Source organism: Pleurodeles waltl, chromosome 7 (genome assembly GCF_031143425.1).
Source record: "Pleurodeles waltl isolate 20211129_DDA chromosome 7, aPleWal1.hap1.20221129, whole genome shotgun sequence".
Taxonomy (NCBI): domain Eukaryota; kingdom Metazoa; phylum Chordata; class Amphibia; order Caudata; family Salamandridae; genus Pleurodeles; species Pleurodeles waltl.
Window position 1 is genome coordinate 56,736,711 of NC_090446.1, and position 144,179 is coordinate 56,880,889.

The window sequence follows — 144,179 nt, forward strand, 5'->3', positions numbered from 1 at the left end:
CTTGCAACTTTGCTCCCCAGGGGCAGGGTGCTGTGGCCCCTGACCTCTGCATTCGCCCTGAGGCACAAGGGGTGCTTCACCTTGCCCATGAGCTAAGTGTTTGGAAAACAATTGCTCCTTTAGGGGATTTTCTTAGCGCTTGGAAGTGCTCCCCCTTGCTGGTGCTTCGCGCTGTTAAAAGTGCCTATTCCTTTTTTACAAAGAAATCTCCGCGTGACCCGGGCTTTAGTGGTGGTGCCAGCTCTTTTACAGAAGCGCGTCTGGATGGGCGAAATCACCGCCACAGCCCGGCAAAGTTGATGCACTGAGCGCGAGTGAGCGCGCTGCTCCGTGCCCCCGGGACACCAGAAAAATCCATTTACAGCAAACTTGGAGCACGAGCACTCCTGTCGTTCCCCCGGGGTGTAGCGCCCCGTGGAGTGCCCCCGGGGCACTGCCAGGCACCGACTTTGGTGCCTGCCCCCTTTCCGATGGTCAGACGGGCCTCTGAGTGCTTTGGGAACCGGTGGGCGGGGAAGGAAGCCTCATCGGAGGCTCCCTCACCCAACCAGGCCCCTTTCTGGAGGACTTCTGCTGGGCAGGGGGAAGGAAAGCCTCACCGGAGGCTCCCCCTGCCTCCCCGACACACCAGACTTTTGTGTGTGGCCCGGGCGGGCCAGCAGCAGTATTTGTGGTCTCCCCCACAGCAGAGAGCCTGGACAGTCCCAGGGGAGACCCTAGGAGTTGACGGGCCCCTGGAGGGGCCCATTGCAAAGTCAGCGTGGGTGCGTGGCACCCCCCTCCTTCTCACATTATCCAGAGGACATTTGCCCCCCTCGTCAGGGCCGGTTGAGGGGCCCGTCCACAAAAGAGAGGAGGTGCCAAAGGATAAGGGAGGCCCTCATTTTTCACAGAGGAGCACCAGGTGCCCCATTTTTTTTATCTTCTAGGCACTAGAGGTGCCTCATCAGACAAACAGGTATTCCCTACCAGGAACCATATACTTATTTCACAGATCTTGCTACAGAAATTAGTATATATATTGCCAACCTGTGTTTTGATGTGTGGATATATGTATGAACATGTTCCTATTATGGGCATAACATACTAATGTGTTTTAGGACTTGCCATATGTTTTCTAATGTTCCTAATATGGGCATTTAAGATATTCTTATGACGGGTGCTTTGGTGTAATAATGAGTTTCCTGACTACTGCTTATGTAGCAGAACACTGAGTAACCTGTGTGTTATATGTGACTACTGCTAGTTGGCAGAGTAACTAATGTGTATCGTTCTAACAACTGCTAAGGTGGCAGGATAGTACTAATATGTGATGATTGGTCTAATAATTGCGTTGTGTACAATACAGTATATTTTCATATAATCTGGTGTTGTGTTTCCTTTGTGGTGGGGATATTGTGTCACATGTGTTGTGTGTGTTGTGCAAATGCTTCACACATTGCCTCGGGGATGGGCCTGACTGCTCGTGCCAAGCTACCAAGGGGGTGAGCATGGGTTATCTTGGACGTGTAACTCCCTTGCCTTGACTAGAGTAGGTTCTGCCTGGCTGAGGTGCATACCCTAGCCAACCAGAAACCCCATTTCTAACAGTCAGTGATTATGCAAAGTCCCAGGGTGCAGGCAGGGGAGCAGAGCTGAAAGAAACTGTCTAAAATTCAATCTGTCCCTCAGTGGCATATATATGAACCCCTTGTGCTGCTGTTGCATCACTCTTTGTGATGAAATGGCAGCGCACACCTTGTGCCCATTTCTTTTAGGCCACACAGGGCCCCTTTGCACAGCTTTGAATGGCCTCATAGATATGGAGTAGGGCATGGCAGCGCAAATTGCTGCGTTGCCTTACTCTGCACAAGGGAGGCATTCCATGGGTGTTGCGGTGGGTGTTTGCAAGCAACACCCAAGGATTTTGATGCATCCATAGATTTACAAGACCTTGAAAACCTTACCGCCCCCAAAAGGAAGACTCAACGTGGAGAGTATCTTTATTTATCCTTGTTTTTTTCCTTTCTATGTGTGCTGCACTATAATGGATGGAGATCAGAATGAAGTAATGGTGTTCAGCAGGTGAACTATGAGACATATTGAAGGGGTTGGGGGATCCGAACTACAGCGGTGGTCAGTTCTTTTTCTATAGCGCATTACGTCATGTTATGGGTGGTTGCTTACAAAGCCTTCTTGTCCAGTAGAATCGCAGGCTTTATGGCCATAACTAAAAATGGGAAGGGGTGAAAAGAGTCACGTAGAGTGAGGCCAAAATCATCAGGGCGGAGTTAGTGGCTAAGCAGAACTCCGCGAAGTGCCGAAAAAACTCCACCGTGCTCCATGGAAATCCACGAGCGGCAGAGTGCAGTAAGTCGCACTGATCGTGACGATTTTTAGCTCCGGAAGTGGGCAAAACTCTGCAAACTCCTCTGGTTGGACGGAATTCATCGCCCACCCCTAATGGATTGGTATCTTGCCCAGAATAGATGTAAATAGCAAAGCACCACCTTTCTTAGGCGAACAGGAATAAATGCATCCGTCGCATCTTTCTATTCAGCTGTGCCACGCATGTAGCGCTCTTCACTTTCCATCTTAAGAGGCTTGTGACATCTTCAGAGGCTTAGGGCGCCCTAACTTAAATAGCATGTGTTTTATACAGAACTTTAAGCAGCACTTCTGCCAGCTCTTAGAACAGCATGAAAGGGAAGTTACTATTATTTACTTCAATGATACTCAGTTTACCCACCGCAGAAGGATGAGTGGTCTTTGTTGTTTCAGCATCAAGTGTTCTACTCACTGAGCCACTCTGCAGACTGTGTGTTGCAACAGCAAAGCAGTGCTTTGTGGTAACAGTCATAGTAATACTGCAGCTGCCGCTATTACTGCTAACACCAGAAACCATAGTAATGATGATAATTAGACCACCTCAACTTTATCCAATGCACACATGCTGCACAAATCTACGAATACATCATAGACAAACATAGACAAAGCACCATTGAAACAAATGTCCACTCAGTGATCGCACATGGACCTTTCTCTCAAATGCACTTTGTTTTTGTTCCAATTAGTCCAGGCCGTGTCCTAAGACATGTGGCTTTGCACTCCCCAGGACATTCAGCTTGCAGCCTCCTCAAATTAAAAGCTCTTATAATTTACACAATGCTATAATGCAGCCCTAACCCACACAAGATTTACATTTGCTTGGGCTACCGGAAAGCTATAAAATAGCTAATAATATTATTTTGATGTTGTGCTCGCATTAGCTCATTAACTTCTAGGCACTTGGCTGGGGCGAGAGGGGATGGAGAAGACCCGCACAGTGGCAGGAGGGAAAAGCAGCAACCTGGATGGGGCAGGGGAAGGGAAGTGATTAGAAAAGCACTGGGATCTGGGAGTCGCCGAAAACACAAGCACTTATATGGAGTGCTTGAACACACACAAATATAGCTCCTAAAATGGGAGTAGTGGAAGGATACGCGTATTTGGTTCATGCTCCAAGGGAGGGACAAAGAGGCTGTGATGCGGCATGCCCTGACAAAACGGAACGGAGCAAATAGGTGGACGCTGATGGTAACAATTGTAAGCTGTTTATGAGCAGTAAGCCCATTGTATGTAAACAAAATGTCTCAAAGAGATGCATTCTCTAGCCGAGACCTAACAATGTCTAAACTGAGACAGCAAATGTGCTCCTTGCTGTAGTTATTTCATTTACAAGCTAGTAAAACATGTTATTTACTTTGGTACCGGATATTTCCTTTGATGTTTTTGAAAGCTTGTCTTTGAGTAATGATTATGTGCTTTTTTACTCAACTAGATCAAATGTAAGGGGCAGTGAATGTCTTGAATTTTTTTTTCTATTACAGGGAGTCGATTTGTTCCAATAAACGTAAACACTTAAATCAGAGTCTTTTCCCCCACATCCTTTACTTTGGGTTCATCTTCTGTGACCTGCTGTCCATAATTGGGGCACCTTTTCAAAAGCGTTTTACAGACACTAAGGGCCAGATGTACAAGGCCTTTGCGCTCCTTAGGCCACATTTGCAGCAACATTTTTGCCAGAAATATGACGCTAACAGGCCACTACCATAGTGCCATATTTACAAGGCGGTGCAAACTAGGTTTGGGCCACCTTGTAAACCCTTTGCGCCACATCATGTATAATATATGCATGATATCTGCAAAGAGTGCGTTCATTCGTTAGAGGGTCGCTAGAAATGGCGCATTGGAATCCTCATTGGAATCTACAAGATTCCATTGCGCCATTTCTAGCATCATTTTTAATGCCTGCTTGAAGCAGGTGTAAAAATGAGACTCCCATTGATTTCAGTGGACCTCTTAACACTATACTGGATTAGTGTAATTCTTTAACGCTAATCCAGTATAGTGTTACAATAGCGTCAACAAATGACACACTTCCCCCTAACATGCTCCATTGTGCGTAGTATTGTAAATACAGTGTTACCATGGTGGCGTTAGGGGACGCAAGCGGGGGCAAGAAAAGTGGCGCATCACTAGTGATGGTACGCCACTTTCTTGTAAATATGGCCCTAAAAGTCATTTAGAGTGGAACTGGTTGGAAGGCTTGCCATAGACACACAGCGCCTGCCTGTCAAACTGTCACTTTGGCTGCCTTATTTGAAGGTGGCAGAAGCGGCAGGTTTCTCGCAGCAAAGCCTGAGTTGGCTTCGCCATCACAAACCTTTGACTAACGGCCCAATAGCCCGAAGGCCGCATGTAAATGTTTATCAAAAGGATGCCCCTATTTAGAGCAATTCTTTGGTTCCTGCTGTTACTGACTAAAAATGGCCACATGCACTGGGAAAAGTTTCCTGTGCATCGGGATCATTTATTTTTTGCTTTTGAAAAAATTATCTGAACGTGCCTGGGCCCGTTAGTTCGGAAAACAAATATATTTCCACAGTGCGCCCAAACAACATGACACCCACTTTACAAGCCTTGGGGCTGGCCAAGCAGGAATTTCATAATATGACAGACAGGGGAGTAGGACATCATCTCCACTGGTCTAACATGATGGTGGTCCACAGACCAAGGTCCCAGTGATGCTCTCAGTAAAGAAAATTAAAGGCAGAAACCACCATGTGTGCCTGTATGTCCTAATTATGCAAGACAAGGTAGAGCATAACAATTTGTGGGTTCTTAACTGTCACCAGATTACAAGTTTAAATCACCTTGTTCAAACACAAGGGTAGATTTTAAAGGCACTCTTTAGGATATTATAATTTATACATGTATTTGATGGTATGTATCCTGCACAATTCATCCTGACTAAATCAGAGGTGTCCTTAGGAATTTGTGGAATGTGGTTGGTTAGCTTCCCTAAGGTGCAGGGCAGCGTGGTGTGAAATCCTCCCTTGTATCAATGCTCTGTGCTTAGCAGTAGTGTAACAAAGGCCTCGCAGCCCCTGTGGTGTGGGGGGTGTCCCAAACTTGAGGGTCCTCCTCTGCACAGTACACTTTGCACAGGCGGCAGGCCCCTGACTGGGTCTGGGGGGAGGTGGCTCCCTCCAGGAACTTCGCAGGGGGGCCCCCCTCAAGTTTTCTTACACCACTGGTGCTTGTTGAGTGTCTTGAAGATGTTCAACAGAGCGGTAGTCTGAGGTCCGTAGAGCATAGCGCAGTGTGCTAGGTTAGTGTCCTTGAACACAGTGCAGTATGATGAGTAAGTATTCCTAGGCAGCAGAATTCCAAAACTACTCTCATGTGCAGCAATCTACATTTGCTTCTACATAACACCTTGGGCCAGATTAAAGAAAGGTGGCACTGCAATACATCTAGCGCTTTTTTCTTGCAGCCCCTTGTGCCTCCCTCCCGCCACCATGTGTGCACTGTTTTTAAAATACTGCGACCATGGTGCAGGGTAGGGGGCAATAGCATCAGAATTTCTGATGCTATTGAAATACTGTTCAAGGTTGGTGCCAAAATATTGGTGCTAACCCTGAACAGTACATAGGGGCCCATTGTAAACAATGCCATACTCCCTTTTAATGCCTGCTCCGAGCAGCATTAAAAATGCCAAAAAAACATCACGCAAAGAAATCTTTTGGATTTCTTTGTGCCATTTTTTTGGTCCCTCTAATGGGGGAACGCCCTCCCCTGCATACATTATGCCTTGCGCGGGCATAATGTGGAGCAAGGGTTGCAAAGTGCATGCATCGCCCCACTTTGTAAATATGGTGCAGCGATTTTGGACTTATTGGTCCAAATTAGCGTAAAAAAAATGATGATATTGTGGCGCAAGGAGGTGCTTCTAAATATGCCCCCTTGTTTGCTGTACATGCGTTATCCTGGAAGCGGGAGCAGACCCTCTTCAGCCAGACTACCAATCAGAACACCAGACCAAATGTCTCTTACACTAATTTCTGGAAAATCCCTTATGGTGTAAATATATGGCGCTAGCGGCAAAAACTGAATCTGTAATCAGCATCATGCTCGCTTATTGTGGTGTCAACATCATGCTCGCTTACTGCAATGTCAACATCCCGCTTGCTTATTGTGGTGTCATCATCAAGCTTGCTTATTGTGGTGTCAACATAATTCTCGCTTACTGTCGTGTCAATGTCATGCTCGCTCACTGTGGTATCAACATCATGCTCCCTTACTGTGGTATCAACATCATGCTCGCTTACTGTGGTGTGAACATTATGCACTCACTGTGGTATCAACATCATGCGCTTACTGTGGTGTCCGTGCATCTGCGATTGGTTCAGATCAGTGATTGACAATTTGGAGAACTCTGTTTTGCATAACTGAAATTCTGGCTAATAGTTCTAGTTCACTCCACCCATTGAATGTCCTTTAATTCGATTACGGGAAAGGGAGACATTAAACAAGGCACCTCCCTGTGTGCTAAGTATACTACCTCCAGCACAGACTTGGTCGACCAGCGGTCTCCAAACAAACCGTGGCTGACGCAGTTCCATCATCATAGCTAAGGTACAAATGCATAGAATTCTATGTCCATACTTCCAACAGAGATCACATGACTTTGTAAAACAAAGAGAGTACGCACACGCCTCAGTCTGAGATCACGAAAAAGTAAGAGGACGACCGTCAGTAATAATAAAAATTTTAACTTTTTTTTGCTGAGCTGTTTAACCAACATGAGAGCCAAAATGTGAAAGACAGTTGCGAAACACTGCACTCTGGCCCTTCCTTCAGGCATGGTTAGGATAAGTTGGAAACCATGGAGGCAGGAGTTACTGTTTAGCTAGGGCAATATGTCACATTTAACAATAGGGACATTCATGAATTGACTCGGGTGAGAAAGCAGAAGCTGATGCCTTCCCCACACACGGATTGGTACCCTCAGTTCTTATCATTCCATCTGGCCTGCATTAAACCAGCCCCTGCCAAACATTTTAGGCCATCATGTACTGCTATTCCTTGGACATTGCCTGAGGACCACCATTGAGCCCTAAGCAAACTTTTAAAAGCATCTACTCTAGCTTCTGAAATGCATTTGATGCAACCTTACTCCCATGAAAGAGTATTTATCTACTTGTCACATTGTAACATAAAATAATAACAGATGTTCATTGTGCAGTTCTTCTCAGTTTCTCCATGTTTTTAAAAAATTCTTTTTAGTGATTTTCCAGAGATCACAGTATTACCACAGAAACAATCTCAGAGCGTCCACATCTAATTAGGGTGGAGGTACTTTATATATAGTAAATGGTAGGTCTGATGCAGGGGACTGATTTGTGGTTATGGTCTGTGTGTTCTGGGGGAGGGGTAGATAAATGTAAGGTGATAATGAATTGGGACTTAGATGTCTCTTTGGTCAGTTGCATAAGTTGAGTGCTCTCAATCTTGGAGTGGAAAAGCAGAGAAGTTCTATTTGAGACATGCAGATGATGACCAACAGCTGCAGGGCCAGACTGGGAACTGGGAACTTAAAACAGCCCTAGCAAAAACTATAACTTCTGCCCATGTGCAGACATGCTACTGCGTGCTACAACCAGAGCAGCTCTTTCAAGATGCTGATGGGATTGCGTAATGTGCACCCCCACTCGTGCAGGCTGAAACTGGCCTCTGAGTGTCAAAACTGGCCTCCTGGGTGTCCAGCCTCTCAGGGGATTGCCCACTTGCCCAGCTAGCCAGCTCGGACATAAAGAGCTGCCACCGGGCTGGAAAGATGTTTCTCTGAGTGGGTAGGTTTGTGGGTTATATGTTCTAATGGTAAGGGTTGACACTGTCTCTTGACCCACATTGCTATAGCAGGCATTGTTGTTTTTTTCTACAAGAGCGCAACAAATTGGTTGGCTGCTTCTGCAATGTGATGTATTAAAGCCCATTCCATGCCCGTCATGCCTTCCATATCCAACAGTTGTATACCTAGGAGTAAGATAGATGGGTCTGCCAGGAGGTGATGTCCCAGTGTCCCTTTAAAATGGCCTATACCTTTCTGTGGCGCTGGTGGTACCCAGACTCTCATGTGTACCATGGGTTCACATAGATTTGGAATAATCGCCAATAAAGGACTGATTTCTGGACACATGCTGAGACGATGCTTCAGGATACACTTCTTATATTCCACCTAGAAACCATAAGACTGACTCTCTTGTGGATATGTAAAGGATGTTCCTAGTCACACGTATGTATTCACGTGGACCTCATGACCGGTGGCTTCTCATCACTGTGGAAGGTTTGCAGTTTGAGGTTTGATGGTGCAAGTGGCTGATAGCAGTGTTTGGAAATGTTACAGGAAGAGCGTGGTTTGCTCACAGACATTGCTGCAGAGAGGTTGGTTGCTCAAAAGGCGTCAAGGTGCGGAGAGGGGAACTTCACAGTATGGGAGAGTGAAAAGAGGCGGAGTTACAGTTCAGCAGAACTTGTCCTGAATGCTCCGGACTCAAAGGTGACTTCTTGTTTTTGACTCGAACAGAGTGGGTCACAACAGTAGGTGTAACCTCAATCCGTCGTAAGGCATCTGCCCAGTGGAGGGGTAATGAGAAAGATGAAGCATGCTGAATGGAATGAGTGGGAAGGACTAACAGAAGGCTATTATTTTGATTTTTTTAGAACTGTATCTGGAACTTTTGTTTGTTTAACAAATATCTTTATAAATGCTTTTTGAAGACAGTAACTCACCATTGGAGTGTTAGGTAAAGTCACAGTACCAGAACAAGTAGGTAACCGAAAAGACACAGAAAATGTTTTGGGAATGTTAGAGCACCAAGCAGGGTTGCAGTTAGCATAAGTGTTGACAACACACTCCACATTAAAACTCCACAGAAGAAAAGGACTAAGGCCCTGACTTATACTTTTTGACGCAAAACTGCACTGACGCGGTATTGCGTAAAAAAGTATAGCACTGGCTTGCACCATTCCAGGATGCCAGCCGGGCACCATATTAATGGAATGGCGCAAACTGGCACAAAGGGTGGGCTAGCATCAAACATTTTTACGTTAGCCGGGTGGGGGTGACGGTATAGGAGAAGGGGGTTTTGCACAAAAAAGTGGCGTTAGGCAGGTTAGAGTCAATAAAAATGACTCTAACCTGCCTAGCGTAATTTCTTGATGCAAAAACTACCACACCACATGACTTCTGTCTTATAAAAGACAGGAGTCATGCCCAACACCACAATGGCCAGCACAGGGGACAAGGGTCCCCTGGGCATGGCCATTGCACCCAGTGCCATGTAGGGAGTCCCATTTCAGGGCCCCCAATGGCACTTTAAAAAAAATTAAAAAAATACTTACCTCCACTTCCCCAGGATCGGGTCCCCCATCCTCTGCTGTCCCTCTGATGTGGGTGGGAGTGTCCCTGGGGCCTGGGGAGGGCACCTGTAGGCTCTTTCCATGGTTCTCCACCGTGGAAATGGGCCCACAGGTTCCTTAGCGCCTGCCCTGACCCAGGCGTCAAATAATTGCGCTAAGCAGCCTTAGCACCATAATTTAGGCCCGCCTTCTTCCCGTGCACCATTTTTGCACGGGAGGATAAATAAGGCGCTAGGGACTTAGAGTCATTTTTTGGATGGGAACGCCCACCATTCATCTCATTGACGCAAGGTGGGTTCACACATCCTAAAAATGACTTTAACACCAATCTTTTGGTGCTAGACATGTCTAACGCCAAAATATAAATATGTAGTTATGTTCGTGCTGAATTAGCGTGAAAAAATGTATGCTAATTCAGTGCAAACAGAGTATAAATATGCCCCAAAGAGCGGTGATAGTAAATGCAGCCTCTACTAGAGTGAACAACATGTTTTTTTCACCATTGGCTTCTCTTAGATTAACAGGAAAAAGGACATTGACTAACATAATTAATTAAGTCATTGCACAGCTTCTGAGACTTTTTTTTTTCTCTGAAGAGTCTCAGAGCATGCACTGAGAATACAATTCATGGAACTGTTGGCTGGCTGAAAATGTCAGTGAAGCTACATACTGGGGCAATAAGATGTCTGGGATTTTTTTATGCTGTAGGGTACCAGTTTCAAACCTGCTAAGTGGGAAAGATGACAGATGGCAAAAGACAGAGGAGTGCATGTTTACCAGGGTATTAATTCACACCACTGCTCACTTTTGGCCAAGATGAACCTTAGTAGGGAGATACCTCTCTATGAGTTACACAGAGAATGATCAATGAAGAAAAAAAAACTTAAAGACCATCCACACATCTGGCTGTGAAAGTTAAAAGCTTCTTGATTGAAAGCACATTGACAGAAAACTATTTTAGTATTTGCTTAAAATTGATTGATGGATGAACTCAAGAGCTCCATCAGAAACTGAGCTTTAGAGGCTCCAATGAAATTGCAGTTGTATCTCATCTAGTCCTTGACCCCCCTTGCTGAGTAATGCACCCGGCTCCAGTTACAGCACCATGTCCTAGGAGTCCCAAAGAGATGTAGGTGCAGGAGTCGAAATAGTGCACACTAGTCAGTGCATCATGAACAAATACAAGCTTTGTACAGTGATTACAGCATATTTATCTTTCTAGAATATAGGGGACAAAAATATTGTGACAGTAAGTTTCTAAAGGTAAGCAAAGTTTTACGATTTATAACTCCACATATTTGTACCTTGACAATATATATATATATATATATATATATATATATATATATATATATATATATCTTCAATGTATGTAGATGTGGAGTTAATAGTAAATCTATACTTACCTTTTTCCACTTATCTTCTCGATATTTTGGTCCTTGATTTTTTTACATGATATTCTGTCCATGCAATATTTTTGGTTCCGATATTCTGGCAGTAAGCCAAAGCCCAGTGGTCTGGTTTATAAGTAAAAATGTATCTTAAGTCATTGGCAGGTTTAGGCATTCACTAAGTCAACATGCGTGCAATCTGTCATTCAACCTTGCAGTCATGAATGCCTTCATCCAACTCCTGACAACCACAATAAAAACATACAAACCCAACATATAGGATAAATTAAAATAATAAAACTAGGCAAATGACAACATGCTTCCATCTAAATAACTCAATAATAACTAAATAAATAACTGAAAAGGTACTGATAAAAGTAGAAAATAGAAAACTAAACGACTGGCAATCTAGCACTCATTTTCAGGCAGATGTGCACCTGTAATCAGTCAATTGGCAGAATTCAATGGACAATAGAGTCACTGGCTAAAGTGGGCTGTCACAGTGCCCCATACACAGTGTAAAGGAAACTCAAAGAGACAAGTGTCAGAAGAGGGTTGACCCAAAGGCCTGATAGGCCTTCCAAAAGGATTCACAGTGCCCCATACTCAGTGCCCCAAACTCAGTGTAAACGACAGTCAAATATACCAGTGCCACAAGAGGGCTGACCGGAAGGCCTGACAGGCCTTGTAAAATTAGTCTATCTAGAATTATTACTGTGCAAATATTCTACCAATAGGGTTTGTCAAATGGGGCTTTTAACATCAGTGCCTACAAGGGTGATCTGTGAAAATTCATGTAACAAAATGCATGCTGAAAGTTTTAACACAATGCAATAACAACTCCTTCCCCACTAAAGCCACATTGGTTTTAACAAATGCATTTCATAATAAATAAATGAGGCATATTGACTTTTGTATAACTTTTCATAGTAAGCAGACCAGACCTGTGCCGTCTGCCATAAATTATCCCAATGAACTAATGAGGCCTAAAGCCATACTCATTGGCTTGTCCCCATAGCCAACCCAGACCCACCATATTGAGCAAAAGCTTTCTCACACAACAACCATCAGGTAAACAGTAATAAAATAAAATCTATTACCAAGGATTGTTCAAGTGGGTCACCAATAACAAAACCCTTGCCGACTGTGCTAATCTTAGATATTCCATATAAGAAAATGCTTGCCTATAGACTGGAGCACAGTGTAATAAAGGTAATAGTAATCCACCATTAAAAGCCTATTGCTTGTAAGACTTTCTTTTCACAATAAGTAACTCAGGCCTACAGGCTTTGTCATATATTTTCAGAATAAAAAAATCAAACCTATGGAATTTGGTGCAACATTTCCCATTGAACCAGTAAGACCATCAACCTACACCGCTGGTGTAACACCTATGGACGTGCGTATAAGCTGACAACTGTCATGCATCGAAACCAGTGGTTCCCACCCTTTAGAATTCTGTGGAGCCCCACTTTATCATTACTGGAACCCGGGGACCCCCACTGAGTCATTATTGAAAGCTAGGGACCTAGTCTGTTAATATTTTTTAAATTTTCTAAGCAGTCACAGACCCCCTGAGAAGGCTTTGCGGACCCCCAGGGGTTCCCGGATCACAGGTTTAGACCCAATGATCTAGACATAACATTACAAATATGTATAAAATAATCATTTGAAAAATAATACACAACACTTCTCAAAAGGGTGCAACAAAAATTATCAAAGTGAAACCCTTCCACCCCCCCGGATTTGGTGGAGGGGGTGGGATAACAGCACTCTGTTATAGGTCTGCCTTTTCACAATAAATAAGCCAGGTCTGCTGTCTTCATCATAACATTTCTTAACAATCAGATCAGAGCTACCACAGTGGACATAACTTTTCTCAGAGAACTAATAACGCCTATTGTCTTTTTCACCGGATTGTGTCCATCACCAGAAAGGTCCTACTGTACTGAGCGTAAGCTTTCCCACAAGGGGACCACTGGGTATACAGTCTCAGAATTACAAATGTATACAAAATCACAGTCTGCTAAGCGAAATACTGTCCTCTCTTAAAAGAGTTTATTGGGAATTATATCTGGACTAATGCACTATCCCTATGGACTGTCTGAGCCAGTAACCAATGCCAGCATCCTTGCCTGTTACAGTGACCTGTTGGAATCCATGTTAGAAACTACCTCACTGCACACTGCATACAGAGAATAACAACCCAACTTTAAATGTCTATTCATTACAATATATGATTTCACAATTATTTGTCAGCACTACTACCCCTACCATAAGATTTCTTAATAAAGATATGAGGCTTCAGTGTTTGGGCGTGCAACCGCAGTCCGTGCAGCCACAGCCAACACAGTCCTGCTGTATTCAGCATAAAATCTTCCATAACACAAAAGAGCAATGCAAGCACTTTTTTCAGTGGAAGTAGAAATTCTGCTCAATCAAATGCTGTGCTCAAGGGAAAAACAGCACATGCGTGGAGCCTAATCACCACCTTTAGTACTACCTCTGAAAGGTATTTTTGCATTGATCACATAAGGTCTAGCAAGAACTGCACTGTCAAGCCAGATCTAAAAAGTGTGCATCATGAATTATGCCCTCAGGATAGAGGGACAAGAATGAGACAGATAGAGAAAGGAGTAGTACAACCTGAGGTGGTTTATCGGTGAGAGAGTTCACCGATGTTTGGGATCTGCTTGAGCTCCTTTTGCAGTAGGCAGAACTGTTTCAAAAGGCAACATTTGTTGTGTTTTGGTATGTCTGGATAACCTTTTATCAAGACTTCATAGTGTTAAATATGGTGGCAAGATGACATCACTTCCTTTGTATCTAGTGCTTTCCATTGAGGCTTGCCTGAAGTCAATGCCCATGGCTAAAACAGAGCGTCCTGCTCTGTAGGTGGGTAGAATGGCTGTTCAGGGGCCTGAAGAGGCTGGGTGGGTATACTGTGGGAGCACAATTTGCCCCTTGGATGGTCTAAACTTGAGTCTTTTCTCTGAACACAACAAAATAGCATCAAACGTAAAGTATGTCTTTGGGGTTAGAAGACGTTTTACTTACTGTAGTTCTATTTTTTGTTAAAGTGACAGTTTAATGTGTTTACATTTCTCTTTGTCGAATAATTATTTTGTGTCTTTTTTTGTGCTTTGAAAATGTTTACGTGAGAGTTAGTATTTATAAAACTGTGGTTGTTTAAACTACATAGAATAATTTAGTTTCAAGAGTTTTAAACCAAAAGATACCTTCATTTGGTGGCCTCTACTAGGTCATTGGCGAGCAACAACAGTTTGTTGGGTCTGATGCCAACTTTCTTGTTTAGGGAAATAGACAAGCTGCCCTGCAAAACATAGAGGATTACCGTGTTGCACCTTGCCAATTCTTGTGCTGGCCTCCTCTGGATTACATTCATAGGAATTTCAGAATGAAGTCTTGCTGGTCAGTCTTAGCTCATGAAAATAATCTTCCATAAAAGGTTGGTTACTGTGCTTGATTCTGTTTGTTGCAGGGTAGGCTTGGGCATGGTTGGAAGGACAATCTGCGATGGCACAGATTTTCCCCATCCTCTGGGTGCAAGGGATCAAGTGACAGGAAGTCCATAAAGACCAGATCCATAAAAAATAAACATTGAGATGTTATGTTAGAGGTTAGACAGCCAGCTCATTGTGGAAATAAAGAGCATGTGGATGTCAACAATGTGTCTAATGGACACAGAAGGTTGCCATTGAATTTGGCTGACCATTCCCTAATTTGCGAGACTGCAGGTCCTGTGAATGGTGTTTTGGCCTGATCTAATCACCGCCATGCTACGTCTCTCTTTACGACTCAGCCATAGACTAAGGTTAGGGAAGGAGGCCTGCCATTGTGTGTTTTGCCACAGTCACTCTTCATCCACTGGGCCTCGTCTTTCTCCCTTCATCTCAATGGCCTTTGTTTTATCAAGCCTTTACATTCACATTCATTTTAGGACACATACTGTCACTCTACATCCTCTCTACACTTTGCTGACCTGACTGGTGTGTCACTCTCCCACTATAGTCAGTGATTCTAGATATTCCTGTAGAATTGGGAGCCCTCTAATTACAAACCACACTAGTCCTGGATACACACACCTGACTCTATTTGCTGCCTGGTGCTCTGTCATTTAGCTCCTGAAATCAGTTTTTCATACAGTGTGGTCACACAAAGACAATCAGCATTGACACACCGCGACCAGTAACGAATAAGATTGACCAACCTAAGATGGAAGTCCATCATCAAATGATCACGCAAGACAGTCAGACACAAACCGCAAAGGCTACAGTTGCAAATATGAAAATGCTTAACCTGCAGTGGGATTATAAAACTGTATTTGTAATTGGTAGAAACCTGTTTAACTGTGACATATCACTGTTTAGCAAACGTTTTTGCATATAGAAGTCCTGTTCTTTTAAGACAATATCACTTGTAGAAAACTTTTACTGTTCATGTGTTAACTACATCTTGGTTTTAAGCCTGCGTCGCCATCCAAGACTAAGGTCTGACTGTTGATCTTTGTTATTCCCCTGGCAGTCCACGACTTGAAGGAGGTGCTTGGCATTTGCGTGTGCCGTACAGTAGTACCCAATGTCCAAGGGTCAATAGATCAGCATTTAATACATTTATTTACATTGACGTAAACCATACAAACAGTCCATTTATATATGTATCAATCTCTTAATACACTTGAAATCCAATGAAAGACACAACATAGTTATAAACAGATCATCGCTCCAAGTTTATGAACATTCGTAAAAGATCACCTTTTTTATTTTTCATATAATATACTTTATAATACACAAAGTGCTTGGTACACACCTTTCATTTAAACATAACAGTTAAAATAAAACATGGTTGACTTATTTCCATGGTGTAATCGCAAACTCTACAAGAACGCCTAATAGGTAACCAGCGATCTCACCACCTCTATCAGATGGAATCTCATCTGCACAAAGATCTACTTTGATGCAAAAGCTGAGGAATAATCATACAGAATTCCTGAGTATTATATCATGCAAATCACACAAATAAGCTTGTTCAGTGGGTAAACTATTATTGAAGCTCCATCAAATTCTATTGCTAAAGATTGATCAATTTTTTTATAGTTAACTTGAACCTTGACCTGCTCATAGATTAATTGTAAAATACTTCTTCAACTTCAACCATATTTAAGCAACTCTGAAAATGTAACATAATCCATAAGCTACCACTCCTTCAGACATCATAGTCTGCTGCCAATTCATCCACGTCTATAGTTGGAAGGTGCTTGAGAAACTGCAGAATACTAGTCCAGGCTGCAGCATCTTTCTCAGTTTCATATGAAGTTAAGTTTGAGTCTAATAACCTCAAATGACGTCCTATGAATGACAATATCCCATCAATCCTCTGAAAGAAGGTAAACCACCCCTGACAGACATAGGCGAATCCCAGAGAAAGATTTGCACCATTAACTTTTTTCAAAGGGTGTAAAGAAACACTCCTGCACTTGTTATTCTGTAAAGATGATGTTCATGCTAGTAATGCTTTTCTTGTCAATTTTCAATCAAAGAGGTGCCCTTGTATTTAAATAATTTGCAGCAGGTAACTTGATGGTTAATGTAAAGAAATGGCTCCCTGTTGCAGTTACCCCCCACTTTTTGCCTGATACTGATGCTGACTTGACTGAGAAGTGTGCTGGGACCCTGCTAACCAGGCCCCAGCACCAGTGTTCTTTCACCTAAAATGTACCATTGTCTCCACAATTGGCACAACCCTGGCACCCAGGTAAGTCCCTTGTAACTGGTACCCCTGGTACCAAGGGCCCTGATGCCAGGGAAGGTCTCTAAGGGCTGCAGCATGTCTTATGCCACCCTAGGGACCCCTCACTCAGCACAGACACACTGCTTGCCAGCTTGTGTGTGCTGGTGGGGAGAAAATGACTAAGTCGACATGGCACTCCCCTCAGGGTGCCATGCCAACCTCACACTGCCTGTGGCATAGGTAAGTCACCCCTCTAGCAGGCCTTACAGCCCTAAGGCAGGGTGCACTATACCACAGGTGAGGGCATATGTGCATGAGCACTATGCCCCTACAGTGTCTAAGCAAAACCTTAGACATTGTAAGTGCAGGGTAGCCATAAGAGTATATGGGCTGGGAGTCTGTCAAAAACGAACTCCACAGCTCCATAATGGCTACACTGAATACTGGGAAGTTTGGTATCAAACTTCTCAGAATAATAAATCCACACTGATGCCAGTGTTGGATTTATTAAAAAATGCACACAGAGTGCATCTTAGAGATGCACCCTGTATTTTACCCAATTGTTCAGTGCAGGACTGACTGGTCTGTGCCAGCCTGCTGCTGAGACGAGTTTCTGACCTCATGCGGTGAGAGCCTTTGTGCTCTCTGAGGACAGAAACAAAGCCTGCTCTGGGTGGAGGTGCTTCACACCTCCCCCCTGCAGGAACTGTAACACCTAGCAGTGAGCTTCAAAGGCTCAAGCTTCGTGTTACAATGCCCCAGGGCACTCCAGCTAGTGGAGATGCCCGCCCCCTGGACCCAGCCCCCACTTTTGGCGGCAAGTCCAGGAGAAATAATGAGAAAAACAAGGAGGAGTCACTGGCCAGTCAGGACAGCCCCTAAGGTGTCCTGAGCTGAGGTGACTCTGACTTTTAGAAATCCTCCATCTTGCAGATGGAGGATTCCCCCAATAGGAATAGGGATGTGACCCCCACCCCTTGGGAGGAGGCACAAAAAGGGTGTACCCACCCTCAGGGCTAGTAGCCATTGGCTACTAACCCCCCAGACCTAAACACGCCCTTAAATTTAGTATTTAAGGGCTTCCCTGAACCTAAGAATTCAGATTCCTGCAACTACAAGAAGAAGGACTGCGAAGCTGAAAACCCCTGCAGAGGAAGACCAGAAGACACCAACTGCCTTGGCCCCAGAACTCACCGACCTGTCTCCTGCCTTCCAAAGAACCCTGCTCCAGTGATGCTTTCCAAGGGACCAGCGACCTCTGAATCCTCTGAGGACTGCCCCGCTTCAAAGAAGACAAGAAACTCCCGAGGACAGCGGCACTGCTCCAAAAGAACTGCAACTTTGTTACAAGGAGCAGATTTAAAGACCCCTGCAACTCCCCGCAAGAAGCGTGAGACTTGCAACACTGCACCCGGCGACCCCGACTCGACTGGTGGAGAACACACAGCTCAGAGAGGACCCTCCGGCGACTCTACGACTGTGAGTAACCAAAGTTGTCCCCCCTGAGCCCCCACAGCGACGCCTGCAGAGGGAATCCCCAGGCTCCCCCTGACCGCGACTGTCTTAGACTCCATTTCCCGACGGCTGGAAAAGACCCTGCACCCGCAGCCCCCAGCGCCTAGAGAAACGGAACTTCTGTGCAGGAGTGACCCCCAGGAGGCCCTCTCCCTTGCCTAGGTGGTGGCTACCCCGAGGAGCCCCCCCCTTGCCTGCCTGCACCGCTGAAGAGACCCCTTGGTCTCCCATTGAAAACCGAAGGAAACCCGACGCTTGTTCCCACACTGCACCCGGCCGCCCCCGCGCTGCTGAGGGTGTACTTTCTGTGCTAACTTGTGTCCCCCCCGGTGCCCTACAAAACCCCCCTGGTCTGCCCTCCGAAGACGCGGGTACTTACCTGCAAGCAGACTGGAACCGGGGCACCCCCTTCTCTCCATTGAAGCCTATGTGTTTTGGGCACATCTTTGACCTTTGCACCTGACCGGCCCTGAGCTGCTGGTGTGATAACTTTGGGGTTGCTCTGAACCCCCAACGGTGGGCTACCTTGGACCAAAAACTGAAACCTGTAAGTGACTTACTTACCTGTTAAAATTAACAATAACTTACCTCCCCCAGGAACTGTGAAAATTGCACTGTGTCCACTTTTAAAACAGCTTATTGTGTTTTATGACAAAAGTATACATGCTAATGTAATGATACAAAGTTCCTAGAGTACTTACCTGCAATACCTTTCAAACAAGCTATTACATGTGAAATTTGAACCTGTGGTTCTTAAAATAAACTAAGAAAATATATTTTTCTATTACAAAACCTATTGGCTGGATTTGCCTCTGAGTGTGTGTACCTCATTTATTGTCTATGTGTATGTACAACAAATGCTTAACACTACTCCTTGGATAAGCCTACTGCTCGACCACACTACCACAAAATAGAGCATTAGTATTATCTCTTTTTACCACTATTTTACCTCTAAGGGGAACCCTTGGACTCTGTGCATGCTATTCCTTACTTTGAAATAGCACATACAGAGCCAACTTCCTACAGTTAATATTTGTTTAGAAACATTTGAGTGTGGATGGCCAAATGAGAGGTTTGGCTTTTCTACAGGCTGACAATCAAGTGAATTTCTTCTGTGTGCTTAGTGAGGAATTTATAGGAAGTATCTATCTTGGATTGCTTATTACCACTGAGTATCTGAGGATAAGGACAACTGGCAGGGTGTATGATATTACTTTGTATAAAATTCTCACAGTGGCCATGTTGCATGATATTTTTGCTTATCAGGGGCAGAGATGTGGGTCACCCACTAATAGACACCATACAGCGCGCAAATTTGGATGTATACAGTTTTGTTATGCTTGGATAAGTCCATGGAAATAATTTTGTCCTCATCAGATTACCACAAAGCAAAGTTTTGACCAGTGTTCACAACATTTCTTACCTGGACTATGTCTCTATGTGTACCCGCAAACATGGAAAACCTACACATCTCTGGTATTCCTTCATCCTGGAGACAGGAGGGGAGGGATACCCGGTTACCTCTTCCCACGTGACATGATCTATTACATATGAGTCAGATCAGAATTGTCATTTTCCGTCACAATTGTAATGAATGCCATGCAGTGCAAGGGCTCTGGCTCACAGTCTGGAACAAGGATGACTACCACCTGATGATAGATTAAATATTCTCTGTGAGGTTTGAAAATACATTCTTTTATGGTAAAGTAACCCCAAAACAGACTTCCCTCAAGCATAATTTTAGCCAGAGTTAATTCTGGCATTTATCCTACAGTACACAGAAAACCATGGAAAGTCTATAAGTCTGGAGACAGACAGACTGCCGTGCAGACAGTGTGCATGCCATGGCCCATGTGGCCCCCACCACTAGCTTTCTGCCAGCCTTTTCATGGTGGGGACCCCGCCATGAAAAGGCTGGCAAAAAGTGGACTTGTGATCAGCATGGCAGTGCTGAATGCAGCACTGACGTGGCTGACCACGACTCTGACCGCCACCACCCTGCTAGGATCCATGATCCTGGTGGTGGCAGCGGTCTCTTGGTGGTCTGACCACCAGGGTGTAATCTGGCGTCGGACCTCCAGGAGTGCAGGAATCCGACTGTTACCGCGGGTTCAAGAGTCCTCGAACCGCAAAACTTGAAATAGGCCCCTAATTTAGCTGCTAATTTCACTGACCCCCAGTTGTTATCATTCACCAGCCCTACAGAACTTACACAGTGATTCTGCAACAATAGGTTAATTCACCCCCAATATATATTTGTTGAAGCAAACCACACACTTCACGAAACCTAACTTGGTGTGACTGAGTGAGCATATTGAGGACACTCTCTCTGCAGTTCGTCTTCTGGGATTGGTTTGTCCTTTTCTGAAATGTTCAGTGTGGACCAGCTCTACAAAAAAAACCTGTGCATTTTTCCATTATGCCATCAGCATCTCAATTCTGATTTTTGCCAGCCATTCCTCTTCAGTGATGTGTTTTTTCTGTATTAATTGTCTTCTGCATGTCAGTAGCTACCTTTTGCTGTCACTGCTGCTCATCTGTCCTTGTTGCATTTTCTATTGTGTCATTCCTGTCTGTGGATCTTGGGGTTTGAGGGAAGAAGGTATGAGTAGCAACCCTCCTCATCCCATGTTCACTGTAGTACTTTTCTAATACGTATGTCCAGCCCTCCCAAGTTTCCTAGGTCCATGAGTGATGTCCAGGCCAGTTTTTTCTTTGAGTTCTGGGAACCACAGGCTTGTTTATTTCATCATAAAACCACACAACAAGTCCCATAATTTAAAGGAAAAAACTGGACTGAAGCAGCACATCACACATGGACCTGGGAAACTTAGCAGATATGTATGTCCAACACCAGAGACAAGCATCTTTTGCCACACTTATTCTGAATTAAATCTCTACAACTCAAGGGATTTTTCCAGGTAGTCTTCCCATTAAAGCAGTCAATAGATGTTATATCAAGGTGGGCCAGCATCCTAAGGGTCAGAACATTAAGTCCCAGTGATATGGAAGGTCTGTTGCTCTGCGAAGGTGACCATCATTCTTGCCACAGACAATGATAGGTGTTCAGCTGGCTCTAGAACAGATTGTGGCTTAAATTTATAATAGGATTTATGTTGGAAACGTGGCTGAGCCCTGGGTAAATTAGCCCTAATAGCTTATTCTGCACAATGTCACCCGCTGTCTCTTTCAGCCGTGAGCATCAGACAATTGAGCAACACTAGACTAAACCTCTAGAGTAGAATGTTCCAATCCTCCCAAGATTTTTGATCTTACTGGGAGTCCCCTTCCTGGCTATTTCCAGAATGTTAAGCACTCTCTCTTTTCTCCCATTCTTGGTGAAAAAAACCTTTGTACAGGCGCTCATTATCAGCAGATTAGATTATGGCAATGCTTTACTCGTTTCTGCTAATGAGACATTACTTTCTAAACTTCAAGTTCTGCAAAAGACAACCGCCTGTCTCATTTACAGTCTTCCCTCTGGCACCACTTCCAAACCTCTCCTGAGACCCTTACATTGGTTGCCTGTAAGGAAAAGAATAAGCTTTGAAATATGATGCCTCACCCATAAGTCGCTAATGGGAAAAGGCCCCAGGTACCTGCACCAGATGCTTTAACTGTACTGTCCAGTTAGGATTTTGAGATCCAGAAAAAAGGCCTTGTTCACTGTCCCCGCATCAGAATTATAAAAGTGGGGGGTAGGTCTTTTGTACATCTGCCCCCCCCCCCTACCGTAATGAACTGCCTTACTACATCTGTATGTGTACAGATCACATAGAATTCAGAAAGATGCTCAAGGCAGTGCTATTCTAACTCTGTGTTTCTCCTTTCGGCGATCTGCTCCAGCTCAGAGGTCCCCCCAGGGTAATTTGTGGCCAATATTAAATTAACATAACAATACAATAGACCACTGTTTGAAAATGGATGATGTTGTTCTAATCCAGGTTGTAGGTGGCAGGATGCCTCTCTATGGATACTCTAAAATGATCAAAGGCAGTGGGGGTACAGAGTTTTATTGGACAAGGCAGTAGCAGGTATGACTGATATGACTACTAAGGCATCCTGTCCACCTTCTACCAGATGACATTGCTTTATGGTTTCGGGCTGTGACACTCCGAAGCCAGGTAGGCATCACTATGCTTTAGGGCTCGCTACGAGTCCAGAGGTATTATTGTTTCTCATGGTAAAAAGGGAAGGAGCTACATCTCAAACATCTTAGACAAAGCAACATGAATTTCTAACCGGCGTGTGCCATGGGCATGGTGAAGTTGCATCATTTTTCCGTGGTCAAGTACAATTCAAACATGTTTACTCTTTCTGTATTATCTTGAAAATGTCTAACTAGTATGTTTCACTGTTCCGAGTCTCTTCCAAGACATTTTACATTAAACTATCAATTCTAGTCACTGATGCTGATTCATATGTCAAGGATGCAAAGTCCCGGCCAGAAGCAATCACCTTTCCCTAAAAGCTCAGGTCTGTTAAATCATTGTAAAGAGGGCGAGAGGTGAATCTCCAATGTCTTGGACATTTTTATACTGACAAATTATGGTGAAGAACAAAACCTTAAATTTGTGACGCATCTGGGCCATACTCAGGGCTCACACCTGCATGAAACATGTGCTCAGTGCCTATGATGTTTGAGCTGCTGCCTCCTCTCCTTTCACTGTGCTCTGGTTTCTGATTGATACATTCCATTTATTTATGTAATGTGGCACCAATGGGCTTCAGACCTACGTTGCTACAATGGTGTAGAGTGAAGCGGTGCAATTATTCATGGGGGTTACTTGAAATAGTCTTTGAGGGCCCACGAAGCCTCTATAGATGCCTCCGCCTTGAGCTGGTGTTCATTCCCTTTTGAGGCTAAGGAAGGACACCTTTTGTGGGCCCTGCCTTGCCTTACACTAGGTCAACCTCAGAGCTGGACCTTAAAGTTCCCTTAGTCCTTGTCTGCATTGAAAGAGACTCTTTAACAACCTTGTAATGTGCTATTGGATCATAAGAGGATACTTCTAGCAGCTTTTAGGTTGACCAAGGACTGAGGGACTGGATCTCTGAAACTGCAGCATCCTATGTTTTGTAACAAAGACTGCTGCTTACCTTGGACCCAGGGCTTTTCTTTAAGCAGACCCACTGCTTAAATTGTAAATAAAGACATGTCGGTGCCCAAAGCCCTCCTTTTAAACACATGGCTGCTGCAATTAAATGTGCGAACACGGAATACGAGGGCGGCGTAATCCTGAAGCCACCTCGGGCCTCTTCAATCCATTTAAAGCCACTCCCTGACCCTTCAGATCACTGTAGCAGCTTTCTACTTTCTTCCTTTGTGACGAATTTTCGTTTTTCTCTTCCTTCGTCTTTCCCATGTGTGTCTTTTGCTCGCAGCAAATGCTTGAGGCAGAAGAATAAGCCCCGGCCCTCAAAAATAAGTGCCGGTGCTCAGCACCGGAAACAACAAATACAAATTAAGCACTGAGCAGACTCCTCCTTTTTCTACCAGTAACAGGAAGTTGTGTTATCTGCCTTTCTGTAGGTTCAGAGGGCACGGCATGCCTTCTCTAGATAATTGTCACAGGAATTCGTATCTGTTTGTCTAACTGAGCAATTTTTTGCAGATTGTTGTCTTGCTGGAAAAGTGTGCTATTGCCAGAAATTGGCAGTACTCGTGTCTTTCCATGTGTAGGTGATGCAGAATCTGAGGCATCGGCCTTTGATGAGCAGATCTGTCCCTGCCTAGGACAGTTCAATAAGATATCTGACTACCACTGAGCTGAGCCTAGAAAAGTGACCTTGGGCCAGATGTATCAAGCAGTTTTACCCATTCTGTGTCTACGGGAAAATGTGTTCTTACATATGGCCCCTTGTGAGATTTTAGCAGGGCAGGTAGTGTGGGATCTCCCTCCATGTGTTTCTCTTGTTGCCTGCTGGATTCAATGCTGAATTCATTTAGTGCCGGCATGTTACCTGTGCCATGCATGTCTGAACGTTTCTACACTTTCAGCTTTGTGTGCAGTAAATGTGCGATATTGCCACATATCTGAATATGCATCATGTGTCCACTGGTCTACAGGAACCTGTGGAAGCGACACCGTTATAATATCTCCTCATAGAGAAAGGAATGGGATGTGAAAGGGTATTTAAAAATAACCACTAAGCAATAATTTGTATTAGTGCTGTTTGACTTTCTTCATCCCTGGACTTATGCCAAAGTGCCTCTACCATGATCCCTGGAGTTGTAGTAACTTGTAACAGGATGTGGTCACGGTAGGCTCCTGTTTTTAGGTTGAGCATAGCAGCGCGCAAGCTCTGCTTTTCAGACGGGTTGCTATGTATCTGAGCTTTTAACCACGCCCACCTCTCGCCCATCAGTATCACTCGTTCGTGGGCTTGTCTTTCAAAAATCCTTTGTTTTCGTTGATAACTGCTTTACGTTTGTCCCTCCTTAGGTCGGTTCTGTTACCGCCCTGGCCATCGACCCTGTTACATTGGTAATTACACTTTTGCTGAGAACTTTGACTACGAGCGAACTTCTTTTTCCTTTTGTCTCTTCTTCATGCTCACTGTGGCGCTTTGAATCAGGTGTCTTATGCCAACTGTTTTACTTTTTATTTTCAGTTTATGTGACAAGAAAAGTCCAGTTAGGAATTTACAATGCTAATAGCTCTAACTCGAGCAAACGCGAAACCCATTGCATTGCAAATGCTTGTTTGCTTAGTTGCCCCGTCCCCTTACCTCTTTATATCTAGACTCCACTCATCTTGACCACCCTACCACCTCCCTTAACTCCACACATAACCCCCTCATGTGCTGCTAACAGTTATAGCCAACAGAGAATTTTAAGGCATGGGCAAAGTGGGAACTGGCCCGGGCCCCAGCCTTTCAGGGGGTTCCTGATACAGCTAGGCACGTTCTGCAAAGAGTCCTGCCCTGATGACCTTGAATAATTCTTAAACAAACTGTTTTCCTTTAATTTATTTCGATTGTGGGTGGTGTGTGAGAGTCTATTACAGACGTTTTGCAGGGAAACGCTGTGTTTACTTTTCATGCAACATTCATAAGAAAGTTTCTTTTACATCAAAATATGACCTCACATGTGATAAATGGGAGGTGTCACAGACAATTTGCATTAATATTATTGAGCTTCTGCTGTGTTACAATAATGAAAACACACATCATTATCCTTGAATATTATATGTAAACACATTTAGAATTTGGGGGAGTGTGTCTGTGAACTGTCCGTGACTTGACCATGAAAGAGCTGAACTTGCATCACAAATTTAAACCTGTCCCGAACAGGGCCCCCCAAAATACGGAAAGCCTCGGGCCCAAACATCTTTAAGATGTCCCCAATAGCCACTGTTCTTTACCCACACAGCCAGGCACACATTCCTAAAACACAGAATCAAATGCATATACCTCATAGAGGCAACAGGATACAAAGGTCCACACATGTTTTGAACACTCACAGCTGGCACACTTTCAAACACCCGGATCAATTTCATGTGCCAATAGGTCTGCCGGAGTTAATAAGGTGACTCACTCGGGCGCTAAGTTTCGTTCACAGACAGGTTTGTTTGTGTTGCCAGAGTTTCAGATTCCTCACATTCACAGCAGCAGTGACTGGTGACTGATGCTGAAACTCAGACTTGGAAAAACAGAAACCTTGAGAAGAAAAATAACATATTTGCAATTATCGGAACTAAGCATTGAAATCGGAGGGAGAAACATTCAGAGCTCATTAGAGAGGCCGGTTATATGAGGAGCAGCCTCTCACCCCGGCTCTGAGCTCTCTTGCACAACGCTCCCCACCCCCCTTGTTATTCACTTCCCTGTTAGGCATTTGTTTATTTTTATCTCGGGCTATTTGTTGGCTTCAGGCCAGCGCGGGGGAGCCGCAGAGACTCGCTGTCTTGTCTCACAGACAGCGCGGGGGGAGCCGCAGAGCCGCGCTGTGTCACGTCAGCACAACGCTGAGGCCTTCCTTGGCTCTCGAACAATCCCGCCTTGTAAGTCACTGTTGCTCATTGCTGCCCCTGGAGCAGGGCGGGGCGGGATTCCTTCGCTTTCTTTCAGCCTTGCTCTGGCACATGCTCTGTGATTGGCTGGATGCCATCGCCCTGGGCATCTGCAGCACATAGGGGCCTCTTGCTGAAGGGCCTGCGTTGCATGCAGGATGGTTTATGTGCAGGAAGGGGCCTCCTCTGGCACAAAAGCAACCCTGAGAGGCTTTTTCCTCTTTCCAATGCAGCGCACATGAAAAGAGGAAAAAATTGAGGAGAAATAAACATATTTCTCCTCATTGTCCCTGACCTGGGAAGGCGTTTGTTTTTGGAGCATTCTTAGCTCTACTAGGGTTGTTAAATTTGGGGATGTGTCAGCATCCATGGGTGTTGCCTGGGAGCACCCACTACAATGCCCACAGAACACCTCTAGGTGCAGAGTAAGGCAATGCAACAACTTACGCTGCTTTGCTTTACTCCATATCTATGAGGCCATTCAGAGCCACTCAAAGCGGCTTTGCATGGCCTCATAGAAATGGCTGCAAGGAATGCATCGCCCTTGCGTCACAAACAGTGATGCAACGGGGGCACAAGGGGGTCAAAAATATGCCCCTTGGGGTCCTGTTCGTTTGTTGCAAAATGAGGTTATGGATTGAGGGTGACTGTTCAAAGGTGTTCAACTCATACCCAACCTATGTTTAATTCTCCTACTTTATGCATTTGGTGGATCTTTGCCAGAAAAAATGAATCTGGAGAAGTGAACATAAAACCCATTTTTCCCTCTGAACCAATTTCTGTAATCTTTGCGAATTTCCGTATTTAAAAAAAAAAGAAAAGTTATTTTTAAGGCCCTCTTTTGTGAAAGAAAACATGCCACTATAAACTCCCGTTTTTTATACAGAAAATTAAAAGTTACACCACATCCCGTTTTTCCAGATAATCCAGACCTTCTTGGCCGAAAATTGGTACATTGGGCAAGAACAATTGCATTAAAGTTAAATACAGGGTATGGTGGACATGACCAGTTGCACCATCAAGATGCCAGCTTCATCCAACCTTCTCTGCCAGTGTAGCACAACCCTTCTAATACCCTGACACAAGACAGTAATTGAAGCTCTAGAGGGGATATACTGTGCAGACATTGGCCTAAAGAAAACACAGACACTCCAAGAAGCTGGGAGACAATATTAAGGTCTGTCCTGGAGCATTGCCCATCCTGCACCAGGGATCTCATGCAGGTACAGATTAGAACTGGGCTTAAAAATACTGTAGGCAAGGGACAATAACTAAGGTAGCAACAAATAAACAAGTAAAATACTTACGGGAGTAAACTACACAAATGTGTATGTAGAATACACAAATAGGTTAGTAAGATTCCCTGATATATGCACACTGATAGTAAAAGATTCAGATGAGGAAAATATGCAAATAAATGTGTAAAATGTATAGATGAGTACAATTTACAAAGAGAGGGGTGCAATACACAAACAGATCCATAAAATAGTTTAAGGGCTGTAAAATAAGCTCCCGGACCACCAATAGGAGGGTTACGTTGGAAGATTTATTAGTAGAGATGTCAGCAACTTTCTGCCTAGGCCAACTCACCTCCGCAATGTCAACGACCCAGAGTACCAACATCTGCTGTGTGGAGTGTCCATCCCACAGTCCCAAAATACCACATGGGCACCCTTGGTCAAGGTCACATCAGATACCCTCCCATATAGTAGGATTGGGCGGGCTGTGTTTCCTCTGGATATTGTTAATAATAGTAAAATCAGATTCGTAATGGAGCTATGAAAACATCAGTACCAAGAACTTAACATATGTTTAATTTTCTTTCATATCAATGTATTTTTAGATTAATTATCAAAATTCCTCCTAACAAATTCCTGTGAGTTGCTAACAAACATTCGAATCTACCCAACCCAAAACAGAACTTCATTACACATTATTTAAAATAAGCGAAGCATCTGTAGTCAGCAGTTTTCTTGTTCATCAAGATTACACCTTTTAGCCGACACGTGTTTCGCAGCGACTCATGCCATTTCCTCAGGGCTTCCTTCAAATAAATTCTTATAAATGGATAGTGAGCAGGTCTTGAAAGTGCCAGCTATGAAGGTACCCCCAACATGTCTGGCACATGGACGTCATTTAGGGATCACCATGGGTCGCACCTGCAATCCCTCGCTTGCCCTTTGTGATCTCTGGCACTGTCATGCGACCCCTGGATTCAGAGGTGGCAAAATCAGTGCCAGGAACACAGGTGGCAGCTCGTCCTTGTGGACGTCGGTTGGGGCTCCTTTGTCTTTGTTTTTTTTCATTTTTTTTAAATACACTAATAGTAAATAATGTTTAATTATTCACTATTAGTTTATTAAAAAATGGAGTACAATTAACCAGACTATAGCTCTCCCTGGCAGCGGAGGTAAGTAAAACAAGCATTTGCAATGCAGTAGATCTCACATTCGCGTGAGTTAGAGCTACTGGCGTTGTAAACGACAGTGTCTTTTACCCATGAGTTTTGGTTTTGAGAGTAGTGGATATTTGTGGTGTGGACTGGAATTATGTGGGTTGTATTGGAATCATTAGTTATAGAATTGTGTGGGATGGAAGCGTGTGGTGTGCAGTGTATTTGTGTAGTGGAATTATGTGGTATGGTGAATAGATAGGGGTGAGAGATGCACAGAATAGATAGAAAGGAAGATAGAGAGGAATAGGTCGTTTGTGCAGGAAGTGCTGAATTAACTCAAGACAGACAAGCAGAAAGATTCAGGAGAGTAGGCCACAGACGCATAAAGATGGAGGATCTGTGTACGCAGAAGATACCCTAAGAAGAGGAGCAGAGCATGGGCCTGAGGGACGGAACCCTTGAAAAGGCACAGGAAAGGAACTGTGCTTAGTATGAGTGAGCCGGCAGGATGGAGAGGAGATGGGAGAGTGAGAGAGGGATGAGAGGGGAAGTGTTATTGCGAGATGAGAGGGGGTAGTGGCAGTGTGAGGTAGAGATGAGAGGGGCAGTGGGTGTGTGGGGGAGAGTTGACAGGGTTGGAGGAAGTACAAATGAGAGATACTGCATGCACCAAGGGACAACACGCCCAGAGAATGTGCACATGGAGTGAATGCCCACTTAACGAAACATCCACAGAGAGACTAAATAAGTGGATACTTTGCACAAATGAGGAGACTGCATCAGGAAACAGACACCACCCACAGAGCCGGGTTGTACCAGCTGACATAGTCCAACGGTGAAATCAGCAATCTAGTTTATAAAAACAATAGCAAAATCCGGCATTTCATGACACTTTTGAAATGGTTTTTAGACACTTGTGAATAGATGCTATTGGCACTGACAGTAATGGAATGGTGTCTTTGACTTGGTGTGATCGACCTTTACCAACCACAGACCCATAGTGAACCATTTATTGTCAAACATGAAATTGTCCTATTGTCATCCTCGAGTTATGTTTTCTTCATTCAGGTGTGTGTTATACACAGCAGCATAGTAGCCTTGAGGACAACCTAACAGAGATTCTGCTCTGCAGAACTACATACATCTCTTTTTCATTTCTAGACATCACATTTAGCAGGGCATTCACAAGTTTAAAGCACCAGACATCACTAATGGAGCCCTGCCCTCCAAACTCCCAAAGAGCAGACGGTGGGGGGACCCTCGTCTTGGGAAGGCATAGAGGTAGACGTTGGAGGAGGCAGAGAAGGTGATATGTGAGCATGAGTCCTCTGATGCATGAACCAGACCCACTGACTGTCACCAAGTCCTGGGGGGCCTGAGGTATCTCCACGGAGACAGGAATCGTCCTCAGCTCTTGCACCCACGGGTTGTCACCCCTAGTCAAAACACTATCGGAAATGCCTACACCTGGGTGTTTATGTGTAAACCAAGGGTAAAACAAGTTTGTTCCTGAACATAAAATCTGGACACAAAGGTGACTGGCCGGATTCAGGAAGGACCACAGGGATCTGTTAGCAGCTAGGATCGGGGTGTTTTCTAGTTTTTTGGTCAGAAGACCTTAAAATGAATCGGGGGAGAGGATGTGGCCTTACGTACAGAGCTGTCGGCTTCCGATCTGGGGATCCAGGATCCAGTCTCGGCATCTGCTCAACATCCTGTGATTTTGCGCAAATACCTTAATCCTCCCCTGCCTAAAAAGTGAGTGTGACCTTATATAATGTCACTGGTGTTCATGTAAAGCACTCTCATATTTTCAGGTCGAATTCGTGCTTTATTAAACTGCAAACCTTTTAAAAAATCCGTCAGAGAAAACGGTGATCTGACCGGGGCAGAAGAACTTTTCAGCTTTGTGAACACAAAACAGAGAAACATTAAAGACCTTCTGACAGGGAGCCACTTGTGAGACAAGTAAAAGTATCCTACAACAGGACATGGGCTGCAGAAAAGCAATGTCCCCACAAACAGGGGCTACAGGTACAAAGAGTCCACACGTGGCTAGAGAGACGCTCTCACACATGGAGATACCCAAGATAAACAGCAACTCATGAGCGAGGACCAAATTGACAGGAATTGACTCGTCGGAAAGCACCACCTCTGATGTGAAGTGGACCTTCAGATAGAAAGCAGACTCTAGGAGGGGAGGGATGACCCAGCAGACAAGGAGCATCCCTGAATACACAGCAGTCCCTCTAAGTGGGGGGGGGGGCAGATGGACTCACCATGATGGTCCAAAGTTGACGGAAGCCTAGTTCTCACACTTCCCATTATATTCTCATCAGTATCCAAGATGAATGCAGTGCCCAAAAAAAACATTTACTGGTCATGGGTGTAGGCTTCGCGGAGAAAACAAACAAACAAACCTCACTCGGGGAGAAGAGAGAGCGACACAGGATCCTCTGCACACAACGGCACCAGAGACAGACATCCCCGCTGCACGCATCAACACCACACAGACTGTCTTTCACATGTCACTCAACGACGGCAGAGATATACTGCAGAAACCCCAGAGACGACGGACCGTCTCAAAGGCTGCACATACATGCATGGCGACGCCAGCCACAGACTTCAACTCTCCACACACAGACACCGGCATCCAACCACAGAGACCGACCTACTACAACAGACTACATAAAAATAGTTGTAACGTGTTCATTTATTAACATGCCAAAAAATAAATTTAATGCACAAAAACACTCTAAGCTTCAAATAACAAGCAACAATCCGGGAAGGGGAATACATGAGGGAGTTAGATGGCCGCCACAGAGCAGGGGGAGACAAAATAAGCAATATGATTACCTGGTAGTCATGCAAACTGCCTAAATACCACAAAAAAAATTCACACTGCATTAAAATTATAAGTACCATGTCCTTCAAGAGCATGAGTGCAAAGGAGAGAGAAAAAAAAAAAAGTAGTTCACTCACAGTTAAACATATCGCAATGTTGTAATTGTCCATGTAACAGTGTCGGTCCCAAAGGCAGTAACAAAACCGCTCCATAGCGGGACAAAGGTAAAGCATTTACCAACAACATCCAGGGATTTTTAAAAGGTACGCCCACGAACAAATCAGTGATGTGTGTGAGGTGGGAGTGGTTGAACCCCATAGATGGATAACAACATGTCAGAAAGCAGCGCTTGCACGTGGCTACACCCAACCTAAAAATGCTTTTAAATGTATGTTGTGTGCACACTTCAGGAGGAGTGTGTGTTTGCATGAGAATGTATGTGATTGTGTGTATGGGTAAGCATGTGTATGTGAATGACCCCTGGCTTGCCACTTGTGACCCCTGGCACTGCCTTTGCGACCCCTGACCTCAGAGGTGGAAACATCAGTGCCTTGAACACAGGGGAGCTCGTCCTAATGAACGGATCCACTTTCCTGGTTGTCTGTCCATTTGTTTATTCCACAAATAGTGAATATAAATATTTTATATTTGGGAAATAAAAGTGGAGTACAATTCATTGGACTACGACTCTTTCTGTCAGCTAAGGTAAGTCAAATTGCAGTGTGGTTTATGTGAGAGAGAATACGTGAATACGTGAATACGTGCGTGTTTAGGAATGTGGGTGCGCGTCACATTAAAGAGTAATGATCAAGTAGCATGTGATGTCACTTCTGCTACCCCTGGCAATTTGGTGATGCGTTGTCCATGGTTACTCTGCTGCAAACATGACAGATATCCTGTCCGCCATATTCTCATTCCAACAGGATATGATCAGATCGTAATACGGTGGACGGGACACCCGTCACGTTTGTACGGAGTAACCCCATCCACCAAACTCTAAATCAGGCCCAGTGAAAACCCTCTTGTGCACATCATTTCCATTTAAGCTCAATGTATGGTAAATATGTGAACACTTTGTATGGTAAAGTGGTAGCTATTTTCTATTATATTACCCCAAATATTGTAAGATTGCCTATACAAGGGCTATTAAAGGCCCTCTCACTCACTATAACTTTGGTTCAGGATCTCTAACAACTGCTGTAGCCCTCTGCAGTGGGCTTTGAGGTTACAGAGTGTTGTCATGCACTGGCAGATAGATAAGAATCGCTTTATAATTCAAGGTGTTTTTTTTTGGTGTCTGTTGTCAGTAATAGCCAAAGTTGTGATAAGTCCACCTGTAGGTACAACTGTAAGAAAATTGTGATCACAGCTCTAGCTCGCTGTCAATTTCCCTAACAGTTGTAACTTCCTGCAGCCTTAGGTAAGGTCTGGTTTCACTGAACAGAACCTGCACGGCCAGTGCTTAATTTGTAAATAAATAAGTGCCAGGGCCCTCGTCAGGAGGCCACCACCGCTTGCACCACATGTTTTCACTACACAACTCCTAATCACCACACTGCTACAAGTCTGACAAGTCATAGGGCCTCATTATGACCCTGGCGGGCGGCGGAGGCCGCCCGCCAGGATGCCGCCCTCCAAAATACCGCGCCGCGGTCAAAAGACCGCGGCGGGTATTACAAGTTTTCCCCTGGGCTGGCGGGCGGTTGCTGAAAAACCGCCCGCCAGCCCAGGGGAAAACGACCTTCCCACGAGGATGCCGGCTCGTAATCGAGCCGGCGGAGTGGGAAGGTGCGACGGGTGCAGTGGCACCCGTCGCGTATTTCAGTGTCTGCAAGGCAGACACTGAAATACTTTGCGGGGCCCTCTTACAGGGGCCCCGCGACCCCCCCTACCGCCATCCTGTTCATGGCGGCTTTCCCGCCATGAACAGGATGGCGGTAGGGGGGGTCAGAATCCTCATGGCTGCGGAGCGCGCTCCGCAGCCATGGAGGATTCACACGAGCAGCGGAAAGTCAACGGGAGACCGCTGACTTTCCGCTTCTGACCGCGGCTGAACCGCCGCGGTCAGAATGCTCGTTGGAGCACCGCCAGCCTGTTGGCGGTGCCCCGGTGGCCGCCAGGGTCAGAATGACCCTCATAGTGTTAGAGGCCCCAAAACCTATGAACCTGAATTGACTGCAGACCATAATGACACATGGGATGGCAAATGTGGACAGTCAGTTCAACTACATGAACCAACATCTGGGGAACTTAACACAGCCTATTGAACATTTGGTGACTGAACTTGTGGCAGACATGCCTGTCAAGGCGTACAGTCAGGCTCCAGGTAGAACTTGGCCATTTCGCAGGGGATGTGGCACGAGGACTTGGCCGCATCGGCAATGCGGTGGACCTCATGGAGAGCAGACAGGCTGCAAGGGGGGGGCAGTCTATATTTATCATATATCTCCTCCTCAGTTTGTTGAAATAGTGTCTGTCTGGTTCTGTATATCTTCTCCTGTCTCTACCTCCTCCTCCTCTGCTGGGCAGCGTGGACTCTCCTCATCCATGCTATCACGTACAGTTCAGCCATTGTGAGTCACCCAGGTGCCTTCTGGGTCTCCTTTTGTACTTTGGTTCTGGTCACCACCTGCTCTGAATCAGTGCTAATCTGGATGTGCAAAATGGGCTTTTTGTGACTAGTCGCAATTTGCAACTGCTTTTGCATATGGTTTGCGACTCGCAATTTGCGACTTCCTGTTTGCGGATCGCAAAATCAGGTCACAATTTTTGCGAGTCGGTAATGGGTCGCATCGCTATTTGCATTTCGGAAATGGGATTTTTGCAACCCATTTCGGATTTTGCGAGGTCGCAACTAACGAACTGGGTCATTTGCGACTCGCTAAACTTTGCTACATCTGGCCCTAATTCTTTTAAGGCTGCTTCAAAAACATTAATTTATCACATACGACTTGCTTTTGGCATGTGAGCACTAAAGAATGCATAAGGATTCTTTTCTTTTGTTCTGCTTTCATGTCCCCTTTTTCATCCACTTCATTTATATAGTTAACAAAATAGTCTCTCCATCCCACCCATTTCATAATTGGTATACATCCTGACACCCACAACGCACGTGGTGGACTAACTGTGAAATTTGTTGGACCATAATACCTTCCAGAATACTTATCTTCTTGTTTAAGAAATTAAGGGCCAGATGTAGCAAACGGTTTGCGACTCGCAAACGGCAAAAATCACCGTTTGCGAGTCGCAAAACTGAGTTTGCTATGCAGAAATGCATTTTGCGAGTCGAGATCGACTCGCAAAATGAATTTCAGAGTCGCAAATAGGAAGGGGTGTTCCCTTCCTATTTGCGAGTCGCAGTGAAATGCAACTCCATTTGCGACCGCGTACGCGGTCGCAAATGGAGTCGCAGTTACCATCCACTTGAAGTGGATGGTAACCCACTCGCAAACGGGAAGGGGTCCCCATGGGACCCCTTCCCCTTTGTGACTGGACCCCATATTATTTTTTCAGGGCAGGTAGTGGTCCAAGTGTTTCAGATTTTTTTTTAAGTGCAGCTCGTTTTCCTTTAAGGAAAACGGGCTATACTTGAAAAAAAAAACTGCTTTCTTTACAAGCAGTCACGGACATGGAGGTCTGCTGACTACAGCAGGCCTCCATATCAGTGAGTGCCCATAGTCGGTATGGGGCCGCAATTTGCGACCCACCTCATTAATACTAATGAGTTGGGTCTTTGCGACCCCATAGCGACTCGCAGACGGTGTCTGAGACACCTTTCTGCATATGGTTTTGCGACTCGGAAATTGCGAGTCGCTCGGAGTCGCAATTTCTGAGTTGCAAAACCAAGTTTTGCTACATCTGGCCCTAACTTTAAAGCTATGAATGTGAAAAGCAACTTGTATTTCTCTATTAATCCCACATAATGTCAGTTTATTTTTGTAAGGAATACAGGGTAAAGAATAACCCTGTTTCCTGCATGTTCACTTTCATTATTAGCAATATTATGTAGCTACGATATTGCCGACGTAAAACAGCTTGCTGAAACGAAGTTCAAATATCGACGAACTTCCTTCTGTGCGGCAGGTTTTCAAGATGGTTTCCAAGCAGGGTCACGCTGCACGATCCAGTGCGTTATGACGCTTAACACAACATCGATGCTGATGCTTCCCAATTTATGCAGCGCCATGGAGCACTGACACCCCCAAATGATGCATTCTGTGGAACACCGACACCGCCTCTATGATGCAGTCTTTCAAAAGTGCGGCTCTTGGAATTTCAACCCCACTTGAAAAAATACAGTCGGCACGAACGGTCGATTATCGTTACACAAACTTCTTCTGGGTAACACTTTTATATTTTCTCTCATACGCCGGCAAATCAAGTCTTTATATATCCACGTTTTCTTCCCACCTCGTAAACAGTTCAGTGTGAAGCATCCTGTGTGCTCGCAAGTTTATATTTTTCTCTGACAGTAAACTTGGATGAAACCACAATCCCCATATAGTTTAAGCAAGATGTATGTTTCATAAAATCATACAAAAAACCACAGGCCTTTACCTGTAGTCAAGACATCCACAAGGCGCCTCACTACCCAGTTCCATCTTTCTCATAAACTTCACTGTTTCACAATCTTTTAGGAATGTCGAGTATCCTGCCTCTGTTCTTACACACAACCCGCTCTGCCAGCTTCCTTCTCCTGGCACAGGCCCACGCATTCCTTCTTTGTGTCCAACGTGGAAGAGATTCAGCACCCGCTACCCCTTCAATTCCACGGGACGTTGTTTGAAGGGGGATATTTAACACTGGGCCATTGATTTGTACCTAAATTAGTTTCTTCTTTTCATTAAGAACATGAGCTAGTCTGTCTATATTGTGTCAGGTCCTTAGAAGAAGAGGAAGCTTCGCTTGGACATCACTAGGGCAATAAACATGTATTTTTCCATTTGTTGAATGCAGACAGTGGACCAGTTTGCCAATTTTGAGGTTTTCCAACATGAACAGAAGGTTATAGCATAGACCATAAGTTGTTCGAATATGTCTACTCCATTTCTAGCACATGAGATAGCTTTTAAGTTGTCAACATGGTTTTCAAAACTTCGTACAAGGCCTATCCACACAATAGATAGTGATGTGCTGGGCCTAGGCAGGAGCTGCATCCACCATGCATACCTCAAGGATGGCAATATACGCCACCCCGCCCACATTTGTCTCCTAATACAGATTGCAGGGAGGAGAATTTGGGCAGTTAGATATGGGGACCAGGGTGCTTTGGGCTCCACTCCGCGAATTACTCCACCAGTTATGTCCTTCCTAGACTAAAATAGATTGGTTGCATTACTTCTAGATTATATAACTCTTGTGTGATTGGTGGAAACATGTACTCCTAAAATGTTGCTTCATAAAGCAAAGATTTTGAATAGGAGAAGTTTTAGGATACACCGATTACCTACTAGTAATTTTCCTTCCTTTTTCCAGAACTTGAAGACTCTCTCCAGTGGATTATCACCAACAAACCCGAGCCTGCTTAGTGGTGGTGGACCAGAGCGAGGTGAGGTGGTGGTGGAACGGCGAGGCAAGCAGCGGAGGTTGCGGTGCTGAGGCCTAGGCAAGGACAGCTGAGAAGTGTAAAGAGAAACAATCTTTGTTGGGCAGAAGGAGGGAGGAGCCATCTCGGTTATAGAGAAAGTGATGAAGAGAGGAGGAGACAAAGGAGGGCAGTGGTTCAGTCCACAAGGAATTAGCAGGCCCTGGGGAAAGAAGGGAAGAGTGCGGGGGCTGTTTTTCAACTTGAAGGGCAGGTGCAGGATGGGGATTCAGCATCCCGGACCGGCATTTATTTGGAAAGACATCAATAAATACTTTAAAGGAGAAAGAGTATTCAGGGAGGGATTCCCTGAGTATGTCTTTCTCTAGAATACAAGTAAGGCAAAGAGAAAGAGGCTGCTGTAACCAGAGCTGTTGAAGGGTGTGATTTAACAGCTAGAGAAAGAGTCTAGGCCACAAGGCAATATTCATTCCCACATAGGTTTTCTCACTGTGTTGGGTCTTCCTTTTTTGAAAATTCTCCCTTTTTTCATGTATTTTCTTCTTTGCCTTCTCAAAGTGTTTACTTCCCTTCATGTCTAGCCAATCGCTAGACACATCAAGTATCACTGAAAAAGGCAAAGAGAATTTAATCACATGAAACCTTTCATGTAACACAAAAATAAAACATTGAGTCCCAGATTTAAAGAACCTGGCACATCAGTACTGATGTACCAGATTTCTTGTGCCCCACTCCTCCCACCGCCACCAAACGCCACCATGGGTGCGCCGTATTTACAAAACGGCGCACAATGGAGCACTCTAGGTCAATAGCGTCAAAACTTTAGACGCAATTGCAACACTTTGCTCCACTAGCATCAACATATTTGACGCAAGTGGAACAAAGTGCAAGGAAGCCTACTGATTTCAATGGGTGCCTCCTTTTAATGCCTGCTTTGAGCAGATGTTAAAAATGACGGCAAAAATGGCACACTGAAATCTTGTACATTTCATTGTACCAGTTTTACGGGCCTCCTAACGCTGGAAAACCCCCTAGCATACGTTATGCCTGTGTGAACACTTATATCATAAAACGTCAGAGATATTGACAATGGCAGATAAACTTGAACAGTTCCCTAGCCCAACTTTACAGGGCAAGGCTGTATCAATGCTTTTTGCATTTCGTAAATGCTGTAGACCAGGGGTGGCTCCTTGCAATGGCAAAGGAGCATCGGCCCCCAGCTGAAAAATAAAACGATTGTTCACTATCGTTTTAGTTTTTTGTTGCTGGCTCAGCCAGCATGTGAAGGGAGGGGGCGGGGCTGGGGCACAGGAGGTGGGAGGGGGAGAAGCAGAGAGTGCACCTAAGTGCACATGTGTGTTTGGCCGGCCGTCTCAGGCCGGGCAAAAACACATGTGTGCTTATGTTTCTGCAACTCGGCCGTATTGCACAGCCGGGCTGGAGAAACTGCACAGACCCCAAGGCCCTGTCTGAGCAGCAGAACAAGCCACTCAGACCAATCCTTGTGGTGCTTTCATGCTGGGGATAGAATAAAAACAGTACCAGGATTGCTGGGGAGCCTGTGGAGCGACGAGCGAGGCGGAAGGAGATGACCATATTGTGGTGAGAGGTAAGTTTATTTTATTCATTTTTTTATTTTTATTTTCACCCCTCACCTTGAGATTTGCAGCAGCCGCCGCTGTTCCAGCTGCAGACTTGGATATGCATGAGACATTTCAGTTCTTTCGTTTTGAACAAAAACTGTACTAACACCTGGAACCGTTTGAAGAGGGAGATTCAGAAGAGAAACCTTTTAAAAGGTTTGGTTTCAATGAGCTAAATGAGAAGGGGAACCAGCGTAAGAAACAGTCGCAGTACATTAAAAACACAACAGAAAGCACCTGCGGCCTCATTCTCGGGTCCTCTGTAAACTCCTCAACCCCCACTGCAAAGCACATAGAGGCCCCCTCCGGACTCACTTAGGAGCTCTAAGGAACAGGTACTGTGCTTAGGGCCCCCTGGAGCACAGGGCCCCTCCGCACCGCGGGGGCCATTGTTACACCACTGGTCTGTGCCCCAGCAGTGGAGGAAGGTGAGGTCACAACCAGGGCACAAGTCGGGGGGTACATGGGGGTGGGTGACGCCTATTTTCACAGGATAGATGCTGTCCTGGTGCCAAGAAGTTGGGCGCCAGTGAGCTGTGCTCGGTGTCATTTTCCAACACCAGAACAGTACAGTCAGCACCTGCACCTTGTCTGCTCTCGTTCTGAGCAGCACCTGCAGGCGGTGAGGGCTTTCTTATGTTCACCGCCTGCTGGGCCGAAGACAAGGCCCGAGTTAAATGGCCCCCAGACTTCCTTTTGTTCGACTAGAATCCTGCTGTGAGCTACCTTGAGTCTGACTTTACAATATTACTTCACTGTAATGTCTAAAACGGTGCGCGTCTTCAAAGTGAATCATTTTAGTAGGGAGAGACTCTCAAAAGACTCTTAACTCATCCTAAAGAGGCACACGTCAGTTTATGGGATCTAGGACAGGGAAAAGGAGAGAGAGGTGATGACGAAAACCGGTTTGTGAGGAACCCCAGCCCCCATACTTGGTAATTTGTTGAAGAGAGAGATAGATAACAAGCATTTGCAATGCAACGGGTCTCGCATTTCTCCGAGTTACAGCTATTAGCAGTTGTAAACTCCCAAACGGATTTTACTTTCCACGTTGAAAGAAAAAAACACAGTTCACTCGTAATGAAAACTATCGGCAAAAGTGCAATTGTCTACGTAACCGGGAAAAGTGCAATTAACTATGTAACAGGGTTGATATTATGCAAAGTGCTCGACTTCTGCCAAGCGAGGTCGCGCTGCGAACAAAAGATAAAAAGTAGTCCACAAACCGGACGGAAAACAGCGATCTTCGAGGAGGGCTAACCACCGAAAAAAGGCATGACGTATGCGTGCCTTCCACTAATGAAAGCAAGCAGATTTTAACAGGCAAGCCCACGAACCAATGAAAGACAACTGACATGACGTGGACGGGGCTCGGAGCCCTTTTCTAACTCCTAAAGCGTCTTGCAAGCGAAAAGGTCCAGTTATCCCTTATTACCAGAGTGTAGTAGTGTTCTAGCAGCTTAGGCTGATAGAGGCAGCTATAGCAGAGCAGCCAAGGCTGAACTAGGAGACATGCAAAGCTCATGCAGTACCACTTATATCATATAAGTACTATATCATAAGACAATAATAGCCAAAAACATCTCTGAGGATATACTCACTTAGGAGGTAAGTAACATACAAAAAAATATACACAACTAACCAAATCAGGTAAGTAAAACAGTCAGAAAGTAGTGCAAACACTGTAAAACACAATAGGATGCAATAGGCCAAGGGGCAACAAAAACCATATACTAAGAAAGTGGAATGCGAACCACAAATGCACCCCTAGGCAAGTGTAGTGTGTAGAGGGTCGCTGGGACTGTGAGAAAACACTAAGGGGGTAAAGGAGACCCCACCCCAAGACCCTGGACTGTAGGAGTAAAGTACTACTATTTCCAAAGAAACACACTAAAGTCATGATAAAGGGTTTTGCAAGGACCACAACAGACTGCAAAGCACTGAAGACAGATTCCTGGACCTGAAGACCTGCAAAGGAAGGGGATCAAGTCCAAGAGTAGTTAAAATGACCGGGGAGGGGGGAGGCGGGGGCCCACTAAATCCCAGATGAAGGTGCAAAATGGATGCCTCCGGTTGGAAGAAGCTGCAGGATTTGCAACAACGAAAGGAGGTAGGAAGTTCTTCTTCATGCAGAAGATGTCCCACGGTGTGCTGGAGGATGCAGAGTTGTTTCCTTGGCAAAATACTACAAACAAGCCTTGCTACCTGCAAGAGTTGCAGTTGGAGAAAAAGGGTGCTGCCCGGGCCCAGAAAGGAAAAGGATGTTGCCACTTGGGAGAGGAGACAGAGGGGGCCCTCAGCAACGTAGAGAGCCCATGGAGAAGAAGGGAGCACCCACAGAAGTCCTTGAACATGGGTTCAAGAAGTCTGAACACAGCGATTGTCCCAACACTGCAAAGAGAGGTCCTCAGGGAGTTGAGCATCACAGGACGGAGTGCTGGGAACTGAGGCTCAGCTGTGCATGCAGTATTTCTTGGAAATGTGCACAGAAGCCCTGGTAGGTGCAGATCATGCGGTGCAAAGGATTACTGTCTGGGGAGGGGAGGCAAGTGCTTACCTCCTCCAAATTTGTCCAGTTGGACGTCTGGACAGTCTAATTCAATTGGGTCCATCACCTTTGTTCCAGGGGCCATGCTCGCCAGAATGAGAGGTGACGTAGAGTACCAGTGAAGCTGAAGTTTGGTGCCTGCTGAAGCAGGGGGAAGATTCAGTTGATCCACAGTAGATTTCATCATGGCTTCCAGTGCAGGGTGAAGGCAGGCAGCCCCCAGAGCATGCACCACCAGGAAACAGTCGAGAAAGCCAGCAGGATTAGGCGCTACAATGTTGCTGGTAGTCTTCTGGCTACTTTGTTGCAGTTTTGCAGGCGTCCTGGAGCAGTCAGCGGTCGATCCTTGACAGAAGTCAAAGAGAGAAGTGCAGAGGAACCCTGATGAATTCTTGCAAGTCGGAATCTGAGGAAAAGCCCACTGGAGAGACCCTAATTAGCCTTCAGAGGGGGATTGGCCACCTAGTCAGGTATGCGCCTATCAGGAGGGGTCTCTGACGTCACCTGCTGGCACTGGCCACTCAGGGGCCTCCAGAGTGCCCCCACACCTCTGGAAACAAGATGGCGGAGGTCTGAGACACTAGCCGCCTGGATTACGGCAACACCCTGTATGCTGGGACCACCGCGAAGCTCCAAAAACGTCTGCAACACATTCAAAATGTCTCCGCCCGCCTCATCCTCGACGTACCCCGCAACAGCCACATCTCCACCCACCTGAGACACCTGCACTGGCTCCCAGTCAGCAAAAGGATCACCTTCCGACTCCTCACCCACGCACACAAAGCCCTCCATGACAAAGGACCAGAATACCTCAACCGACGCCTCAGCTTCTACGTCCCCTACGTCAATTGTGAGCTCACACCAGGTAGTTGTACCTGGAACTAGTGAGAAGAGGTCAGAGAATTGTCCAAGGAGATTTATGCAGTTGTCCTTCTGCCCAGCAGTAAGGCAATCTGCCAGTACAACTCCCTCCAGTAAGCCATCAGCTTCAGTGGTGGAGAATAGGTCAGGGAGAGGGTCACTCTCTTCTTCCTGCCCTTCATCTGTGGCCATAAGCAGGGTTAAGTCAGCCCTGTCATAGTAAGGTTTAAGGCGAATTACATGAAGCACCCTAGGGGGGCTTCTGGCAGTGCCCAGGTCCACCAAATAGGTGACCTCACCTTTCTTCTACACAATGAGATGGGGTACACTCCATTTGTCCTAGAGTGCTCTTGGTGCCACAGGCTCCAGTACCCACACCTTCTGTCCTAGGTGGTACTGAGTCAGGACATCCTTCTGGCCATGCCATTGCTTTTGGAGCTCTTGGCTGGTCTGCAGATTTTTAGTGGCCTTTTTCATGTACTCAGCCATCCTTGATCTGAGGCCAAGCACATAGTCCACAATGTCTTGTTTGAGAGCTTTTAAAGGTTGTTCCCAACCCCCTTCACAATATCAAGGGGACCTCTTACAGGGTGTCCAAAGAGGAGTTCAAAGGGGCTGTAGCCCACTCCTTTCTGGGATACCTCCCTATAAGCAAAATGGAGGCATGGCAACAGGATATCCCATCTCCTCCTGAGTTTTTCAGGGAGTCCCATGATCATGCCTTTGAGACTTTTGTTAAATCTCTCAACCAATCCATTTGTCTATGGATGGTAAGTAGTGGTGAACTTGTAGGTAACACCACACTCCTTCCACATTTATTTGAGATATGCAGACATGAAGTTACTACTTCTGGCTGATACCACTTCCTTAGGGAAACCCACTCTGGAAAAGATTCCCAGGAGGGCTTTTGCCACTGCAGGAGCGGTAGGGGTCCTTAATGGTACCGCTTCAGGATACCTAGTGGCATGGTTCACTACTACTAGGATTAATCTGTTTCCTGAAGCTGTTGGAGGGTCAAGGGGGGCAACAATGTAAACCCCTACCCTCTCAAAGGGCACCCCAACCATTGGAAGTGGAATTAAGGGGGCTTGTGTGTGCCACCAGTCTTGCCACTGGCTTGGCAGGGCACACAGGAGTGACAAAACTCCTTTGTGTCCTCTGACATATGAGGCCAGTGGAACAAGTCTGTCTCATGTTTTACTTTGGCCCAAATGCCCAGCCAAAGGAATGTCATGAGCCAAAGTCAGAAGAAACTCCATATACTGCAAAGGGATGACCAATCTCCTGGCTGCTCCAGGTTTAGGTCCCTTGCCTCAGTATAGAGAAGGTTGTCTTACCAATACACTTTGTGTGTATCAGTGACATCCCTATTTTGCTGTTAGACAGCTTGCTGTCTGAGACCCTCTAGTGTGGGACAGGTCTGCTGTGCCACACTCATCTCTTCCCTAGCATGCCCCCTGCACCCAAAAGCTCAGCAGTGTCAGCTGCCAGCTCCTCTGGTGTAGGTTCTGCACAGGGAGAGGATTCCTCCTCCTCAAAAGGGGAATCTTTTGGAGAGGGAGGGATAATGGGCTAGGATTTACCCTGTCTACCCCTAGCTTTTGGGAGCACTTGGTCCATTTTTACAGGATCCAAGTTTCCCTGTCCTCCTTGCTTCTGGGCCTGAGCCCTTGTGAGAGCAACGACATGCCCTGAATGCCCAGCATTGCTGCATGAGCCTCCAACTCCACTTCAACCCAAGCTGATGTTTCCAAATATTTCCTAGAAAGCAGTCTACAGGTAAATCAGTGGCTACTACAACTTTCTTTGGGCCAGTAACCCCCCCCCCGTTGAGATTCACAACAGCCATGGGGTGGCTAAGTGTTGTTTTGAGCATTCGTCACTTGGTACTGCTGACCAAGTAGGTGTTGATCAGGGGCAACCAGTTTCTCTGTCATCATGGTGACACTGGCTCCTGTGTCCCTGTAGGCCTCAACCTCAACACCATTTATTAGGGGTAGTTGCTTGTACTTACCCATGTTAAGGGGACAAGCAACTAAGGTGGCAAAATCAATACCACCATCAGAGACTAAAACAGCCTCTGTGGTCTCCCTAACAAGACCAACCCCCACTACATTACCAATGGTGAGCCCAGCTACACCCTTTGTCTGGCTAATTGTAGTGTTCTTCCCACCACCACTGCTATTACTAGGGGCACTAGTGGACGCAGTAGGGGTTGTGGTAGTGGGAGCCTTGATGTTTTTCTTTGGGCAGGTCGGATCACTTGCCCAATGGCCTTTACTTTTACATAAATAACACCATAGCTTCTTTTGATTTTGAGAAGAGGGTTTGGACCCACCTCCCCAGAGGAGTTTTGTGGGTCTGATGAAGACTCAGAATTATTTTTGTCTTTGTCCCCACCCTTGTCATGAGACTTGCCATCCTTCTTCTTGCCATCCTTATCACCCCCTGTATGAGCTTTTCTGCTCACTCTTGTTCTTGGGGAGAGGTCACATCTGAGTCTACCAAGTACTGATGCAACAAGTCTGACACACAATTATTCAATATATGCTCTCTCAAAATTAGATTATACAGGCTTTCATAGTCAGTCACCTTTCAGCCATGTAACCATCCCTCCAAGACCTTGACTGAACAGTCTACAAAGTCTGTCCAGTCTTGAGAGGACTCTTTTCTGGTATCTCTGAACTTTATCCTGTATTGTTCAGTGGTTAAGCTAAATCCATATAAGAGTGCATCCTTCAAAACTTTGTAATTGTTGACATCACTCTCCCTGACAGTAAGGAGTCTGTCACTACCTTTGCCAGTGAAAGATAGCCACAACATAGCAGCCCACTGCTTTGAGGGACCAACTGTACCATATAGGCCCTCTCAAGTGCAGAAAACCACTTGTTTATGTCATCCCTCTCCTTGTAAGGGGGGACAATCTTATGCAGGTTCCTTGAATCTGTTTCTCTAACAGGATGACTATCAAGATTGCTGCTGTTGCTGACATCATGGGTAACTAACCCCAACTTCTGTCTTTCTCTTTCTACATCTAGGGATTCCCTGTCTTAGGCAAACTGTTGCTGCCTTAGCCTCAGTCTGGCCTCTTCCAACCTCAGCTTTCGGAGTTCCCTGTCTAGGGTGTTATCCTCAGGGTGGGAGGTTTGGAAAGTCTCTGATACAGAGGTAATGTGAAAATGTGCAGAAGTGGACCTTTCCCTGACTACCTGAACCCTGGTGACCTGTCCTTTAGGAGTGAAAGGTATCCTACTGTTGTGTGACCCTCTCCCACTACCCGCTTCACTAGATGGCCTGTTAAGTGAAAGATCTTTGGAAGTACCCTCCCCAGAGTTCTCAGGACCCTCCCCTGACCATATCTGGGTACCCCCTCCTCTATCTCCTGATACTGGGTTTGACCAGTCTGACTCTGGTCACTTTCAAGGAGAAGGTTAAGAAGGAGATCTTTGGTAGGGTTCTTACCAATCCCCAAACCTCTTTCTATACAGAGACCTCTCATACTTTTAAAGTTTAGATTGTCATAAGTTGTCTTCACAACTTTAGGAGTGGCCTCTACTACAGACATGGCAAAAAGAAAGAGGTTAGGGGTAAAAGAAAAAGTTTTGAAAACTTTTAAAGGAAAGAGAAAATCTTTTTCAAACGTTTTAGAAACTTTTTAGAATGTTTTAGATTGAAAGTAAGACTGCTAAGTTTACTTGTGTATATTTTTAAGTATTTAGAATATGGTTTTCTTATAAAAAGCACCAACGACAAAGTGGTAAAGCAGTTACAAGTACTTATCCCACCGCTGCACCACCAATGGAGGAGGCTGGACTGGCTTGTAGTGGGTACCAATGGTACTTACACCTTATGCCAGGTCCAGTTATACCTTATTAGTAGAGTGTACTAGTGTTCAAGCAGCTTAGACTGATAGAGGTAGCTATAGCAGAGCAGCCAAGGCTGAACTAGAAGACATGCAAAGCTCATGCAGTACCACTTATTTCATATAAGTACATATCATAAGAAAGACAATACTCATAGTTACTAAAAATAAAGGTACTTTATTTTAGCGACAATGTGCCAAAAATATCCCAGAGGATATACTCCCTTAGGAGGTAAGTAACATACAAAAAAATATACACAACTATCCAAATCAGGTAAGTAAAACAGTCAGAAAGTAGAGCAAACACTGTAAAACACAATAGGATGCACTAGGCCTATGGGCAACACAAACCATATACTAAGAAAGTGGAATGCGAACCAAAAATGTACCCCTAGGCAAGTGTAGTGTGTAGAGGGTCGCTGGGAGTGTGAGAAAACACTGAGGGGGTAAAGGAGACCCCACCCCAAGACCCTGGAAAGTAGGAGTAATGAACTACTATTTCCCCGGAAACACACTAAAGTCGTGATAAAGGATTTTGCAAGAACCACAACAGACTGCAAAGCACTGAAGACGTATTCCTGGACCTGAAGACCTGCAAAGGAAAGGGACCGAGTCCAAGAGTCGCTAAAGTGTCCCGTGGGGAGGCAGGAGCCCACTAAACACCGGATGAAGTTGCAAAGTGGCTGCCTCCGGTTGGAACAAGCTGCAGGATTTGCAACAATGAAAGGAGGTAGAAAGTTCTTCTTCGTGCAGAAAATGTCCCACAGCGTGCTGGAGGATGAAGAGTTGTTTCCTAGGCAAAGTACCGCAAACAAGCCTTGCTACCTGCAAGAGTAACGGTTGGAGAAAAAGGGTGCTGCCTGGGCCCAGAAAGGACCAGGATGTCGCCACTTGGGAGAGGAGACAGAAGTGGCCCTCAGCAACGTAGGGAGCCTATGGACAAGAAGGGAACACCTGCAGAAGTCCTTGAACACGGGTTCAAGAAGTCTGAACACAGCGGTCATCTCAACACTGCAAAGAGAGGTCCCGCGACACCGGAGATCAACTCAGGGAGCTGAGCATTGCAGGACGGAGTGATGGGGACCTATGCTCAGGTATGCATGCAGGATTTCTTGGAAATGTGCACAGAAGCCCTTGTAGCTGCAGATAACGTTGTGCACAGGATTACTGTCTGGGGAGGGGAGGCAAGGACTTACCTCCTCCAAATTTGGAAAGTTGGACCACTGGACAGTCTGGGTCACTTGGGTCCACCACCTGTGTTCCAGGGGCCACCCTCGTCAGGATGAAAGGGGACGCAGAGGACCGGTGAAGCTGAAGTTTGGTGCCTGCTAGAGCAGGGGGAAGATTCCGTCGACCCACAGGAGATTTCTTCGTGGCTTCCAGTGCAGGATGAAGGCAGGCAGCCCCCAGAGCATGCACCACCAGGAAACAGTTGAGAAAGTCGGCAGGATTAGGCACTACAATGTTGCTGGTAGTCTTCTGGCTACTTTGTTGCAGTTTTGCAGGCGTCCTGGAGCAGTCAGCGGTCAATCCTTGGCAGAAGTCGAAGAGAGAAGTGCAGAGGAACCCTGATGAAATCTTGCAAGTCGTAATCTGAAGAAAAGCCCACTGGAGAGACCCTAAATAGCTCTCAGAGGAGGATTGGCTACCTAGTCAGGTATGCACCTATCAGGAGGGGTCTCTGACGTCACCTGCTGGCACTGGCCACTCAGAGGCCTCCAGAGTGCCCTCACACCTCTGGAAACAAGATGGCAGAGGTCTGAGACACACTGGAGGAGCTTTGGGCTCCACCCCTGGGGTGGTGATGAACAGGGGAGTGGCCACTGCCCTTTCCTTTGTCCAATTTTGCTCCAGAGCAGGGACTGGGGGTTCCCTAAACCGGTGTAGACTGGCTTATGCAAGGAGGGCACCATCTGTGCCCTTCAAAGCATTTCCAGAGGCTCGGAGAGGCTACCCCTCCCCAGCCTTTAACACCTATTTCCAAAGGGAGGGGGTGCAACACCTTCTCTCAGGGGAAATTCTTTGTTCTGCCTTCCTGGGACTTCCAGACCACAGGAGGGCAGAACCCTGTCTGTGGGGTGGCAGCAACTGTAGCTGCAGAGAAAACCCCAGTAAGCTGGTTTGGCAGTACTGGGGGTCCATTGTGGAGCCCCCAGGATGCATGGAATTGGCTCCTCAATACCAGATTTCGAATCAGGGGACAATTCCATTGTCTTAGACATGTTACATGGCCAAATTCGGAGTTACCATTGTGAAGCTACATATAGGTATTGACCTATATGTAGTGCACGCATGTTAAGGTGTCCCCGCACTCACAAAGTCAGGGGAAATGGCCCTGAACTATGTGCGGACACCTTTGCTAGTGCAAGGGTGCCCTCACACTTAGTAACTTTGCACCTAACCTTCAGCAAGTGAAGGTTAGACATATAGGTGACTTAAAATTTACTTAAGTGCAGTGAAAATGGCTGTGAAATAACGTGTGCGTTATTTCACTCAGGCTGCAATGGCAGTCGTGGGTAAAGGTTTGTCTGAGCTCCCTATGGGTGGCAAAAGAAATGCTGCAGCCCACATGGAATGCCTGGAACCCTAATACCCTGGGTACCTAGGTACTATATATCAGGGAATTATAAGGGTGCTCCAGTATGCCAACTGAAATTGGTAAAAGTGGTCACTAGCCTATAGTGACAAATTTAAAGGCAGAGAGAGCATGAGCACTGAGGTTCTGATTAGCAGAGCCTCAGTGACACAGATAGGCACTATATAGGCGTACACATTTAGGCCACAAACTATGAGCTCTGGGGTCCTGGCTAGCAGGATCCCAGTGAGACAAGCAAAAACATACTTACATACATGTAAAATTGGGGGGTAACATGCCAAGAAAGATGGTACTTTCCTACAGCTGTGAGTTGATTTTAGCCGCACAAGGAGTTTCTTTGCAGAGCTTAAGGGCCTCATTACGACCCTGGAGACCGGCGGTAAGCTGGCGGTAACACCGCCACAGGCTGGCGGTGTTCCGCCAGCTATAATGACCGCGGCGCAATAGCACTGCCCTCGGGATCATGAGTCTCCGACCGCCAGCCTGGCCACGGCAGTAAACACTGCCATGGAAAGGTTGGCAGTAATGGGGATTCAGGGTGCCCCTGGGGGCTCCTGCACTGCCCATGCTCTTGGCAGGGGCAGTGCAGGGGCCCCCACGCATAGCCCCGTCGCGCATTTGCAGTGAAATGCACGAGGGGTGCTACTGCACCCGCTGCACATCAGCATTGCCGCCGGCTCTATTACAAGCCGGCAGCAATGTTTATGTGACTTTTCCGCTGGGCCAGCGGACTTTAAACCTGTTACCGTCCGCTGGCCCAGTGGAAAAGTCATAATAGGGAGCCAGAAATACCACAGGCACTGGCGGTATTCTGGCTCCGGTAGCCTCGGCGGTCTTTTCAAAAGACCGCCGAGGTTGTAATGAGGGCCTAAGTCTTTTTGGCCCTGAACAGGAGGCAAGCTCAAACCAAGCCCTTGAAGAGAACTTCTCAGCAGAGCCAGAGGCAAGCAAGGCAGCAGGGCAACAGCAAGGCAGGAGTCCTTCTCAGAAATGCAGTCCAGATGAGTCCTTTGGGGAGCCAGGCAGTTCCTCTTGGCAGGTTGCAGGTTCAGGGGCAGATTGTCTGTCCCAAGGAGTATCTTGAAGTGTCCAGAAGTGTCTACATTGGTTGGGTCAGGGACCCAGCTTACATTCCCAAAAGTGCCTTTGAAGTGGGGGAGACCTCAAAGAGTGGTTTTGATGAGCACAAGGTCCCTTTTCAGTAAAACCCTGTCTGCTGGGGTCCCAGTAGGGAGTTTAGCAGTCTATTGTGTGAGGGCCGGCTACTGCTCTTTGAAATGTAAGTGTCAGGCACCTCCACCCTTCCAGCCCAGGAAGACCCATTCAGTATGCAGATGGGTGCAATTGTGACTGAGCATCCTGCGTTTGTGGTTGTTTGGGTGAACTGCACAAGGAAGGTGTCAACCAGCCTAGCCCAGACATGGATTGTAAGGCTCAGAAGGATGTAGGTGCAGAGAAATGCCCACTTTCTAAAAGTGACATTTCTAAAATAGTAATATAAAGTCCAACTTCACCAGTAAGCAGGATTTTGTATTACCATTCTGGCCATACTAAATAGGACCTGTCTACCCCTTTCTTATCAGAATCCACCACTCAAACAGTATATGAGGGTAGCCTATGAAAGGAGCAGGCCTCACAGCAGTGGAAAACGAATTCAGGAGTTTTTGACTAGTAGGACATTTAAAACACACAGGCACATGTCCTATCTTTTTCCCATATGGGTTACCAAGGGCCTACCTTAGGGGTGACTTATATGTAGAAAAAGGGGAGTTTCAGGATTGGCAAGTATTTTTAAATGCCATGTCGAGTGGCAGTGAAACTGTGCACACAGGCCTTGCCATGGCAGGCCTGAGAAATGGTTATGGGGCTACTTATGTGGGTGGCACTAGCAGTGCTGCAGCCATACTAGTAGCATTTAATTTACAAGCCCTGGGCACATGTAGTGCTCTTTACTAGGGACTTACAAGTAAATTAAATATGCCAAATGGGTATGAGCCAATGTTACCATGTTTTAGGGAGAGAGCATATGCACTTTAGCACTGATTAGCAGGGGTAAAGTGCGCAGAGTCCTAAAGCCAGGAAAAATGATGTCAAAAAAGAGGAGGAGGAAGGCAAAAAGATTGGGGGTGACCCTGCAGAAAGGCCATTTCCAACAATGGTTGTGGCACAGTAGGTAAAGAAGAGCTGCAGTAGGTCCCTTTTCTTCAGTGTGCAGCCTCTGCTGCAACAGTTTTCTCAAATGATTTGTAAGTTGCATTTCTCATGCCCACTGTTCATTATGAACTCTTTCCCTAGCACCTATTTCTGTGTCTGCTCTCCATTGATTGCAAGTCACTTTGTGTGCATTCTTTTATTTTTTAATGGGTGTATTTGTAAAACAAGATTTCTGTGTGGTTCACATATTAACAATGTGCATTTATGAGAGGCAGTTTCGTGACTTTTTGGTTGTTAAATTAAAGTTTTCATTTCCCTTTGGAGGTATCGTACAAATGTGTTTTTCTTCAAAGAGCAGCGGGGTTGGGTTAGGTTGTGAAGCACTAGGAACATTTGCTTTATTATGCCCAGAGCTCGGTTTCCTTATGCAATTAATGTCTTTGTCACATGGCGCTGCAGGAAGTACTGTCCGCTAGAGTGGGGGCTTGACGCCCCTCGGTCCATCGTAGCAGTGGAAGTTCTGCAGTACCAAGAGGTGATCTGCCGTGTTTATGTTAATGCTGTCATGTAGTGTGGGTTTTAGCTGTCTAAATATTCACAACCAGGAGCATGCCCACACTCTGTAAACCCTGGCCTGATCTATGTGATATTTTGAAATTTATTAAAGTGGTTCTGGCCCATAGTAAAACAGTGACTCTGGGCTAACAGGCGGACTATTCACAGAACGGTATGAGACAAGATGGACTCAAAAGATATTCTCATTGAGCGTTCTGAAGTGCGAATGTCCCAACTGAGCCTCAGATATGGACCTGTTGCCCTGGTCACAGAATATTTGGTCTGCTCTGTTGCCGGGCTGCTCTTATGTGGGATCCTAAATCTCGTGTTGGACCTGACCTTGCCATGGTGGCTGCAAACCAACAAAAAGAGTTCCATATCCTCTTTCTCGCCTCAAAGGCATTTGTCTGAAACCTCCCGGTTGTGACTATTCCTCATTTTATTTAGTAGCGAACACACCTCCACCTGAGGGAAAAAATAATATTTCTCTTTTGTTTGCTCGTTCCCAAGCCCAGTCCATGCCCCTAAAATCTGCGGCTCAGTTCAGAAGATCAGTAGTGTTTCAGAGGTTCTGAAGAAATTTGTGGTAGCTGAGGGGTGAATATTAATATGGTTGTGCATCACAATTGTGTATGTTAAGTTTGGGGTGTTGTGTTGACATTGTATGTCATGTGTTATGGTAAGTTCTTTTAGCTTAATAGTGCACATGCATACAAGCTTAATGCTAAGCAGTTTGAGTTCTTATCAGGCTTGTCACAGTCTCAGATCCTGAGATAGATAAGAGTATATTGTTGTTTAAATTGTCTGATAAGTTTTGAGGTGCTGTTTTGTGAGGTACCATCGGCCGCACAATTACATAGGGACTTGTAACTCTGAAATAAGTGTACTAATAGTGATTGTTGCAGGTAAATCCTATTTCACAAAGGAGAAAGTGCATTAGTCAGGGTGATTTCTTCCTGGTTGAGATCTCATTTGTGTGTGTGTGTGTGTTTTAACATTGGAAAGCGTTACTTCCTACTGTCCTTTTGTATGAGTGTTTACTTTGAATTCCTTAGTGGAGGTGACAGGAATTTTGGGCCACATGTACAAAGATCCGGTTTTGCGTCTCGCAGTTTGTGAGTCACAAAACTGGAGGTACAACAGTGTACTTTACACTGTTTGCGATTCCCAGTGGGGTCGCAAATGACCTACCTCATGAATCTTCATGAGGTAGGTCGCAATTTGCGACCCCATTGGGAATGGCCACACTCACAGGGATGGTGGCCTGCTGGGGACAGCAGACCACCATGTCTGTGACTGCTTTTAAATGAAGCAGGTTTTTTTTTTTTTAAATGCAGCCCGTTTTCCTTAAAGGAAAACGAGATGCATTTCAAAAACAAAAATGAAAAGTTTTTTCTTTTCATTTTTTCAGAGCAAGCAGTGGTCCCTGGGACCACTGCCTTCTCTGAAAAAATATATCCGCTGCCATTCACAAAGGGGAAGGAATCCCATGGGGAATCCTTTCCCGTTTACGAATGGGTTAGCACCAGTTTGAAACTGGTGCTAATTGTGATTGTTTTGTGACCGCATTCACTGTCACAAAACGATGTTACATCGTGTTGCGACTCACAATTAGGAAGGGAACGCCCCTTCCTAATTGCGACTCGCAAACCTATTTTGCGATTCGGTAAATAGATTACCGATTCGCAAAATAGGCTCTGTACATACCAACATGTTTTTTTCATGTCGCAAATGGTCCGATTCTGTGAATCGGGCCGTTTGCTACAGGAAAAATTGTACGTACATGTGCCCCTTTGTGTTTAATTGTGCCTGCTTTGAAGCCTTCAGATAGCTTGTGTGCAAAGAGAAATTGTAAAGGAAGGTGAGATGCTGCGAGGGTGCTGTGTTGGTATTTGATCGTTGGTATAGGGACCATGCTGGTATTGATTGTTACATCATTAGGTGCCACATTGTGATAAGTCAGAATAGAAGGTGACGCGCTGAGATTGCATTTATATTTTTTGGGATACAAGTGCTGTGGGATAGTTGACCGGGATATGGCGAGAATCGCTGGTTGTTTGAAATACAATTTCTTGTTCCCAATTGTTTGTCACAGAAATGAAATGTTTTACAGCCATGACAGGCATAATGAGAAGGGATAACAGAGTACCTGTCCGAGAGGACGAGGAAGCTTGACCGGAAGACACACCAGGCTCATTATATTGTCATAAATGTGGGGCTTCATACATGCATTTTTCTTAGCTAAGGGCATACGTTCACCCTTTACGGGTGGTTGGAATGAATGTACCTTCACCTGATGTGATGACAAAATATGATCAAGTGATAACATTTTTGAAGGGCAGGTTTCCACAGAAGGAGATTGATTGGCTAAAAATGAGTCGAGTCGGACTACAGAGGAAGGTAAGGCATCAGGGCATGCTTATAGCGAGCAACTATTGCATGTGTCTTAGCAACATAGTGGGGTCAATTACCCAGAAAGGAGAAACATGAGCAGTTTTGCAGTTTGTTCTTGGCCTTCATCTGGAGATTAGCATGAGCATCCAACATAATGTGACTTGTTGGCAGAATAAGCTTTCAGATGAGATTCTTTAGTATGTGAAGTAATGTGGTGATGAGCAGGAATTGAAGCAAACGTGATTTAAATAAAAGTTTATCCTGGTTCAGACCAAGGGCCTAATTTAGATCCTGGTGGTAAAGTTCCCGCTGTCGATTTTCCATCAGATTCTCCGTCTGTCAACTTGGCCGTTCTCCCGCTCTATTTAGATATTGGAGATCCTGTAGACAAAAGACTGTTGACGGACCGCCATCACCACCAGGAATCACCGCTTGCATCGACGGCGCAATAGGAAAAAGTGGCTGTTGGAGGGACTCCAGTCCCTTTTACCATTCAGGAACTCATGATGTGCATTTTTGCCAACCTAACTGTAGTGGCCAAGCGCAACACCTGAGTTGGAGGATTGGGAAGGATATAAGCGCGAAACCTACCTATTTCTGAGTTTTCTCATTTCCTTGCACCATGAATCCGATCGTACCAGTACTTCCTTCACTGCTGCTTCTGGACCAAGAAGAAAATTGTCCCCGTTGTCACCTGAACAGAAGGTAAGTCGCTGTTTGTACCTGCCATCCTCAGAATTGTCGCTGTACATTAGCACCGAACTTGAGCATTTGTAACAAATGTGTGCAACCTATACTACAACGACATGCAATACATATGTCTGTAATGTTGTACTTAAACGTTTAGTTTAAAAACACACCTGAGATATAAGTAGTGCCCACCAATCTGGCACTAACTGCCTTTATGGCAATGGGCACCTACACCAAACGTCACAGCAATCCCAAATTAAAATGTGTCCATATAGGTGTGCGCAGTAATACACATAAACAGTATTTCCAAAAGGAACTACAGAAATCGATTACAGTGTTGCAATTGCACTGCAAAATACTGCAAGGAGGTTTGAATAGAGTATACAGCCAATCCTACCTCTAAACTGCAAACATGTCTGAGATCTATGAAGGTCACATGTCCCCTTGGTGTGTGCAATTTAAGACAAAGAGTAGATGACATTTAACCCCAAAGTGTCAGGATCCCTGTGTAGTGCACATGTGCATGATATTGACACATCATGTCAAAATAAACACACATGCATTCTCCAATCACAATAACAGAAACACATATACATTTTAGTGGAGGTGTCCAGTAACATGATGGATGCTTGCACCAAAATGAACATGTCCATCACAAGTGTACAGCACTAATGTATGCATTTAAAAAATACTTAAAATATACAACCTGTGCTTGTTACTGTCACAAAGGAAAGTAAATGCATGGTGCACACACTAGCACAAATAACGTAATCAGTAAACATTTTGTAAAAATCAAAAAATAATGGGAGTGGTTGTCCTTGGGTTTGGGTGTGGTGGTTTTGGATCTGGAAGGGGTGGGTTTGGCTTTGGAAGGGGTAGGTTGAGATGTGAAAGGGGTGGGTTGGGGTGGCAGGGGCCTGTCACCTGCTTTGCCTGGCATCCTGGCTCCCAGAGCTTGATAACAGCAGCAAAAAACAAGGAGGGCTTGTTGGCTGCAGTCCTAGGAGGCAAGTGAGCTTTTTTTTCAATATACCGCATATAAGTACATAGGAGATGCAATCCTTGATGGGGATGTACACAGCCATTGGCTTTCGTGCGTTGACGTGACAAACGTTAGCCTATGGCAGGTTCTGTCGCGGAGGATTCCACCCACTATGCGGTCAACTTTCACTGACACCCGTTGGCTTGCCAATGTCCTGAAGGCAAGGCCAGACAGCCACCATTTTAGAGTGTGAAGCTGTATATTTTTCAATTGTTAGTGCACCGACAGCACTCAAAATGGAGGCTAGTGTACATACAAATGTCAAATACTAACAACACTGTTTTTGGCAAGATATGACACCTTAAAAAGTGAACCGTGACTGTGTCTGACATCGATAGTGCAACTGAGGAAGTAATACCCCCATTGACGGTATTTAAAAAATAAAAAAATAAAATAAATTATGTGCAAATAATGCATTTTAAAGGTACTATTTGCACATAATAAAAAAAATGAAATGTAAAAAAATTATTTTTAAACTTTAAAACAATTGGAGAACATTAGGTCTACATATAGAACACTGTGAGATTCCTAATGTAACCAATACATACGATGTGTGTCTAGCATCAAAGTATGATGTGACCATTTCAGCTTATATTGTTTTTTCATACATGCAGACATTTGAGCCCAGGCATGGGTAGAAGACGACAGCCTAGAGCAGGCCAATATCCGCACACTTGCACCTTGGTGATGGCTTTAACGAAAGTGTTCCACCTGCCCCAGCAGGCTTGGGAGTGCACCGGGCGTATGTGCCCCAGGGAGTGCCAAATACCCATGCATGTTGCCACTACCTATGAGAGCTGCTCTGCCTAAAAGATAACATGGGAGAATGAGTCTTATTAAGTCTGGCTGCAATAGTGGATTGCAGGGCAGCAGCCTCATGATATTTGGTATTGTTGGATTCAGAATGACAAATCCCTTCTGGTGGTAAAGGTAGATTGGTAATCAATGCCCTAGAAGTGCAATGTCCAGGAAATGGGCATTTCTAGCTTCTGAAATGGCTCTGGTGTCTTGTAAATTGGGCTTCATTCCACGGGTCATAGGTGAAGCAGACATTTGTGCAGTCCCCAGGTGACCACTATAAAACTTGGGTATCCAGAATGACAGATTCCTGCCATTTGGTGCCTGGATAGATAGGCTGGGGAGAAAGGTTTTTGACACTTAGCCTCTTTGAGCCAGAGCATGGCCACACTAAAGATAAAGATATGAATTTCAGAGCATCAGGGGAATCAGGGATGACATTTAGCGGAGACATCTGTAGTTTAAAGTGAACCCTTTGAACCACCCCGCAGTTCAAAGGAACCATCTAGTATAACTAGGGGTATTCAACGTTTGCAAGGCAGAGTACCCTTTATAGCGACATGGAACCAGTGCTGCTGGACCATATGGGCACACTTCCAGAGGAATCGGTTGTGCCCATGAGGATAACTATCTGAGGAGAGGACCCACGCTTCCTTCCTGCTTATAGACTGACCTGGGGCTGATTGCCTGCTCCTGTGTAGCATTCCAAAGTGTGCTCTCCAGGGGCAGGTTGGCTTGCTCTCTGTTCTCTGAGGAGGTCTTAGTGACATCAAAGGCCTCCTGAGAGGGACTCACATCGATTACCGGTAATATCTGGAGAGAGGTTCTCTCTGCTGCACCTACATTGTGTGCTGGACTTTACCTGGCCGCAGAGGCATTAGTGTGGCCTAAGTATTGTGTCTGCAGATGTCTTGTTGGTGTGAACAAGATCACCTGTTGAAAGATCCCACAGGGCCTGCTGTTGTTGAGTGTGTCGCATTTCTCTCATGTGAGCCTCGGCTGTACGCTCATTGCTTTCGGTGCCCAGTTCATTGGTTGCGTCCCTCCGAGGTGGGGATGCAATCTGAGTTGAGCTGTACTTGGTCTCGATGGCATGGTTGGACTTGCGTCAAAGTGTGTGACCAGGGAGTCTTGTGCGACTACAAGTCATTGCATATTAGACAGTGTGTCTCATTCCAGAGAGATACAGAAACCAAGTTCCAAGTGTGACCGGACGGTCTAGTGTGACTTAAGCCATTGTGTGCTAAACGTTGTGCCTTCCAGTGTGGTGCAGGATTTATATCCTTCATGGGTGAGTCCGGGATTGTCTGGTGCGGTTCAAGGCTTCACGCCCAGACAGGTGCCTCTAACTGAGGAGGTATCACATTGGGAATTGGTTTGTGAATTAACCTGCAGTCAAAGAAACTCAGATCATCAGATCCCTGATGTCATGCCTCCTTTTCTTGGGCCACCACTGAGCACTATTCACGTGGGATTATAACCGTCTGGGTCACTTGAGTCTTTGTGCCTCAGACGCAGCATCTCCTAGTACAGGAGGTGCGGGCCTAGTAACTTGTCATGGCATCTGAAAGTGTTGAGGGCAACTCAAGCAAACAAGCCTCGACCGCTCCTCTCTGTTCCGGAGGCACTGAAATTGGTAACTATTTGGTAACATTGAACTGTCTAACTAGGCTGGGTGCCTCAGTGTCTAATGGCAGCCCCAGTGACCCTCCCTTGTGTGTTGCAGACCTCTGAGTGAACCTCCTGTGGGGAGCCTGAGCGTTTCCTTACTAATTGTTTACCAGCTGTTGTCTTTCCTTTCATCCACCTTGACTTCGGAACCCTGAGAAGTGTGACTTAGCCATGAGCTGTCTAGTAAAAAGGGAAGGTGCACTCTACGGTCCATGGAAGTGTGGGATGGCCGAAGCTGGCTGGTAAGCAGAAGGTGATTGGGAACCCAGGGTGCTTGCAAACACAGTGGTATCCACTATCCGGATATCAGGGCACCACATTAGGGTGCCAGGAGTGAGAGTGTATGAGTGAATGTGTGCATGCACTGACTGATACCCCTGGAATAACACAAGGGTGCAGAGTGGATATGCGGGAGGGAGTCTGAGTAAATGAGAAGGCAGTGCCGTGGTGCTGCTCATCACATTTATTCTGTCAGCGAGTTCTTACAATTGGCATTACATCTTACTAGTGCTGCCTAGGCCGTAGAGCAATGTGGAAGTGTTGCAAACTTTGTACATTTTTGCTGCCAATGTTGGGAGCTGGGGTGTGCCCTGAATTTACGTGTTATACTGATTGTGGGGAAGTCTATGATAGGACTCCTTCTAACAACGTTTGGCATCTTAGGTGGATGTGGGGAGGAAATGTATGGTTTTACTCATGTGTACATGCAGTTGCTAGTGTCTAACACAGTTGGAGCTCATACCCTGAATTCTATTGCTAATTGGAGTATAGGCCCAGAGTTACATCATTATCATGTTGTGTTGACAATGTGTGTGTTAAATACACTCTTTTTATAAATACACCGGTGTGTGAAGCCTCATTTGTGCCGCTAATCATGATTGTGGCAGAGACATGCTGAGTGTTTGCTTTACACATTGCCTCTTTGATAATCCCGACTGCTCTGTGCCAAGCTGCCCAAAGGTGAACAAAGGTTATACAACGAGTGTACTTACCCACCCTTGATGGAAGTGGTGGGTTCTGCCTGGCTGGGGCCCTACTTTAGCCAACAAGAATGTACCACCTCCCACAAACATCAATAACAACAATAGTGAAACTCATGCCAGTACTTCAGTTTGTGGCCATAGGATTTTTCTAACACACTGTAGCAGTTTCTGGAACCATGTCCCAACCAACTTTCATTGGTGTGCTACAAGAAGCCCTTTCCTCAATACAGAGACACATCAACAGCTACATCCAGTTCCCATGACAAAAGGGTTTGGCCACTGTGAAGGGAGAACTTTATGCTTTGGGTGGCCTACCACATGTGGTTGGAGCAATAGAAGGTACAAATATTGCCTTAGTGCCCCTTCATGCAAGGGAACAGGTCTCCCACAATTGGAAGAAATTATATTCCATCAGTGTGTAAATTGTCTGCTTAGCTGATTTGTACATCTCAAGTGTGTGTGCCCGCAATCCTGGGTCAACCCGTGATTCCTTTGTACTGTGCAACAGCACCGTACTCCTGCAAATGTCACAACTTGGACCGGAGAGGGCCTGGCTTGTTGATAAGTACAAAATCCTAGTTTAGGCAGGTATGATGGCTTGATGTGATATTAATATATTAATATATTGCTTCCATGTAAGACACTCAGCGTCTCCTAACAGACCTTGGTTGCTAGCACCACTGAGGAATCCAACAACATCAGGGGAAGTCTGCTTCAATGAGGCCCACAGAAGAACACAGAGGCCAGTGAAGCAGGCTTTCAGGCTCCTGAAGGCCAGTTTCAGATGCCTGGACAGCACTGGTGGAGCCTTCCTCTACTCACCCGATAAGGTATGCCAAATCACAGTTACCTGCTTCATGCTGCAAACATCTCCCTGCGACTGAACATCCTAATCATTGCAGAGGATGGAGACCATGAAGAGCCACCAGGTAAGGATCTTGGAATGCCCAGTGAAGATGACATTGATGAACAGGAAGGGCTTGACATATGTCAATATGTCATTGACCACTTCTTTACCTGAGCCTAAGTGTACCTTTACATATTGTAACACCCAATGTCAGAACAACTTCTGTCATACCGAACATATATCTGTGATGCTAATTTTATGATGCAAATGATCACTTCAGGAAAGTCCTACGCAAAGTTGTCTATTGCTCAAAGTTTCCATACCTTGATTGCTGAGTTTCTTGACATACCTTGACTGCTGTGTTTCTTTCTTTGAATGCGTATATGTGTTCTCATGACATATTAATGAAGTTAAATGTCTTTTGTGTGATCATTAATTTTCCGTTGTTATTCTTTTTTGGGATCCTTCACCATATCATCTTCATTTGAACATTTCAAAATTGTGACATTTGCAGTGATATGTTGCTGTTAGAAAGTACAAAGGGAACACTGGTTAATCCTGGGACAGACACCAACTTTGGGTATACAGATCTTGTACTGGTACAATTTGCATAGGGATTGTATTTAAGTACTTCAGATTGTGTCAGACATGTTTGCTGTTGGCACCAAGGCACTATTTGCTGCATAAGTTGCTCTGACCACGTGTATATGTCAAGCCATAGCACACTGATCTTCCTTCACATTGACTAACTCTACACAGTGTGTTCAGTGTATGAAGCTGTTGATGTGTCTCCTTACAGTTGAAAGTACTTTTTGTAACACACCACCGAAAGGTGATTGTGACATTCCACCAGGAACAGCCACAGTGCACTGAACTGGTACTGTGGCCTCAGACTTTGTTGCTGCTAAGATGTAGACTATTGTTGTTATTGATGCATTCCTATTTAGAGGGCATGTTGTCTGGCTCCAGCTGTTGTCATGAATCAATGATAGTCTGCCTATTTAATATGATATAATGTAATTTTCCCTTTCTTCCGTGGTGCCAAGGCCGTGGACTTTCAACCTCTACATGACACAGACTATTTGCCTTATGCCTGGTTTCTTACCACAGCTATGCTTTTCCCTAAGACTTTTTACTTACACATGTATGACACCACTACATTGTGATTTTACTTTGTTTTCTTTGAATGAAATTGGAAACACACTACCTATTTGTCATACTGATATGTCTTCGGAAGTTATTGGTCAATATATTTTGCAAAATGATGGTTAAAATAAGACATGAGAAAGGAAATCACACAATACATAAAAAAGTTTTTCACTGTGTAATTTACTTTTATTTTTGTGGTAGAAATGATCAACAAAGTGATTCAAATTGCAAGCAAGGATAAAAGAAACAAGTATCATGGTGAATGAAACTATTATTGTATAGGCTAAATCGTTTGGAGTCCAAGGTACAAAATTCAACTGTCCTAAAAAAAGATAAATGTGTCCCAGAAATAGCCGTCAGAGTGAATGGTAGACACACACTAGAGGAAATTAGGTTCTGCATCTCTCAGAGGTAGTGGTATAGGTCTTGCCATCCTTCGCTGGTGGTCTGGATGAATGCCCCATGCTGGGGGGGGGGAGGCACAGGCGCACAGACTGGAGTAGGTTGAGCACTCAGCTGTGGGTTGTTGTATTTTGTCCTGATGTTGAGGGACCACAGACAGGGGTTGATGGTACAGGAAACGGCCGGCACATATGGTGGAAGATGTCAATCATCACTCCAGTCAACAAGTGCAAATTGGAGTACAGATTCTCAATCTGTACATGTGCTCCCTCTGTGCCTGCTTAATGTCCTGGAGCTCAGTCACTACCTGACCCATTGAGTTTTGTGACTGTTAGAATGCTCCCAAGAGTCTGTCAATGGTGGTCTGGGTGACAGTGACACCAGTATCCTCACTAAAATGGCCCACAGATTCCCTCCTATGACACCTGCCCCCATTACCCTGTGTCCTTGAGGCACTGTGCCCCATTCCACTTGGTCCTGGCATAACTGGGGACAGTGGTTGGTCAACAGAGCCAGGACTGGGGGGCACAAGATGGGAATTGCGTTTCTCTGGACACAGGAAGTGGAGGAATGCATAAGCTGAGTTGTCATAGCAGCTGGTGTGGTAGGTGTAGTTGGGGGTCTGTCTGCCTAGATAGACCAGACAGTGGTCCATGTGCCCTAGGTGCTGACCAAATATGAATTACAATCAAAATTACATTACAAGTCTGTATTGTACCTCAAATGTGTCTTCCGGAAAAAATTAAGTAACTAAAAAGCATTAGACAGATGCAAACTTTAGAAACAATGATGGACATATGACATGTCTTAGATGATGTAAAAGAGAATGTGTACATTCCATGTTCCAGACATGCAACTCAACACAGTAGAGAGGAGAGTTGAGAGCTGTGCCATTTCAAGGCCTAGCAGCCTCGGGAACAATCAAGGGTACAACTTATTGTATTTAATGGCATTAGTCATCATATGTACACTCCAAAGTAATTTGTTTTTCAATACAACTAATAATCAGAATGCCACAGAACATGGTTGGAAACCTTTGAATTCACGAACAATGAATAATGCAAGTAAGTAGATCAATTCAATGTTGTGACAGGAGGGTCATAACATACTGGATCAAGACAGGAGATGACATTTCAATACGTACCATGAAATGGTGAATGTCACGTATATGAAGCTTTGACTTTTGTGCAAATGTGGAAAGAAAAGGAGGTTGAGCTACAACACATTGCACTATTGTTTTGACAAAAGCAGGGCATCATGGTAGCTGTAGTCATTTGTAAATACTATTGCCAAGACCTGTGAAGAAGGGGTTACTCATACCTATATAAACCACTTTGAAGTTGAATAGGTTAAGATATCACTTACAAGCACTATAACTTCAAGTGCATATGGATGGAGTTTGGGATCTGTTTTTGGAGGTAAAACAACCTACAATGAGATACAGCAAATGACTAGACAAATGCAAGGGGTGATCCATGGAGAACAACATACAACCTGATTCTACATATTGGTAATTGTTAAATAGATTATAACAACTATGATGCTACTGTTTTGGATTACACAAGATATTTTGGTAACTGCAGTTTGATTGTTTATGTTATGCTAGGTGCCCTGAAACATTCTGAACAGGTAAGTCAAGGGCAAGAACTCCATTTGTAATTATTGAGAGATTACTAAGTGCAGCTTACCAGTCTCCAATCCATCAGGGATTCTAGTCAATCCTTAAGGATGTAGGATCTGCAAGACCTTTTCCTCCCAGGGAAGAAGTTGTAATGGGGGGCTTGGAGAACCACCACCATTCTTGGGCCTCCAGATGATGCTTGGAGGCCAGGTGTAATGACATTTGTGTTTTGACCACTGACTCCATGTTGCACTTAGCCTAGCAGCACACGCCACATCAGTGACCATCAGATTTATTTTGCCTATTGACTTTAATTTAGCACTAGCCACCGCTACGATAAAAAGCTTCAAGTATTTTTTCATGCCCATGTTACACAATATGCTTTTTGCTCATGTTTTTAATCTGCGTGTTCTTTCTCACCAAGGGCTTAGGCTGATAAGAACGAACTAGGATGATGTTTATGGTACGGCAGGTAACGGTTTTGTTTTGACAGAGGGCACCTTGGGATCTTGGCCAATTCCGACATGTTCCTATCAAAACTAAGTTAAAGTAGCCAGGATTTCTGAATAACGGGAGAGCGGAGGGAGGTTTTCTAGAACTCTCCACTCTGGCTTGTTTACAGTATATAAGAGACTCAGGATTGACAGTGGGAGATTCAGAGACTTTGATCAGGATTTTGACGTCGAATACCTGACACACCATGAGGGTAGATCTCTCTCTCTCTCCCTTCCACAGCCAATCTTTGGAGTCTATGGCTTGAAGCTACTGAGAGAAAGATGAAGAACCAGATGGACCCCATGGTGATTAATATTTACAAATGATTTCCTTTGTATTGTGTATAAATATATATATATAAATATAGGTATCTGCACCTCTGCATGTATATATTTTCCGTTTATAGATTGAAGATTCTTTCTACATGTTTTCATTTTATTGTTGAGCACATTTTAAACGTGCACTTTCAGTTCTACTGATCTTCCTTTATGAGCCTTGTGAAGTGCTTTAATAAATGTCTTCTTAAGATTAAGAGGCACATTCCCGAGATTCTTTTTGACTCTTTTCAGTGGGTGTGTATTTTGGCCCCGGCAGCGGTAAAGCAAAACACCAGGGAATTCTCTCTCTCTCTCTCACAGGTCATTCCACCTCTTCCTAATTTCCTCCTGTGTGCACAAATTGTTAGCTACAGCATTCACTCTGTTGACTATTCTGTCCCACATTTGCCTTTTCTGGGAAATGGTAGTATTTTGTACTTGGGCTCCAAACAACTGTGGCTCTGCTTTAATAATTTCATCAACCATGACTGTCAATGCTTCCTATGAAAAAGGTGAATTCCTCCTCCCTGCCATAGAGAGAATGAAAAAATATATGTACTAGTGTCCCTACAGTGATATGATAAATAATGAAAGAAGAAAAAACTGAAATAGAACGACTGAGGGACAATAGGAAAGCAAAAACTAACCTGCTTGCTCAGTGACAAGTGCATCCTCAGAATGGTGGTCAGCAGTGGAATGGCAAGGATCATATTCTGAAACGAAGTGTGTTTTATAGTGTTTTGCAGGTGTTCACAATTGTCCAAATTACATCAGGTGTGGGCTGCTAGCATCCAACCATTGGCCACAGCCATAGTACAATACTGAACGTATTTGCCAATGGACTCCTGCCGTCATGGGAGCACTGCTGAACCAACATCAGCATGACTGCCTTATCTAAATAGTGGCAACAGGATCCTGCTGTCAGAACAGCGACGGAGTGCTAATCAGCATCATTGGAGTTTGCTGCATCGGCTGTGGGATGCAGCTGGTGCGATGGAGTCCACTCCGTCGATGCAGACAGCAGCTGAGCCACCATAGATCTAAATAGGGTGAATGAGCTACTATCAGCTTGACGGAGTTTTTGGGCCTGTCGCCACGGCGGTTTGGCGGTAAGACCATCAGGATCTAAATCAGACCCTAAATTGGCTCAAAAGCAGTTCCAGAATAGATACTACATTGAAAATGTTGGTGGAATGGAAGCTGGTGGGGATACCAATCTGACGGAGGCGGAGCAAAGTGGAGGTGGTGGTTCACAAGGTAGAGGTTGTAGTGGCGCAGTTGACCCAAGCGTGAGAAAAATGTTGCAATGCTGAAAAGGTCTAATCCATGCCACTCTTGTAACAAGTTGGACCATTAGAAGTGGAATGCCATCTAAACCTGAATAACTTACCAAATTACAATGAGGCTCAGGGTTTGAATCCCATTCAGAGGCAGAATGCTAACTCTGGGCAGATGCTGAATGCCATAAAGCAGAGAATGCAAAATACTAACATGCCATAAGGCCCAATGATGCAGGTTCCTCAAGTCCCGATGCTCCCAAAAAAAACACAGGGAACTCTAGGTTCAATGGGAACCAAACTTTAAGAGTTAATCGGAATCATTTTGCAAACGAAGGTGCATTTCAAGGGTTTACCGTTTTTGATACAACTAAGGGCTATGGCTCTGCTCAATCATCATAGCACTGCCAGAGGCTGGAGGAAGATTGGGTACCCAGCAAAGTATTGAAGGTAGAACAGAGTGGTCCATTCATAGAAGTGAAGGTGAATGGCCATCAATTGTCATTTCGTGTCGACAATGGTGCTGCCTGTTCCAATGTTAGAACAGTGGAAGTCCCAAACCTACCCATCTCAGGAAAACAGTTGTAGGTGTTACTAACAAACATATCACTTACACAGTTTCGCAAAAGCTACCAATAAAAATAGGGTCCTTCAAGAAAGGCAAACAAGGGAGTACAGTGTTCTAGAGTGGAGTGGCGTAGACTGAAGTGCCCCGTCATAGAGTACAGTGGAGTGTCATTGAGTGCAGTAGACTGTCTTAAAGTGGAGTGTTGTACTGTGCAATGTCGTACAGTGTTGTGATGTTCAGGGGAGTGTCACCGAGTGGAAGGTGTTTGAGTGGAGTGTTGTCAAGGAGAGTATCATAACTGTCATAGAGTGGAGTAGAGCGGCGTAGAGTAGTGTAGTGTGGAGTAATGTCGTAAAGTGGAGTGTCATTGAGTGGAGTGTCAGAGAGTATAGTGGAGGAGAGTGTCATAGAGTGTAGTGCTGTGTCATATATTGGAGGGGGCGTCCTTGAGTGTCATGTGGTGTAGCGTAGTGATTCCCAACTGTGGGCTCGGGACCCCTGGGGATCCACAAACCCTACTCAGAAGGTCTGCAATTACTTAAAAAAATGAAATAATATTAACTGATTAATAGAGTGTACATAAATAAAGAAGCTGAACGTGTAATTACGAAGTTAAAAATATTCTGGAAATGTGGAGATTAAGTTAGTATCCTCGGATTGATTTGTGAGAGCAGTGCAAGTGCATCATACAGAATAGAGTATGGATGATGAGTGACCTCAAATGAATTTAGAAACATTCCAACTCTCCTATTAAAATTACAATTTTGATTTTTGTAATATTTGATTATGAATTAAACAAATTATTTAATGATTTGTGTATTTGTTTGAAGAATGCTTGTTTTTGTAAGGTTTGTCATTGAAAATGCTTAGACCAGGTTCCCCGGCTTTCAGTAATAACTCAGTGGGGGTCCCAAATTCCAATGATAATTCAGTGGGGTCCCCCGGCTTCTAGTAATGATTAGGTAGGGGTCCTCAGAAGTCAAAAGGTTAGGAATCACTGGTGTAGTGGATTTGTATAGAGTGGATGGGGTTAGATTGGAGTAGAGTGACATAGAGTGGCATAGAGTTTAGTACAGTGTTGTATAGTGAAACTGCATACAGTTGATTAGAGTGTCTGACAGTGGAGCAGCATAGAGTAGATTATGGCACAGTGGATTAGAGTGGGACAAAGTGTCGTAGAGTGGAGTGGAGGACAGTGGAGTACGGTAGAGAAGAGTGGAATAAAGTGTCATAGAGTGGAGTAGTGTGTCATAGAGTGCAGTGGCATAGAGTTCAATAGAGTGGAGTGTTGTAGCTTACAGTGGAGTAAAGCAGTAGCGGCTGGTGACCCTTAACAGTAGAGGGTCATCAAGCCACAGCCCAGCGGCAGGCATGGATAAAAAAAAAATACACATTGCCTTTAGGCTCAAATTCCAAAGCTCTTAATCGTGGCTTGTTATTATAACGGGCCATGATTAAGAGCTCTGGATTAAGCTGAAGGCATTGTGAGTTCTCACAGTGCCTGTCAGTGGGCCAAAAAAAGAAAGATGTACTTACTCACTCTCCTGCTCCTCATCCAGTCAGTGAGACGGCACTTCCCGGAGCCTTAGGCTTTTCCCCTCTCCAAATCCCTGCGCAGTTTTAATGCTGCAGTTGAGCAGCATGAGAGCGGTTCCAGGATTGGCTGGTGTGTGCTGCCTCGACGCTCCAACAGGCACAGCGAGCTTGTGATTGCTCTCCACCCAGCTGTCTCAGACAGCTGAGTGGAGAGGTTTACACTGAGGCTTGCCGGCTCGAGACAGCCGGCCAAACTGCCATGCACTGTGTGAACTGGGGGAGTGAGCGCCACTCCTCTGCTGCCAGTCAGCAGCAATGCTCGCCCCAAGCACTGCTCAGGCTGGGAGCATTGAAAAATAAAATGGTAAATTTATTTTTCAAGTTTTCTGCACTGGCAGCAGGGGGGTGATGCTCCTCTGCCCTAATTGGGAGCCGCTTCTGGAGTAAGGTGTCATAAATAGAAATACTATGTAATACAGTACAGTGCAGGGGTAGGTCATAGAGGGTTGGAACGTGCTGCAGAGTACAGTAGACTAGATTGGCACACAGTGTAGAAGAGTCTTGAAGAGTGGAGTGCCATACAGTAGAGTGCTGTGTCCTTGAGTGTGGTAGAGTGGATTGGCATACCGTATAATAGAGTCAAATAGCATGGAGTCATGTAGAGTGGAGTGGCATTGAGTGTAGTAGAGTGGAGCACTGTGTTTTTGAGTAGATTGCAGTAGCGTGGGGTGGAGAGGCATACACAGAGTTGAATACAGTGTTGTAGAGTGAACAAGAGTATCGTAGAGTGCCAGAAATTGGGGTAGATTATCGTACAGTGGCATACGGTGTAGTAGAGTGTTGTACAGTGGAGTGTAGCGGTAAAAAGTGGAATAGGGTGTTGGAGAGTGGCATGCAGGGTAGTAGAGTCTTGTAGAGTTGAGTTGCATAGAGTACTGTAGGTTGTCATACAGTGCAGTTGCACAAAGTGGATTATTGTATAGTGGCGTAAAGTGAGGTAAAGTATAGCGTGTAGTTGAGAAAAGTGTCATAAATTAGAGTAGTGTCTCACACAGCAGTGTTGGAAAGTCTTGTAAAGTGGAGTAGATTGTTGTACAGTGGAATGTACAGGCATAGAGTGGAGTACAGGGTTGGACAATGGAGGCACTGGGATAGAGTAGAGTAGAATGTCGTAGAGTGGCCTAGAGTGTAGTAGAGTTTTGCAGAGTGGAGTTATAGAGTAGAGCAGAGTGTTGTAGAGTGGAGCAGTGTAGAGCTGCGTGCCGAACAGTGGCGTAGAGTGGGATAAAGTATTGTATGGTGGAGTAGAGTGGAGTGGAGTAGAGTGAAGTTGCTTAGGATAGAGTGGAATAAAGTGTAAGAGGGTGGAGTGTTATGTTGTAGAGTAGAGTTGTGTGTAGTGAAGTACAGCGGCCTGGAGTATCATACGGTTAAGTAAAGTGTCATAGAGTGGAGTGCTATGTTGTACAGTGGAGTGGACTGGCATTCCATAGACTGTTGGAAAGTACTGTAGAGTGGGGTGCCACAGAGTGAATTAGAGTGTTTTTCAGTGGAGTGGCATGGAGTAGAGTAAAGTGTGGTACAGGGGAGTGGCTTAGATTATTGTAGAGCTGATAAGTATAGAGTAGCATACAGTGAAATGGTGTGGAGTGGAGTAGAGTGTTGGACAGTGGTACAGAGTACACTAGAGTGACATACACTTGGATAGACTGGAGTACACTGTTGTATAGTGGAATGCTTTAGAGTGGAGTATTTTGTGGTAGAGTGGAGGGGCATAGAGTGTCACTGAGTGCTGTAGAGTAGAGTGGAATGGCATGAAGTGGAATAGTGGTGACTGGAGTGGCGTTGAGTGAAGTGGTGTGGCATAGTGTTGGAAAGTGTTGTAGAGTACAGTAGAGTGGAATAGAGTGCTGTAGAGTGTTATGTTATGTTATGTTAAAATTGCTTATATAGCGCCTAAACTGCCCAGGGGCCTCGTAGCTCTTATACTGCAACGCAAAATCATCACCGTTCATAACCGCATAGGAAATCATGCTCTAAATAACCAGGTTTTTAGGGCCTTCCTAAAGGAGATCTCTTGAGAACTTAATCTGATATTAAGAGGACGACTATTCCAGAGTATAGCACCTTGATATGACAACGACCTTCCTCCCCATCTTGCTTTCTTCACTGTTGGAACTGTGACTAACATAGCTGAGGAGGATTTAAGAGGTCTGCCTGGTGTGTAGAAAGAGGCCAGTGTTTTGAGCATTTCAGGGCCTTGATTGTATAAAGCTCTATGAATATGGCATAATGCCTTGAATTGAATCCTTTTGGCTACTGGGAGCCAATGTAAGGAGGCGATTCCGGTCCGTATGGATTGTTGCTTGGGTGTTTTTAAAAGCACTCGTGCAGCTGCATTTTGCACCCTCTGTAGTCTTTGTGTTACGTATCTTGGTTATCCTACAAACAGAGCATTGCCATAATCAAGGCACGATCCTATTAATGCCTGAATAACCAATCTTCTGGCTAGAAAATGGAGGATTGCTAAAACCTTCCTCAAAGTCCTAAGCAGGGCAAAGGAAGTTCCAGCTACTCTGTTGGCGTGTTGCGACATTGAGAGTTGGGGGTCCAACCATACCCTGAGACTTTTTATAAGGTGTTTAGGGGGCGGGAGAATGGCCACTCCTGTTGTTATAATTGGATTAGCTAATGAATTTTTTGTTTGCCCAAAGAACAGAACCTCAATTTTTCCATCATTGAACTTCAATTTACTTCCCGACATCCATACAGCAACTGCTTTTAGGCAGGGACCTAATGCGGTCCCCAAATCTGGTTGTGTGTTGGAGAGGGAGACAATAAGTTGAGTATCATCTGCATATGATACTAAGTTCAGACCAAATGACTGAACAATCTCCGCTAATGGCAGCATATAGATATTAAAAAGCAGAGGGCTCAGGGCAGAACCCTGTGGGACTCCACAGCTGCTTATGATACGCTTGGATGTACAAGATCTGTCCAACACCTGGAAGGATATTCCATGAGTAAATGATAGGATCCAATCTAAGGCTACTCCAGAGATTCCAATCCCCCGCATTCTATCTTTAAGATTGTTAAGGTCAACTGTATCGAATGCCGCACTCAGATCTAGGAGGATGATGGCTGTTTCAATTCCTTAATCCATCCTCTTTTTTGCTTCCTCTATAATAGCGATCAGTGCGGTCTCCTTCCCAGGCAATGGCCTAAAACCCATCTGTGTGGGATGTAAGATCTTTCTCTCTTCCAGAAGAGTAGAGAGCTGAGTATGTACATGCTTCTCTGCTAGTTTAGCCATTATAGGTAGCAGTGAGATCGGTCAGTAGTTATTCAATAGCTTTGAATCCAGATTAGGTTTTTTTAAGAGAGGCCTAACAATGGCCTGTTTCCATAGGTCTGGCACTACTCCAGAAGATAATGAAACATTAACAAGACTTGTAATTACTGGACCTAACACTGGCACTCCCATGAAGAGAATCTGAGGAGGTGCAGAGTCCAAAGGAGAGCCTGATTTAATGGATCCCAGTAATTTTGTTATTCTATTCGTACTAATAGGAGTAAAGTTCGTTAGACTAATCTCTTCCCTACCCTCCTGATCCCTAGTGGTGTAGTCTCCTTTTGGAGTATTAGAAAAGGATACATAAATATCCTGAATTTTTCATTAAAAAAAATTGCAAGATCATCAACATGTTGCTACGGGAGTCCATAATTTCTGACTCCTCAGAGGGGTGGGTAAAATCTTTTAAAGGCTCAAAGATCTCCTTTGGAGAGTTGGCTGCTGCTTCAATTCTTGAAGAGTAATATTTAGCCTGTGCATTTTTAATTTCAGTATGATAGACTCAAATCAAATTCTTATATTCCTTTTTCATGGAGTTATCTTGCGTTTGCCTCCATTTCCTCTCTTGCTTCCTACATTCTCTTTTCTTCTCAAGTAAGCTTGAGGTGAACCACAGGGAAGACTTCTTCCGTGGCTGCTTTATAGAATCAGAGAAGGGTATGAATTCATCGAGGCTATCACTAATCCATTTATTAAAAGAATGTGTCAAGTCTGTTATATTATTTATATTTATATTTTCTGATCTTTTTTTTGCAGTGAGTCAATAAACTCAGGGGCATTTAGTTTGTGCCATTTCCTTTTGCGTGGGGGAGTCCTGGCACTTATGATCTTATGCCGAGGAATGGTTAATTCTAGTTCTAGCAAGTAGTGATCAGACCATGCTAGCGGACGGGATGATAGAAATTCTAATCCTGAAACGTTAGAGAAAACAAGATCAAGAATGTGCCCTTTGTTATGAGTGGGACCTTGAATTAACTGTATTAGGTCACATGCCTTCATGTCTGCTATTAGCATCTTTGCAGAGACATTATCAGCATTTTCTGCATGTAAGTTAAAATCCCCGAGCAGTGTAAAATTTGATTTAGTACATGCTAGTTGTGAAATATTCTCTGCCAGTGAGGCCATAAAGTCTCCCATAGGGCCCAGTGGACGATAGACCAGGACACCGGAAGGGTATGATGAGGGTTCACACTAATAGAGAAAAACATTCTCTCACAGCCTTTAATCAATGTAGGGGTTGTTGTGACGCTACATGTATCTCTATATACAACTACAACACCGCCCCCTCTATTAGGCCTGTCAATTCTGCTAAGTTTATAGCCAGTAGGTAGTGTCATCACAATGTCTGGAGCAGAACTTTCATCCAACCATGTTTCCGTTAAAAATAGGGCCAAAGGGTTTATTTGTTCCAAAAGAAGGTGGATGCCCGTTATATGAGCCCCTAAAGATCGACAATTGGCTTTGTAGATCAGTACAGAGTTGGAGGGACCAATCACATGCAGGGCACCTATCTGCCCTATAACTAAGATCTATAATCTGAGCACACAGACTTTGAGACTTATTGTTCATAGAAAGCAATGCCTCTTTGGTGTATTTAATAATTACCTTCTCAGCAATGTTTAATTCAGAGTTTCTTGGCTCTTGGCACGGTCTGGCGCGGACGGGCGCAGACGGGCTTGCCTTGCTTGGAATGGCATACAGCACAGTGTTGTAGAGTGTGGAAGAGTGTTGTAGAGTGTCATACAACAGAGTAGAGTGGAATGACATGAAGTGGAATAGTGCAGAGTGGAGTGGCGTAGAGTGGAGTGGTGTGACATAGAGTGTTGGAAAGTGTTGTAGAGTACAGTAGAGTGGAATAGAGGGCTGTAGAGTGGAATGGCATACAGCACAGTGTTGTAGAGTGTGGAAGAGTGTTGTAGAGTTGTGTGACATAGACTGGCATTGAGTGTAGTAGCATACAGTGGAGTACTGGAGTTAAGTGAAATACAATGGAGTGGAGTAAAGCAGTGTTGTGTTGTGTGTCTTAGAGTGGAGGAGAATGTTGTAACATTCAGTCGCTTTTCACTCCCTATTCTCCAGGAAGTGCTTGATCCAGTAACGAGGGACTCATGGTGGTCACCAAAGTGAAAAGAGTAAGGAAGGGAGGCCGCTCGTTTGCATATCTCACTCCTAGACTTTGGAACGCTCTTCCAGCATCTCTTAGAAGCCAACAGTCAGAAGCTTGCTTCAGAAAGCTGCTAAAAACCCACCTGTTCTACTATGATATAGAGGAACTGGTTCATCACAAAGTAGTGGAGGGGTTGTTCTGCAACTAGCGTTGGGAGGCCCGTTGGGCAGCCATGCGCTATACAACTTAATTGAAATAAATTGAATAGAATTCTTTTTTAAATCATAGAAAATCACTTAAAAAACAAAGGTTACAGGGAAGTTATACTTAGGTTCTTAATTCTGAAAACATAAAAATTGAGCAGTTAAAGATATGATTAACTCCAGTAACTATAATTCATGCTGTAAGGTAACAGTAAATCACATCCTCACCATGCACAGTTTTCTCTCCATTCAATTTTTTTATTATGAATGATGTCATAAAAGATGTCATGACTGATGTAATATGTGGGGTAATTAGCAGTGCATGGCGAGGGCGCTAGTTATAGTTACCTTAGGACATGTGTTATTTATATATATATATATATATATACACACACACACACACACACGTAGCTTTACTTACCTTAACTATACTTACCTTGTGTGGTAAAGGCATGCGCGATAGAAGCATTCTGCACAAGGGAGTAAGTAACATCACTGGAAATGACACGACATGGTACAGAAAGCAAAACAATCTGACTCAGATGACCACATGAAATGTGAAAGACGTGGCATAAATGAGTGACCTTTGGGCAGTGTGACCGGCCTTCACATCACTGTCTAACATTACAAATACCAGGAGGAGGAGGTCTGTTGTGTGGGGATAAACAAGCAACACACTTAAGCAGTTAGTGATGTGTACAATTCATGGTACTCTCGGTGCTTTCCGTATTTGGCTTTGAAAAGCCTACGAGCTGATGCCAATAGCGACGGGTGAAGATCAGCTTAAGATATTGTGCATGTTAAGCTTTCCTATAAAGCACGTGACCTTCTTGTGCTCAAGCGTAAACACCTGTTACATAGAAAGTACCAAACAACTAGAGTTTTCAGTAAACAAGAGAGTAGCTATCTTTAGTGCAGCAGGTGCAGTATCACCAGAGCGTTAGATGTGAGGGGCCCACTGCATCCTAATATTGACTCCCTTTCACTGCTTGATTGGTCCCATGTTTGGGTGTAGCCTGAGGCAATGCGCTGTCGCTTCCATATCTGTTGTATCTTCGAAATCTAATGCATGTAGAGGATCTATTGCATCCTAAATAAATCTTAAAAGGGCTTAGAGGCCACCCATGACTTGCCATTGGTTGGCGCCTTCGTCACTCTCACTTATTTTGCCTTCAGGGGTCAGCGACAGCAGGGCTGCTTTAGTTTTGTGGTCGGTCTTGCTCCAGTGAGCTTTAGAACGTTTGGGTTTCACTTTTTGTTTTCACATATCTCACACACTCACACACCCACACCCACCCCCCTCCCCACCATTACATATCCCAAGAATGACTCCACAGTACACAAGCGCTGGGAGGTAGCAGCAGTGGCACATATCTTAGGAGATATGGCACATGTCTGCTCTCTCCCCTTCACAGCATGGCAACCTTGCTTGTTGCGTGACATGTCAGTACATATGCACCATAGAGCGGGTTTTAGGTCTATAACCTGCTCATGATTTGATGGCTCATTGTTTGAGTTCCAGTTTATCCCACTCAAGGTGCATTTCGGTCTCACTGGATTTGTTGTTCTCTTTGTTCGCCCTCATTTCCCATCCTGAGGTCTTTATAAAGAAATGAGTGCCCCGCCAGCACGTGCTTGCTCTCCAGCCCACCTTACTCTGTCGGTCCACTGCTGCATCCGCAGGTGTGCTCTCCAAGGGCAGATTGGCTGCCCCATGTTTTCTGTGGAGGTCTCAGGGACCTTCTACAAGGGATTTACGTCATCTGCCAGCACCATCTGGGGAGCGGTGCCCTCTTCCGAGCCTACATCATATGCTGGACTCCACCTGGCAGCAGCGGCATGAGTGTGGATGAAGTATTGTGTCTGGAGACCGAAGTTACCTAGTGTGGACCCTGCAAGTGCTGCCTGCACTTTATGTGAGTGACAGTTCACCGTGAAGACCACTGCACGCCAAGACGTCTTGTGGTGTGAGTGGGATCGCCGGTTGTAGGACTCCACATGGCCCACTGTCGTCGAGTGAGTTGCATTTCTCTAGTGTGATCTTCGGCTGCACCCGCATTGCATGCTGTGCCCCATTCATTGGTGCAACCCCTGGAGGAGGGGGTGCAACTAGATTTGTGCTATACAGTGCCTCATATTGTATAGCTGAACTTGTGTCAAACTATATGCCCAGAGAGTCTGGTGCGACTAAAGTCATCATGCACCAGACGTTGTGCCTCGTTCCAGGGAGGTACGGAAAAAAAGTTCCTTGTGTGACCGGAGTGTCTAGACCGACTCAAGTCATCGAGCACTAGAAGTTGTGCCTCATTATAAAGAGGTGCGAGATTTACATTCTTCGTGGGGGCATCCAAGAGTATCTGTGTGGTTCCAGTTATCACGCAGCAGACTAGTGTCTCCTCCTGGGCAGGTATCACATTGGGAATTGTCTTTGGAGCGATCGTATGGTCGTGGCCCATTCAGGTCACCTGGGCCCCAGCTTTGTGCCTCATTTTCATGGAGGTGCAGCACTGAACACTTTTCAGGTGGCAGCGTAACCGTCTGATACAACTCAGTTTTCTGTGCACCAGACGCGCCACCTCTTTGTAAAGGGGGAGCTGACCTAATAACTTGTGATGTGCAACTGGAATTGCCAGGGACAACTCAAGTCAACATGTCCTGCCAGTGCACCTCCATTCTGGAGGTGCTGAAACTGGAAACTATTTTGTAACACTGACTGTCTGATAGGGCTGGGTGCCATGGTGGCTAACAGGTAGCCCCAGTGACTTTCCCCCTGTGTGTTGAAGACCTCTGAGTGGACCTCCTACTGGGAGCCTAACCTTCTCCATGCTAATTGTTGCTGGATCGGCTGTTGTCTTCCCTCCGACCCCATCCATCTTGTTCCCGGGGTCCTGTGTAGTGTGACGAGGACTGTGAGCTAGTATCCAGGGAAAAAGTTTATGCAATCTATGGTTTGTGCTGGGGTGGGATAGCAGAAGCTGGTTGGTGGGTGGAGGGTGCCTGCAAACACAAGACGCATCCACTAGCCAGAAATCAGGACACCGCGTGCGTACAAGTGTGTGTGTGCATGAACCAACTGATACCCGTGGCACTGCCCGGCGGTGCAGAATGGATGTGCAGGACAGAGTGCGGGTGAATGCGATGTCAGCACAGTGGTGTTGCTGATCTCGTTCTTCTGCCAGGGAATTCTAGAGCCTGGCATTTATGATTTACAAGTGCAGCCTAGGCCACAGTGCTATGTGGATGTGTACAACCCTTCTATTTACATATTGCTGCTAGCGCTGGAACCGGGGTGCACCCTGAATTTAATTGTTACATCAAAGTGAGTAAGCTATGGGGGTGGGTATTGTGCAGACAGCGTTTGGCACTGCATGAGGATGTGAGGAGGGAACGTATTTGCTTTCTCACTTCTACATACTGTTATTGTTACACACAGTAGATCAGAATATTGTGAACTATGCTGCTAAAAGTGATTTATGCCCAGATTTTCATGACACTCATGCTGTGGTGACAGTGTGTATGCTGAATACAATTTTTATATGCCATTTTTATAAACCTTCACGGCGATTGAAGTTTCACTTGTGCCGCTCAGCGTGGTTGTGGTGGGGAAGTGCTGTGCCATTGCTTTACACAATGCCTCTGTGACAAGCTACCCCAGGGTGAGCGCAGGTTATACAGTGAGTGTAATCACTCACCCCTGATGGGAGTGGCGAGAGTCTGCCTAGCTGGAGCCTTGCCTCATCCAACCAGAATGAGCCGCCTCCAACAATCTGCTTGTTACAGGTCATTCCTATTAGCTTTATCCCTGATTGATTGTCTGAACAAACCATTGTCTGGAGTTTATAGCATCTTCCAAACAGTGATGAGAGTTTCTTAATTTGTCCATGACCCGTGCTGAATGATCACTTTCCAAACTTGCAATGGTGGAAAATTAATTTGGGCCTATTTACGAGCTGGTTTGCTGTGTGATGTAAGAGCAACACAAAGCTTAAGGCACTTTTGTGAAGCCACACAAGGCCACTTTGCGTGGCCCTGAGCAGCTCCATAAGTCTGGAGTAAGGCACCCAGCACAAATCACTGCGTTGCTATACTCTGCCCTAGGAAGGCATTCCATGGTCGTTGCGTCCTACGCAGCTTCCATGGTTTTCGACACATTCTCAAAGTTACCAGAACTGGCACTATGTGACTTTTTAGGTCGAGCCTTTGCAGCGCATGCTCTGTCTCTCGAGAGATGCTGTATCTTATTTGTGGGCTTTTTGCACACCCATCACTTATCATTTGTTCCTTCGTTTGCCTTTCAAAATTCCTCTGGTTTCTTTGGTAGTCAAATCTGATCGGCGGTTCTAGGACTGCCCACTAAATACTGCAGGCATGGGTGTTAAGGGGAGTACCTAGCATTGGCCAATGGACCACCTACCTTAGAGTGACTACACCCACTATGTGACCCCTTCAGGTGGGAGGGGTCACACCCCTAACCCTAATAACTATTTTCCTGCCATCCAAGATGGAGGAAAATGAAATAGTGTGGTCACCTCACCTGCCACACCTGGGGGGTGGTGTAGGCAGAGGGGGTGGCACTCCTCCTACTCTTACTACGTTTTCCTGCCGGTTTTCCTGCTGAAAGTCAGGGGGGAACTGTTGGGTGGCCATTTGCTGCTACCAGCAGAGTCAGAGGTCAGATTTCAAAGGTGGTAAAGCCTTTGAAGCTGACTGCTGGGCCTGGGCACCTGCCTGGGGAAGGAGGTGTAACACCTCCACCCAGGAAAGTATTTGTTTTCTGGCACCTGAGACCAGAGGCTCTCACCCCAGGAGTCCAGATCAATGTCTGGTGGTGCAAGGCTGGTAAAAATCAGTCCGCAACCAGATACCCAACACTGGGTATAGTGTGGGTTTATTATTCTGAGTTGTTTGATACCAAACAACCCAGTATTCAGAGAGGCCATCATGTAGGTGGGGATCGTAATGACCAGTGCCCAGCACATGTATTTGCTATGGCCCCCCTGTATACTTACTATGTCTTAAGGTTTTGTAAATACTCAGTAGAGAAAAATGTGCTCATGCAAACATGTGCCCTTGCATGCATTCTAGTGCACTGTGCCTAAGGGCTGTAAGGCCTGCCAGAGAGGTAACTTACCTATAGTGCATGCAGTGTTAGTGGACAGGGCACTCTTGGTAAATGTCATGTCAAGTTTGCAACTTTTAAAAATACCTTGTCATTCACTTGCAATGGCAGTCTACATGAGCCTGGTGTAAGGCCTCTCAGAGTGGCTCCATTGGTGCTGCAGCTCTGGGGCCCCTCTTCAGTAACTGGGCCGTAGGTACCAGGGGTACCATTTACTAGGGACTTACAAGGGTGGCTGAAGTGTCAATATATACTACAGTTTTTTGGAAAGAGATCTGGCCCTGAAAACCTGTTTAGCGGTGGCCCAGGGCACTTACAGTTTGAACCCACATCATTTTCCAGGCAAAAAGTGAGGTGCTACCATGTCAAAAGAGGCCCTTTCTCACAAGCACCACCAGAGCACCAGTGCAGCATCACCTGAGCACCAGCGCAACACCACCACCTCAGCACCACCTCAATATGGCTCAGCACCACCTCAGCATCTCTCAGCACCATTCTGAATACCACCTCCACACAAGCACACCACCACCTCAGTATCACTCAGCACCACCTTGGCACCAGTGCACCACCACCTCAGCACCATCATCAGCACAATACCACCTCAGCATCAGCAGAGCACCATCTTAGCACCACAACAGCACCACCTCAGCATCAGCACAGCACCATCTCAGCATCATTACAGCACCACTTCTGCATCAGTGCACCACTACCAGTGCAGTACCAACTCAGCTTCTGCACAGCACCACCTCAGTATCAGTGCAGTGCCACCTCAGCACAGCACCAACTTAGCATCACTAAGCACCACTTGAGCACCAGCACAGCACCACTTGAGCACCAGCACAGCACCACCTCAACATGAATCAACACCACCTCAATATCACTCAGCATCACGTGAGCATCACCTCCACACCAGCACACCAACACCTCAGCATCATCTCAGCACAGCATCAGCACAGCACCACCTCCACCACAGCATCACTCAGCACTCCCACAGCACCACCTCAGTGCCACCTCGCACCAGAGCAGCACCACCTCCGCACCACCAAAGCACCAGCACCCCTACAGCACCCAAGCTATAACAAACAAGCCTTAGAACAGGCAGGAAGAATTTGCCAGTATTGCAAGGACAAAAAAGCTAGATGACATTTTTCATGTTAAGGGTCATTCAGTTTTACATAATATCTTCTTGGTTTTATATAAGGTAACAAAATTGCTTATAACACTTTTTTATTATAAATTTTCAACATGCTGCACAGCAGCCACGCTCTTCTACAAAATAGCTTAAAGACACTGGCAAAGCCAATAGCTCTGGCTAAACACTTATAAGGCCCCAAAGGCACACCTATTGGCTATGCCAATGCTCGTTCTTAAATAGGCCCAGTGTTCCAGGGTGCGGCAAGATCAATTAGTGATGCCACCGATAATGAATCTAGTGCCACCTTTGCTCAGGACGCGACCTTAATTAGAAGCTTATTGTACCCCATTCAGATTGGCAAAATACTGTAACATTAGAACCAATGTATGCTTGCCACCATTTAGGGCCTGTTATGTCGTGGTTCAAAATGATGAGTTCAGCCACATGTTTTGGCACTTTAAAAAAAATAATCGCATTGATCAAAGTTTTACTTGAAATGTTATGTGCAAAAACCTTTTTGGTTGCCTCCTCTTTCTCGAAATTCATTGTAGAATCCTCTGTACTAACATGGTGTGGATCAAAACGTGAAAGAGCAGATGTCTCTCAAGTCATCCCAACTGTTGAAATGATTACTTGCTCTTCTTTGTATAAAGCCACTCGGGACATAAACTCTGACACCCATTGACTATTGGAAAAGGCTATTTATTAGGACAGTCTTGCTCATCATGATAATACATCAACATAACCAGAACTTTAAATGAACAACTTTTCATCTTTAACCTTTTGAACTCCCCGTCTTCCATTCTCACTTCATTCTCCCACTTATCCTTCATTCACCCAGCCTACCACTTCCATTCTTCCACACATCCCCCTTTTCCTTTCTTTCCCTGTCTGAATAGGGCATCCCACAATCTGTGATCCTACACCTGCTTCTTTTTCCCCCCGGGAAGGGTGGACAGGCCCGCATCTGACTCTCCACCTTCCCCCATCTACTACCACCCAGCACAAACCCTTTGGCATTTTGCTGCCCTACCAGCAAACCCACTGCAACACCTCATGCCTGTCCAACAGGCTCACTCCGCCAAAGTTTCTCTCCCCACAAATTGGTCAGCAAGAAACGCAACTCCAACATGTAATGTGCATTCCCCATCTCTGAGAGATGAACACGTCATCCCTGTAAAGCACCTGCTCATCTTCTTGTATCCCATCGTGCGTCAGCACTTTAATGTCATGCGCCCAGCAGAAAACCCGCATAGCCCCATTGAGCTTCCTCTGAGCCCTTTCAATAGCCCCATGTTTCAGTGTCCTTCTCCATTTCCTCCTGGGCACAAATTCCATCCACACTAAACAAGTCCCATGCATGTTGTGCTATAGCAGTGCCAGATCCCGTTGCATGTGCTGCAGTAGGGTGAGCCCAGAGAGAAGGACCAGATCCTTCTCCCTAAGGTGTAATGCTGATACATCAGGGCATCCCCATGTCGGCATAATAGATGTGGTAATAGGAAGCAAATTGCCTCACCTCATTCCGCTCTTTCCCCACCACAACACCTTGTGTCTGCTACTCAGAAGTCCCAGAGATCGTCCATAAACCTGCTTCTCTGCATATTTAGCCACCCAATGAATGAAAGACTGTCCGACCAGCCACGTGACCGCCTTTCTCCAGGCCACGCACGCAACCTGGAAAGAGAAACAAATGTCAGCATACAACAATAATCCCCCATCTCAGAAACCCCACACCTGAAGAACGAACCATTACCCCAACTTTTGCACACCTACCACATCCCTAAAAGCATCAAGTCAGGCCCTTACATATCTCTCGCAACATCTGGACCGCCACCTCCCAATACGCCATTCGATCCCAATCCCACCCCCATTCCTGCACTGGGCATGCTTCCAACACTCCCCCCTTATCCAACCATATCCACTTTCCCTTACCTAGTTGATCCATCTTTGATCGCCGCAACCAGATCCCCAAGCACTCACCCTGTCATTGCACATCACCCACCCCTACACCACAAGCTTTCCCCACACCCAATAATTCAGACACGCGAAATGCCTGGAAAACATCCATACCATACACAATGGAAACAGCGCCACCTCGTGGGTATTCAAACAACAAATGGGCAGGGCATGCAAGCTATCCAAAAGCAACTCGAACGTAATAAATTCATGCAACACCTGACCCTAAGTGTACTCTCCCCCAACCTTTCAGCATTTTTCCCAAAATGCAATCCTTCCCCGATTCTCAGACAAAATACAACTTCCCATAAAAGGACACTCCTGCCAACTTGCCCCCAATCATGGCTGGCGATAAACCCTTCTGAATCAAAAATATAACAAAACGTAGCACCAGAACCTCAAGCATTCCTTGCTCCTGCCTCCAAAACTGCCCTCCGATAAATGCAAAATCCTGAAATTTCAACTATGCTATGCAATAACTCCTGAGGGTTGATTCTGGTAGCGACATTTCCACCAGTCTCATGACCATCATGCCCCCCCACTCCCAAATGTCTGCTGGGACCGCTCTCTTGTGCTCCTCTGCGCCAGGTGCCAGTTGCAGAAACACTGCCACTGCAAAAGAGACAGGGAATCTGCAATGGAATTGTTGACCCCTGGAATATGCGCAGCCTTAAATATGATATTCAACGTCAAGCAATGCAACATAAACCTCCTCAGCAACTGCTGTACACTGAGATCCCTGGCCCTCTGTCTGTTCACCAATTCAACCACTGTCAGATTGTCCACATGGAACATCACTGTCCTGTTGGCCAGTTCGTCACCCCACACCGACAAAGACACCAGCAGAGGAAAGAATTCCAAAAAGACAATGCTCCTGCCCTGACTCAACGATTGTGCAGGCCATGTCTCCGCACACCACCGCCCATCCTGGAACAGACCAAAACCAGAGGCACCCGCTGAGTCTGAAAAAATCTGCACCTGCCAGACAGTGTCCTCCTCCCGAAAAGACATGGAGACACCGTTAAACTGTGTCAAGAACAGGTCCCATACCCTGATGCCTTCTTGCAAACCCATGGTCAGCCGAATACTGTAATGAGGTAGGGATGCACCAGACATCACCAGGCCCATGCGCCTGCAGAAAGTCCTCCCACCCCGGACCACCCTACATGCAAAGTTAAGGAAACCCAGGAGCTGTTGTGCCATGCGCAGTTTAATCTTCTGTTTCGACCTGAGCTGCTGCAAAAAAAGCAAAATCTCCTCAACCTTCACAGCAGGTAGGCACGCCATGAAATCCATTATGTCTAGTTTGATGCCCAAAAAGGTCAAGACACAGCTAGAGCCCTGTGTCTTCTCAGGAGCCAAAGGCACCCCAAAATCCAGTGTCAATTACTCAAAACACTGCAGTGCCCTACCACCCTAGTCAGAATGTGGCATCCCCACAAAAAGGAAATCCTCTAAATAGTGTGACACCGTCCGATGTCCACTCACCTGAATAAAGACCCACTGCAAGAAGGTACTAAATGCCTCAAACAAAGCACATGAAATCGCTCCCCCCATATGCAGCACTCTGTCCACGTAAATGGCCCCCTCCAACTGCATTCCCAGCAGAGAGAAGTCCTCGGGGTGAATGGGGAGCAGCCAAAAAGCTGCCTTGATGTCGCACTTAGCCAACTCAGCACCCTTGCCACACCCCCTTATGAGCTGAATGGCATAATATATCGAGGCGTATACCACCCATATATCCTCTGACGTGATTAAATCGTTCACCGATGCCCCTTCAGGCCATGACAAGTGATGTATCAGCCGAAAATCCTCTCTGCTCTTTTTTGGTACCACACACAAAGGTGAAATCATCAAATCATCCATGGGCCACTCGTAAAAGGGGCCCACAGTTCTGCCCTCTGCCACTTCCTTTCTCAATTTCTTTGCCACCACTTCTGGCATGGCCTTAGCTGACTGCAAATTGTCCGCCCATCCCTTCAACCGTGGCCCTTGGTATCCCACCCAGAAACCTTCTCTGAACCCCCATTCCAATTTCAGTGCCATGTCCGTATCCGGGTACATGCACAACCAGGGCAGTAACCTCTCAAACTGAATTGGAGTAGGAGACCTTTGGCTCAGGAGCGCCTTGTCCCCCTCTGCCCCTGGTAGATCTCCACTGCTCCGACAGACTGGCAAGGGAAAAACATTGCATGACTGGATGTCTCCCTCCACATTTGGAACACTCATGTTTAAATTTGTAGGGGTGCCTGGAGCAATACCCCTTGTTGAAGATCCAACATGCTCCTGAGCTAGGTACTGGGGCCCTTTGCCAAACCCGCCCCTACCTGAGAGGGACACTGCTGAAAAGGCTTGTAAACTACCGGGAGACCCCTAGCCATGTGGGTAAATGCTGCTAAATGCGAAGAAGCCATATATTGCATCCCTAAATCCAAGTCCACATCTCCCCATGGCTTTTCAGGATTAATGCTCACTCTAGCCCTGAACTCTTCATCGTAGCTCAGCCACACAAAGCCCCAAAAATGCATTTGGACTTTGCTAATAATGTCCATGTACTTAAAAATGGCAATGGCCCTGTCTGGGTATTTTTCACAGTAGATACTGGCGTAAATCAAAAATGCAGAGTTCCAATTGTCCATAGATATGGGGCCCTAGGCCTTCGTGCCAGTTCCCACTCCTCCTCCTTAGAACCTTCCTTCGTCTGAATATCCCTGTGAAGAAGTTTGAAAACGTCAACATACTCGTGTCTCCATATCCTTGCTTTAGTCTTATCTGCTGCATGTGACCCCAAAGGCATAGCGAGTCCCATATATGGGAGTCTCTTATTGTGTCCTGTCCCATCCTTGGCATCATCCTCATTTTCCCCACTTGCCGCGGTTGCCCTGTCCCCGCCTTGTGTCGGCAGCACTTTTTTTCCCCACCTGGTCCTTACTGCCTACAAGTACTGCACCTGTACTAGGCATAATGTGTATCGAGTATTCCCTACACCAATAGACTTGTATTGGGCTGTGCCAGCCCTGCCTCTCCGATCACCCCATGCGGCCCACCAGTCCCCCTTACCTTGGACACCGTGGCCAGGAGTACCAGCATCCAACAGTGACTTGCGCCCGCTGCCTTCCTTGCAGGAGACCTTGTGCCCATGCGTGCTAGACATTGAAGCCTGCAAAACAGTAACAGAAGAGGGTGTTGCGCTGCTCCTGCGCCCCTTCCCCTTTCCCTTGTACCCCGCTCACTTCTTTTTCGTGAGTCTCTTCTTCCTCCCAGTCTTCCAGGTCCTCATCATAACCAAACTCAAACACATCTTCTTCATTCACACCCCATACATCATCAGCACCGGCTGCATCCACCATGTTGTGCTCGTCATCCAACCCGAGTCCCCCGTGGTGTAAGCCAGGCGTGTGCTTCATGCGTTCCCGCAGTGTAGAGAAGGCTGCCGAAGACCCCTTTATGGCTTCTGACCAATGTCCTGGGGCTGTGTTGTGCCCCGTTGGCTTCACCACCTTTTTGACAACCTCTGACACTGTCATGGACTCCCACGCTGTGTTAGGCCATGTGCGCCCATTGCTGCTGTCACGCTGCCTGGCCCACCAGCCGCACTAGCCTCATGATCCTTCCCCTGTTCCTCATAAGGGACCCACACCCAGCTACCCTGCCCCGAACCATGCCCTTCTTTTTGGCCCCTACTAACCCCTACTGACTTCCTCTTCGCCTGCGGGACCTCCCCTCCGCCCTCTCCTTGCATAGCTTGGCCCACCTTTCCTCCGTCTCCACCAATAGCTTCCTCTACTCTTGAATCTTGGCCTCAATGTTCCCTGCCGACCAGTCAGTGGATGGGTGCTTCGGTGTCTCTACCACCCCCTTTCTTTGGCCGCACACCCTTATATTAGGGTTAGTAATATTCCAAGATGGTGACCATCTAGCCTTTTGTTTTCCTTCCTTTTTCTTTCTTCATTTATTGGTAGTCCTTTTTTTATGTTTAGTATTATTTTAAGATGGCAACCATCTAGTCCTTTGGTTTCCTTCCCTTTTCTTCCTTCGTTAATCGGTAGTCTGTTTTCTATTTTCATCATCAGTCCCCATAACTTTCTGGACATATAATTGGGCTTTAATCCGTGGAGGATCCCTTTGTCGGTGTCTCGGTATTGTTCGACATACGAGTCTGAGGCGCCTTTCATTGATAAGATTAGGAGTTCTGCCCTAACGGAACAACTTGGGTTTCTAGATGTGCCCGCGCTGTGTAGAGATCCATCAGAGAGTACTTAATAAACACTCGGGCTGCCTTCCATCCACGGATATTAGAATGTTTTTCGACTGTTCAGGTACGATATAAATATATCCTTTTGCTTTTATCTATATAGTAACCATGCGCTTTGTCCGTCTAAGAGAATAATTTATTTTTATACTTAAAGATTATATCAGTTTACATACTTTTCAAGTGGGATATTTCTTTGATATATAGGAAACTGGATAAATTGAGGAGATGTCTCAGGAGACTAGTAACGTTCATTTTGGAGCAGCAAATCATTGATTTTTTTGGTACTCTACAAAGTAAGAAGGTTACTGTATTATTATTGGGGTGTTATAAAGAAGCAGCCTCACTCGTTTAACAGTGTCATGTGAATTCACTTTCCGTGACCTCGTATGTGAGCACTTACACATCTGGGAATGTCTAAAACCTATTTGGGTCCTGTTCCATCTATTGGTCCAATTGATCCCTTTCATAATTTTTCTTCTTTAGGAAGGTGACAGAGAGAGCACACATATAACCTATGATTGAGTTGATTCCTCCCTGTCCTTTAGGAGCGATGATACAGGAAATCTTTCTACATCACCCTGCATGAGAATTAAATTTTTGGGTGACTTGGAAGTTGGGTTTCTTTCTATTCTTTCCTTTTTCTTTTCCTTCTTTGTCCACATTTTTCTGTTGTTGTGTATCTTGTCTTCTTTTTCCCTTTCTTTTTTTTGCTTTCTTTTCTTCTTTTTGTTTCTGATTTCTGGTGTATTTTTCTACCTCTTTTCCCCAATTTGTATGTTATGTGTGGTTCTATGTTGTTTGTTTTCATCCCAAGTTCGTTATTGTGAATACTTTATCTGTTTTTGTTGCAGAATTATAAAATGTAGGAATATTATATATGCCCCAAGGAATATTTAATCTGTAATCTTTTAACCACTACGTTATGTGCCCTGAGGAAGGTGAGTGACCCCGAGTGGTCTTTATTCACCGAAACGTACGTCGGCACTGGCCTATACATCAAGGACATTGCTTAGGATTTACCTGACATAGCCACATAGCCCAGTAGGCAGCAATTGAAAGACTGATATGGACATTTTAGGAACACGAATGGAACCAGCATTAAGTTGCAAGACTCCAAAGCACTTTTCACAATAGATGAGATTATGAGGATCATAGAAATTGGACACTGGAATACTTTGTAATAATGTCAATCCTTTATTTTTGAGAAAGACTGTTTACTTTGACATTGTCTATTTGGCTGTGCGAGGGACATTGTCATTGCACGTCTTTTGGTTTCTGTGCGTGTGTTGAAATGTGCACATTTTGCTTCTAGAATGGCTGTCGGCATTGCCTGTAGTAAGTGTATTATTTTCCTCCCAAGATGTCTCTGTGCTATTTTAAGCCTGAGAATCTTCATTTGTGTAACTCACACTTCAGTGTCACAGAATGCAGTGGGATTTGCTATAGAGGTTTTGTGCTTGTTGGGCAGAGTGCTATGGAGTGCTATGAAGTTTAACAGGTTTTTTGCACTTTTTTGTAGCTTTGCTAAATGGTCCTCATGCAAGTTCTTGGAAACAATGTAGGAATCCAGACCCCGAAACAGAGGAAACAATGCAGATGGCAGATTCTTGATTGATCAGTGTGAGCACTCTCTGTCTAGTATAAACTCCAAACTGCCCTTTTTGTTAACAAAATTCACTGATAAGGGGGGATACTCTTTTAGTTTAAAATGATGCAAACATTTGAATAACTGGAAAAGGTATTAGATAATGATGCCTATGCATCAACCCATGGATTGTGGCACATTCCCGGATTCACCATTAATGGTAGACCGGAGAAAACGTGAAAATGCTGCGCCTTCCAGGAGAGGTGCATCCTGCAGCACACATAGAAAGTGGAAAATGCCTCAGAGGTGTCAGTGTCAGTGCAGGGAGAGGACAGGAGTGCGCCATATAATGCTAAACTAGGCACATTCCTGCCACCTCCCCATCCTCAATGCAGCAAGTGGTCAGCTGCACTGCGTTTCCAGACATTCTGTTTTTGTATTTATTTTATTGGTTTGCTATCATGCCAGTTAGGCAATACAAACCATACTTGTCTCAAAATATCCCTAAAGAGAGAAGATACAGCAAAATTCAGAAAATTACCAATCAAAATATCCAGTATTTACAAGCAGCAGCAAACCTCTGATTGGACAACTGCAGAGCAGTATCCCCTGGCCCTCGTGCAAAATACAATCAACCCTATGCTGAAGCAAATGACCCGCGGCGTAGGCAAGCCTCAAATCCTGGATAAAAAGAGTAGACACATGAAGTTTAAAAAGATAATTAGAACGCAAACTCAAACCCCAATACAGGACCTGAAGGCGATTGGGCTGTCACAACCATGCCCCAGGAATACCCCTGGGTGTGCAGTATAGATGGAAATTGTGCAAATCTACATAAAAGTTTGTGTTCATCAGTTTTGGAAGACGAAGACCAATAAAATTCATACAGTCAAAAAGACCAACATTTTTGTGCAAAAACAAATATTGTTTAAAGAGTTAACATTCTACTGCTAATAAAAATGTATGCATGCAATAATTCCAGACATGAGAAACCTATGCTATAAATAAATAAGATCAATTTAATAGTTATCACAAACCCTTAGCCACAATATAGTCAAAGTAGCTACCTTTCAGCTACTGTAGACAGAAATTTTGCATGAAGCCAACATACCGTCATGTTATTGCACTTCAAAATTATCCTCATCAAATCATTGATCAATCAATCAATCAATTAGGGATTTGTAAAGCGCACTACTCATCCGTGAGGGTCTCAAGGCACTGAGGAAGGGAGCTATGAATGAGGGGGGTGGGGTGAGGTGCTGCTACTGCTCGAACAGCCAGGTCTTGAGAAGTATCCTGAAGGTAAGGAGGTCTTTGGTCTCACGCAGGTGGGTGGGAAGAGTGTTCCACGTTCTGGCGGTGAGGTGTGATAATGATCTACCGCTGGTTGTAGTTCTGCGGACGCGTGGGACAGTTGCGAGGGTGAGGTCAGCGGAGCAGAGATGCTGAGTCAGGGTGTAGAAGGTGAGTCATTTGTTGAGGTATTCTGGCCCGGTGTTGTGCAGTGCTTTGTGAGTGTGGGTGAGGAGTTGAAGGTGATTCTCTTGTTCACTGGGAGCCAGTGCAGGTTTTTCAGGTGGTCTGTGATGTGGCAGTGGTGGGTGATGCCCAGGATGAGGCATGCAGCAGCGTTCTGGATGAGCTGCAGCCTCTTCTGGAATTTGGCCATCGTTCCTGCGTAGAGGGCATTGCCGTAGTCCAGTTTGCTGCTTTTGAGGGCTTGGGTGACTGTTCTTCTGGTTTCGATGGGGATCCATTTGTAGATGTTTCGGAGCATGCGGAGGGTGCTGAAGCAGGAGGAGGAGATGGCATTGACTTGCTGGGCCATGGATAGTGAGGGGTCCAAGATGAATCCCATGTTGCGTGTGTGGTCGGTGGGAGTCGGAGCGGTTCGGAGAGTGGCAGGACCAGGAGTCATCCAATGCGGAGGGGGTGGCTCCAAAGATAAGGACTTCCGTCTTGTCCGAATTGAGTTTAAGGCAGCTGCTCTTCATCCATTCAGCGATGGCCTTCATTCTTTCGTGGAGGTAGGTCTTGGCGGAGTCCTTGGTGAGGGAGAGGATCAGCTGGGTGTCGTCGGCGTATTAGATGATGTTGAGGTTGTGGGATTGGGCGATGTTAGCGAGCGGGGCCATGTAGATGTTGAAGAGGGTCGGGCTGAGGGATGAACCCTGGGTTATGCCACAGATGATTTTGGTTGCCTCTGAGCAGAATGGGGGTGGCGCACTCTCTGGGTTCTGCCGGTGAGAAAGGAGTTGACCCAGTCCAGGGCTCTGTCGCGGATTCCAGCATAGCTGAGACGTGAGTGTAGGGTGTGGTAGCAGACGGTGTTGAACGCGGCCGAGAGGTCCAGGAGGATGAGGGCTGCGTTTCCGCCGCTGTCCAATATGGTTCTGATATCGTCGGTGGCGGCGATGAGGGCAGTTTCGGTGCTGTGGTTGCTGCGGAATCCGGATTGGGAAGGGTCCAGGGTGTGGTTCTCCTCTAGGAAGCGGGTTAGTTGTCTGTTGACGGCCTTCTTGATTACTTTTGCCGGGAAGGGGAGCAGGGAGATAGGCTGGAAGTTCTTGAGGTCCTTTGGGTCCGCTTTGGGTTTTTTGAGGAGGGCGTTGATCTCGCCGTGTTTCCAGCTCTCCGGGAAGGTGGCGGACTCGAAGGAGCTGTTGATGATCTTCCGTAGTTGGGGTAATGAAGGGGCTTGCTTTGTTGAGGATGTGGTGAGGGCAGGGGTCAGATGGAGAGCCTGAGTGGATGATGTTCATGATTTAGATGGTGTCGTTGTCGTTGACTGGGGTCCAGGAGGGCAGGAGGTTGGTCGGAGGTGAAACTGTGGTGTTGGTGGTTGCTGGTGGGGGTCTGGGTGCTGAAGCTGTCATGGATGTCTGCAATCTTGCGGTTGAAGTAGGAGGCTAGGGAGTTGCAGAGGTCTTGGGATGGCGGGATGTCATTGGTGTTGGAGCTGGGGTTGGAGAGTTCCTTCACAACGTTGAAGAGCTCCTTGTGGTTGTGAGCGTTGTTGTTAATTCGGTCTTTGAATGCGGTTCTTTTGGTGGCTCGTATGAGTTGGTGGTGTCTGCGGATGGCATTTTTGAAGGCTGTGTGGTTGTCCAGAGTCTGATCTTGGCGCCATTTTCTTTCAAGTCTTCCGCAGCTTTGCTTAGATTCGTGGAGTTCGGCGGTAAACCAGAAGGCCTTTCTGTCGGTGCATCTTTTGGAGGGATTCTTGATTGGGGTGAGCGTATTGGCACAGGTGTTGACCCATTGCCTGAAGTTGCAGGCAGCTCCATCAGTGTCAGTGGTTTCGATGGGTGGCTTCTGGGAGATGGTTGCGATAAGTTGGTCTTCGGTGACCTTGGTCCAACTGTGGTGGGGGATCCGTTGTGGGTGGTGGTGTGTTGTGGGTTTCTTGAAGGAGAAGTGGATGCAGCGGCGGTCTGTCGAGTGGAGTTCGCTGGTGTGGCTGAAAGAGACGTGATTGCTGGCTGGAAAAAATAGGGTTGAGTGTGTGTCCTGCAAAGTGGGTTGGTGTCGTGACGAGCTGTTTGAGGCGAGGCTGGAGAGGTTGTCGGGCAGGATGGCGGTATTGTTGTCGTTGGTGCTCTCGAGGTGGAAATTTAAGTCTCTGAGGAGTATGTAGTCAGTGGATGCGAGAGCGTGTGTGCTGATGATGTCGGTAATGGAGTCGTTGAATTGCTGTCATGGGCCGGGGGCCTGTAGACGAGGGTCCCTTGGAGGGTGGTGTTTGGGTCACTGTGGATTTAGAAGTGCAGGAGTTCGGCAGTGCTGAGGGTGTCTTCGGTGTTGGTCGTGATCCTGTGGGTATTCTTGTGGATGATGGCGATGCCTCCTTAGGTAGGTGGAGCGGTGCCTGCGGGTGATCTTGTAGCCGTCAAGGATGGCTATGGCGATGTCAGGTGCTGAGGAGGGGTGCATCCAGGTCTCAGTCAGGAAGGCGACAAATGGGGAGGCTGAGTCGAGTAGATGCCATAGCTCTACTGCCTGCTTGTGGACGGAGCGGGTGTTGAGGAGGAAACATCTGAGATGGCTGTGTCCTGCCTTGGTGGGTGGGTCATTGGTGTGGAGGCTGGTGAACAGCAGCGGCTCCTGTGGATGGGGGCAGGGGCTACGCCCCCTTAGCTTTCATAGCTTCGTAGAAGGAAAGCTTATCTAAACAGAAATAAAACGACAAGGTTACATTACTAGGCATTTTTGCATTGCGTGCCCCTTTGTGAGAATGTGCCTGATTCAGCACTAGCAGGGCTTATCCACGCACAGCCCTGGTTTTTCCTCGCAGCGCTGTGACGTTGCTTTTATTTCTCCTCCTTCATCCAGAGCCCCCATTAAAAACAGCCTTGGGTGTTTAGCTTTCAAGCCCGGGCTCTGCAAGTTTGCATGCCACTCACAGCAGTTACCCCACCCTTTCATAACTCGTCACAGGGTGAGGTGGGGCAAGCAAGCTTCACTGACCAAGCCCCACCTTGTGACGAGATGAGAAGGGGGGAGTTCATTAAGTTTCACAGTTTGCGCTTGATTTAGTGTATTCCTGAGTACATTCATGCTCAGCACAGCATGTCAGCATGTATGAAAAGCCGAGATCCCATCCTGAACAACTTAGGAAAAAAAAGAGGGGAGTTTTACTTGTGAAGCAGGAAAGGGCCTGGAACATTTGTCATACAGTATAAATGTGACTGAGAAAAACACTGTATTTGAGGTGAGAGATTTACAAACTTTCATGCTGGAGGTCTTAGTTTAGTGAAGATCCGAAAGGATTGAAACAGGATGTGTTTGTCTCTGTGACTACCACATGAAAAGCTGTAAAAATGTTTAATATGAACAAAGATGTGGTGTAATGTGGTGTAACGTAACCTTTATGAGAAAGAGCAACAGATGAGCAGCTGCCTCCAAAAAACTGCACAAGTTTGGAGAAAGAAGTAAAAATCTGTTTCTACTCTTGTTTCTTTTTCTTTTCCTTTCTAGTTGCTGTCTTCTCTGCAGTACTAATGGGGTCAGTGCAAAACTCTTTACTGCCACATGTGGTTGTTTTATCTCCATTGCAGGTTACATGGCCTTATTGTTCTGGCAGTGGGCACTGAGATGTGATCTGCAGGGAGGAGAAAACAAGCACTAACAAGGCCACTTAGTGTAACCTTTTATGAGGGTAATTGCCTCTCACTCAATGAGTGGTTTGGTAGGTTTGTGTGAATGGGTGAGACATTGAATATGGGGGGTTGACTGTGTGCATAGGTAAATGTGATGACTGGTTTTATGAATTACGTGAATGCCAGTGGAAAGCTTGATGCAAATGGGTGAATGAGAGTAGGTAGGTGAATGATACAAGGTGGGAGAAAGTGAAGTTGTTGTTGAATGGAGTTGGTAGGGGAATCATGTTGAGTGAGTAACTGGGTGGATGACTGTGGGGAGGATAACATAGGTAGACTAAAGCTTGTTAAAACACAATTAATTGACTGAAATGCAACCTGCTGCCACCAATAATGTATTTCAAACACTGAAAATAAAACAGTGAGAGGGTAAGGCAAAGTGAATTAGGTGAATGAGTGGGAGGGTAGCTTGATGAGAATGTATGATTGAGGGTGTGAATGAGTATGAATGAGTGGGTGAACAGCAGAATGGGCAAGTATGTGGATGGGAGTATATAGTTCAGTGGGGGAATGAGAGTGTATAGTTGGATGGATAACTGTGAGTTGATGAGAAATTGTGCTGAACATATACAGGGAATACTGGTGAATGTTTGAAGGGAATCTGGTCAGTCAGAGGCCTCTTGCCTCATAGCTGGGTTCCAAGGCTCATTGGACTAATGCATCCACTAAGCCTTCTGACACGTCTGATGATCTGTATTTGACCCCATGATTTCAACTCTAGTGCTCCACTCAACCTCTCATCCTCTGAAGGTCGAAAAAAAGAAAAACTATTGAGTTGTGTAAAAATGAACGCGTTCACTGTCTCTTCCCTGCCAGATGCTCCCTGAGAAAATCAGGTATCAGGTTACCTCAACTGCATGGTGTAATTCTGTGTATGAACTTCCGCCCCACCAGTTTTTGTAACCACCAGCCATCACTGCTGGTGAAGGTGCAGTTCAGGCAGGAGAAGGGTCCGTGGGTGGTCTGCGGGGAGGCTTGAAGGCAGGCAGGAGAGCGGCCGGTGTTGAGGGCGCGGAGTGTGGCCCGTCATAGTGAGAGATGCGTGATGGCGGTGGGGGAGGGGAGCCAGGGGTTCTGGCGCTGGGCGCGGTCCAGCCGCGGACGGGAGCAGATGGGCTTGCCTTTGGCACACCTTCGGCACTCCAGTGGCATAGCCACACAGTGGCCACCATTAAGTAGGGAGGTGGGGGAGGAGAGGACAGCTGGGAGGCAGGAAGGGTACGAAAAACTGCATGGAAACGGGAGCGGGCTGCAGAGGCAGCACCGGCGGGGGAGAGAGAGAGGGCGAAAGTGAAAGAGTGAGAGTGGAGTGAGAGAGAAACGAGGAAAAGGAGCACTAAGGGACAGTAGTGGAGCAGAGAGCAAAGCAAAGCAAAAGGAGGAGAAAGGCAGAAGGTAGCCTAGTGGAAAAGCAGAGCTCTCCCACTAGACACCAGGGATGAGGCGCAGGCAGAAGCCTGCAGGTGGAGGAGGGCCTCAACTCCTGACAGGGGTCAGGAGTCCAGAGGAGCCAGATAAAGGGCTCTACTTAGAGGGTGGAGCCACAGGAGGCAGAGCATGCACAAGATGATTTGGCAATATCAAAAGTATCTCCCTATATAGATCATCACCGTGTATCAACAAATCAACCTTAGCAAATGATGTTCACTGAAATCACAATATCATGCCTACCCCTAATCCACACTTGCCCAGTCCATTACCTGTAGTCATGTTTCATGAAAGTAAACTCATTTCACTTCAACTACAACACAGCATGTTGCTCTGCAATCATATACCTAACATGTGACTATGTTCATAACATTCACAATGTCAAATACCTCAGATGCAATCACTACATATGGCTTACCCAAACAGTGAGGCTCATAAAATTACATACCATATCAGTAAAACATCAAAAGTCTTTAAAAAAATGTAGATAGAGTTTCTGGATTCACTTATCCTACTCATTGACACATAGACAACAAAGTTATGTCCAGCAATAGGATATACCCACAGACAACCACAGGGATCATGCAAATACCTTCAATACAATGGACACCAATCATGTACATGAAGGCCACAAACTATTCCACTACTCATGCTGAGTAGAAACCCCTACATGACAACATGATAAAACCTACATCACTACCAACTGTCCAGACATGTGTAACATAACCTCTTGGGACTAAAGTGACACTAACATAAGCCACTTCTAATGTAACCATGATTGATACATACACCTAGAGTCCAGCAAATTGAATGACAACTTTTTCCGTTCCATCAACATGTGAATGTCAACTAGGAGACCTGTTACACTATGAAGTTAGGCTGAAATTAGCCGATCCTTTACAAAATGTGTCCCAACAGCCTCCGATTATCAAAGGTATGTATGGCAAACATTAAAAAGGCACAAAGTACAAACTGACACATGATGTAGGCAAAAAACTGTGTATGTTGCACCCATGTAGGTACAGTCCTGCACTATGTAGCATGCACAAAATACATGGCCTAAGGGATCAGCAGGCTAGCCACTTACCTTCTCAATACCATGCACATGGTACAAATTGTCTGAAGACACATGTCAATGATATGTCCTGTACTGGTACTGTATCATTACTATCATGCTTCCCATTATGTAAGATGTCCGCCCTGATAAAATATCACATTTGCCAATGTATACTTTAGACATAACAATGGGACATCTCCTCACACCTCAGTGGGAGTGTAGTGAGTATGCCATGTCAAATTCTTGATTGGGATGACACCGTCACAAGAAGTTTCCATCTATTTCGAAACACAGGGATATTCTGCCCTGTTACTCATCTGTCAGACCCTATGTTGCACATAGAGCTAGATCCAGTGGAATAGGAATGGTCAGAGACCAAAGAGCTGGACAACTTACCAATTGTAATTGTAATTGTAATCGTATTTATATAGCGTTTACTACCCCTGACGAGGCGTCGAAGCGCTTTTCGATGAGTAGCACGCTACTCCGGTACCCAAACAAGAATTAGTGATGGATTAGTATAATTTAATAAGGAGTACAGTTTTAGTATTATTAGGAGTTAATTTGAGTTGCGGATATGAGAGTTTGTTAGTTAGATTGACTGGAGTAATGGAGGGGTGGAGGAGGAAAGAAATCCAGAAGTGTTAATTGGGAGTTTATCCTTCATTTACTCAATCCAAAGGCTTGAGATGAATAAAAGGGGGGCGGAGGGGAAAGAGGATGTGGAAGGGTTAGGGAGAGCATATTAGCAGGGTGAGATGAATGCAGGAGAATTTAGTAGGGTTGTGTGGGAGGTCACAGAGGTAGAGTGAGGTTTGGTGAGTTAGATGTGGGGGTGGAGGGATGAGCTTAGGCAGAGATATTTAGGAGATGAAAGTGGTCGAAGGGATTTGGGATGAGTGCGAGTGAGAATGGAGGATAGTTTGATAGAGACATGACATAAGAGTGATGAGTAGATAAGTGTGATAAAAAGAGAGCAGAAATTCATGGAAACATGCCAGGCACAGAAACAACATATACACATACATACACATATATATATATATTTATACACACACACACACACATGACTATACACACACATCTGCACATACAATACATAATTAGAATCATGGGTAAAAAATACTTAGTCGTCCATCCATCATCCTGGTAAAAGGCGGGAACTCCCCCACCTACCTCGAGGGTGGACGGGGCGTGGCCCAGCGGGCGGAGCCCACAGGTGCTCCACAAAGGGAGAAACCCTCCACTCTGTGTCTCCAGCAGAGGAAGACAGAACCCGCGCGTCCCAGTCAGACACAGACCACGCTCCAGCACATCATCAGCTCACCTCCAGGAAGGATTCCAGATCTCCTCCGCCATGGGATCTCTGAGCGCACAGCCATGCCCAAGAGCCAGGGTGGGCCGTCCTTTCCAGAAGGTGAGCTTCAACCGCGGCATCTGCCGCGTCCACATTGTACACTAGGGTACGTGATGGACCACGGGGGCAAAACGTCTTCAGCAACCTTGTGCCCCCGGCAATGTCATTGCCACTAGTGCGTCCCCGCGGAGATGTCCTCGCGCCCCTGCGCATCAACAACGCACCACGCGAGTCGGCGGCAAACGCAGTGGGGTCGCCTTGGAAAGCTGTCCATCATCCTGGCAAGAGGCGGGAATTCCCCTACCTACTTCGAGGGTGGACGGGGCGTGGCTCAGCGGGCGGAGCTTACAGGTGCTCCACGAAGGGAGAACCTTCTACTCTGTGTCTCCAGGAGAGGAAGACAGAACCCGCGCGTCACAGACCACGCTCCAGCACACCATCAGTTCACCTCCAGGAAGGACTCCAGATCTTCCTCTGCTATGGGATCTCTGAGCGCACAGCCGTGCTTCATCCTTGCCAGGCCCAAGAGCCAGGGTGGCTTGTCCTTTCCAGAAGCTGAGCTTCGACTGCGGCACCTGCTACGATTATGATTGTAAGTGCTTCCTTTGAGGTTTAGTTTCTGTAAAATGAGCATCGTGGCCTACACAACCGGAGTATTTTCTACGAGTATGTCAGTAAGCGTTACCTAGCATGTTTTATACGCCCCGTTTATATTCTACACTAAGGGTACGTGATGGGCCACGGGGTAAACGTCTCCAGCAACCTTGTGTGCCTTTGGCAATGTTATTGTTACTAGTGCGTCTTTGTGGAGATGTCCTCGTGCTTCTGAGCATTAACAACGCACCACCGGAATCGGCGGTAAACGCATTGGGGTCGTTTTTGGAAAGCTGTCCATCATCCTGGTAAAAGGCGGGAATTCCTTTACCTACTTCGAGGGTGGACGGGGTGTGGTTCAGCGGGCGGAGCTTACAGGTGCTTTATAAAGGGAGAACCTTCTACTCTGTGTCTCCCGGAGAGGAAGATAGAAACCCACGCGTCACAGTCAGATACTGATTACGCTCCAGTATATCATCAGATTCACCTCCAGGAAGGATTCTAGATCTTTCTGCTATGGGATCTCTGAGCGCACAGCCTTGCTTTATCTTTGCCAAGCCCAAGAGTTAGGGTGGCTTGTCCTTTCCAGAAGGTGAGCTTCAACTGCGGCATCTGCTACGTTTATATTGTACACTAGGGGTATGTGATGGTCCATGGGGTAAACGTTTCCAGCAACCTTGTGTGCCTTTGGCAATGTTATTGTTACTAGTGCGTCTTTGTGGAGATGTCCTCGTGCTTCTGAGCATCAACACCGCACCACCGGAATCGGCGGTAAACGCAGTGGGGTCGTTTTGGAAAGCTGTCCATCATCCTGGTAAGAGGCGGGAATTCCTTTACCTACTTGGAGGGTGGACGGGCGTGGCTCAGCGGGCGGAGCTTACAGGTGCTTTATAAAGGGAGATCCTTCTACTCTGTGTCTCCAGGAGAGGAAGATAGAACCCGCGCGTCACAGTCAGACACAGACCACGCTCCAGCACACCATCAGTTCACCTCCAGGAAGTACTCCAGATCTTCCTCTGCTATGGGATCTCTGAGCGCACAGCCGTGCTTCATCCTTGCCAAGCCCAAGAGCCAGGGAGGCTTGTCCTTTCCAGAAGCTGAGCTTCGACTGCGGCACCTGCTACGTTTATATTGGTAAGTGCTTCCTGTTGAGGTTTAGTTTCTGTAAAATGAGCATCGTGGCCTACACAACCGGAGTATTTTCTACGAGTATGTCAGTAAGCGTTACCTAGCATGTTTTATACACCCTGTTTATATTGTACACTAGGGGTACGTGATGGGCCACGGGGTAAAACGTCTCCAGCAACCTTGTGTGCCTTTGGCAATGTTATTGTTACTAGTGCGTCTTTGTGTAGATGTCCTCGTGCTTCTGCGCATCAACAACGCACCACCGGAGTCGGCGGTAAACGCAGTGGGGTCGTTTTGGAAAGCTGTCCATCATCCTGGTAAAAGGCGGGAATTCCTTTACCTACTTCGAGGGTGGACGGGGCGTGGCTCAGCGGGCGGAGCTTACAGGTGCTTCATAAAGGGAGAACCTTCTACTCTGTGTCTCCAGGAGAGGAAGATAGAACCCGCGCGTCACAGTCAGATACTGATTACGCTCCAGTACAACATCAGTTCACCTCCAGGAAGGATTCTGGATCTTTTTCTGCTATGGGATCTCTGATCGCACAGCCTTGCTTTATCTTTGCCAAGCCCGAGAGTTAGGGTGGCTTGTCCTTTCCAGAAGCTGAGCTTCAACTGGGGCACCTGCTACGTTTATATTGGTAAGTGCTTCCTGTTGAGGTTTAGTTTCTGTAAAATGAGCATCGTGACCGAACCAACCGGAGTATTTTCTACGAGTATGTCAGTAAGCGTTACCTAGCATGTTTTATACGCCCCGTTTATATTGTACACTAGGGGTACCTGATGGGCCACGGGGTAAACGTCTCCAGCAACCTTGTGTGCCTTTGGCAATGTTATTGTTACTAGTGCGTCTGTGGAGATGTCCGTGCTTCTGCTCATCAACAACGCACCACCGGAATCGGCGGTAAACGCAGTGGGGTCGTTTTGGAAAGCTGTCCATCATCCTGGTAAAAGTCGGGAATTCCTTTACCTACTTCGAGGGTGGACGGGGCGTGGCTCAGCGGGCGGAGCTTACAGGTGCTTCATATAGGGAGAACCTTCTACTCTGTGTCTCCAGGAGAGGAAGATAGAACCCGCGCGTCACAGTCAGATACTGATTACGCTCCAGTACATCATCAGTTCACCTCCAGGAAGGATTCTAGATCTTTTCTGCTATGGGATCTCTGAGCGCAGAGCCTTCCTTCATCTTTGCCCAGCCCAAGAGTTACGGTGGCTTGTCCTTTCCAGAAGCTGAGCTTCAACTGCGGCACCTGCTACGTTTATATTTGGAAGTGCTTCCTGTTGAGGTTTAGTTTCTGTAAAATGAGCATCGTGACCGAACCAACCGGAGTATTTTCTACGAGTATGTCAGTAAGCGTTACCTAGCATGTTTTATACGCCCCGTTTATATTGTACACTAGGGGTACCTGATGGGCCACGGGGTAAACGTCTCCAGAAACCTTGTGTGCCTTTGGCAATGTTATTGTTACTAGTGCGTCTGTGGAGATGTCCGTGCTTCTGCGCATCAACAACGCACCACCGGAATCGGCGGTAAACGCAGTGGGGTCGTTTTGGAAAGCTGTCCATCATCCTGGTAAAAGGCGGGAATTCCTTTACCTACTTCGAGGGTGGACGGGGCGTGGCTCAGCGGGCGGAGCTTACAGGTGCTTCATATAGGGAGAACCTTCTACTCTGTGTCTCCAGGAGAGGAAGATAGAACCCGCGCGTCACAGTCAGATACTGATTACGCTCCAGTACATCATCAGTTCACCTCCAGGAAGGATTCTAGATCTTTTCTGCTATGGGATCTCTGAGCGCAGAGCCTTCATTCATCTTTGCCCAGCCCAAGAGTTACGGTGGCTTGTCCTTTCCAGAAGCTGAGCTTCAACTGCGGCACCTGCTACGTTTATAATTGCAAGTGCTTCCTTTTAGGTTTAGCCTCTGTAAAATGAGCATCGTGGCCTACCCAACCAGAGTATTTTCTACGAGTATGTTAGTAAGCGTAACCTAGCATGTTTTATACGCCCAGTTTATATTGTACACTAAGGGTACGTGATGGGCCACGGGGAAAACGTCTCCAGCAACCTTGTGTTCCTTTGGCAATGTGATTGTTACTAGTGCGTCTTTGTGGAGATGTCCTCGTGCTTCTGCGCATCAACAACGCACCACCGGAATCGGCGGTAAACGCAGTGGGGTCGTTTTGGAAAGCTGTCCATCATCCTGGTAAAAGGCGGGAATTCCTTTACCTACTTCGAGGGTGGACGGGCGTGGCTCAGCGGGCGGATATTACAGGTGCTTTATGAAGGGAGAACCTTCTACTCTGTGTCTCCAGGAGAGGAAGATAGAACCCGCGCGTCACAGTCAGATACTGATTACGCTCCAGTACATCATCAGTTCACCTCCAGGAAGGATTCTAGATCATTTCTGCTATGGGATCTCTGAGCGCACAGCCTTGCTTTAGTTTCCAAAGAAACTATAAATCAAAAGAAATATACATATAATCTGAAAAAAATAATTATCGCCATAGGCATATGCAGTTCATAGTTGTTTGAAAAAGGTGGTTATGAAGGAAAGAGCCAACTCTTGAGTAGTTTCCTGAAAACAAGAAAGTTATCTGTGGCTCTTATAGTTGGGGGTAATGAATTCCATAGTTTGGCTGCTTGGACGGAGAAGGATGTACCACCTACAGTCTTTTTCTTGTATGGTGGTGTTCTAAGGCGGGGTGCCAGTCTTGAGCGGAGGGTTCTTTGTTGGATGTATTTGGTAATTTTCTTTCTGATGAAAAGCGGTCCTGTTCCATGTATAGCTTTGTGGGTGATACAAAGCAGCTTGAAAGTGCATCTTCTGGCAACGGGTAGCCAGTGTAGTGCTCTCAAGGCAGGGGAGATGTGGGCTTGCGGCTTTATATGTAGTAGTAGCCTGGCTGCGGAATTCTGGATACGTTGTAGTTTTTTCATAACAGATAGAGATGATCCATGGTAGAGGCTATTGGCATAATCCAGTTTGGATAATACAAGTGAGATAGTAGCTTGCACCTTGTGTGGAAATCCGAGGTGAGGGAAAATGCGTTGTAAAGTCTTTAAGGTGATGAAGCTTGTGCGTGCTAATTTGTCTACTTGGGCATTCATAGTTAGTTTGGAATCCATGGTGATTCCTAGGTTTTTCACTTCCTTGGATAATTGAGGAGGTGGTCCGAGATCGTCAGGCCAGACGCACAGAGGGTCATAATGTTTCCAGTCACCACATGTGAGTATTTCAGTTTTGGAGGTATTTAGTTTGAGATGGCTCCAGGTCATCCACTGATCAACGGCTCTGAGGCAACTGAAGATTTGAGAGTTTCCAATGTTTTTGGGGTCTTCTAATTGAAGTAGTATTTGTGTGTCATCTGCATAGTTGTAGCATGTGAGATGGAAATCATTGATCAGTTCTGGTAAAGATATCATGTAGATGTTAAAAAGCAAAGGTGAGATGATTGACCCTTGGGGGACCCCTGTTTTTGTGAGGTAGGGTTCGGATGAGAAGGGGGGTGAGTGGATGATATTTGCTCTTTTTTGGAGATAGGAAGTAATCCAGTCGAGCGCAATCCCTTGTATGCCGGCTTCGTGGAGTCTTTGAGTTAGGGTGTCATGGTCAACTGTATCAAAGGCAGCTGAGAGGTCCAAGAGAAGTAGTGCAGCAACTCCATTTCGGTCAACTGTGTTTTTAAGATCGTCCCAGATTGCCATGAGTGCCGATTCAGTGCTTCTTCCTGGGCGGAATCCAGTTTGGAAGTCTGAAAGTATAGAGTTGTCTTCAATGAATTGTGACATCTGGGCGAATGCTGCTCTTTCTATCAATTTGCCCAGGAAAGGTCCATTTGTGATAGGTCTGTAGTTGTTTGGGTCTTGCGGGTCTAGATTTGTTTTCTTTAATAATGGTCGTATGTATGCCTTTTTCAGGTCTGTAGGAAAAGTTCCTGAAGTTAAAGAGTTGTTGATGATTCTTCTTACAGGTGTGGCAGCGGAAGTAGATAGCAGGATGTTCTTGAAGATATGTGGTGGGCAAGGGTCAGAAGGGCAACCAGAAGGTCTGCTTGCTTTGACCAAATTCATAAATTCATCCTGGGATATTTGTTTGAAGGACTGTAGAGGTTGGGATGGTTTATTCTTAAAGGGTATTTTAGTAAAGGGGTTGGTGCTGATGGTTTTCTTCTGTTTTAAATAGGAGTCCAGTGTGTCTGCCTTGGTTGTGTAGTGAGTTGCCAATTTGTTTGTGAAATCTTGAGTGGTGGGATGACTTCCTTCCATGCATGTGGGTTTTCGAAATTCATTGAGAATTTTGTAAAATTCCTTGGTTGTAGATTGAGCATTTAGAATTCTGTCTGAGTAGTATCTTTTTTTAGCTTTTTTGATTGATGATTTGTATATCCTGTTAAGTTTGTGTAGCTGCAGTTTGTCTTGACTGTTGTTTGTTTTGAGCCAGGTCCGCTGCAACTTTCTGATTTGTTTTTTAATCTTTTTAAGTTCTGTGTTTCTCCAAGGTGTTGGTTTTCTTTTGTCATGTTTAGTTTTTCTGAGTGGTATTAGGACATCAAATGCTTCCTGTAGCCACTCATAAAGTTTAGGTACAGAATTGATTGTATCTAGATCTGTCTTTGCTGTTAGTTGTGTTTCTAAGTGATCCAAATTGAGTTTTCTCCATGGTCGATAGGTGTATGTATGTAAGTGGTTGTGGGGTGTGTTGATTTGTGGAGTTGTCTGTCGGAAAGTTATCAGATGGTGGTCTGACCAGGTGGTTGGTGTGATGCTATGAATAGTAACAAGTTCAGGCTTAGCAAAAATGACATCTAGGATGTGACCAGCGATGTGTGTGGGATTGTGTACAATCTGATGTAGATTCAATGCGAGTAGGCCAGTGGTGATAGCTTTTGGATGGGGCATATTGGGTTTGTCAAACCAAATGTTTAGATCCCCAAGAATGCATAGATTGGAGTATAGTGTAATAAGGTTTGAGACTATGTCAAGAAAGGCATCTGGGAAAGTGGAGTTGTTAGGTGGAGGTCTGTAAAGGAGGAGAAAGTTACAGGTGGAAGTTGGAGTAGGGTGGCATCTGGTAAGGAGGGCTTCACAACCTTGTATGGAGATGTTTGTTTTACTGAGGTTTATTGCCTGTTTGAATATAATAGCTAGTCCACCTCCTCTCTTGCCTATACGGTTTTGTGTGATGGTTTGATAGCCTGGAGGAAGGGCTTCGTGCAATACTGGTGCCATGTCATCTCCCAACCAGGTTTCCGTAATGAATAGTAAGTCAGGTTGTGTGTCTGTGAGCAGGTCGTAGATGTGGTGCTTGTTTTTTGAGAGTGATCGAGCATTTATGAGCTGGCAGTTTAGATAGGGTGTGGTAGTGTTGTTTTGTTTAGTAGAAGGGTAAGTAGTATAATGTGAGCTTGAAGCAGGAGTGTTGCTAGTTGTGTTGACTGTTTGAGGCTCACAATAGTCTTGCTTTTCAACATAGTGTTCCTCTTCCAGCAGGTTAAGGAGGCATTTTGTTGGGTCTGTGTGTGTGGGTGGTGAACTTGGTGGCTGAGAGAGCCATGAGGAGTGTAGTGTTTTTTGTAGGGTAGTTTTATTATGAAACAAACAAGGGGATGCGAGGTTGCTATGAGTGGCATGTTTTTTATTATGTTTGCGTTTGTTTAATGTGGAAGGAGTATGGGTTAGGGGTGGTGGAGGAGCATGTGGATCATGATGTAAGGCTCTAAATTGTGCAATGGAGGAGAGGCGACTGAATGAAGGTTGCTGGGATGGGGTGCTTGTGGTAGGTGTTTGTGAAGAGTGGGGGGGTAGGGGTGGAGATAGGGTGGAATTTGTATCCTGTGTGTAGTCTTGGGGGTGAGAGTGGGTATGATGATGAGTGTAATGTAAGTTTGTGTTGCTTTGATGTGCTGATGTTTGTGGTTGGTATTGTTTTTGTGGAATAATGAGAGGGGTTATTGGTGTAGTTGTTTTTGGTGAGGGACTTGTATGCGATTTTGTGCTGTTAAGTGGAATTTGAGTGTTAGATGGGGTGTTGATGTGTTTTGGAGATGAATGTATGAGGTGTATATGAGGTGATGGATGTGTGTCAGGGAGATAAGTATTAGTTGAGATTACCGGAAGAGGTAATATGTGTGGTGGAGTGAATTGTGGGAATTGTATGGTTGTGTGTAATTGGTGAGCAGAGGGGAAGAGTGTGTGTAGATGATGTGTTTGAAGGCAGGGTTTTGGCATTGTTATGAGTTCAGGCGGTCTGTGTGAAGCGAACAGCGGATAGTGTTTTTGGTTAGTATGTGTAGAGAGTGTGTATCTGGGAGACTGAAACTGAGAGAGTTGTATGTTGTAGTTTTGTATTGTGTGGGCGGTGGCAGGTAGTGTTAGTGGGAGGGGATAGAGTAGTGTTTGCTGTGAGTATGAAGGTGTTTGACTGTAATAGTTATGGGGTGTATGTGTATATGTGTTGTATGTAGGGTATTGTGTTGGGTGGTGGGGCAATGCAATATGTCTGTAATTAGTTTGTGATGCATGAGTGGGATATCTTTGCAGATAATGTGTTTGCATGTTGAGGGATGTGTTGGGGCAGAAACCATTTCTGGTGGAATGACAATGAGAATTGGGCAGCATTTCTGGCCCTAGTCCCTAGTCCCTACCTGTCCCGAACAGACCCAAACAGACAGCTGCCCTTGTCCTCTCCGCCCTTTGCCTCGGCGCCCGGGCTCAGACGCCCTGAATCCTAGCCTTTTATAGCCCTACTGGCCAATAAGAAGCTGGTCCTAACCCTAGCCAATCCGATTTTTTTAAACCCTAATTTAGCCAATTAGTGGGAGACCCAGCCCTAATCACCAGTCACAGCCCTATTTCCTGACCCCCAATCACAGCCCCAGCCCTAAAACCACCAGCCAATCAGAATCCTGGCCCTATCCACCAATCACAGCCCTAGAACCAACAGCCAATCTGAATCCTGGCCCTATCCACCAATCACAGCCCTAGAACCAACAGCCAATCAGAATCCTGGCCCTATCCACCAATCACAGCCCTAGAACCAACAGCCAATCTGAATCCTGGCCCTATCCACCAATCACAGCCCTAGAACCAACAGCCAATCAGAATCCTGGCCCTGTCCACCAATCACAGCCCTAGAATCAACAGCCAATCAGAATCCTGGCCCTATCCACCAATCACAGCCCTAGAACCAACAGCCAATCAGAATCCCAGCCCTATCCACCAATCACAGCCCTAGAAACCAACAGCCAATCAGAGTCCCAGCCCTATCCACCAATTACAGCCCTAGAACCAACAGCCAATCAGAATCCCGGCCCTATCCACCAATCACAGCCCTAGAATCAACAGCCAATCAGAATCCCGGCCCTATCCACCAATCACAGCCCTAGAACCAACAGCCAATCAGAATCCCAGCCCTATCCACCAATCACAGCCCTAGAAACCAACAGCCAATCAGAGTCCCAGCCCTATCCACCAATCACAGCCCTAGAACCAACAGCCAATCAGAATCCCGGCCCTATCCACCAATCACAGCCCTAGAATCAACAGCCAATCAGAATCCTGGCCCTATCCACCAATCACAGCCCTAGAACCAACAGCCAATCAGAATCCCAGCCCTATCCACCAATCACAGCCCTAGAAACCAACAGCCAATCAGAGTCCCAGCCCTATCCACCAATTACAGCCCTAGAACCAACAGCCAATCAGAATCCCGGCCCTATCCACCAATCACAGCCCTAGAATCAACAGCCAATCAGAATCCTGGCCCTATCCACCAATCACAGCCCTAGAACCAACAGCCAATCAGAATCCCAGCCCTATCCACCAATCACAGCCCTAGAAACCAACAGCCAATCAGAGTCCCAGCCCTATCCACCAATCACAGCCCTAGAACCAACAGCCAATCAGAATCCTGGCCCTATCCACCAATCACAGCCCTAGAATCAACAGCCAATCAGAATCCTGGCCCTATCCACCAATCACAGCCCTAGAACCAACAGCCAATCAGAATCCCAGCCCTATCCACCAATCACAGCCCTAGAAACCGACAGCCAATCAGAGTCCCAGCCCTATCCACCAATTACAGCCCTAGAACCAACAGCCAATCAGAATCCCAGCCCTATCCACCAATCACAGCCCTAGAAACCAACAGCCAATCAGAATCCAAGCCCTATCCACCAATCACAGCCCTAGAACCAACAGCCAATCAGAATCTTAGCCCTATCCACCAATCACAGCCCTAGAACCAACAGCCAATCAGAATCCTGGCCCTATCCACCAATCACAGCCCTAGAATCAACAGCCAATCAGAATCCCAGCCCTATCCACCAATCACAGCCCTAGAAACCAACAGCCAATCAGAATCCCGGCCCTATCCACCAATTACAGCCCTAGAACCAACAGCCAATCAGAATCCCAGCCCTATCCACCAATCACAGCCCTAGAAACCAACAGCCAATCAGAATCCCAGCCCTATCCACCAATTACAGCCCTAGAACCAACAGCCAATCAGAATCCTAGCCCTATCCACCAATCACAGCCCTAGAACCAACAGCCAATCTGAATCCTGGCCCTATCCACCAATCACAGCCCTAGAACCAACAGCCAATCAGAATCGCCGCCCTATCCACCAATCATAAATGCATCCCTGGAGCTAGCAACCAATGAAACACCATCTCCCAAAAGAACCTATCATAACAGCATATGCAACAACCACGAGGAACCTATATAAGGAGCAAGTTAAGTCCAGTCCCTGGAGCCTGGGGGAGGCTACTGGTGCTCTATTCAGTATCTCCTTGGATACAGACAGGCTGAATCCACACTTTCAAGCTAGCAGAGTCTACTTTTCAGGTAAGGGGGAGATTGTTTAAGAGACAAACACTGCAATAGTTCTGGGCGCACACTCTAAAAATCGGGCTTTTTAAGGCAAAAAAGACAGGGGGGCAGACAGCTTTTAAGCACAATTTAAATCACACAAACAGATTAATTGGGTATATGGACTGTGGATCAGTAGGTGGGAAGGATGACAGAGCAGGTTACACATATGTTTAGCAGGGTAGAGGTACACATATGACATGCTGTCATATAATTTGGTCAACATAGGTGAGTAATATGTATCTATACACAATACAATGTCCACATCTGTATACCGTTGTTGGCAACTGTAGTACTATGTCTTCCTAGGAGACCCTTTACCTGTAGCACTTACCACATTGTCACAGCTGAGAACATTAGACATCATACACTTCAGTGGCAGAGGCATGTACATGTGTGCAATCAGTACTTACCCCTTGTGGCTGCTGTGCTACCCTCAAAAGCCCATCGACCTCAGGGTAGGCCACCACCAAAATCTGGGCCATTAGGGGTGTCAAGGTCCGACGGGCACCCCTCCCTCATTAGGAGGACATCCCCAGCTGGGCCTTTGCAGTCTTATGGGCCCAGTGTGTCAGGTTTTCCCACTGCTTTCTACACTGGTTGTTCTGCCGGCTATGGGCCCCTGGGGTCCACACTTGCTTGGTGATGGCACCCCAGATTCCCTTTTTTTGATGGGCGTTGACCTGCATGGGTGACACAGGCCAAAGGAAAAAGTTATGTCCACATGCACCAAGCCAACACAATTGGACAGAACACTTCAGTTACGGCAAGTAGACACGTTCCCAACTTCTCAGTTCACACTCATGAACAATTTAGCACCTGCAGGCATCATACACCCACACAATCACACATTTGCATACCATTGGATTCACCTGATCCTCTGGTGCACCATATAGATGTCCATACATGGGGTAGTGTTGTGATGGGGCCACTCACCTGAAAAGCAGGTTGTCTGCAGGGGCGATGGTATGCCCGACCTCCTGGAACACTTCTTGGCACTTCCTGGTGGACACTGAAACCCCAGAAGGTATCCCAAAAGGAAAGGGGGAGTGGAAGAGAAAGAGACAAAACACTGCCACGTCTTGCCGGTCCAGCCAGGAGCCCTGTATTTTCAGCGGGCAGGTCATTGTTGACAGAGTGATAGTAGAGTTAGTGCACTCAACTTCCTTGAAACAGAATCTCTCTTTCTGATATGAGCACGGGAGCGGTAGAAGTACACCGGGATGCTCCAGCACTTTTCTTGGATAATAATAACTGTTGGCACAATTACTAACACTGCATCACCAAAAACCCAAACTGAGTACCATAACAATAAGTACTGCAACACTAGGGCTGCCTTCACAGAGATTTACTCATGCACACTACAATTAGAACTGTGTTTGCACTTATCAAGCACAAGAAAGACAAACAAGGGCATTAATTATATCACATATAACTTGCCTGCATGCACAGGGTTAAACTAAAAGGAACAAAAACAATCACAATCACAATGGATTCTGTTGGATGTAATCTACCTTGTACATAGCAGTCAGTGTGTTCCTACTTTGCAGACCAATGTGCATGCCTCTGTGGACTTACGTAGGTGAGTGGGAAGTCTACAGTGAATGATCCCTGGACTGGGGACATTAGTACTGATCTCTGTCTGTATCATGGGGTATGATTATTAGGAAGCTAAGGTATGGGTATGTGATAAGGCTTTACCAGGTGATACAAAGGACCAATCTGTATGCTTCCTGGCTTGGAGGAGGACTGACATGTCCCTAACTTCTGTACCCTGTGGTTTAGTAGTGCATGAGACCTTCGCAAACATCAGGATGATAACATCAGTTATACTCTATGTGCTGTTTGCATATCTAGCAATAAACGTGTAGATGTAGCATACACCTGTTTTAGAATCTGTCCATTTTATAATCCCAATGTAATGAGTCTCCTGCTGATAGAGTCCATAACAAACATTGTACAATACAGAGGGACACATTGATACTAGAGTTGGCATGCATAACAGTTGTACATGGTTGATAAATGACACTTACACAGGACGTGTGTTTAATTGTGATTTATTGATGACAGTAGTACAATATGTGTGATTAGTAACTAAAAAACACAAAGTAAACAGTAAAGGGTTCAGTCATGGTGGCTTAAATTATCAGGGTAGCTGCTACACCATTAGGAAACACAAGTTAAGTGCCCTGGCAGATTAGGAAAATGGAGATAGGTTTCAGAACAGTCAACAGGGTGTATCTGTGGCACACAAGGGGAACCATTCAGAAGAGGTTTACTTTCTGGCAGTGGGTTTGGTCTTGGCATCTGCTCCTCTTGGATGTCTGGGTGGACGTCCATGTTTGTGGGGGGTTCCTCTGCTCCAGAGCATGGGATGTCTGAGGCATGTTCTTTCCCATGGCAGGGCCTCAATTCAACTAGCAGCGGCAGATGTTGAAGGGCCTGATGACTCATTACTATTGGAAGAGGCCGATGTTGTGTGGCAGACCTACTCAAGGTAGTGTTGATGTCCCTCAGTACCCTAACAATGGGAGCCAGGATGGCATTTTGTGCCTGCCACTGCTGCATGACTCCCTGGCGGTTGCCCATCTGAAGCTTTTGGGTTTCCCCCATCACAGTGATTACCTGGCCCATCATGCCTTGGGAATTTTGGTAGGCCCCCAAGACCAAGATGATTTCCTGGTCAGTTTTGTGCATTTGAGCTCCCATCCTCTGGCCCACAGCATCCCTCCCATGCACCCTATCCCCATGTGCCTGTGCCCCTGGCACAGTGTGCCCACTCCAAGTGGTGGCAGAACTATCATTGTAAGTGGGGACAAGATGAGACTCAGGTACCTGTACTGTAGGGCACAGAAGGTTTGGGGCAAATGGTTGCCTGTGATGTTGATACAACAGGAGTGGGAAGAGACGATGTGGGCAGGGGGAGGCTGACAATTGCTGACGGACCAGGTGTCCTGATGGGCCAGCTTCGTCTTCAGTGTCCATACTTCCAAGGGTGTTGTCCTCACTGGGGTCTTCATCCAGAGGGGTAGTGTCGGTCTCTGGTATCCTGTCCATGATTGCATTGGCAAGGCTACTGGTGGGAGAAGTGGGACACAGAGTTGCTGTTACATTTAGGGTATTATTGATGCTCTGTGAGATGCAGACAGTGCCTTAACATGATCCCCAGAAATGACAATGACAGCTGCTGCACAATCATACTTTGTACAACATGAAACTCTGTGATTTCAGTACCATACACTATCCTTTAATATGTTAAACGATGTTGGTAGTGAGTGGACTGCTGATACCATTTTATGTTGTCTGATTATAGACATTGGTGTTTATCTTTGTTGCCTAGTGAAGTGTCTGACATGATTCATGGCACAAAAAAGAGCTGTACAATACACAATACTGTCAGAGTAGAGACGCAGTATGAGAGTAAGCAATAGACATTGATCTGGATGTACTGCATGCTTATTCACCTTGGCATCTAGATTCCCAACCCAGGTGAGTACATTTCAATCTTAGGAATCTTTATTCTAAGGGCATTAGGATTGGGTACTCAGCTATACCTGTTTTGCTTGTGATGATATAGGGAGTGTGCCATCACATTGCTGTCATTGGCATTAACTGTTTCACACTTGCACATACAAGATGGGTTAGAATGGTAGTTAGTTTCACATGCATGACATCTCACATTTGGTGCACTGTTCAAGTTTTCGCAATGGTGGGATATTTTATTCTGGGAGTAGTAGTGCTATGAGTTGCCTGTATTTCACGTGCCATTCCCAAGGGTTGTGGAGCCAGGTGAGTTTAGTGGACATGTGGCGTGCCAGAGAGGGGTATTGGAACATTTGGACAGAGGTGTAGTGGGTGGTATGTTAATTGGGGTGGGTTAAGGTGGTGAGGGAGCATGCAGGACATAACAATTGGGTGAAATGGATTTTGTGGTGACTTACCCGACTCCACTCCCCCAGGTATTCCTGTCAGGCCCTCTGGATGCATTATGTCCAAGACCTTCTACTCCCACGATGTGAAATTAGGGGAAGGAGATGGGGGCCCACCGCCAGTCTTCATTACCACCAGCTGGTGTTTGGATGCCATGGAATGTACCTTCCCCTGAGTTCATTCCACTTCTTCCTGATGTCCTCCCTTGTGCGTGGATAGCGGCCTACAGAATTGACCCTGTCGATTGTTTACCACAACTCCATTTTCCTGGCTATTGATGTTTGTTGGACCAGTGCTCCGAACAGGTGTGGCTCTATCCTGACAATTTCGTTCACCATGACCCTCAACTCATCATCTGTGAAACGCAGATCTTTTTGTGGGGGCATGGTAGTGGTGGTGAAGACAGTGTGGTAGTGTTCAAAGAAAAAGGCTGTAGAAAAAGGTAAATGGTGTGGCGCAGGTGCTGTGATGTGAGTGGGTGATGGTTGTTGTGGATTGTGTGTGGTAGTAAAATGTGTGTTGTGCATGTTGTGCAGGTGTGTGATATGGGCTTTGTGAAATGTAAATGGGTGCCTATTCTTGCTTTTTGTATCTCTCTAAATTGTTGGTTGGTGTTCTGTTTACCAAGGATTGTGGATTGTGTAGGAGTGTGTTTTATAGTGTAGTGTGTAGGTGTGTTGGTGTGTGGATATGTGTCAGACGTGGGGTATTCAAACTATCCAATGTGGTGTTGTGTACAGTGTGATGTGAGTTGAGACCGCACCGCCAATGGTTTTCCGCCATGGAAGAACCGCTGTTGTGATTTGTGGATCGCAATATGATGGAAGGATTTTTGTCAGCCTGGAGGCACTTGTCGTGGGACCGCCTCTTTTCCATCCTCCAGTGCCCTGGCAGTTTCAGAAATTTGGCTGTTTTTTGGCAGACTTCACAGTGTGACTCTTAACATGGTGGTCGAATGCCCGCCAACATGGCAGTCTAGTGACGGCCACCACCGTGGCGGTCTTCCCAAAAGACTGCCAAACTCATAATGACCATCTAAGACACTTCTTGGGCTGTTCGGTGCTTTATATTGCCAGGCTCCAAAATGTTGTTGTGCCATTATGTGCTACATATTCTAGGACATTCCTATTAATTTTTGTTGTTTCTTTTCTGACAGCTTGGTACTTCAGTCTTATACTCTTAGATTTATGGTGTTAATTCCCTTGCTCTTTCCTTTTTATTTTTCATTTGTCCTCATACCAATAGACATCTGGTTTTGTTGGTTGGGAGTCTAAGCTCTGCCCAAGTGGATTTTGAGTTTTGGTGATCAAGTGATCTATTTCCTGGATTTGGAATTTAAATTTGATAGCATTACAACGTTTTTAATACAGTGCGCCTGAACAAAAGTTGTAGTCACCCTTCAACTCAGCTGCAGATATTGAAATGTCACCTATTACTTGGTCCCTTTGAATTCAAATTCACTTCTTGTAAGCTTAAGCTGCTATCAGTCGTGTCTCGAGACCAGCAGAAGGAGCGGGAAGGCACGCAGGGGTGGGGGGTCAGGAAAATAAAATTAATAATTAAATAAAAACAATTAAAAAAAGCACTTACCGCTGCCACCGTTGCCGCTCCATCCACTCCTCTGCAGGCACAGGCTCCCAGCCTGCCCTGCACCATCCTGATGCTGCTCAAAGCAGTGTAAGATTTGGTTGGGATCACCCAGCCTGGGCGCTCCCAAGCAGAGTGGGAGCCTGTGCAGGCTCTCTCCAGCCCAGCAAAAATGCTGCTGGGCTGGTGAGCGATCACTGAACATTTGTGTGTGGCCGGCCCAAGACAGCCGGCCAAACACACATGCGCTATGAGGGGAGTGCACTGTGCACTCCCCTCAAGTGCTCGTCACAGCTTGTGGCCCACCCCTTTTCAAGAAAACAATAATGAACACTGTTTCTTATAGTTTTCTTGAAAAGGTCTTCAGCTGCTGCTGGCGGGGCAATGCTACTCCACCCTCATGGAGGAGCCGCCCCTGACTGCTGTAGGTTTTCAGACTGACCACCCATCATCATGTTTACTAACCTTCTTAATCTGTCTCAGAAGATTGATGATGGAGACTAAGGTGTGTTTGCTCCACAGTTGATTGTGACACTAGAGTAAAGATGCGGCCATTCCATCTGTGCAAGATGTTATGTTCTCGACTAGCATAGGGGAGTGCTGACAGAATTCTCTCTTGCACAAAAATAAACAGCTTTTAGCAATTTAGAAACACTTAAGTATGTCTATGGCAATGTAGTAGAAGTGTCATTCCCATTTTAGATGATCCCCGAGTACATCATAGATAGAGATCAGCAATATGTCACCCCCACCACACACAATAGCAATGTCCTTGTTGAAAGTGTTCACACTTTGAATAAGTATTGAGGGCCTAATTTACAACTTGGCTGATGGACTACTCCATCACAAACGTGACAGATATCTTGTCCGTCATATTACAATCCCCATAGGACATAATGGGATCATAATACAGCGGACAAGATATCTGTCACGTTTGTGACAGAGTATTGTCCTCCGACAAGTCACAAATAAGGCTCTTAGGGCCAGATGTATCATTTTTACAAACAGTGATTACCTAATTGCGATTATCTGTGAACCACAGTTATGTAATCGCTATTTGAATGTATTCCCAAAGGCTCACACATCGACCTTCCTCATTAATATTCATGAGATAGGCTGCAATTTGCGACCCATTGCGAATAGCTACAATCACAAGGATGGTGGCCTGCTGGGCTCAGAAGACAACCATGTCTGTGATTGCTTTTAAATAAAGCAATCTTTTTTTTTTTTTAAATGCAGCCCGTTTTCCTTAAAGGGAAATGGGATGCGTTTAAAAAAGAAAAATGAAAAGTTTTCTTTTCATTTTTTAAGAGCAGGCAGTGGTCCCTGGGACCAATGCCTGCTCTTAAAAATGTTTTTGCACATATTCACAAAGGGGACGCCCTGGGCACGCCCCTTCCTAATACCAAATCGGTATGTACTCGCAATTCCAATTTGCAATTTGGTAACAAGTTACTGAATCGCAAACTGGAATTCATACATACCAAAATGCATTTTTGGGATCGCAAACGTCCCGTTGGGCTGTTTGCAATCTCAAAAATGCATGATACATCTGGCTCTTAGTGTTAATTGTCAGTGATTCGCAGTGACAACTAAGTCTGCATCTCAAGGGATTAGCAGTAAGAGGCAAAGGAGTCAGTGACCACTGCAGGACACCATATACCTAACCTCTAGGAAATTAGGAGCTCTTGTGTTCTACACATGCAGTGAGGCCAGTGATAGCAGTTCAATCTTCACAAAGAGAGGCGACTGCAGTGAGCCTTAGTGCTTTAAATGGGATGGTACCTGCCTGGACTGAGGATCAGTACTTCTGAATATTCTACCCTTCATAACAGAACTTCTCCGGAGCCAGAGAGAGTACTCACACTATGATGGAAAGCAGGGTAGTGGACTTGACTTGCTTAGATTAGGTATGTCTACCAGCACAGGACCATTGCTGCTGAGGAACATGTAAAAGCAAACACTCCGTCCATCATCCTTTTGTGTTGCTAAAGTTGCCCTAAGTGGGAAGGGTATGCCCAGACGTGGGTCCCTTGCTCACTGTGCCACTGGATTCAAGCTAGCCTAGCTGATGAAGGGTGATACCCTGAAACCAGTCCTACAACGCTTGTTTCCGATCCGGGGAGGACCTGGCTTGGAAGTTTGGGCTGGACTGTTCCCACGGGGAATAGGGTCAAGACTGATTTGCATATGGCTGGGTCCAAACTGGGGTGGCATGGTGAGCAAAAGAACGATGGATTAAACCCAGATCTGTGACTGGGGGTGAGTGTTTGAAAAGTCTCAGCACTCCGTCCATCATCTTTTTGTGTTGCTGAAGTTGCCCTAAGTGGAAAGGGTATTCCCAGATGTGGGTCCCTTGCTCACTGTGCCACTGGATTCAAGCTAGCTGTGCTTATGAAGGGTGATACCCTGAAACCGGTCTTACAACGCTTGTTTCCGGTCCAGGGAGGACCTGGCTTGGCAGTTCGGGCTGGACTGTTCCCATGGGGAACAGGGTCAAAACTGATTTGCATATGGCTGGGTCCAAACTGGGGTGGCATGGTGAGCAAAAGAACGATGGATTAAACCCAGATCTGTGACTGGGGGTGAGTGTTTGAAAAGTTTCAACACTCAGTCCATCTTTCTTTTGTGTTGCTGAGGAACATGTAAGCACACCAGGCATATGTGATGGTCTGCTGAAGAATCCAGCAGTGGTCATTTGAATTTCCTCAGGGCTGCCAGGGCCTGTCAACCACAGTTGATGGTTTCATTACACCCTGCATGGCCAATCACAATATACAGATCACTGACAGAATATCGAAAGCAACAATATTGTATAATCAATCAATCAATCAGGATATGTAAAGTGAGCCTGTCTAGGTGCTTGCAGGTGCTGGAGGCTCATTTCAAATAGTCATGTCTAGAGGGTACTCAAAAATAGGGGAAACAGCAAGAAGACACTAGTCAAAATGAGGGAAGATCAAGAAAAGAGGACTCAAAAAATGGGGCAAAAACAAGAAGAAGACAGGGGCAAAAGCGATGCAGCAGCATAAGGAGAGCTGGGTCCGGGACCTGCTCCTGTAACACAAACATAGTGTTAAAAATATTGTTTACAAAAACATTGTGAAGCTATCCTTATAATGGTAAGTACAAAAATATCGTAAAAATTATCATTTCCCACTAATAGTGTTAAAATAAATCAAAAATATAGTTTTGTTTAATATATATAGTTTAAAGTAGGAAAACTTTTAATATATACTATTGTTATAATGTTAATTAAACAAATCTCACTAATATGCAATACTACATGTAAATATACAAAATAATGCAAAAAGAATTAACAGTTTAATTCAAAAACATTAAATAAATTAGGAAACCAAATAAGAAGATAAAAATATACAGAAAAGGGCATTTACAAAATATATTATACCAATTGAAAAACAAAAAAAAATTAAACAAATACTATTCAAATTATAAACAAATATTAATCATAACTGTATTTTACCAATATTAGGCAATGTATTGGAGGCTCGGAATAATAAATATACTATTCCCACTCCAGTTTATGCAACAATAGAGAAAGGAGAGGTCAATTATATAACTCCTATTCCAATACACAGCACAACAGTAAGGAATGCATTGGACTTTGGATGGTTACAGTTCCTACTTCCACTCCGGTCTGTGCAACAGTAAGTAAAGCACTGTACTTCAGCTGGGTAAAATGTACTATTCCCACTCCAGGCTGTGCAACAATAAGAAAAGTGTAGGACTTTGGAGGGTTAAGATTTACTATTCTAATGCCAGTCTGTGCAGCAGTAAGGAAAGTACTGGACTTCAGCTGCTAAGATTTACTATTCACACTCCAGTTTGTGCAACAGTAGTGAAAGCATTGGTCTTTGGCTGGGTAAGATTTACTATTCCCACTCTAGTCTGTGCAACAATAGGGAAAGCATTGGACTTCGGAGGGTTAAGATTAACATAACATAACTATTCCCACTCCAGTCTAAGCAAAAGTGGGTAACTACTTCATTTCATACACATTACATATTTGAATAACCCTATTAACTTAGAAAAAATATAAAACTCTTAATATAAACATTATTATTTAACATAAAATATAAATCTATTAAAAAACATTAAAAAACAATGTAATAATTAATTTACAACTAAACATAGTAGTTATTTATTACTTAATTAACTTACCACCCTTTTTCTCTACAAGCCTAGCAACCCAAATGTAAAATATAACTAAAATAAATAAGTATATTACAATTTACATAATTCCTAATCAATTATATAATTAAATTAATTTACAATTATTTATTGGTAGATAATTATTACTTAGTTAACTTCCCATCCTATGAACCCAGCAGCCTACACCTAAAATATATAATTATTACACAACTTATATAATTATCAATAAATTAAATATTTAATTATACATTAATAATTATTATTAGTTAATTATTACTTAACTACCCATCCTATACCCCTAAAAAACTAGCAACCGGCAACTTAAATATAACTAAAATAAATATAGTATACTTTAATTAACTTCTCCCCTTATGGTGCTGCAAACCTATCAGCCCACACCTAAAATATACATAAAACATATAATTATTACATAATTCACATAATTATCAATCAATTAAATATTGCATTATTATTTTTTAAGTATTACTTAATTAACTTCCCACCTTATGCCCCTGCAAAGCTAGCAACTCACAGCTAAAATATAACTAAAATAAATCAAAATTACCTCATGTACACAATTAATAAACTCCAAAATGAATGATTAAGTAAGAATTAATTGTTTATTAATGATTAATTAACTTCACGCTATAACCCTACAAATCTAGCAGCCTTCTCCTAGAATAAAATTAAAATATATGATTATTGCAGTTTATATAATTAATAATCAATTAAATGAATAATAATACATTAAAAATGAATTGTTAATTAGTTATTACCTAATTAACTTCCCACCTAATACCCCACAAACATACCAACCTGCACCTAAAATATAAGTAAAATAACTCAGTTTTACATAACATACATAATTAATATCAATCACAAACATATAAAAAAATATGAATTAATGGTAAATTATTAATTAATTAACTTACCAACCTATCCCCCTACAAACCTAACAACCCTGCACAACACTCTAAATTACTATTAGCAATTAAATTTAAAAATTCTAAGCCACTTAAACTTACAAACTATATTTAAAAAATAAGAACAATATTACAAACAATAGTAACATAACAATCAATCAATTAATTAGTATTTGAATAGCACGGCTCATCACCCCGGGAGGGGGAGGGGTGAATCCAGGTGCTGTGCTGCAGGTCGAAGTTGAAGTCCCAGTTCTTTAGTCCCTTCTTGGAGTGGTTCAGCAGTGGTGAAGTGCGGAGGTGGAGACGGAGGGTGTTGCAGCCTTTGGCGGCGATATGGGAGAATGAGCATCCTCTGGTGTGGCTGTGGTGAATGCGTGGCATCTGAGCAAGGATGAGGTGTGTAGAGTGAAGGTTTTTGGAGGGTTGGTGGAAGGTCAGCCAGTGGTTCACATAGTGCGGTCCTTGGTTCTGGAGGGCTTTGTAGGAGTAGTTCAGGAGCTTGAAGTGGCATAATTTCTGGACGGGGAGCCAGCGGGGGTCCTTTAGGTGCTGTGTGATGTGTATTTTAATAGGCATGTTGAGGATCAGACTGGCTGCTGTGTTCTGGATTGTCTGGAGTCTTTGTAGGAGTTCGGAGGTGTCACGTTTTTAATGGAGTTCTGGAAATTGGTCTTCGTCTAGGTGGGGTTTGCTGAGCGTGGGAGGACGAGTTGGGCGTCGTAGGAGATGATGTTGATGTTGTCTGATCTGATGATGTCAGCAAGTGGTGTCATGTAGACGTTGAAGAGGGTGTGGCTGCGGGATGAGCCTTGGGGTACTTCGCAGATGGAGTGCTTGGGGTGCGAGGTGAAGGGGGAGGCGGATTCCTTGGGTACATCCCTTGAGGAAGGACAATATGAACTAAAACACATAAAAATAACTAAAAAATATTTTTTTTACAACTATATTACTGAAAACGATAGTGACAACAACAATATGCTTAACAACTTTACTTACCTGAAAAAACAGTATTCTTGATAACAATACAGGGAGTGCAGAATTATTAGGCAAGTTGTATTTTTGAGGATTAATTTTATTATTGAACAACAACCATGTTCTCAATGAACCCAAAAAACTCATTAATATCAAAGCTGAATATTTTTGGAAGTAGTTTTTAGTTTGTTTTTAGTTTTAGCTATGTTAGGGGGATATCTGTGTGTGCAGGTGACTATTACTGTGCATAATTATTAGGCAACTCAACAAAAAAAAATATATACCCATTTCAATTATTTATTATTACCAGTGAAACCAATATAACATCTCAACATTCACAAATATACATTTCTGACATTCAAAAACAAAACAAAAACAAATCAGTGACCAATATAGCCACCTTTCTTTGCAAGGACACTCAAAAGCCTGCCATCCATGGATTCTGTCAGTGTTTTGATCTGTTCACCATCAACATTGCGTGCAGCAGCAACCACAGCCTCCCAGACACTGTTCAGAGAGGTGTACTGTTTTCCCTCCTTGTAAATCTCACATTTGATGATGGACCACAGGTTCTCAATGGGGTTCAGATCAGGTGAACAAGGAGGCCATGTCATTAGATTTCCTTCTTTTATACCCTTTCTTGCCAGCCACGCTGTGGAGTACTTGGACGCGTGTGATGGAGCATTGTCCTGCATGAAAATCATGTTTTTCTTGAAGGATGCAGACTTCTTCCTGTACCACTGCTTGAAGAAGGTGTCTTCCAGGAACTGGCAGTAGGACTGGGAGTTGAGCTTGACTCCATCCTCAACCCGAAAAGGCCCCACAAGCTCATCTTTGATGATACCAGCCCAAACCAGTACTCCACCTCCACCTTGCTGGCGTCTGAGTCGGACTGGAGCTCTCTGCCCTTTACCAATCCAGCCACGGGCCCATCCATCTGGCCCATCAAGACTCACTCTCATTTCATCAGTCCATAAAACCTTAGAAAAATCAGTCTTGAGATATTTCTTGGCCCAGTCTTGACGTTTCAGCTTGTGTGTCTTGTTCAGTGGTGGTCGTCTTTCAGCCTTTCTTACCTTGGCCATGTCTCTGAGTATTGCACACCTTGTGCTTTTGGCCACTCCAGTGATGTTGCAGCTCTGAAATATGGCCAAACTGGTGGCAAGTGGCATCGTGGCAGCTGCACACTTGACTTTTCTCAGTTCATGGGCAGTTATTTTGCGCCTTGGTTTTTCCACACGCTTCTTGCGACCCTGTTGACTATTTTGAATGAAACGCTTGATTGTTCGATGATCACGCTTCAGAAGCTTTGCAATTTTAAGAGTGCTGCATCCCTCTGCAAGATATCTCACTATTTTTGACTTTTCTGAGCCTGTCAAGTCCTTCTTTTGACCCATTTTGCCAAAGGAAAGGAAGTTGCCTAATAATTATGCACACCTGATATAGGGTGTTGATGTCATTAGACCACACCCCTTCTCATTACAGAGATGCACATCACCTAATATGCTTAATTGGTAGTAGGCTTTCGAGCCTATACAGCTTGGAGTAAGACAACATGCATAAAGAGGATGATGTGGTCAAAATACTCATTTGCCTAATAATTCTGCACTCCCTGTATTTTTACATCATAATATTTTTGTATCACAATATTTGCTTCCAGTATTTCTGTCTCCCAATACTTTCAGCTCAGTATTTTGTCCAAATGCTGACCAGGACAGTGGAAGCAGTTGCTACTCCAAGTGCCAACATGAAGCTAACATCAGCAGGAATTCACCACTAGCCAGAATGTATATGTTTGTAAAATATAAACACATCAAATGCATAGAATGCTGCGCATCAATGTGCGGGTCACTGTATTAAGTGTGTTTGCATGCAAGAGGTGAGTGTGTATGTTTCTGCGTCTACTGGCTACAATGCCACCAAACTCCAACAGTCACCACACCACACGCAAGCCTAGCTCTTGAGTGTATCAGCACTCTACAGACCACAATCTATAAAGAAAAGGAATGGAAGGTGAACCAGTGCAGTGTTACCACACCACCTGCAAGCTCAACTCTTTAAGCCGTGTATCAGCACTCTGCCGACAATAATATATAAAGGTAAGGAATGGAAGGGAAGGTGGACCAGTGCAGTGTTACTACACCACCCACAAGCCCAGCTCTGCAAGCCCTGTACCAGCACTCTGCAGACAACAATTTATAAAGGTAAGGAAGGGAAGGTGGATCTGTGCAGTGTCAACACCTCACCCACAAGCCCAGCTCTGCAAACCCTATATCATCATTTTGCAGACAACAATTTATTAAGGTAAGGAAGGGAAGGTGGATCAGTTCAGTGTCACCACACCACCCACAAGCCCAGGTCCTTAAGCCTTGTATCAGTACTCTGCAGACAACAATCTATAAATGTAAGGAAGGGAAGGAGGACCAATGCAGTGTTACCAAACCTCCTACAAGCCCAGCTCTGCATGCCCTTTATCAGCACTCTGCAGACAACATATTATAAAGGTAAGGAAGGGAAGGTGGGCCAGTGCAGTGTCACCACACCGTCTGCAAGCCTAGCTTTTCTAGCCCTGCATCAGCATTCTGCAGACAACAATCTATGAAGGTAATGGACGAGAAGATGGACCAGTGTAGTGTTACCACACCACCTGCAAGTCCTGCATCAGCACTCTTCAGGTGACAATCTACAACGGTAAGGAAGGGAAGCGACCAGTCAGAGGAAGGTGCCCAGTGCGGTTGGTTGATGGTAGGGGGTAATTGAGGTATCAGCAGTATTATTATGGGAAAAAGCTGTCACAATATAGGTCAGGATTCCCTGGTGTGGCAGTAACCATTTAGATCCATTGAACGAACATGAACGAACATGAAACATTTATGAAAGGAGGTGAGGTATTTAGGAGATAACTTGCTGAGCCATAGTGGAGTGTAGGGAAGTGTACAGGTGGTTGGGACTGAGAGAAAAGAGTCAGACCCATTCAGACTTGGGGCCAGGTAGGGAATTGCCCGGGGAATAAAACTTCCCAATGGGCCCTTTGGCACCCAGGCCTGTCTATCCTGTGCTTCCAGCCCTCCATATTTTCTGCACAGTTCAAGCTAACTGGTACAACAGTGAGGGAGGCTCTTCTTTTGTACAGCTGCATGCAAGGCACTTTGGGTTTTGGTGTTTTGGTTAGTTAAAGCCTCTGTGGGTCCTGGTACTCAGGGTCCCACCTTATTATTCCAATGCTGCAGCATTCAGGTCAGTGCTTCATGCAAGTCAGTTGCATGTCACAGAGCCCATGGGTAAGGGAGAGAGGAAGTGAATGCCTCCACCGCCATTTTATTTCAGGAGGCCCTGATCAGCCACAGAAGCAAAGGAATAGACAGTGGAGAGGAAAAGGCAGGGTATGGAGGGAAAGAGAGATGACACAAGATAGGAAGATGGGCTTTGGACAATAAGAGGCCATGGAAAGTGATAAATGTTACAAAGGTATCGGATACAGAAAGGGGAAGGAGTAAGCAGTGAGAGAAGAGAGAGCAGGTAAAAGGAGGGACAGGACAAGGCAGGATGATGAAACGTGGGGCATGAGAGGGACAGGACAAGTGAAATATAGAGGACATATGGGGTGGATGTTCATTGGACAAACACAGAAAAAAAGGAAAACAATATGGGAAGTAAAAGGTTGACACTTGGAAAGAGAAAGACTGCCGAAGAGGAAAGGTGTCAGGGAAGAGGCCAAGGGGAGAGTGATAACGCTGAGAATATCACTGATACCTTTTAGCAAAAGTCCTTTTATAACCAAACACATTGACATGTATACTTTTATGTACTGTAATAGACATAGTTACCACTAAAGGAATATGTTGGCCAAGCATTCTGCCGTGCCCTAGCACATATGATATGATAGGTCAAGGGCATCATCCTTGGATGATGCCCTTTATTTTCTTTGTTGTTATTTATAGCACTTAAATTCACACTTCTTCTGCATCTAAGCACTGTAAATACAAGATGTAGAAGACTATTTCCCAGTTTTAATGATACTCTATTTACAGACCATCTCAATGCCATCAAACGCGTCTATCTTAAGCCTACCCCCTGGCTCCACCCCAAAATCCATGGCTCATTTGGGTTAGTACCAGTGCTTATTTTTCCCATTTCAAGCACAGAGTATGGGTGTGGAACCCCACTAGCATTGGTACAAAGTGCAAACAAATTTGTACTTGAGTCACTGCATACAACTTTTCTTATGAGCAGGGCCGGCGCTAGGCATGGGCAGCTGCCCAGGGCTAGACGCCAAGCCGACCAACATGGGGCCCCACACCTGTGAGGCCCCCTTCCCTGGGCATCTCAGATATAGGTGGTCATTACAACCCTGGCGGACGGTGTTAAAGGTGCGGTAATACCGCAAACAGGTCGGCGGACAAAAAAAGGGAATTATGACCCTGGCGGAAACCGCCAACAAAGACAGCCACTTTAACACGCCGCCCGCCACGGTGGTACAGACAAGCAGCGCGGCGGTTACCGCCAACAGACAGGCGGGAGCCAATGTACCGCCCACACTTTTACAACCCGCCAATCCGCCACCTTTTCCGGGGCGGATTCACCGTGGATAAAAACACGCGGAAACTGCTTTTGCAATGGGAAAACGCTCACCTTAACACATCCCACAAGGAAGGAGGACACCATGGAGGCCGAATTACAAATCCTACCTGCCCTTCTCTTCCTACTCATCTACGACCAACAGCTACGTAGGCGCAGAAGACACCGGTGAGTACTCCACCTACGACACGGGGGAGGGGGGATGCAAAAGTTAGGGGGACACCCACCAAACACCCCCACCCCCACCCTCGCATAGTACAACATACACACCAATGCAGTCACAAAAATCACAGTAACAACCCACAATCTCCCCGGAAGAATGAAAAGACAATGCGAAATTCGGGCAAACATTGTAATGTGGCAATATACATGTCATACAAAAATATACAGATATATAACTCAAAATCACTCTTATTTACACATACAATCCGAGAAGTAGTACAGATATGTACACAACAATGTCCGTGCACCAACAGTCCAAAAATGCATGGGTGAGGCCCACAATAGATACCTGAACAAAATCGGAGTGAACACTGCCGGGGCATCAGATAGAAACACTACAGGCACCTCAGGGGGAAGGGAAGGGGGGGGCACCTCAGCCAGATAAATGCGAAGCCCGATCCACGACGGGGCTCCATGCCCATTGATGTATCCTGGGGAGTGCAAAGCCACAGTCTCTCAAGTCCCTACAGTGTGTGACTTGCCCACTGTTCCTTCCTGGGGAGTGCAAAGCCACAGTCTCTCAAGTCTCTACAGTGGGTGGTTTGCCCACTGCTTGGTCCTGGGGAGTGCAAAGCCACAGTCTCTCAAGTCTCTACAGTGGGTGGGTTGCCCACTGTGCCATCCTGGGGAGTGCAAAGCCACAGTCTCTCAAGTCTCTACAGTGGGTGGGTTGCCCACTGTATCATCCTGGGGAGTGCAAAGCCACAGTCTCTCAAGTCTCTACAGTGGGTGGGTTGCCCACAGTGCCATCCTGGGGAGTGCAAAGCTACAGTCTCTCAAGTAGATGCAGTTCTCTACTGGTACTGGGTGGGATTGGTGCCCAGACTGGATGAGTCTCCCCGTGAAAGTTCATGTCCTGTCACTGTCCCAGCTGCACATGGGATAAGGATGCCTGATGTGGCGGCCTCTTTATTCCTAAACGGTGCATGCCCTGTTCAGCGGTGCTTTGCCATGGCGGTCTTTGCCCTGTTCAGCGGTGCTTTTCCATGGCGGTCTATGGACTGTTCAGCGGTGCTTTGCCATGGCGGTTCTGGACTGTTCAGCGGTGCTTTGACTTGGCGGTCTATGGACTGTTCAGCGGTGCTTTGACATGGCGGTTCTGGACTGTTCAGGGGTGCTTTGCCATGGCGGTCTTTGCCCTGTTCAGCGGTGCTTTGACATGGCGGTCTATTGACTGTTCAGCGGTGCTTTGACATGGCGGTTCTGGACTGTTCAGCGGTGCTTTGCCATGGCGTTCTTTGCCCTGTTCAGCGGTGCTTTGCCATGGCGGTTCTGGATTGTTCAGCGGTGCTTTGCATTGGCGGTTCTGGACTGTTCAGCGGTGCTTTGACATGGCGGTCTATGGACTGTTTAGCGGTGCTTTGCCATGGCGGTCTTTGCCCTGTTCAGCTGTGCTTTGCCAAGGCCGTTCTGGACTGTTCAGCGGTGCTTTGCCATGGCGGTTCTGGACTGTTCAGCGGTGCTTTGACATGGCGGTCTATGGACTGTTCAGCTGTGCTTTGCCATGGCGGTCTTTGCCCTGTTCAGCGGTGCTTTGACATGGCGGTCTATGGACTGTTCAGCGGTGCTTTGACATGTCGGTTCTGGACTGTTCAGCTGTGCTTTGCCATGGCGGTCTTTGCCCTGTTCAGCGGTGCTTTGAAATGCCGGTCTATGGACTGTTCAGCGGTGCTTTGACATGGCGGTTCTGGACTGTTCAGCGGTGCTTTGCCATGGCGGTCTTTGCTCTGTTCAGCAGTGGTTTGCCATGGCGGTTCTGGACTGTTCAGCGGTGCTTTGACATGGCGATTCTGATACGGACATTGGTGTGTGGCATGACGATCTCTACACTGGGCATTGGTGTGTGGCATGACGATCTCTACAATGGGCATTGGTGTGTGGCATGACGTTCCATCATTGCCCAGCGGGGCTGTGGCAGCCGGGCCCCTCCTGGGCTGTGACTCCGGCGGTGGTTTCTGGACCAGTGACGATACTTGTGCCCTCCTGGGCTGTGACTCCGGTGGTGGTTTCTGGACCAGTGACGATACTTGGGCCCTCCTGGGCTGTGACTCCGGTGGTGGTTTCTGGACCAGTGACGATACTTGGGCCCTCCTGGGCTGTGACTCCGGCGGTGGTTTCTGGACCAGTGATGATACTTGGGCCCTCCTGAGCTGTGACTCCGGCGGTGGCGGTGGTCTCTGGACCAGTGACGACGGTGCTGGCGGTTGTGTCTGGACCGCCGGAAATGATGGCGCACTGACTCCGGCGGTGGTCTCCAGACCAGTGACGATACTTGGGCCCTCCTGGGCTGTGAGTCTGGCGGTGGTCTCTGGACCAGTGACGATACTTGGGCCCTCCTGGGCACTGACTCCGGCGGTGGTCTCCTGACCAGTGACGATACTTGGTCCCTCCTGAGCTGTCACTCTGGCGGTGGTCTCTGGACCAGTGACGACGGTGCTGGCGGTTGTGTCTCGACCGCCGGAAATGATGGCGCACTTCTCCGCTGTGACACTCACAACAGGCTGGGCAGACTTCGTCTGGCCATTCCCCACCTTTGTTGGAGTTACAGCTGACTCACCAATCGCCTTCGAACCCATGTCACTTGTTGTCCCACCAGGAGTCTTAAGACAGTCCCGTCGTCCACTCTCCAATTTCAGAGCCTTTACAGGGGGTGGGCTGCCAGTGCCTTGGCTCCGGGTCATACTGCCTGCCCTGGTGGACGGTGCACTCCAAAAACCTGGAACACGCACCACTGGTACTGGAGGCTTTTTGGCTGAGGTGCTACGACGGGACTGATGAATTGGAGGGGGGGGTGGGGGCAAAAAGGTCAATTTGACATAGGGACAGTTTCTGACGGACACTGGGATGGGTAGCTGGAGGGGTTCTGGGAGTGGAGGAAGAGGAGGTGGTTGTAGGAGGTGTCACTTTAGGTGTTTTGGGTGCAGGTACTGGAGGCTGTCGTGAGGGGGATGGATGTTGGGTGAGTGATTGCGGGCATTTGTGTACTTTGGGAGGGGGCGTCACAGACACACTGGGAGAGGACACAGAGGACGTGTAAATGGCAGTGGAGGTGGTGAGTGCAGGTGAGCGGCTTGTGGTGCTGGGTGTCCTAGTGCGAGTCCTCGTGCCTGTAGATGTGGTGCATGCAGGTGTGTGTGTAGATGAGACTGGGAGGGAGGAGGGAGAAGAGGAGGAGGGGACACAGTGGAGACAGTGGATGTTGCTGTGTCTGTATGTGGGTGAGGCTTGCGTGAGTGCCTGTGGTGTGTGTGGTGCCTATGTTTGCTTGAGCTACTTGTGTGTGTTGACTTGTGTGCATGCTGGTCTGTAGGTGTGCTTGGGATGGGCTGGGGTACAGGGGATTGGGTCTGGGTGGAGGAAGTTGGAGGGGGGAGGCTGGACACAGGGACAATGGCTGCCATCAGTGCTGAGGCCAGAGATTGCAGGGTTCGCTGAAGGGCAGCCTGACCTGAATGAATGCCCTCCAGGAATGCATTACCATGTTGCAACTCTCGTTCTACACCCTGGATGGCATTCACAATGGTAGACTGCCCAACAGTGAGTGACCTGAGGAGGTCAATGGCCTCCTCACTGAGGGCAGCAGGGGTGACTGGGGCAGGGCCTGAGGTGCCTTGGGCGAAGGTGATGCCCACCCTCTTGGGTGAGCGGGCACTGGGCGAACGCTGAGGGGCTGCTGGGAGGGTGGTGCTGGTAGGGGAGGTGGCTGCTGTACCTGTAGAAGTGGGGCGCACAGATGGTGCCGCCACCACAGGGGAGCTCCCATCGGCGGACGAGTCCGTGTCGCTGGTTGGTGATCCGGTGGCCGACGTGAAGCTCCCCTCGCCCTCCGTCACACTGGTGCATTCAGAGTCCGTGGTGTGGCCCTCCATGGCCGTGTGGGATGCAGCTCCCTCGTGCTCCGGTGCCACTGTACCTCCGCCTGATGATGCTGATGTACAAAAGGACAGGGAGAGCAGGAAAAGGGGGGGAGACAGAAGAAAGAGAGATTTAGTGCATGGCATTCCGCTACCGTTGGCGGACAAGACAGACGCATCAGCCCCCTGCATTACACCGTGCTCCTGACCTCTGCACATGCAATATCTGGGATATGGCCTACATGGCAATGGTGGAAATCTGCGCACATGGATGCCACTGGGGCAACTGTGTCTCAACTTGGCACTCTGCTGAGGTGGGGTTGAGTGCCACATGGCCTACATTACGGAGGGGCCTTGCCTACCGAATTCGCCCTGGCCTAGGGACACCCACAGCCCACCTCCCCCACCCAGACCCCTCCACTGCACGCAAAGTCTGCAGAATGAGGTTGTACTCACCCCCTTGTGTGTGCTGTGATGCCCTCAAGCGCCCATCCAACTCCGGGTAGGCCACCGCCAGGATCCGGAACATCAGGGGGGTCATGGTGCGACGGGCACCCCTCCCACGTTGGGAGGCCATCCCCAGCTGAGCCTCCGCCGTCTTCTTGCTGCAGCGGCGAATGTCCTCCCATCTCTTCCGGCAGTGGGTGCCCGTCTCTGGTGGGCCCCCAGGGTCCAGACCTCCTTGGCGATGGCACACCAGATGTCCCTCTTCTGGTAGGCGCTGACCTACATGACATGCACAAGGGAAGAGGAACAGTCATTACCAACTGCACCGTCAATGTAAGTGGCCACCCTCCCTACTCTGGCCATGTGGCCCATTCATTCCCATGCATTAATGTTGTATGAACTCTGCCCCCTTCCCTCTTCCACCCAGCCCTCTCCACCCAGGCCTAGCCCATACAACGTGCTCCCTGTGTACTAACCTGTTGGTCTGGAGGACCGTAGAATAGCATGTACTGGGGGAGGACCCCATCCACAAGTTTCTCCAACTCCTGTGCAGTGAAGGCAGGGGCCCTTTCCCCAGACGCAGCAGCCATCGTGGCTTCCAGACCGAGGTCACAGCAGCACTAGCAGTGTAGGTCCTCTCCTGTCGAAGGTCAGGTATCTAGTGATTGAACAGATAGAAAATGGCGGTGATGTCCGCGGCGGTGACGTCCGCGGCGGTGCACATCATCACCGCCAGCGCACCTGTTCATTGGCTCCTGGGACCCATAGGGTCCAATGTTAACCAATGCAGCATTGCGCCGCGGTCTATGACCGCCTACCGCGACGGTGTGCAACGCCAGCGCAGTTACCCCACAATCCCACTGTCCCAGTTTAGAGGTCAGGCAGCCACCATTTCAGGGGCCCACATGGCTTCATTTACTACTGCGTCACACATGGCTAGGCCTACACTCAGCACACATACAGGAAGGGTTTTGTGTCTGGTGTAGTCTTGTGTGTAACTGTGGGTACATACCTGGAGGAATAGTGACTGATTCTTTGCTGTTGTCCTTCGTAGGCACCGTCAGCTGGGACATATGAGAAGATGGCGGAATCCTCCGGTGTACCGACCGCTGGTGGACCTGCTGACAATGGAAGAAAGACATGTCATCATCACCTACAGGTTTGACCGTGCCACTATCAATTAACTATGTACCCAGTTGGAGCCAGACCTGATGTCACCAATCCGCCATCTGACTGGAATACCCCCTGACGTGCAGGTGCTGTCAGTGCTCCATTTCCTTGCAAGTGGGTCATTTCAGACTACAGTGGCCATGGCATCAGGGATGTCCCAACCTATGTTTTCCAACGTCTTGTCCAGAGTGTTGTCTGCCCTGCTGAAACACGTAAGGAGATACATCATATTCCCTCAGGTGGAGGATTTGCCTACAGTGAAAGGTGACTTCTATGCCCTTGGACATATCCCCAACGTCATAGGTGCCATTGATGGGACCCATGTAGCTCTAGTTCCCCCCCGCAGGAGTGAACAGGTGTACAGGAACAGGAAGAGTTATCATTCGATGAATGTCCAGATGGTCTGTTTGGCAGACCAGTACATCTCGCAAGTAAATGCTGTCTTCCCTGGCTCTGTGCATGATGCCTACATCCTGCGCAAAAGCAGCATCCCTGATATGATGGGTCAACTCCAGAGGCACCATGTATGGCTATTGGGGGACTCTGGTTACCCCATCCTTTCCTGGCTCTTGACCCCAGTGAGGAAGCCCAGGACCAGGGCAGAGGAACGGTACAATGATGCCCATGGGCGGACTAGGAGGGTTATCGAACTCACCTTTGGCCTTCTTAAGGCCAGGTTCAGGTGCCTCCATATGACAGGTGGATCCCTATTCTACTCATCGAAGAAGGTGTGCGACATCATCGTCGCCTGCTCCATACTCCATAATTTGGCATTGCGACGCCAGGTGCCTTTTCTGCAGGAGGATGATCCAGATGACGGTGTTGTGGCAGCTGTGGAGCCTGTGGAGCCTCTGGACAGTGATGAGGATGAAGCTGAGGAAGAAGAAATCGACAACAGGGAGTCAGTCATACAGCAATATTTCCAGTGACACACAGGTGAGAACATTTTCTGGTTTAACATTACATTAACTTTCACACGTCTACCTCTATCCTGTACCTACATTTCACTCACTATTTGTTAATTGAGTTGTACCCTTCCATTTCAGTTTCACAAGTGTGGTAACCTACGTGTCAACTGCTTGCATCCTTGAAGGGCTTGTGATGTGTGACATTGGTATGTTAGCCTTACAATGGGTAACCCATTATGACACTGTAATTGATAATACAAAGTTCCAAATCATAGACTGACTCCAGGTTTTTTAGTGTTTCAAGGGTGTTTATTTAGGTGCTCATAAAATGAAAGGGGGTTGTAAAATGGGGATGGGTGATGGTGGAGGAATGTCCATGGCAGAGTCCAGTCTATTAGTCTCACAGGTGCACTGCCCATCTGGGCATTGGAAGTGGAGCTGGGGCAGTTCCAATCTGGACAGGGTGACAAAGTGGGACAGTGGGGGGACAATCAGGGTGGTCTTATTTCCTGGCGGGGGTCTTGCCATCTTGCTCTGTCCTGTTCCTGGATCTCAGGGCCCGCTTGCGTGGTGGTTGTCCGTCTGCAGGGGGTGTGGTGCTGGTGTGGTGGTCCTGTGGCGGGGCGTCCTGTCCACTAGCGCCGGCGGAGGTGGTGGGCAGTTCGTCGTCCTGGCTAGTGTCAGGGGCCCCTTGGAGTGCCACGGTGTCCCTCAAGGTCTTTTGAATGTCCGTCAGCACCCCTACGATGGTGCCCAGGGCGGAGCCGATGGTTCTGAGCTCCTCCCTGAACCCCAAATACTGCTCCTCCTGCAGACGCAGGGTCTCCTGCAACTTGTCCAGGGCCGTCGCCATCGTCTCCTGGGAATGATGGTAGGCTCCCATGATGGAGGAGAGGGCCTCGTGGAGAGGTGGTTCCCTTGGCCTGTCCTCCCTCTGTCGCACAGCAGCCCTCCCAGTTCCCCTGTGTTTCTGGGCCTCCGTCCCCTGGACCGTGTGCCCACTACCACTGCCCCAGGTCCCTGTTGTTGTTGGGGTGGTGGGTTACCCTGGGTGCCCTGTAGTGGTGGACACACCGCTGATTGACCTGTCCTGGGTAGGGAGGTTTGGGCCCGCTGGGTGGGTGCTGTGCTGGTGTTACCAGAGGGTGGAAGCTCGGTGTTGGGCTGTGGCTGGGCAAGAGAAACCGACTGTCTTGAGGCCCAGGATGGTCTGGGCTGGTCATCAAGATCCAGTGGGGCAGAGCTGCTGTCGTCACTGTGAGCCTCTTCTGGGGGTGGAGTGGTGTTGTCTGGACCCTCTGGTGTGGTGACGTTCCTTCGGGTTCCTGCAGGGGTATAAGAACATGATTATTGCATGTGTGTGTAATGGTGTGCAATGGTTGGGTGTGCGTGAACCCCAGTGCAGGCATTTCTGTGTGGGGGCTTGTGTGCTGATGGTTGGGGGGTGTTCTGGGTATGTGCAGTGGGCATGCTTTAGTGCTGGGTGTCCATGCTTAGTTGTGTCATGCAGGGCTTGGTGTTGGGATGGGTGGTTGGTGTCATGGGTACATTAGTGAGGATTTGGAGTGATAGGGGAGGGGGTGAGGGTGGGGGTGTGTGATGGCATGCAGGTAGGGTGGGGGATGTGATAGTTAAGATTTGACTTACCAGTGTCCCATCCTCCACTGACTCCTCCGAGGCCCTCAGGATGCAAGATGGTCAAGACTTGCTCCTCCCATGTTGTTAGTTGTGGGGGAGGAGGCGGGGGTCCGCCGCCAGTCCGCTGCACCGCGATGTTGTGCCTGGAGACCATGGAACGCACCTTCCTCCGTAGGTCATTCCACCTCTTCCTGATGTCCTCCCTATTTCTTGGGTGCTGTCCCACGGCGTTCACCCTGTCCACTATTCTGCGCCCTAGCTCCGTCTTCCTGGCTATTGATGTGTGCTGTACCTGTGAGCCAAATAGCTGTGGCTCTACCCGTACGATTTCCTCCACCATGACCCTGAGCTCCTCCTCGGAGAAGCGGGGGTGTCTTTGGCGTGACATGGGGTGGTATGTGTGAGGTGTGGGGTGGTGAATGTGTTGATGAGTGTGGTGATGTGTAGTGGTATGTGGTGTTTTGTGCGTGGATTTTGTGTGGGTGATGATGTTGTGTGCCTCTGTGTGATGGGGTTGTCAATAGCTGTGCTCTCTCTCTCGCCTTCTCTCAGATTTTCTGGTTGTAGGGGTTTGTGGGTGATGTGGGTGTGTATTTTATATTGTGTTGGGTGTGTGGGAGTGGTGTGTGTATGTATATCAGGTATGTGTATTTCGAATTGTCCAATGTGGCGATGTTTTGGAGATGTGTGTGTATTTTGAGCGCGGCGGTGTGTACCGCCAATGGAATACCGCGGTTGAAAGACCGCTGCGTGGATTCGTGGGTCGTAATAGCATGGGCCTGTTTCTGTTGGCGTGGAGGATTTGTTTCCGCATGTTTATCGCTGACCTTTGGTGTGGCGGTGTTGTGTGGGTGTCTGAATTTCGGCGGATTCCGTGATGTGTGTCATAATAGCTGTGGCGGTCTACCGCGGCCTCGGCGGTGTATTGGCGGTCTTCTGCACGGCGGTAAGCGCCTTTTACCGCCAATGTTGTAATGACCCCCATAGTGTAGTGCTGCGAGGCCTAAGGCCTAAGAGCTACTATCATCTGTAGCTCTGGAACAAATCAGTGAAGAGGCCTACTTCCTGGGCCTCGCGGGGGAAGTGACGTCCTATCCCTTGGACCCCTCCACCCGCTGAGCACCATACGTGCATGCTCAGGGAACAAAGGGCCCCTCCTTAGCTAATGATGGCCTGTTATTGGGGATCCAGTTGGGCACTGCCCACACATTAGGTGAATATATCATGTGCCTGGACACTTCTCCCCTCCCAGGTAATATTCAGTCCATTTTGTAATCATGCGCTTGCTGGCAGTTTTAAAAAACTGGAATCAAAATCTTGCCAAGAAAAAGGGAGCTAAGCAATAAGTTCAGAAAAGTGATTGCCTATGAGCATACAATTTGTCTAAAAGGGAAGCCGGATTAAAAAAAAGTGTCTCCTTTTTCCACATTACCAAGTAGTCCAGTAGACCACAACTGGGTGTCAGCGATTTCTTTGGCAAGACCAAGGGGGTATCCTTCCCAGGGAAATGTCATTCTAGTCACATTGTTTATTTCCATTGTATTTAGGTGAAATGGTAAAGCTGAGACGAGATGTCAAATATCCCAACCCATGGCTAAAATATACCCACTGGACAATGTCCTGTGGCAGTGGGTACTTGCTGGACAGTATGCCTGCTAGACACAGATATTTACCACTAGTGCTTCAAAGCGTAAAAATTGCATTCCATTTGCATACCAAAGTTAATTTTCTAAACTTGTTGCTCAAAATTGCAATAACGAGTAGCTAAGGCTTACTCCAGGACGTAGATCAGAATTCAAATATAATATGAATAGCAACTTGTTGTTTTCGATAAGCTCAAACTCCAGCTTACTTATTTTAAGATGGTCTGTATCAGAGATGGAGGTTTAAATGAAGTTCCAAAAATGCTCTATTTGACTCCCTGTTGTTCTGCTCCCCAAGAACGTTTTCTGATGTCTCTGCAATGACAATATGTCTCTGAATGCACAATGGGTCTCCAAAGGTACAAAATTCCTGTGAAAAGAAAATGGGAAATTGGCCACCCAACAACAGCCTCACAGTGCTAGACCATGGCTGTGAAGTCCAGAGGACAGGAGGCCACCTGCCCTGGGACTCACAGTGGTGGGTAATATCTGTGTGGCCTAGGGATGGGGACTCTTCTCCTCTAAGCCTTGAAGCACTAGACCATGGATGTGAGGCCCACTGTAGTGGAGGGCTCCTCTCACGGCCCTTACCACACTAGGCAATAGCGGTGTGCCTCAGGGGATGGGACCACCCTGCCCTAGGACTAGCAGTGCTAGACCATGGCTGGGGACACTGTGGTGGGGGCCCACACCCACTGTGTGTCACAGCACTAGACCATAGATGTGAGGGCCAGGGGAGAAATCCTACCCTTTCCTCTGGCCCTTGCAGCTCTGGATCATTGGGGAAGGGGGGAAGGAATGTCCAGGGGAGGAATCCCTATCAACTTGGCTTTGCATCGCCAGACCGTTCTTGCGAGACCCAGATAAGAGGACTTCATTTAGTTGGGGTCCATTCCCCTGGGCCTCGCAGCTCAAGACTATGGTTATGAGGCTCAGGGCAATGAGGTAGGAGGGGCTCATTCTAGGCCTTTGTCCAAAGCTGCAAAGCCCAAGGGAAGGGTATTAGGTGGCAATGTACCCAAAGTATGGCTGTATTTTATTGTGCAGGCAGTAGACATGCCATGCAACTTGTCTCTCTTTCATGGGTCTTGCAGCCATGTTTCTCTCGGCCATGGGTAGATTCCCAGGGAAGGTGGTGTCTGCTCATGAGCTTTAAGGCACTGGGCCATGGCTGTGAGATCATGGGGGTCTCTCTCATGGGTGTAGCTATCAATAATGCAGCAGGTGCTGTGGCACCAGGGTTCTTGGGTGGCAGGTATTGCTGTGTTTTACTCACCATCATCATTTACTGGCATCAGAGCCCATATTATACCACTGGTCCCTTCTCCTATGCACCTCAGAGCCATGACCTAAAGCTGCGAGAACCAGGAAAAGCCTATCACCTCCTAGGCTTTATAGCCATAGTCAAGTGTTCAGGGGCCAAGAAAGGGAGCCTTTTGCCCTTGGCCTCTAAGCACGGTTCTAAGGGCCATAGCTATCAATAGCATAGCAAGTGCAGTGTCACTGTTGCCTGGTGGGGTTTTGGAGCAAATGCACCAAAATGATGACTATATTTTACTGTTTATTCAGTATCCGGAGGGAATAGGGAGGAACAATTTGCCTTTCTTGCACCAGGGCTCAATGCACCACTAAAACGCCACAGGTTCCCCTCCTCTGAGTCTCTCAACTATGTTCCTCCGCTGCAAGGCCTCACATCACAGGACCATGACTGTGAGACCCCTTTTAGGGCATAACTAATAATAGTGCAGCAGTTGCAGTGAAAGTGATACTCTGGGGTGTTAGGTCCCCTATGTGCGCAAATTATGGATGCCTTAGACAGGACTATGGCTGAGAGGCCCATGAGAAGAGTCCCCTCACAGGGACGTAGGTATGATTAGTGCAGCAGGTACATTGGCACAGGAGCCCAGGGGTGTGTTGTGCCCTATTTACCCAAGTTATGGATGTATTTTACATCCATCCTCTGGATTGTGGTAGAAAGAGTGGTCCGTTTACCTTGCCTTAACCAGGACCCATGGCATCAACGCTACACCACTGTCCACTCTGTTAGGCCTTACAGCCAAGATCCAGCACTGCGTGTTAGGAGAGGAGGAGAGGCCTTCATTCCCCTGGACATCACAACCACGGTCCAGTCTAGTGAGGCTCACCAAAGTAGGAAGGCAGTGTGCTGGATTGCGCTTCCTTTTAGAGGTTCACACACCATACTGTAGTGAGCTCCTGCAGGATACCAAATGTATAACGTTTTATGCTTGTCAAGGAACTGATTCAGGCAAGCAGTCTGATCAATATGGAATATAAAAAACAGTTTAGCTGGGAAGCCTTGAGCAGCCCAGCCCAGTGGCATGTCTTAACACGGCTCTCCTGTACAAAGGTGCAGGAGGCCAGCATTTGCTAACATGGTAACTGGGATGATGGACTTGTACCAAAGAAGGTGACCTACACAGGCCACTTTAAAAAATCTTAAGGAGCATAGGGCCACTTTGTAACCCCCTTGCTCCACATCATGCCTGCACCAGGCACCATAATGTATGCAAGGAGGGCGTTCCCCCGTTAGGGGTGGGGGGGGCAAAAAATGGTGCAAAGATACCTAAAAATTATTTGCACCATTATTTGCGGCATTTTTAACTCCTGCTCAGAGCAGGTGTTAAAAGATGTTAAAAGGGGCCACACCATTGCTTACAATGGGCCCCTATGTACTGTTCAGGGTTAGTGCCAAAATTTGGGCGCTAACCCTGAACAGTACATCAATAGCATGAAAGATTCTGACGATATTGCCCCCTACCCTGTGCCATGGTGCGCCATATTTTGAAAACAGCGCACACATGGTGGCAGTAGTTGGGCGATAAGGGGCACGAGCAAAGTGGCACTGCACTGGGTGTAGCACCACCTTTCTTAAATCTGCCATGGGTGTTCTGCAAAGTAATAATGTCCCTGCAGGATGCCTGGGGTTAGGGTGAATGGAGCTTGTTCTTCACTTTTAGAAGTTAGGGACTGATTCATCAGGGGATCCCATCCAAGGCCTAAAGCTCTGGGGAGGAAAAGATCTCCCCTGTGCTTTGCAGTGCTGGACCATGGTGAGAAAGGCTCAGGGAAAGGCCCTCCTTTCTTTTGGCCTCACAGGCATGGTTAAGTACTGCATGACTCGAGAGGGCTATACACCGCCTTGGCAGTCCTGGACCATGGGTGCAATCCCAGTGTGGGGGGCTTCTCCCTTGGACCTCACAAATTTGGTTACGCATTGCTCTTTCATTACTTCTGAAGTTCAAGGAATAATTCTTCCAGTTAATTTTCTGCCTGCAAACTGGTGTTAATGTCCCCAGATCCCAGATCCACATGTGACAACTGCTGATTGCCTATTATAGAGTGGCTCACTGCCAATCTGTTTTCCTTCGCTGAAAATGCAGCACTGTTTTAAGCATGATCTGTGTCTATGGTCCTTCGGGCACAATAAATGTTTCTCCTGGCCAGAGCCTGGTGTCCCCTAAATCTATTGAGACTATCCAACTTAAAAGAACTCTGCTGCACACCATTTGTCATTATATTCAATACCCTTCCAATTTGAGAGATTTTACTTTGTTGATAGGGCAAGGAGTTTCGTTCCATATAGTTATATCCCAAGAGGTTCAACTGGAATGTTTGTTCTTTTGCTCAGTATTCAACGGGACAATACTGGCCATGATGGTAAAATACTGGCCAGATGCAACCGTAAAGGCCCATCCCCCTTCCATGGGTCTTGCGGCCATGGCCAGCACTGGGAGGCCCAAGGAAATGGATCGGTTAGTGAGGAAGGCTTGTAGCATTGTTTAACTGCATTCGGGACGTGACTTTGGAAGGTGTTAAGCAAAATTGTGAGAAATCATCATATGCAAGTGAAAGGAGATGTATCCCAAAACTGTTAATTGAATCTACATAATTCTAATTTACAAAAGGAAATGCACTCTGGCGCCATGTAAGTATACATTAATAATTAGTATCAGAACATTTGAAGGCTTCAGAGGCATTGATGGGTGTCATGTAGCCATGGATGAAGGCACATTACATCAACCCCTTTTAGCCAACATGTGATTGTATTCTGGTGGTTTCTAGTATTTTACAGTGACTTAGGTCATGTGTTTAATAGAAGGCAAGCTATTTCCACTGTTTTATCTGCTTCCCCTTTTTGCTCACAATATCTTCTGTACCACATATTTATGTTGCACTGGGAAACCATTGCAATGTTAATCCACCTTGTTCCCCCTTAAGGGCATGCCACATGCTGCAGCACACCAACTAGTGGCTGCAGAAATATGACATTGTTCCACCCTGATGGATCTCCACAGTTCCCATTGCCAGCCTGTACCATCTTCAACAGCAGCTGTGTCATCTACAAAGCCATCACAATCTATCAATAGTCAACAAACCAGCTACCTTCCCTATTACTCGTTGACTTTATGCTTTTATTTTACCCTGTGGCGCACTATGCTGCCTTTTGCCTAGATTCACATTATAGAAATACCACATAAATATGACTGGCAGCCCTGCCTACTTGGACAACAAGCTTGCCTTCTCCAGTGGTTCTCTGTACACCCACAGCAAGGACACCTTCAGATGAAAGAAGTGCTAAAAAACAAGTTAATAGGCCCTTCTCATGTATGCACCAAGGATTTAAAACGATATCCCCAGATCTAGACAGCCCAAACCAACAACAGTTTAAGAAACAGCTGAATACTCAACTCTTTAAAAAATATTACCAGTAGCAGCAGCAGTCCAACATTTACTCCTTCTATCACATGTTGACTTTTTTTTTGGCTTTAACAGCTTTGATACTGAACAGCACTCACCAACCTTTCAACTAGTTTTGCACTATATAAATATGCCATTAATACATTTATATTGCACTGATCTGGTGCCAATTTGTTTAAATTTGATTAAAGATACAAGTTGTGGAGAGAAATAGGCCAAGCCTTTCCACCTAGTGTGACTAATATAAAGTAATTCCACATAAAACAGCTTTAACATGTATTTATTAATTTGTGTTATTATTTATGTTTTTATTGTTTGACTGATATCTACACCAGAAAAGTTGCTTCTTGCAAACTCCCTTCAGAAGCAGCCAATTTATATAATTTCCTGCAATATTTTGTGTGATGTCATTTCCTGCGATGCCATTTCGTGTGACACTGTATGCAAATTAGGGGGCATCACAGATTCTTATCCAGTCGGGGACCCCAAAAGACCTAAAACCAGCCCTGGGCATAACCATGTCACATGAAGGAAGTTCGCTGCACGCAGCCCACATTTCGCACGTCATCACCCTTGCGAGGTCAATCCGTGTCAGTTTGCAGGGAGTCAGATAGGTTTGATGTATATAATTAAAATGAGTCAACCTAAATGTAGCATAGGTGACACTTCACTGCCTCACAGGCCTTTTTCCAGTCCTGCTCTGACAGTGCATCTGGACAAGCCACTTCCCATCTGTTCCTAGCCCTCCCCATCGTGCCTCCCTTATCCTCCTTATCCTCCTGCAGGGCCCAATGTAGGTGTGTGATCAGGCGCAGACATCCCACAAATTCAGAGATACTGAGCACCACTTTGTGCAAGTCTGGTTGGTCAGTGAATGTGAGCCATGGCTTGCATATTACAAAAATTGTCCTGGCTCCACTTCATACTGTTCCTGCTAAAAGATGTTAAATATATCATTATAATAGCGATCCCCTACAGTCATCACCAGTTGTAGGAAATCACCCTATGTAAAGCAGAAAATGAGCTGCAGACACTTGAATGACTGGGAGTTAGCAGAGGGCACCCATGGCAAGATTTTTTACACCACTTTATGCCACGTTGCTCCTAGCTGCTGTACAAGGTAGGGGTTGTCTTGATGAACACCCTCATCCATCAGGAACATTTCCAACAGGGAGTGCGTGCCACAGTTACCAGCCAAAAGTGTCTGCTCCAAGTTGGGTCCCTCCTCAGCCTGGACACCCCCGCAAAATCATCTAGCTCTTTCAGTAGAAAATGCATCATCCCGGCTGGGTCCCCCAAATACACAATAATATCATCTGCTTAGAGGGAGACCACGTGCTTCTTCCCCCTATGTCAAAACCCCAGGGCTCCAGCTTGGCCCGCACCCTAATCGCAAACAGTTCCAATAATACCGGGGACAGCAGACATCCCTGCCTAATTCTCCTACCTAGGGTCCACTCATCCGATACCATGTCTTCTGTGCGGACTCTGGCCACTGGATCTGTATATATCCGCTGTACCCATTTAATATAATAAGGGCCAAACCCGTGCAATCCCACTGTGTCGAATACCCTTTCAAAGTCTAACACAGCCAATGCCGCAGGACTATGGATGGCTGCTAAGAAGTGCGTCACATGACTGAGTCTCCTGAGATTACACAATTCACTCTGCCATGTATAAACCTAGTCTGATCTGGGTGAACAGTACCTACAACCCTGTGTAGCCTGTTTGCCAGCAATCCGCAGAGCAATTTAATATATGGATTCACCATAGACAGCGGCCTATAGGAGGCCAATTCAGCAGGATCTCGCCCCGCCTTAGGTAGCAGCACCATCATTGTCTCCTGCACACTTCAGGGCAGCCTCCTCATCTCCCGCGCCTTGAGGTAAACTTCCAGCAGTCTCATCACATGGTACACTTCCACTGGGAAGCCATCCGACCCTGATTCTTCCCCGAGGCAGGGCCTCAAGTGCCTCCCGCAGCTTCGCTAGCTCTAATGTCACCTACAATTGTTGTCGCTGGGCTCCTTTCAAGCCCGTCAAACCAGCCTCTGTAAGATACCTTTCCAGCACCTCCTCTACTTCTGCGGGAGCCCTAGCAAACCCAGTCTCAAGGTACTGTGCACATGCCCTGTTTATTCTTGCCCCTGCATCCCCTTGTAGGCCAAGGGTATGCATCTTCAGATGCTTCTGCTGAAGCAGTCACACAAACATCCTCACCACTTTATCTCCTTCACGGAATAACCATTGCTGTATAAGCATATTTCTAATCAGCTTGAGTGAGTTCTGGCCCTCCAAGTGGTGCCTCTCCAGTCCTGTACCCTTGGAAGTGGGGCTAAAGGTGCCCAGATAGCTATAGACACTATACAACTCAGGCCCCACCTACCAGAGCAGGTGCATCTCCTTCCACCAACCACCCAGATGCCTCCACTCTGCATGGCTCCTACCTGCACACATCCCACGCACAGACTGGACCAGATCAGGAGGATGAGCGTTCTTTTATATTGCTCCTAATGCCTGGCACAACCTCCCACTCCACATCAGAGCCTCCTCTCCTCTTCTTCAGTTCCACAAAAAGCTGAAAACCGGGATTTTCAACTAATCAATCTAACTGAGGTAGGGCTTTGCACATACTCTGCATAGCGCCAGGATACCCTTGCGGTTTAACAATGCACATAGCATAACATAACAGGCAGGCACTTCTCAGAAGAGGGGATCGAAATGCCCCTAGCTTCTAAGCAGGAAAGTGGACATCCAAGTTGTGGAGATAAATGTTCGAGGCAGAAGTGCACATTAATAAACAGAGGCAGCTCCCCCGAACTTACAACCATTATTCTTCAGATCAGGGTAGTCTTTTTTCTTTCACTACAAGCATGTTCTCTCTTTGCACTTGATCAAACATGACCATTTCAAAGTTATATTTTCTTTACAATTCTTATATTCTCTTTGGGCAGTATAACTTATTTTGTGCTCTGCAAAGATCACTTGTGTCACCAACCCTTGTGTCATTAACATTTTCAATTATCCTGAATCTTGAGTAATTAAAACTCATGATGGAAGGATCCTGTCCTAGCCGTGCAAGGCCCACCTCTATTTTCCAACTCCACATATGTTCTCTCAGTTAAGTTTGCTGTACCATAATAGACAAAACATTCCTTGAGCTAACACTTTGATCAGGCTTTCCATGGGGCAGACAAAAAAGAGCCTGTCTTGGTTTGCCCTCTCTAAGGTCTTATCCACCACAAATGTTGTTCTGGCAGACCCAGGTAAGGGGAGCAATTTCCTCACCTCTTGTGAGGTAACCATTTGAAGCACCTGAAAGGTAGCTAGGCATGTAATGCTGAACTGCAGAGGCAGCTTCCAAATATGTGTATACCATCTGAATGGGCTGTGACCAGATACACAAAGGTTCATATCACAAACCTGCTATAGTCATACTTGGAAGTGCAACCAGCTTTGCTCTTTTCAGTCTAGATCCCTTTGTGTCAAGGCTGTACTAAAGGTAGGGCAGGGGAACTTGTTGTATACAGGGGCCGGCCACCCTATAGTATTTGCTGTCCCCCTAAAGACAGCTATGAGTTTTTGCAGCTGCATTTTGAGTTTCAAGAGAACACCCTCTGTCTAGCAGCCACCACAGTTATCTCCTCATATTGTTAATTGCCTGGGAGGGAGGTAGTGGGTGAGATGCCTGCCACATACAGCACTTATAAATAATGTTAGTGTCGGTGACACTGATAATTTTAGAGAGGCCTAAGTGAAGGCACTCCGAACATGTGCTGCTGGGGGCGTGATAAATAGAAACTGATCTGTAACTGCACAAACTTGGCCACACAGCTACAAGCTGCATCTATAACACACACCTCGGTGGTCATCACGCAGGATATGGAAATACGTCCCACACTGGATGAAAAAACAAAGGCAAATCCATGCTAACCAGGCACCACCCTATATGGTGTAGCTTGCTGCCCATGTAATTAAGCGCTTCAGTGCCACACGAAGGGGTAGTAAGCACTCAACAAATGTCATTAATATACAATACAATATTCATCATTTGTGCATCACCAAGGTTTGTTTTTATCCTATTAAAACCTTTGATTTCATCACACTACCGAACTATTAAAAATGTGCTTCAGTTGTGCTTTCATAACTGCTGATATATGTTGAAATATTGGCACAGTTCATTTATAGGTATTTATTTTTTGTGAATTAATAACACATTGACAATTTACAGCATTTATTTTTGCACTCTCTGTACACAAGGCCACTGGATTTATGGCATTTTGTGGCTGTTGAATTGTGCGATTCGGTGTTGTCCACATAATTATGAATTTACCTCATTTGCCAAATAATCCATTATCTGCATAATCTGCAGATTTTTAACAAAAACACATTTTGTTTCTAGCTCAATCAGATCAAAATGACTAAAAATGCTGTAACTTGTTCTGTTATTCAGGAGACAGTCCTTCGCAAAGGTGACTGGTCAATGTTCAGTTACTTATAGCTGTATTTAGATATGAAAATGGAACTAATGAAGTGAAACCTTTGCCCATACAGTGCTAAAATGTGCAAAAAATACACAATTATGAAGTAATACTATTGAAAAATGTGCTGCATTAAACCACATAGTTTGTGTTTTCTTGTCACATAATTTAGTCAACATTGTCACATGATTTAGGCCTTCCCTGCTGGCTAATTCAAGTGGCTCTGTCTGTCCCACATAGGTCACATAATTCACTTTACAAATCCTCTCACTTTGTATTCAAGGGAAGAAAAGTAAACAACATCACCATACCAGAAGAATAAGCAGCAAATTTTTAGCAGACATAGCCTGAGATTTATCTTGGAATATGCAGCAAATGCAACAAGATAAAAACAACACTTAAGGCATTTTTATTGCTCATTCACCTGCTGAACTCCTGCACAACTATCCTGTGCCAGGTGCCTTGGTCGTTTGGTGGGGCCAAACATTATTATGGGTTGGCTCGGGTGCCAAATGCCCTCCTGTGGCTACATCCCTGCCTTGCACCATGGTTTAAGCGTGCCAGCGTTGGTGCACGGCAGTCCAATGTGAGCCAGCGCAAGGGAAAAAGGCCAGGAATATGCCATATCTTGTAGATACAGCGCATTCCTGCCCTCTTCTTTAGACACGGAGCAGCGCAACAAGAAGGCTTGTGGCGCTGCCTTACGTCAAACGCTTGCAAATAAGCCCCTAAGGGGCTTATTTACAAGCCCCTGTTCACCGCCAGAACATCACTTTTAGTGACGATCCAGCGACAGAGGCAACACATCGCAAGTTGCTGTGTTGTCTCACCCTGCAATAGGGAGGCGTGCCACGGGTGTTACGGTGGGTGTTCCCATGTAACACACATGATTTTTGACACATTCCTAGATTTACAAGATTTCGTAAACCTGGGACTATGTCAAAGCCTACTCCTACCTTTATTTCTCCTCCTTGTTCCTTTTTCCATGTGTAGTGCACTCTGTGTTATCTAATGATTACAGATAATACCAGTTGGGATTATTGATACTAGCCTGAATTTCCATGTGGACTTCCTGTTATTAGGAGTTAATCATCAAAGAATGGGGAATAACTATGCAGACCTAGTTTTAACAGAGTTTCCTCAAGGAATTATGCGTTACTTGTAATCGGACTGTTGGTGGGTTCATACGCTATGCTGCTAAAGATATCTTCCAATAAAATAGTATTTAATGCTACTGTAAGAATTGTAAATAATAATTTGTATATAGCGTGCACATACTTTACTTCAGCCACTTCTAAGTGTAAACAACAGGTGCTATTGTAAGCACGTATAATGGTACTCAATTTTCCAACCCGAGAGTGATGAAAGGATGACTTAGTCCTGCAAGGTTTCAAATTAATGAAATGCAGGTTAGGTGCCAGTGGCAAGTGTATTTTTCACTGAGTCACCTTACCATCTTCATGGCTAAATGAGTTAAATACTTGCCGATGATATCTTCTGTGATCTGATGGTGACATGTTCATATCCCAGCAAGGGCATCCTTCCAACCTTCCCTCTTTGATAATTGGACTATCATTACATTTGCTAATGGAGCTTTAAAGTGTGGCAAGAAATGATTTATGTAAAAAACACATTATTATTACTTCAGTACTACATGTGTAGCACTGGTGCTGCTGACGTAGTGCACGTGCAGAAGCAAGGAAATCACCTTGTGGTCTCCATGTGCAGGGAAAAAACTCCATGCTCTAGAAAACTCTGCGCGTCAGGTCATTGAGTTTTTCCCATTAATAAAATCTAACTAAAGGTTAGCCTTGAAAACAAAATACTTTTCCAAGTGTGTACATCAAACATGGAACCCACTTGGAAAAGGTTCTCTGCCTTCAAAAGGTGCCGCTGCAGTGGTGGGGCCACTAAAGTCAGTGAGATCCTTTCCTCCATGCCAGACAGACTTACATGAGGGAGGAGAAGTCTACCATACTATAAAAGAACCCCCTATGTATACAACTGCATGTTTTACATTGAGCCAACATTGCATCCAGAAGGCTGCACATGTTGCTTCTGTCTGAACCATGTACTTTAATTCTTTGAGGTAAAACATCCAGGTCATTATCTGGCCCGCACCTAACCCATCTGCAAACGGGAAGGGTTTCCCATGGGACCCCTTTCCCTTTGTGAATGAATGTGAAAATATTTTTTCAGGGCAGGCAGTGGTCCCAGGTATTTGAGACACCGTTCTGCATACCAATTTGAGAGTTGCAAATTGCGAGTCGCAGGGACTCGCAATTTGCAAGTCCCAAATTGGCTTTTTGCTACATCTGGCCCAGAGTTCTCTTCTGCAAGTACACAAAGCCAAAGAGACCTCTAATGTTATATGTATCTATGTCTGTCCCAAATAGTTATACAGCTGTATCATATATGAACAATGGAAGGAAAGT